Here is a 121896-nt window from a genome sequence, read left to right on the forward strand (position 1 = left end):
CGAAAGTGAAGACATCATGCAAAATAATGAAAAACAATGTGAGGGAACTGTCACAGGCAGGGAGCTTTCTCATACTGGCTGGTATTTATGCCCTAAATAATTAAGTTAAAAAAAATTTTTTTTACATTTATTTATTTTTTGAGAGACAGAGCACAAATGGGGGAAGAGCAGAGAGAGAAGGAGACATAGAATCCAAAGCAGGCTCCAGGCTCCCAGCTGTCAGCACAGAGCCTGAGGTGGGGCTCAAACCCACAAACTGTGAGATCATGACCTGAGCCGAAGTCGGACGCTCAACAGACTGAGCCACCCAGGCACTCCATAAATAATTAAATTTAGAGGCAGCTTGTGTTCAGAACCACTTCGATCATATAAATATATAAGGAAAGCACCTAGATCAATTTTGTCTTACTGGCTGTGAAATTCTACAAAGCTTAGCAGTAATCAGAAGACTCTGCTCACAACGAAAATCCTGGCTAAAGGAGGCCAAGGTGGTTATAACGGATGTGAAACCAATGAATATCGCATATGAAGACATCTTTATAGTACTCATTCGTATTTCAGAATGTGGAATCTTATCATAATTTTTTCAAAAACAGCAAACGAAAGCACCTCAACCATAAGAGAGAAATGTTGAAAGATGATTCATTTTCTAGTTTACACTGATGGGTGACGAGGATTAAGGAAGAGAAACCTTACATAATAGCTGAAAAATTAGAAACTTTGGATATAAAATGGGAAACCATTATTCTCGCTGCTGAAACCATTAGCCAAGTCAAGGTAGTCTGCACAGCATATTGTTATCACTACTTTTTGTTAATATAGCAACATTTGAATAAAAAAATGAAAAATATTACCTGAGAAGCATAAACCTAGAAAGTAAATACTGGAGTGCCTCAATCAGTTTAGCATCCAACTCTTGATTTTTGCTTAAGTCATGATCCTAGGGTTGTGGGATCGAGCCCTGAGTAAGACTCTGTCCTGAGACTGCTTAAGATTCTCTCTCTCTCTCTCTCTCTCTCCCTCTGCTCCCTTCCCCTCCTTGCTCTCTCTCTCTCAATATTAAAAAAAAAAAAGTTAAAAAAAGAAAAAAAAGAAAAGAAAGTAAATATAGAGCTTGCACCTGATAATTTAGTGAAATCAAACACAGAGGAAACAGCTAACTTCCTGGTAAACAAAATTAATTTAGTAAAACAAAACAAAAAGCCTGAAGCCGTGATTTGCAAATGTGGCCACTGTTAATATCGCCATGGATTGTATCAGACATTACAAAAAAAGCCCCACACGACTATGTCTATGTGCTATTCACATGAAGAGTTAAGACAAATGAGACTTGACACAATAAGCCATTTTAAAGATGTACTGGATGACACAGCTTTGCACCCTGGCATCAGGGACTTTGGTTTCTAACAGTGGTCTGTGGCAGTTGGAATAGGGACAGCCGAATTCCCGGGCTAAGAATGCAAAATGCACACAAGGTAGATAGAGGTGGAACCGTCTAAAAAAGGAAGATTTGCTTTCTTGGAATTGTTCACCATCTTGTCATTGGTCCCACTTGCTCTAAGTACCCACGTTGTTCTGCATTCCTGGGTTTTCATCAATTTCCAGGGACTGGTCCTTGTTTAGAGCAATGTTCCAATGTTCGTCATGCAAATGTGGTTTTGCTTTGAATAAGATTTCAATGCGTTTTCTGCTTCACAGATGCTTTGAAGCATCTGTGCATCATGCAAACCCAGTTTGGGGAACCTCGTGAATTCTGAAATGGGTCATGCTGTTAAACAAGGGAGCTTGTCAAAACCTCTTTTGTACTCCTACTTCCAACTTTTTTTTTTTTTTTTTTTTTTTTTTTTTTGCCATTTGCCAATATCCAAGTTTTCAGTAATTTTCCAGCTCCTGGAGTTTCTTTTTCATGACCCACAAATATGCAACCTGAAAGGATGCTTGACTTGACCCAAGGGCTTCTCAAGGATAAGATAATAACAGCATCCCCCCACCCCAACCCTACCACATTTTGGTACTAGGTTTTGGACAGCCTTGGCTACCTATCAAAACCAGAGTCACTGCTCTGTGTGTGCCTTTTATTTGGCACGTAGAAAATCATAGGTCCTGCTGGGAGACATATGGAGTCTTTTTGAAGAAGTAAAATATTCCCAAAGTGCTAACCGTCAAAAGCTGACTGAATTCAAACAAAGCCCTGGCATTCCAAATCATTCAGTGGTGTGTGGGCAGCAAATTTAGCCTCGATCACCCGCCTGCATGGCAACAGCTCACCTCTGCTGCACATAGTTCACCAGGACATATAGTTCTCTGGCCTTCGTAACACACCCGTGCTGGTCATGTTGGATTCAAAGATAACTTGCCAACTACAAATACACACAGGCCATCATGCACCACAGGGAGTGCCCCACACTGGTGGAGGCTTGTATCCATTTGTGATTTATACTGTCCCAGCATGATCTGCAGTGTTACATATTTATCTTCTAAAGGAATCTGACAGATCTCATTCCAAAATGAGAATCTCACCACCACTCCCCCCCCCCCCCCCCCAGTTGAGGATCACTGCTTTAGGGAGCAGCAAAGGAAATCTAGGGTATCTGGAGAGGAGAGGATAGGCGAGAGAAGGAGGGGGAGGCCTAGAATATGGATTTCTTATTTTCTCAAGTGAGTCAAATCCTAAAGGACATGGTCTTCCAAAGGAACGCTGGTATCAGATACAAACCCAGTGTTTTAAAATAAGCATTACTAATTGTTTTTTTTTTTTTTTTTTCATATGAATGCCTGTAAACATTGTAAATATCTGCCCCATCAGAATCCTGATCACCTTAGTCGGATTGGACTATTGTAACAAAATACCACAGACTTGGCTTAAACAGCAAGCATTCATTTCTCACAGTTTTGAAGGCTGGAAGTTGAACACCAAGGTGCTGGAAGATTCCCTGCATGGGGAGGGCCCTCTTCCTGGCTTGCAGATAGCCACCTTCCCGCTGTGTCATCACCTGGCAGAGGGATGGGTGGGGTGGCCCTCTGGTCCCTTCCACTTCTTATGAGGACAATAATCCCATCATGGGAGCTCTACTCTCACTACGTCATCTAAATCTGATCCCTTCCCAAAGCCCCATCTCCTAATACCATCCCTTTGGCAGTTAGAGTTTAAACAAATGAAATCTGGGGGACACTAACATTCAATCCATAACACTGCTGAACTTTTCTTCCAGGGAAACAATCGAGTATTTAGCAGGTGGGCAACTTATGCCCTAGATTCCTATTCATTTCCCCTTGAGAGTATCTGCCTTTCGGAGATCCCACCAGAGAGGTCTGTGGGTGGGGCACGGATGTGCCAGCCCAGATAGCAAATGGAAGCAACTCCCTCAGCAAAGGAGACACTTCAGGAAGTCAGATCTGGCTGCTCTTTCCCACCCAGTTTTAGCCACTCTGCCCTGTGAGCTGGGTTCTCTGGAGCAAACACTCAGCAAACTGCCAGGAGTCAGGGGAGCTGTGTCCCAGCCCTTGCTCTGTCCCCATGTGCTTTTAAAAACTTGTTAGCTCGGGGAACCTGGGTGGCTCAGTTAAGCATCATGATCTCATGGTTCGTGAGTTTGAGCCCCACGTCGGGCTCTGTGTTGATCAGAGCCTGGAGCCTACTTCAGATGCTGTGTCTCCCTCTCTCTCCACCCCTCCCCTGCTCACACTCTGTCTTTCTGTCAAAAATAAATAAATATTAGGGGCATCTGGGTGGCTCAGTTGGTTAAGCGACCGACTTTGGGTCAGGTCATGATCTCGTGGTTTGTGGGTTTGAGCCCTGAATTGGGCTCTGTGCTGACAGCTCAGAGCCTGGAGCCTGCTTTGGATTCTGTATCTCCTTTTCCCTCTGCCTGTCCCCCACTTGTGCTCTGTCTCTGTCTCTCAAGAATAAATGTTAAAAAAAAAATTAAAAAAAAAAGTTACCTTTTGGACCTGTGCTTCCTCATATGTAGAAGAGTTGGATCCAGCAGTGTCTCCAATGGTAGAGGAGAGTCAACCAACCTAAGGGGCTTTGGGATGAAACCCAAAGAACCATGCTGCTAGCAGGTACATTTCTTTTTGAAGACTTGCATTTTTATTTTTATTTTTATTTGTTTAAATGTTTATTTATTTTTGAGAGAGAACGTGAAACAGAACATGAGCAGGGGAGGGGCAGAGAGAGAGGGAAACACAGTATCTGAAGCAGGGTCCAGGCTCTGAGCTGTCAGCACAGAGCCTGATGCGGAGCTTGAACTCACTAGCTGTGAGATCATGACCTGAGCCAAAGTCAGCCGCCTAACCAACTGAGCCACCCAGGCATCTCTACATTTTTATCTTTAAAACACGTGAGAGGGGCGCCTGGGTGGCTCAGTTGGTTAAGCGTCCAACTTCAGCTTAGGTCATGATCTTGCAGTCTGTAAGTTCGAGCCCCGCGTTGGGCTCTGGGCTGATGGCTCAGAGCCTGGAGCCTGCTTCAGATTCTGTGTCTCCCTCTCTCTGCCCCTCCCCTGTTCATGCTCTGTCTCTCTCTGTCTCAAAAATAAACAAACATTAAAAAAAAATTTTTTTTTTAAAAGTGAGAATTTTGCATTCTACTCTATAACATATCTATGTTTATTTAAATATTAATGTCTTAAATCACTTCTCATGAAATAAAGTTAATGTTCCACGTTCTTCCTATGGCTTTGAAGACAAAAGAGAGGCTGAAGCCAAGGAATTGGGGCAGCCACTGGAAAGTGAAAAAGGCAAGGAAAGGGGTTCTCCCCTGATAAATGAAAGCTCCCCAGAGCCTCCAGAAGGAACCTGCCCTGTTGATACTTTGATCTTGGCCCAATAAAATTAATTTTGAATTTCTGACCTCCAGGACTCTAGGAACGAATCAATGTTGTTTTAAGCCACTGATTCCATGGTGGTAATTTAAGAACAGCAGTAGAAGACTATTACCGTTGATATCAAAGCCCATGTTTATTTTGGCAGTTTTCCCCAATGGCAGAAATTCTTGTTTATACATTCATTCCTGTATGCATTGCTAAGTCAGTGAGAAAAACAACAGCAGCTTTCCTTGGGGGTGCACTTATAAAAGCCCATTTTCCTGATTCACAAAGGAGAAGGCACTGCATGGGTACTCATCTGATTCCATTTTACTGGCCCTGTCTGGTTAATGGCCTGGCCTCTTCCATTTTTTCCCTAAAGGAGAATTAACGAGAAAAGTGTCTGCAGAAGATGCATGTCTAGTCAGTAGCCCCAGGTGGCCCCGGCATGTCCGAGGACATGCTTGTCAATTGGCATGAGGGTCTCTGTTGATACACTTTGCAAAGAGGAGCAACAGATCATGACTGTCTTAGCTGGCTTTGCCACTCAGCAGGAGTTAAGGGGGCCACCTCAGTCATTCTCACTGCTGTAATTGTACCGCAGACTGGGCGGCTCGTAGATAACCGACATTTATTCTCACGGTTCTGGAGACTAGAAGTTCAAGAGCAGAGCACCAGTGTGGTCGGGTTTTGGTGATGACCCTCTTCTGGGTTGCAGATGCTAACTTCTCCCTGTGGCAGAAAAAGAGTTCTAACATCTCTTCTATAAGGGCTGTAATCCCATATTGATGAAGGCTCCATCATCATACCTAATCACCTCCCAAAGGTCCCATCTCCTAACATCAGCACATTGGGGGGGCGGGATCTCAACGTATAAATTTGGTGGGGGGACACAGACATTCCCGGGGGGGGCAACCTCTGACTCCAGTGTCGTTCCTAGTTTCTCATTCTAATTCCTCCTGGAATAATTTAACTGATTCATCATATGGAACTTTCATTTTGTTTTCATTTATAGTAACAACAATTTCAAGGAAAAGGTGAAATAGAGCAAAATTTTGTAGTGTCTGACTAATTTTAAGTGTACTTTCCAACAAATTGAAATGTTTATTATTTAAAATTTTTCATAATGGGACATATTAAACATATCTAAAAGTAGAAAGAACAGTATAAGGAACCCCCAGGTGCCCATCACCCAGCTCTAATAATGACCAATACATGGCTGGACTTATTCATTCCCCCTGGCCACCAGTGGAGTATTTGAAAGCAAGTTCCAGACACCATATCATCAGTAAATACTTAAGTGATTATTTTAGAGTTTAGTTGGTATAAACAGCACAAAATTCAAAAGATAGAAAGCAAAATTGAGAAGAAGTTAAGTCATGATGCTCCCCTGTCCTCCTCCTCCCGTTAAGCCCTGCTTCCAGACGCTGTGACTATAACTAGTTTTGAACCACAGCTGATGCTTGAATGCAGGGGTTGGGGGCTCTGGCCCCCCATGTAGTCAAAGATCTGCATATAACTTTAGACTCCCCCAAACTTAACTACTAATAGCTTACTGTTGACTGGAAGCCTTACTGAGAACATACAATTAATTCATATTATGTATATGTATTATACACTATATTCTTATGATAATGTAAGCTAGAGAAGAAAAATGTTATTAAGAAAATCATAAGGAAAATACACTTACAGTCCTATAGGGTATTTATTGAAAAAATCTGGATATTTAAGTGGATCTGTGTACTTCAAATCCATGTTGTTCAAGGGTCAACTGTAGCTCTTTTATTTATGTATTTATTTACTTAAGATTTTACTTGTAAGTAATCTCTACACCCAACGTGGTGCTCAAACTTACAACCCCAAGGTCAAGAGTCACATGCTCCCCAACTAAGCCAGCCAGCCAGGTGCCCCAGTAGCTCTTTTAAATGGAGGCACCACGGGGTGCCTGGGTGGCTCAGTAGGTTGAGCGTCTGACTTTGGCTCAGGTCATGATCTCACGGCCCGTGAGTTCAAGCCCCACATCGGGCTCTGTGCTGACAGCTCAGAGCCTGGAGCCTGCTTTGGATTCTGTGTCTCCCTCACACTCTGCACCCCCCCCCTGCCCCCCTCCCCCGGCTGCTCATGCTCTGCCTCTATCTCAAAAATAAATAAACATTAAAAAAATAATAATAAATGGAGGCACCACTTAGTCCCACAAAAAGGAGATTTCTCTTAGGAAATTGGCATCTGAATAGACAGACTGAGCTATCATTTAGTATATTTCATTGATGGCACTTCTGTTAAGAACAGTTACATTGGACTATGTACTGGACACATTACAGATCAATTAATATCTGTGGCTTGATGAATCCTGGAGCTAAAGATGGATGTTATTCAAAACCCAATTTTTCCAGCACCCATTTTGCACCACTCTGTCTTGGCCATACACAGAACGTGAGAACCAGCAGGGCGCCTAGCAGTTTAATCGAGCCCTGGGAGATGGGAGAATGAAGCCCAGGGAAGTCAAGCTGGTGGCAGAGAAGTAGAACCTCATTCTCCTGCATCCAGTGCTCTGTCCACTGTGCCCTGAATTCCTCCCCAGCCTGTCCATGTTGGAGTATATTAGATGTGTTCCCGTTACCATCATCCATAATTAAGAGCAGATGCTGCATTCTTTTAAATTTGCCCTTGGAGAAGGAATCCTTATGGTGTTTGATGGAGCAGCCAGTAGTGGGTTTTACATGCCCAGAGCTGGCCACAGAAAATTCTTCCCAGGATTCAAGACACTCTCAAACAGAACCCATCCAGCAAAACATTGCTAAGGGCCCACAATGGGCTGCTTTCTGCTTACTGCACGCAGGTCGCCTGGAGCTCACAACGCATCTGTGCAACGCTGAAGAGTTTCTAAATTTCCCTGACATCCAGCAGTTCACGTGTTTCTCCTCCTTTAAGGTGAATATTTATAACCCTGGTTTTACATAATAGAAAGTTAAGATTCAGCCATTCTAAGTGACCAGCCCAAGGACAGGTAGTCAGAAAGGGGCAAAGCTAGCACTTAAATGATGGCCTGTGGCCCCCAGCCTGGTTCTCCACCCTCACGCCTGCCTCAGATACAAAATGGAGTAAATGTCTATTTAACGAGAATATATGAAACTTGACCACTGTTTTGGAAGCCCAGAGGCACAGTATGTGTTTGTCCTGGCACCAATTCTAATTTAGTAGTTTTGGAAAGGGCGAGTCCGGCAGGGGGCAAACTGGGAGTGTGGGGAATTATAAGCAGTTTATATTTCTGGAGCATGAAATGGGAGTCGGGCAGCAGTGAGCACGGGAGCCGGGGAGGTGGGCAGGAACCAGCTCACGGAGGAGGGCTTTGTATGTCATGAGGACCTTGGATTTTATCCTCTCGTTAGCAGATGAGAAGTCACTGAGGACTTTAAAGCAAGGAATAACATGGAAATATTTGCATTTTAAAAGTCATTTGGTGGCCCTGAGGAGGACAAACTGAGGACACCAGGACCAGGGGCAGAAGGATCAGCCGGCAGGCTACACACTGGCTAAATGCGACAGGGCGAGGGGCTGGGAGGGGCAGGAACACAAGGCCCCAAGGTCCGAGCCACAGAGCCCATGGGAAAAGCGAATTTATTCATATCCTCCCATTACAGTGCAGGATGTGACGCTGTTCTGGGGTTGAACTTTCATTGAAGAAAAGCTGAAGACGTAATGAACATACAACAAAATGCACAGGTGTGGAGTGTTCAGCCCGATGAGTTTTGACAGCTGTATAAGCCATGTGACCACAAGGATGTTGGCTGACAGGTAATTGCGGGTGCAGACACTGTGAGAAGCGAGCAACGTTTTTCTTTCTTTTCCTGTCGTACAACTAAGACACACTGTCATGGAATAATACCAGCATTACAGCCTTCCGATTCCTTTCTTTTCCCCAATCTTCTGTCTGAGCTAGGGAAAACAAAGGGAGAAGGGACAGGAACAAACACTGGTTGAGTACACTGCATGCCTGGTGGTGACAGGTATCATGGCATTAACCCTCTCAATGGCAGCCTGACAACCAAACCATGAAACAAGAAGGAGGGTGCCTGGGAAGCCGAGTTGTCTGTTGTTAGACAAAGCAAACAGCTAGAGGTCAAATATAATGGACATTTCTTTTTTTTTTTTAGAGAGAGAGAGAGCGAGAGAGAGAGCATAAGTGATAGAGGGAGAGAGAATTTCAAGGCAGGCTCCATGCTCGGTGTGGAGACCAATGTAGGGCTCGATCCCATGACCCTGAGATGAAATCAGGAGTCTGCCACTCAACCAACTAAGCCACCCAGGCACCACAACAATGGGCATTCCTTAGAAACTCCCCACTCACAGTGTTGACCCATGAGTGCTCCTGGAAAGGACCTCTGAAATAGTGACAGAGCAATGCTCATCGCATCCCATAAGCACAAGATCGGGGTGGAGGTTGGCCCGGGTCAACAATGGCCAGAGAGAGATGCAACCTCCATGTAGCTCAAGTGAGGAATGCCGCTGGGTCACAGAGGCCTCAAGAGACTGCTAGGGCCTCCACACAGAACCTGAAATGCCAGGGCTCCCCGTGGTAAGGTCCTTAGGTCCAAGGCCACAGTGTGGCTAATGTATATCCTGGCTGCAGCTGACATGGAAAAATGCTTCAGGAGCTGAAGTTTAAAGCCATGGGAGCACGATAGATCTAGGCATAAGGTGGCTAAATGTTGTTTAAATGGCCCATATTTCCTACTGGACAGCGACATGCAGAAAAATGAACCAGGACCACTTTCTTACACCATACACAAAAATAAACTCAAAATGGATGAAAGACCTAAACGTAAGACAGGAAGCCATCAAAATCCTAGAGGAGAAAGCAGGCAAAAACCTCTTTGATCTTGGCCACAGCAACTTCTTACTCACCAGGGGCCTGCTGGGAAGGCACTAACTACCCAAGCGCTGGGGCCGGAGGGGTTCCAAGGAAAGCAGACCTGGAAAGAGTTTCACTCGACTCCTCAGTGGGTTTCTGTGCAGATACTTTTTTCCAGCAGGATGGCAGCAAGTTGGACTTTGCTTTGTGATGACAGCTATTCAGGGGTTTGGGTACCTTGCAAGGAAATTCTATAAAGTTTCAGTGACATTTAGAAGAATTCTCACAACATATTGTCAAGTTAAAAATATCATTTCATTCTGATCCAGTTTTGTAAGAAAAAAGTATATAGGTACTTTTGTGTCGAGAGAAAAAAACCGAGAGAGCATTGTGTTAGGATTTGGGGCTGTGGAGAACAGAAGCTCACCAAGATTTCTCAAAAAAAAAAAAAAAAAAAAAAAAAAAAAAGACAGGTTCATTGCAAGGGAACACCTGCACAGAGATACAGAAAAAGCTGGGAACCATTAGGAATAAGGCTTACTCTGGAATCAAGGCAGGTCCAGAGGCCTCAGCAGCAGGAGCAGGAGGTGCTGAGGCTTTGCTGTTGTGACAGGCCAGGTTCCTCATACCCCCTTCTGGAACTTCTCTCTCCTTCTCACACCTCCTTCCATTTTCTATTCCTTCACAATCTCCGCGTGCACAGGACCCATCAGGGCTGTGTAGGTCCTCCTATGTTATTCTATCAGACAGCTCCCCATCCCCCCCCCCCCCACACACACACACACCCCTCATCCCTGGAGTCACCATTCTCTCAGCAGCTCCTGGTTCTAATACCCAGGAGAGAATAGCTATGGCCCACCATGTTTGTGCCCAACCAACGGAAATTAATCTGCCTTGGGATACCTGTGTTCCCTGGTCTGGTCCACTTACAAGGACCAAGGTCACATGGGTTACTTTGATTTAGCCCCTCAGTGCTGTGGCCAGTGGGGTAACTTAGGGTGCAATCAGATCACACACACATGAGCCCAACTAAAATGTGAATGATAGGAAAAGATGCAGTTCCGCGCTGGTAACGCGACACCCTTTGGTGCGCAGTCACCACTCACGGGCTCTGGACCCAGTGGATGCGCCTTCACGCGTCTGGCAGAAGGTTCCGGTGACCACATGCTGCTTGCCGCTGTCATGCTCCACGTCCAGTCCGGGCTTAAAGTCCCCAGATGAGAACCCCAAGCCTCGATGGCCAGGCCTGTCTGCTTAGTTTTCTCTCTTTTCCAGCAGAAAGATCTGAATTTGAGGCTGGTTGAATTATGAGTTGTTTTATTTTTAATCTGTTTTATGAGCCCCTTATTAGCAGGAAAAGCAAGCATTAAACAGAAAAGTGGATGTTTGTTTTTCTTTTTACCTAGGCATGGAAAACGGCAAAGGAACGAGAGAAATGACAAAAAGCCACAGATGTTAGGTGATCCACGGGTGGGAGAGGAAGTGGGCACCCCCATTCCACCCATACAGACTTCCCTGCAGCCACAGGGGACGGCAGAGGCCCTGCTGCTCGAATTTCATCTCCAGAACTGCTGAACACCTGCACCTCTTGAATTTCATTCAAGATTCCTCCTCAGTAAGAGAATGTGTTCTTTCGAGAGGTCACATCCATTTCTGGAGCCTGGAGCATGAGCATGGCTGGCACTCTGCCACTGGCCCCAGGAATCACTTGAGAGACTGTGCTCTGGGCCCTTCTGGAAGGAGCTCTTTGTTCTGAGTTCTGTGCTTGTGTAAAAAGGTCCCTTGGAGGAAATCTGGTATGTCTATTCAGAACAGCTCACAAAAGGGAGAGTTGTAAACACTTGGATAGACAAGGTTTGCTTTAATAAATTAACAATTACCTTAAAATGATTACACTCTCGTGCTTCCTCCTCCCCACCCTGGGGGTTCTGGGTCCTGCCAAATGCACTGAGCTCTTTATAAAACTGGCAACAGCGAGGAAATTCCAAGTCAAGAATGTAATGGAGGCCCCATTATCGGGGCAGGAGGAACAGGGGACATAGAAAAGCCGCGAAAAGGCAGTGGTCCGACAGATTATAAATGAAGCAACAGATGTGAACTACTGGTTAGTATGTTTTATGTAATCACAAATATAGTCTTCCTAAAGATCCTTCTCATGGAATTTTAAAATTAAGGTTTGGAGTTTCTTGCTGGTATTTTTATTGGTTCCGATTAGTTTAAGGGAGTGGAATGCAGCTGTTTAAATGAATGTGATGGGGGCACCTGGGTGGCTCAGTGGGTGGAGCATCCAACTTGGGCTCAGGCCATGATCTCATGGTTCGTGAGTTTGAGCCCCACATAGGGCTCTGTGCTGACAGCTCAGAGCCTGGAGCCTGCCTCGAATTCTGTCTCCTTCTCTCTTGGTCCCTCCCCTGCTTGTGCTGTTTCTCTGTCTCAAAAATAAATAAACACTTAAAAAACTTAATAAATGAATGCGATGGACTGAATTCCTCTATAAGGACAAAGAAGTAAATCCCATGATAGTAAAAGGCACAAGCCATATGACTACCTGTCCTACAATCTTCCTGCTCAAATCTTAGATCCTATTTGGAAACTATTAATTAGAATTTGAGAACAAAAATATGTCATTATCCATAGACTAGATCAACAGGTGGAGGTTATCAGTTATAATCAAGACTCCCAGTGAGCATTTTGTCATGTTAACATTCTTATTAGAGACTGTGCGTATCTAGTTACTCATAGAGACACATTTTTTTTTTTTTTTTTTTGCTACAAAACAGGATTTTTTTTGAAAAAATATGTTTGTGTCTTTTTAAAATTTAAACTGTGTTTAAGGTAATGTATTCTCTTGGCTCACTATTCAAAGGGTATAAAATGAAAGTCTCCTTCCTACCCTGTCCCTCAGCCTCTCATTTCCTTTCCCCGGAGGCAGCCAATGTTTTCATTTTTCTTGTGAATCCTTCCAGATACTTCATTGTTTTTTGTTTTTCTTTTTGTTTTTAATTGTTTAAGTAGGCTCCATGCCCAACATGGATCTTGAACTCATGAGCCTGAGATCAAGAGTCTCATGCTCTACTGGCCTGAGCCAGCCAGGCATCCCCAGACACTTATTTGCATACAAGTAAATATGCACATAAAATTTTCTGTTTTACACAAACTGTAGAATATTACATATAGTTCTACAACTTGCGTTTTTCTGTTAACAATGTATCTTAGAGAGAATCCACTATTCTTCACGGTTATTCCATTATATGAATGTATCATCACTTCCTCAATTACCACTGTTGGACATGTAGGTCCAATATTTTGCATCGTAAACAATGTTTAGTGGATGCCCTTGTGAGCAATGTCTATAGGATATCAATGCCTATCTGCCAAATGTACCCCTCCCCCCAGAGAGGTTGTGGAAAACGGCATTCCCGCCAATGACACATGACTGGTTTCCCACAGCCTCCTCAATGTTAGGTGCTATCCGACTCTTTGAACGTTGCAAATTTCATAGCTGAAAAATGTGGATCATTGTCAATTTTGCTATGAAAATGGTATTTCTATGCTATCATTTTATGTGTGCATATTCTAATTTGCGTTCCTCAAATTTTGCGGGAGGTTAGGAATCTTTAATACTCATTGGCATTTCCTCTTTTTTCAATAGTCCATTTATATATTTCAACTATTTTATTATCAGGTTGTTATTCTTTTTCTTCCTGACATCAAAAATTTTTTTTCCAATTTATCATGTCTTTTTCATTGTTTATGAATTTTTATTTTATTTCCCAAATTCAAGTTTTGGCTTTGTAGTAAATGTATCAATTTCTGTTTACTGGCTGTAAAACTTTTAAATTATAATTAAAATGGCCTTTCCTACCCTAAGATTAAAAAAGAATTCCCTTTTTAGGGGTAATTTTGTGGTTTAATTTTTTGTATTTATTGTAATTTTTTACTGTTTATTTATTTAGAGAGAGAGAGAGAGTGCGAGCATGGGAGGGGCAGAAGGAGGGGGACAGAGGATCTGAAGCAGGCTCTGCCCTGAGAGCAGAGAGCCTGATGTGGGGCTAGAACTCACAGACTGTGAGATCATGGCCTGAGCTGAAGTTGGACATTCAACCTACTGAGCCACCCAGATGCCCCACTAAATATATGTTTTTATATTGAAAAGTAAATGTTCAGACTTCTATCTCAAGTAATTTAACATCCTGGAAAAAAGTTCTAGATAGAAAATAACAAGAAATGCTGATCCAACATAACCACTTTAAAAAAAAAATGTATAGCTTCACTTGTGAAAAATTAAGGAAAGTCCCTAGATTAGAAAAGAAAAACTTGATGTTAGAGCTAAAAGCCACGCTGGCATTGATGTTACCTCTCCCCTGAGAGTATTAGCTGATCTCAAGTAAACAAGAAACTCAAGTTTTAATGAGGCCAGAAGACAAGACAAGGCATAGGGTTGCACAAAGTAGGGATTATAGGTTGGAGGCCCTTTCCACCTCCCAAGATGCTGGGACTAGTCCAAAAAAGTGAGGACTGGAAAAAATTCTCTCTCTGACAATAAGAGAACAAAGGACAAAAGAAAAACTGTCTATATTGGTCTGGGATCAAGATGGGGCAAATGTCTCCTTGAGAGTTCATGACCATGAGCATGCTTGTTGCTGCTCCGGAGTTCAAATTCTACTCCCAATTTATGTTTACTCCTATAAATCTAAATTCATCTCAAGGATTTCTGGGCTGGTAACACCCTGGAGCAGCTGCAGAAGTGAAAAAAAAATCTTCCCAGAAAGTATATATCCACAACCCAGCTCTCCTAGGAATGGCACAAAGCCTTTTTGAACACAAATTTACCCCCCAAAAGTACAAAATGCACGCAGAAAGAGGCCACCATGAGTGAAATAGACATGAAAAGTTTAACCACTGGAATCAAAAACATCAGAATACTACTCTGGCAAAATCTCTACCTGCAACAACTATCTACGGGTACCATTACTGTCTGATTAATTGTCTACTTCCTTTGACCGCCCAACCCATAAACAAACACTCTACAGGCTGAGAGACCCTCCAAATAAAATTGCCCCACCACTAAAAACACTCAGAAACTCCCACAGCTTCCTGTCAATAACTGTCTGTACTCTATAGCCAGTCTAGACATTGATTCTACCAATAGGTGCTTTATTTCCCAATACCAACAAGTATGCATTTTAAAAGCTTGATAATGAATACCTCAATTTATTCTCTTAAGAAAATAAAAAATTCCTCAACAAAGTAGGTTTAGAGGGAACATATCTCAACATAATTAAGGCCTTAAGTGAAAAGCCCATAGCCAACAACATAGTCAATGGGGAAAAACAGAACTTTTCTCCTAAGGCAGAAACAAAAGAGGAATGTCCACTCTCACCACTTATTTAACATAGTACTGGACATCCTATCCACACTAATCAGACAAGAAAAAGGAATAAAAGGTATCCAAATTGGTAAGGAAGAAGCAAAACTCTCACTATTTGCAGATGACATGATATTATATATAGAAAACCCAAAAGATTCCACCAAAAAAAATCGCTAAAACTGATAAATGAATTCAGTAAGAGTGCAGAATACAAAATCAATATAGAGAAATCTGTTGCAGAAAGAGAAACTAAGACAATAATTCCATTTACAATTGCACCAAAAAGAATAAAACACCTAGAAATAAACTTAACCAGGTTTAGTTAACCAAGAGGTGGAAGACCTATACTCTGAAAATTATAAAACACTGATGAAAGAAATTGAAGACAATAAAAACAAATAGAAAGACATTCCATGTTCATGAATTGGAAGAACAAATATTGTTAAAATATCTATACTGCTCAGTGGGGAAGATAGCAGCAGAGTAGGAGGACCCTAGGCTCACCTCATTACACAAATACAACTAGAGAACTATCAAATAATCCTAAGTGCCCCAGAAACTGACCTGAAGATGGCAGAACAAATTCCACAACTAAAGGTAAAGAAGAGGCCACATGGAAGAAGGTAGGAAGTGCAGAGATGCAGTTTGGGAGAGAAACAGATCATGGTTGCCATGGTGGAGAGGAAGCCATGGTCACAGAGGAGGGTAAGAGACAGACTAACACACAGGGGAGCACATAGAGAAAATGAATTCCCAATAGCATTTGGCTTGGAAAGTGAGTGGGGCTTAAAGCCTGGAGTTTTAAAGGTCAGCAAAAGCATGACTATGATAGAAGCTGGAGGCAGGCAAACACCTGCAGACATACAGCATGGAAACAGCATTCTGAAGAGCACCTGGGGCACACAGTGAGGAGGTTATTTGCTCATCTCAGAGCATATCCCAGAGAGGCAATGCTCCCAGAGAGATACCTCTGGGGACAAAGGAACTGGCAGGTACCATGTGCCTCCCCCACCCATCAACAAAAGCATAAGGCCACCTGCAGGAACCAGCACCAAGCCCTGCTTCCATGCTCCAGTGGGAACCACCTCTCCCAGTCAGGTTTGCCTTGGTCCCAGTGCAGTCAACCCCAAAAGATGAGCCCAAACCCTCTTAACACCACATCTACTGATGTGAGCATTTTGCAGAGCCTCAGTTCTGGTGGCAGTGGGCACAGGTCTCATTTCACAAACAGACCAGAGCACACCTGGTTAAAACACCCCACATTCAGACCAGGGACAAAATACTGTTCACAACAGGCAAAAGAGAGCCTCTGCAGACGACTGGCCTAAAGGATAAAGTGGCCAGGACAAAACAGCCAAGCATACACAGCACACCTTGGGTACCAGGCCCTGGGGAACAGGGGACATGACATGGCAGGACACTACAGGACCTCCTCTTCATAATGCCATTACCCTCAACAACTGGAGATGTAGCTGACTTTGCTAACACACAGAAACGGGCACAGAGACTTAGACAAAATGACAAGACGAAAAATTTATCCCAAATGAAAGAACAGGACAAGACCATAGCCAGAGATCTAAGTGAAACAGATATAAGTAACATGCCTGATAGAGAAGTTAAAGGAATGATCATAATGATACTCACTGGACTGGAGAAAAGAGGGAAGACGAGTGAGACCCTTGACACAGAGATAAGGAATAACATAGCAGAGATAAAAGGCTCAATAAATGAAATGAGAAACATGCCTGATACTTGCAAATGAAATATCCAACAAAGATTTAGTATCCAAAATATACGAAAACTTATACAATATCAAAAAACAAATAATGCAATTAAAAAATAAAGAAACAAACAGACGTTTCTCTAAAGGCAACCAGGTGGCCAACAAACACATGGGAAAGATGCTCAACATCACTTATCATCAGTGAAATGCAAATCAAAAGCTACAGTGAGATATCACCTCATACCTGTCAAAATGGCCAAAATAAAAAACTCAAGAAACAACAGGTGCTGGCAAAGATGTGGAGAAAAAGGAATGCTCATGCACTGTTTGTAGAAATGCAAACTGGTGCAGCCACTGTGGAAGACAGTATAGAGGTTCCTCAAAAACTGGATCCTATGATCTACTAATTCATACTACAGGGTATTTACCCTAAGGATACAAAAACACTAATTGAACAGGATACATGCACCTGATGTTTATTGCAGCATTATTTACAATAGTCAAATTATGGAAGCAGCCCACATGTCCATTGATAGATGAATGGATACAGATGTGGTACACACACACACACACACACACACACACACACAGAAATATTATTTGGCCATTAAAAAAAATGAAATCTTGGCATTTGCAACAACATGGATGGATCTAGAGGGTATAATGCTGAGCAAAATAAGGCAATCAGAGAAAAGCAAATACCATATGAGTTCATCATGTGGAATTTAAGAAACAAAACAAATGAACAAAGGGAAAAAATAAGGAGGCACACCAAAAAACAGACTCTTAACTATAGAAAGCAAACTGATAGTTACCAGAGGGTGAGGTGGGTGAAGTAGGTAAAGGGGATTAAAAGTACACTTATCATGATGAGCACTGAGTAATGTATAAAATTGTTGAATTACTATACTATACACCTGAAACATAGAACACTATGTTAAATACACTGGAATTAAAATAAAAACTAAAATAAATTCCACTAGCAGTATTTGGAAGAAAATCTCAGCAATAATTCAGGGGGAAAGGCTACTTAAACAGGATGCAAATCCAAAATAGTTAAGAAAATACAGAGCCTGGGGCACCTGGGTGGCTCAGTCGGTTGAACGACCAACTTTGGCTCAGGTCATCATCTCGTTGTTTGTGAGTTCAAGCCCCACATTGGGTTTACTGCTGTCAGCCTGTCAGTTCAGAGCCTACTTCAGATCCTCTGTCCCCTCTCCTTCTGCTCCTCCTCCACTTGCACTTGCCCCAAAATAAATAAATATTAAAAAAGAAAGAAAATACAGAGCATGATCTTGGACTTTTGTCCCAAGGCAATGAGTACATGATTAGACCCATGTCAAATGGAAGCAATATTCAATACAGTTGCTTGTATGCTATCCTGAGGACCTAAAAATAAGTAACCTGTTTTTCTGTGTTCCTTGTTTTAGATCTGATAACGTTCTTAAACCTTTTGACTGTCCAGTTTTAATGCCTACTATATATCTGGATAAAGGAAATAAAAATTATAACAAATAATTACTGCATTATCTCTTTATATATTATGGGTAAGCTTAAAATAATAGTACAACATGTAGCAACTGAAGAAAAGGTCATTGTTTATGGGTGCTTAAAATGTCCTTTATTGGAACTCAAAATATATGTTTTTATCCTCAGAAAATATATCACATACTTGAGATTCAAATTAGCCTTCACAGAAGTTCTTTTCATACTTTAGCTAAAGGAGTACTTCTTGATTGATTTGCTGGATTACATTAGTAAGAATTTCTAACATGTCAGGCAAGGGAAAAAACCTGCCAAGCCTTAAATTTTAAAAATTGCAGGTTGCTTGCTTTTTGTTTTTTGTTTTCTTGTTCAGTCATGACTTTATTTATTCAATAACCATACACTGATAACCCAGTATCAGAGAGACTATACTGCTTACTGGGTATATTATGGTGAACAAGGTACATGTGTAACTTCAAGGAGCCAGCAATTACAACAGAGTATAAAGGCTATGAAGGAATGAAGAGAGAATTTTGAAGGAGTTGCAGTGAGGAAGCCTAAGCCAGCTTCAGAGACGATGAAGGCTTCCCAGAGGAGTTGAGGCAAATAGGGACAATTGTGACAAAGGACAATTCAGAATGCACCAGTTGTGCTGAGGGAGGAGAGTTAGGGAGTAAATTCCTGAAAGGATCAGCAGAAGGCACCAAAATATGGAGTTGAGAAAGAGCTTGGAGAACTCTGGAAACCTCATGTCTGTCTGTCTGTCTGTCTTCCTTCCTTCCTTCTTTCCTCCTTTCCTCCCTTTTTCTATTTTCTTTTCTTTCTTTTTCTCTTTTTCTCTTTCCTTCCTTCCATCCTTTATTTTTAATTATTTTTTAATGCTTATTTATTTTTGAGAGACAAAGAGAGACAGAGCATGAGAAGGAGAGAGGTAGAGAGAGAGAAGGAGACACAGAATCCAAAGCAGGCTCCAGGGTCTGAGCTGTCAGCACAGAGCCCGACATGGGACTCGAACCCATGAGCTGAGATCACAACCTGAGCCCAAGTCGGATGCTCAGCTGACTGAGCGACCCAGGTGCCTCACATCCTTTATTTTTTAAATACAGTTATTTAAAATGGGATTTCTAAGTCTAAAGTCTGCCTTGTATAAAAGTGGTTTTTCTCAAGAGAACAACTTAATAAAGCTGACACATTTCCTAAAGTTAACTTGATGGAGATCTTTAGTTTTCTTTTAGTGGTTTTATTTATTCTTGAGAGAGAGAGAGACAGAGCATGAGCATGAGCAGGGAGGGGCAGAGCAAGAGAGGGACACAGAATCCGAAGCAGGCTCCAGGCTTTGAGCTGTCAGCACAGAGCCTGACATGGGGCTCGAAATCATGAATCGTGAGATCATGACCTGAGCCGAAGTTGGACACTCAACCAAATGAGTCACCCAGGTGCCCTGAGACCTTTAGCTCTTATGTATACTTTACCCAAAGCCCCTTTCCTGGGTAATCTCTGTATTTCTTTGGAGACCCACTACTCCCCCACTCTGTCCATGTGATCTGGGAGGGCTCCCTTGGACCTGGGAGTGCTACCTGGGACCTCTTCTGGAGCTATCTACACAGTGAGGAGCAATTTCTGCTGACACTGCTAGCTGGTACTCAGCCAGCTCCTGGGGCGGCTCCCTTGGGGTGTGCCAGCCCAGCACAGAGCAGCAGACAAGACAGACCATTTCCTGTATTCAGCCACTCCTGAAGCCATGGTGTGCCTGAGCTTTTGGGGTATGTGAATCTCCCAACATCCCCCCATCTTGGGCTGATTTGAATTGTCTTTTTGCTACTTGCAACCTAATCTGCCCCTATAGAAACACTAAAAGGAGTCCTTTAGGCTGAAATGAAAGGACACTAGACAGTAACTTGAATCCACATGAAGAAATAAAGAACACTGGTAAAGGTAACTAAAAAGGTAAATATGTATTTTAAAAAGCACAAATATATTTTTTGTTTATAAGTCTTTCCCCCCAATCTGATATAAAGACACCTGCATAAAGGAATAATTATAAATCTGTATTGATGGACATACAAAATATAAAGATATAATTTGTACGATAATAATATCAAAAAAGAGGGATGTGATATTGTGATTTTTTGGTCTTAAAAACCTTGGAATTTCCTAAGTGATAAGAGCCATAAAGGTGGCTTTTCTAATTCATAACCAGCTCCTTTCAACCACAGGTGAGTTTATGTTAATTCCATGACATTACTTGCCCACCCTCCCACCCCTCCAGCCCTATCAGCTGAATTGACTGAACTCAGTGGTCACCAGTGGTCAGTGATCCACTCAATCTTGCTTATATAATAAAGGCTCCATAAAGTCTCCAAAGGACTTGATTCAGAGAGTTTCTGGGCTGGTGAATAAGAATGGATCCACGTGTGGCCAGAGGTGGTAGGAGGGGGTTGCTTTCCAGACTCCACGGGGATAGAAGCTCTTGTGCTTGGGATCCTTTTGGACTTCACCTGATGTATAGCTTCATCTAGCTGTTCACTGCTAACCTTTAACCTTTGTAATAAACCAGGAATTTAGTAAGTAACTGTTTTTTTTTCTCCTGAGTTCTGTGAGCTGCTCTCGATAATTAGTCAAATCCGAGGAGAGTGTAGTAGAAATCCCTGATTTATAGCCAGTCAGAGGCACGAGTGACAGCCTGAACTTGAAGTGGGAGGCAGTCCTGCATGACTGAGCCCTCAACCTGTGTGGGATCTAACGCTATCTCTGTAGAGAGTGTCAGAATTGAGTTGAGTTGTACAATACGTAGTTGGGGTCCACCACAGAGTAGGAAAATTGCTTGATGTGTGGGAAAACCCTCCTACATCTGAAGTCAGAAATGAAGCACTGAGAGTAGAATTCAGTAATGAGTAAAGGAATCAAGCGTTTTCTTTACAAGGGCAAGAAAAGCAGGGGAAGATATGGAGCTACACAGAAACAAAGTTCTTGTACACTATTGAAATTAAATTGACACTAATCTGAAGTAGATAAAGTACAAATATTTTAATTGTAATTCCCAGTGCAACCATTAAGAAAATAATTCAGAAGAATATATAGTGAAAGAAATTACAAAAGAATTAAAATACAGACTAGAAAATACATAGTTAATGCCAAAAAGTTTTAAAGGGCAGTAATGAAGGAAACATAGGAAGAAAAAAAGACATAAGACATATAGAAAAGAAATAGTAAAATGGCAGACATACATCTTTCCTTATCAGTAATTACATTAAACATAAATAGATTAAAAATTCTGGTTAAAAGGTAGAGTTTTGTAGTACGGATTTAACAAAAAAAATGCTCCAACCATATGGTGTCTACAAGAGACAGACTTTATTTAAGTTTATTTATTTATTTTGTGAGATAGAGAGAAAAACATAATCCCAAGAAGGCTCTGTGCTGTCAGTGCAGTGCCCAGCACAGGACTTGATCCCACAGACTGAGAGATCATGACCTGAGCAGAAACCAAGAGTTGGACACTCAACCAACTGAGCCACCGAGGCACCCCAAGAGACACACTTTAGATTCCAAGATGCAAATAGGTTGAAAGTAAAATGATGGAAAAAGATATCATGCAAACAGCAACCAAAACAAATCTAAAGTGGCCATACTAAATTCAGATCAAATAATCCTTCAAAAAATTGCTACTAGATGCTTTCAACAATAGCCAAATCACAGAAAGAGCCCAAATGTCCATCAAATGATGAATGGAGAAGATGTGGTTTATATGTACAATGGAATACTACTTGGCAATGAGAAAGATTGAAATCCTTCCATTTGCAACAACGTGGATGGAACTGGAGGGTATTATGCTAAGTGAAATAAGTCAGTCACAGAAAGACAGATATCATGTTTTCACTCATATGTGGAACTTGAGAAACTTAACAGAAGACCATGAAGGAAGGGAAGGGGAAAAAATAGTTTCAGAGAGGGAGGCAAATCCATAAGAGACTCTTAAATACAGAGAACAAACTGAGGGTTGATGTGGCAGGCAGGGGAGAGGGGAAAATGGGTGATGGGCATTGAGGAGGGCACTTGTCGGGATGAGCACTGGGTGTTGTATGTAAGCGATGAATCATGGGAATCTACCCCTGAAACCATAGAGCACACTGTATATACTGTATGTTAGCCAACTTGACAATAAATTATATTTAGAAAAAAGAAAAGAAAAAAATAGTAAAGTGGTTGTTCCATTTTCATATGACCTACATAGTTTCTAATAAAAAGTCAGGAACTTTTCAAGCCAAAAAAAAAAAAAAAAATTGCTACTAGAGACAAAGAAGGACATTTTATAATGATAAAGGAGTCAATCTATCAAGAAGATATAACAATTATATACATATATGCATCTGAAACTATAGCCCCAAAATACATTAAGCCAAAACTGACAGAATTGAAAGGAGAGATAGACAATACAACAATAGTTGGAGACTTCAGTACCTAATTTTCAGTAAGTCTAGAACAATTAGAAAGAAGATCAATAAGATAATAAATGAGAGAATTAAAATGGTACAATGTTTGATTTATTTTTGAGAGAGAGACAGAGAGACAGAGCGCAAGCAGGGTAGAGGCAGAGAGGGAGACACAGAATATGAAGCAGGCTCCAGGCTCTGAGCTGTCAGCACAAAGCCCAATGTGGGGCTTGAACTCATGGACCTTGAGATCATGACCTGAGCCAAAGTCAGATGCTTAACTGACTAAGCCACCCAGACACCCCTAAATGTTTATTTATTTTTAAAATAGAGTGAGTGTGCATAAGCAAGGGAGTGTCAGAGATAGAGGGAGGAGAGAGAGAATCCCAAGCAGGCTCCAAGCTGTCAGCACAGAGCCCAACACAGGGTTCGAACCCACAAACTGTGACATCATGACCTGAGCTGAAGTTGGAAGCTTAACCAACTAAGCTACCCAGGTGCCCCGAAGACATGGTTTTTAAGGGCACCTTTGGCTAAATCTTGGTTCAAGTCTTGTCCTCTAATCTGGCCTCTGTCAGCTATCAGGTTCTCTGGCATCCATTTTTACTGAGGTCATAGGAAACCTCAGTTAGCTGTCTTGTTTAATGGGGAACCCGTTTTTTAACTTTGGAATGCTTTAGTGGACCTAGGATACAAGAATCAAAACCATATTATCAGTGTTTTTGTGTTAAGAATTGGCATATTTAATTGCATGTTGAAGAGGATTTCACTTATTAGAGCACAGTCTCATAAATCCAATCTAAAGTGTGTAATTGAGAAATTGAAGTAGGCTTAATTTTAAGTTGAAAATTAAGTTAATTAAATTTAAGTTGAAATCCTAAATTTGTGTGTAGAATTGATACTTTCAACAGGTTCCACTTATTATAAATTTAAGTACTCAGCAAACACTGAAGGACAACCTTGAAAACCAGATTGTTAAATATATACCTACATGTTAAACTGTTAGAAATAATATTTGCTGTGTTTTTAAACTTTTGGAAGAACCAGGTTTTTTTTATGTTTATTATTATTATCATTATTATTATTATTATTATTATTATTATTATTATTATTAGTTTTTTGAGAGAGGGAGAGAGACAGCATGAGCAGGGGAGAGGCAGAGAGACAGGGGGACAGAGGATTCCATGCTGGCTCTGTGCTGACAGCAGAGAGCCTGATACAGGGCTTGAGCCCACAAATCACGAGATCATGACCTGAGCTGAAGTCAGACGCTTAACCAACTGAGCCACCCAGGCACCCCAGAGGTAGTTTTTTTAATTTTGTAAATCAAATAAATTAACCATTAATTTTTAAAATGCATATTGATTTCTGATTAGGCCTTTCTGCAGCAAAAGTTGCCCTCAAGGATACTAAAAACTTTGCATCAACAACATGCATGATCTTCTTGCTAGGTTGCTAGAGAAGTCCCCTAGTCTCCAAGTCTCCTAGACTACCAGCAGTCCAGAAAGACCCTAAGCCACCCAACAAAGATGCATTTGCAACACCTACACATGACCCAATGAAAACCTGGACACTGGCTGGCAGAGTGGCAATTCACAGTACCTGGTTACTTCCTGACTAGGGTTGGGGTGCTGCTGAAGAATTCCTGAGGTTCAAGGCTAAGCTGAGCCCTTCTTTGGTTGGCCAGTGAAAGGGGTGAGGGGTAGGCACAAAGGGAAAAAGTGTCCAGCCTGATAAAACATCCTTTACAAGGGGCCTGAAAGCAGTTCAGTAGGATCATGAAATTGATAAGGGACAGAAGCAGGACAATGTTTACCCTTAGCCAAGAAGGCTGGCCTAAAGCCTGCATAGTTTCAATAAACATCGAATATGTGCTGCTTGCTACATTCTTTAAGGGTCTCACAACTGCCCGCATATGTAACCTATAGTTAATATTGAATTGAATGACAAGCACCAGAGGAATCTTGCAGAAGTAGTTTTACAAGTAGAAATTCAAAGAAATGTAAAGAGGCTTCTGTAATCTGACACTTCCTGCCTGCCCCCTTCCCTTTGATCACTAAGTATGAAACCACCCACCAGCCTCACACAGAAAAACGTGCAATTCTTTCTGCCCACGAGTTCTGACCTTGTGCTACTTAAAATAAACTTACTCAGATGCATCTTACCATCTCAAGAATTCTTTCTTGATGGTTGTGTTCAATGACTTCACATCGTTTTTGGTGGCCTGTACCGGGATAGCGACAAAATGAATCCAAGAGCTTCAGTGCAGCTTGGGAGTCTCCTTTACTACACCCCCTCTGCCACTCCCCCCCCCCCAACCCCCTTTTTTGTTTCTTACCTGTTCTTTTTCAGAGAGGTCCTGAATAGTACAACCCTTCAGAATGTGCCATGTCTGAGTGCTCAGGAGAGAAGCTCTTGCCTGCGGCTACACTAGAGAAAGGGACAAACTCCTGCCACCTGGCTGGACACTAGTACCTTGGCCATAATGGCATTGGGCTCAGAAATCAAGCTTTCCCTCTTTTATCTGTTCTTTGAATCCTTATATTCCTATCACTGGACAGCCATACAGGTCATTAGGATGGCTGTGAATTTTAAGAGTTCTGTGTAAGATTCCCTCCTAAATAATCTGGTGTCATCCCTCGATGAGTATAAAATTCAAGATACATCTGACCGCATGCTTGTGGGAAGGGAATGGTCGGAGCTATTACCTAGTTGGGGCATTCACCCAATGGGAGACTACTCTCTTGGGATTGGATCATGGATAAAGCTCATGAAAAAGTCACCTGGATTAAATAGGAGTTCTATACTTTCATTTTTTCATGTCTCTCATTTGTTCCTACCTGTGGGCTGTTTGGCATTCTCAGTCCTGCTCTCAGATTCGAGGTACTTCTAGCTTAGTCATAGGATGTTTAATACAGTATAAAATAGCTGCCCCTTCTCAACGAAGGCCAGGATCCCATCCATTAATACTACATCTACAGGCTAGGCTTACAACAGCTATTGTTATTGGTCATCAAATATATCAACTCCCTCAAAATTGAAAGAGGCAGCCTCAATCTTTGCAGCATTTCAGTCCATCTACCGGCACCTACTGTAGCCTAGGATGGAGTGGGGGAAGTAAAGGGAGGTCAACATCCCTTCTCAAGTAGTACAAGGGTGTCAGAACAATCAGGAAGAAGGTCGACTCCTGCCACTCAGCACCCCAGGAACCTACGGCAAAATTCCTGATGGGATGCCACTTGGAAGCCAAGGGGAATTTTGGTAATGGACTCATAGTTAGTTAATACACTGTCCTCATTTTGTAGGATTTACCTATGGGATCGACTTCCTCAATCCCAAAGGATTTCCTCTTGGGCTGTCTCCTAACATATTAGAATCAATTTGGATTTAAAGAAAAAGTGCAAATGGGGCACCTAGGTGGCTCAGTCAGTTGAGCACCCGACTCTTGGTTTCGGCTCAGGTCACAATTTCAGAGTTTTGTGGGTTCGGGCCCCACATTGGGCTCTGCGCTGGCAGTGAGGAGTCTGCTTGGGACTCTTTCTCTTTGCCCCTCCTCAACTTGCACTGTGTCTCTCTCAAAATAAATAAACTTAGAAAAGAAAAGAAAAAAGAAAAGAAAAGAAAAGACAAGAAAAGAAAAGGAAGGGAGGGAGTGCTAAACCATACTTCCCACTCCAAATAATAAACATTACGCCCCCTAGTTAACAACTGTCAATTAAAGATAGACATCCAACCCCCAGGGTGTGCAGCTCTTGAGCTTGTCCACTCTCAGATCTTGAGAGTGTACTTTTCACTTTAATAAATTGTCCCACTTCTGTTACTCATCTGCTATGCTGTTTATCTACCCTTGAATTCCTTCTTATGACAAGATCAAGAACCTTTGGCAACTCCTTTGGGTCAAGCTGGGTCAAGGTTCCAGTGCCCAGGGTGTCTCCAGTTCACCTGGCAACATCTTTTTGGTGACCATGAAGGGACAAGGTAACAGGCTGAACAACCCTTTGGTTGAGTCTCCAACTCTCACCTTCCTTGTGCTGGAGAGTTGCTTAATCACTGTTCTCCTCTGTTTTCTCCCTCTTTCTGATCTACTCGAGAAAAGACCTAAAAAGGAAACAAAAACCACTGGTTTGCCAGATTAAATGCAATCTCAGTGCAGGGGAGACCTCCTGTCTCCCAAGAAAACTTATGTTGATTGAAAGGAAAGATGGGCAGGGGCTCCCACTCCAGGAGGCGCACTAGGCTGAAGAGGTAGGCAGGTTGGGGATGCCCCTCTGCACCAGGGATGATAGTTTGGTGGTTTCTGAGAGATGTCCTTGAGGCCAAGACTATCCAAGGCAATGCTCTTGAGGTTCAGCAGGGACGCCTCTAGTCCAGGTGACTGTCACTGTCTTTCCTCTAAATTCTCAATTCCATCCAACACTCCCTTGAGATATATCTTGAGAAACTGGAACCAGTTTAACCCTGATCCCTCGTATGCTTTCTTCCTAAGTCTGTTCCTTTTGTAGCACTATTGGCCTCAATATAAACTAGAGGATGTAGAAGTCTGACCAGAAAAGTGGACCGAGATCCGATGTGGTCAGGCTTTTATGACCCTGTACCAAAGCACTTATCTGTCCATTCTCCTTTAGGTGACCTGAGAACACCCATCTCCTCCCTGTCTACTCCTCAATCACCATCAGCTCAGCTATCTCAGGCCCATCTACTTCTGTTAATCCATCACATCACCTATGTTCTGTCATGTTCTCTGGTGGCCCCCACCCCACCTCTCTTGTAAACAGGTTGCTGCCAAGATCTTGCACACACCTCTCTTTTCCCTGACTCACTCTTCTCCTCTTTGCTTCCTCTTTTCTGTGTCAGGTCTGAAATATATCTTGAGGGGACCAGATGAATGCTGCCTGACTCTTCTTGTATGTGGGGGCTTCTCCCTCATTCATTTCCGGGTTAATGGCCACGATGTTGGAAGTCGGTGGCTAGTCTACTTTGGGATGCCCAAACTCCTTTTGTTTCGGAGAGGTTCCCTATCTTCCCCAGCCCGACACGGGCTGCCTATTTTCACTTTTTGTTGGTGGCAAGAAAATGTGCATCTGTTCATCTGCCCAGGGCTGATGAGCTTTAGGATGAAAAGTCCTCTTTATTCTGTCCCCTCCAGCCTTGCTGGTGGCACCTTACATCTTCTGCCTCTACCTCCCCCTCCTCCTGTTTCTTGGTATGGCTTACATAACCAGGTCCTGTACCATCCTCAGTGCCTCTGGAGCCATTGGCTCCTGACCCTCTTATCCTCACTGTCAAGGAGTGAAGAGCCCCAAGCTGTGGGGCCACCTCCTTTGGAGGTTCAAACTGAAGCACCTCCCAAATCAGCACGAAGGAGCCCAAGGGTTCCCTTGGACTGAAACCACCCCCTCAGATTTCCCCTCAGTTGCCTCAAGTAAAATTGACAGTGGGGGACAAATGGATGGACTTTTAGTGGGTACAAATGCAACATATTCTGTATTAAAGCTAATTTAAGTTTGTTAGTTTAAGATAGACATGTCTTTAGAGTTACTTTTTTTTTTTTTTTAACATTTATTTATTTTTGAGACAGAGAGAGATAGAGCATGAACAGGGGAGGGGCAGAGAGAGAGGGAGACACAGAATCGGAAGCAGGCTCCAGGCTCTGAGCCATCAGCCCAGAGCCCGACGCGGGGCTCGAACTCACGGACTCACAGACCGTGAGATCGTGACCTGAGCTGAAGTCAGACACTTAACCGACTGAGCCACCCAGGCACTCCTAGAGTTACTTTTTACCAAGGTTTACTAAGGGCTAAATAAGCTTATGTTATCTTTGTTGCCATTTGTCAGAAGATGGCTTCAAATGATGTTTAATTTTGTCTGTCTCGTGAGTTTTCTCGGGTAATTGTTAGGAATGAGTAGGTTGAATAAAAAGGTTTATAAGTAGAACTTTTAAATAGCCTCCAGAAGTTTTGGTAACCTGAAACTTAGAAGTTTTGTGAAGTCAAATGATAAACTGGATTGAATTCATTGGATATCTAAGTATTCCAAACAAGATAAAGATTACTGACATAGGTTTTTGCCTTTGGCTTCTTATTGCAGAAAAACTGAGGGTAGTTGAGTCTGTTGGTAAACATGATTTTATGCTTTATTGAATGGTTGTACTATGGGAAAGCATGTTTTTAGAAATTTATGAAATGTATTCATAAATTTGCCAATCTAAAGAATTCTGGTATAGGGGCGCCTGGGTGGCTCGGTCGGTTAAGCGTCCAGCTTCAGCTCAGGTCATGATCTCACGGTCCGTGAGTTCGAGCCCCACGTCGGGCTCTGTGCTGACCCCTCACACCCTGGAGCTTGTTTCAGATTCTGTTTCTCCCTCTCTGTCTGCCCCTCCCCTGTTCATGCTCTGTCTCTCTCTGTCTCAAAAATAAATAAACGTTAAAAAAAATTTAAAAAAAATACTTTAAAAAAAAAAAAGAATTCTGGTATAACAGACAGTTCACAATTAATTTTCAGTGGCAACTAGTTTCCTTAAGTTAAAATTCTCCTAAATGTAATTAAGACTGATGAAATGCTAAGGAACTCAACCCTGTATGGAGGAAAACAGGAAATGTACAAGGAAGGTATAAGAAATGAGAATACACTTTGTTGAGGGAAACGTGTTTGATTTGTGTCCTAAAATCAGATGGGTTATTTAGAGAGAAAAGGCTTAGGACAAAATCTGAATGAAAAAGAAAGTTATAGAAGATTTGTGAAGGGAAATCGTTGGAAAATAATTTTATATGTGGTCAGGACTAAAACTGAGATAAACGGATTTTAAAGGTACACTGGTATAAGATGGAAATTTTGATTTTATCTCTGTTAAAAAGACAAAGTTTTCTTGGATTATTGGTCTGCTCTCAATAAAAAATTGTAAACAAAGGTTTTTTTTTTTTTCTTTATCTGCCCAGAAAGCCAAAGCTTCTGTGTTTTGTCTTTATCAGGCCTTTGATTACTTCAGAAAGTTAAAACTTCTCAATAAAAAAGGTAAGTTTTGTGAACAACTGTATAACCTTCTGTAGAATCTCTTATTGCCAGCTTGGTTAATGAAATATTGAGTTTTATACTGATCTACGATTCTATTTAGCCATGTGCTTTGAAACTTCCCAAGATTCAAATTCTAAATGAAATATTTTTTTTTAAAGTTCATTTTTGAGAGAGATGGGGCAGGGGATTGGGGCAGAGAGAGAGGAAGAGAGAGTATCAAACAGGCTCCTCATGGTGAGCACAGAGCCTGACGTGGAGCTCAACTCATGAACCCGTGAGATCATGACCTGAGCTGAAATGCAGAGTCAGATGCCACCCAGGCACTCCCTAAATGAAGTCCCTAAACCAAGTCTTTTCAACTAAATAGGCTTGTTTATTTGGTATGTTAAGTTACCTGGGAAAGTTGTCAAAGAAATGATGATAAACCTTAGGTTACATTCTTTGGGTAAATGCTGTAACTCTTCTAGAAAATATATGAAATTCTGAACGTTTTAATATGTCCTGGCATAAGGTCATCACTTGACATTCTAATTATTAAAATACTATATGTCACAGAAATAACCAGATTTCCTTGCCAACTGCATTGTTACAAACTCTCTTCAGATCTTTAACCATGTCCATTTTTGAGTCTTTTGTCTTGTACAGTTATCGTTCTGATGCTCTTGCAGAATGAGTTTTGTCTTCAAGATTGATGAAAAGGATTTTCTAACAAACAGGTTTCTGGTATCTTTAAGATCATAAAACTAAACTGGATAAGAATTTCCAGAACGAATGGGAGAGCTGCATCAAAACAGAAGAAGAATTAGCAACATGGGACTGAATGAATTGAGGAAGATGATTATAGTGTTTTTATGACTCCTGTTTGAAACATTGCTGGTTCTCCAATGTTCGCTCTTCTAGAGTTAATAGTTTTCTCTTAGGATATCTGTGACTTACAGAATTATGATAAAATATTCCTTTGTGAACAAGTTGCAACACTGGACCCTCTGAAATTCAGAAACTCTCAATGAGTATTCTTTCATGGGAATATAATTATTTGCATAAGTTCAATGAAACTCTGTTCTCCTTATAACAGGACACCATTGGAAACACTGGTTATATTACCAAGGCTTTTGACTAGAATGTCACGAGGGCCATGCATAGACTCAGATATGCCCAGGCAGCTTAAAGGAACTAAGGTTGACTTAATGGAGCCAAAAAAGCCCCTTGGAAATATCAGCCTGATATCTTGCTTACAGAGTTCCCAGCAGCCTTACCTGATGAGTAAAAGAAGGTCACTTCCTGGCAGGTGCAGGAACTTGAGGATATGTTGATGACCTTGAGAAGAGAGAAATTCACCCAAATCTATAGCTATTGCAGGCAACTCTGATGGCAAGTATTTGGCTTGGCTTTGGCCTCAAGAGGCTATTGGAAGTTCAATCTGGAGATTCATTGTAAAAAGTTCTAGCAAAGCAGATTTTTTAAAAGATCTGTACGATTAATCACTATTCTTACTGAGTTTATGTAAATAATTAGGCCACATTTGTCAAAACTGGACTTGTTTTACAAAGAAATTCGGCTTGATGTGGCTATCTCTGATAAAAACAAGGGTATTATAGAAAGAAAATACGTTTCAGTAATACATCTTTGTTGATATTTGATTTTAATACTATTTATTATAAGCTAGACTAGATCCTCAGTTCTTTTGGTTTCCTCAAGAATTTGGCTATGGCTCTCCAAACTAAGGTTTCCAAACTTCTTCCATTCTCTTGACTTAAAGTCATTAAAAACAAAAACTGCCCTTTTTTCCAAAAGCCCTGAAAACAAGTTGCTGGACAACTTGAGGTCAACTTCAGAGAAAATGCCCAAAACTCATGTACAGTCTTTGTGCCTGTCGAACTACAGGTCATTCAAAAGGATCACCAGAGACATCTGAATTACAAACCAGGAAAACCCATCTGATTCCCACTGCCTGTTCCCACTCCGCCTGAAGACATCTAAACATCTTTCTCACTGACAGCATGTGAGACTCTGACACTGGGTTTGTAATTTGTTCTAACCATTAACCTATATTTTTCTTTTGTTTCCCTAAAAGTGCCTCTTATAAATTACCTGATTGCTTGCTAAACAAAACAATCTATATGATGGGTAACACCACCTGCTACACAAGTAAGGCCTTAAATGACTCTCAAGATAACATTACGTTATTTATTAAGCACTATAGTAACTCATGAGTAAAGCAGTTCTAAAAAATAGAATGGCATTAGATGCCTTCACAGTAGCACAAGGAAGGACATGTGCCGTTATTAAAATGGAATGTTGTGTCTCCAATACAGATGGTGACAATAGTGTAACAGGATTACTTACAGATATGAATAACCAGATTGGTGGTCTTAAAGACTCTCCATTGCTACTTGATGATTGGTTAAATTCTTGATCTAGAGGTGGACTATGGTCTACCCTAAAGGGTCTTATTACACTTCTTATTTTTATTATATTAATCCTAATGTGGTGTCTGTTTCCCTTTGTTCTTTCCTATTGTCGAGGTACACGTAAACAGTTCCTGATTCCTTTGCCCTGCTGACAGATGATCCCTACTACACGAAACAATCCTTCCTTGACATCCACTCTGGACTCTCAAGCAGTGGCCTTCTGTGATTATTATTCATAGGAACAGACAGTGACCAATTTTGGATCATAGGTAGGAATATCTCTACAACTCCCTGTCAGCTTGAAGAAGTTACAGACGATGAGCCCTTTGCCCTTCAACAACCTTAAAGATTTAAGGACCAAAAATTGGTTAGGGGGGAATATGATGAGGGACAGAAGCAGGAAAATGTTTACCCTTAGCCAAGAAGGCTGGCCTCAAGCCTGCATAGTTTCAATAAACATCAAGTATGTGCTGCTTGCTACATTCTTTAAGGGTCTCAAGACTGCCTGCAAATCTCACCCATAGTTAATATCGAACTGAATGACAAGCACCACAGGAATCTTGCAAAAGTAGTTTTACAAGCAGAAATTCAAAGAAATGTAAAGTAGCTTCTGTAATCTGACACTTCCTGCCTGCCCCCTTCCCTTTGATCACTAAGTATGAAACCACCAGCCTCACACAGCAAAATGTGCAGATCTTTCTGCCCACGAGTCCTGACCTCATGCTACTTAAATAAACTTACTAAGTTGCACCTTACCGTCTCAAGAATCTTTCCTGACCGTTGAGTTCAGTGACCACACATCAAAATGGAAGAGGTCTGAGGTGGGCCTGGTTGGATGAGAGGGACCAGAATGGGGCCCTTAGGGACCCGCTGAGGAGTTGGGCCTTTATCTGAGGAGCCAGCATTTTAAGCAGAAGTATGAGAGGACCTGCTATCATTCATTCATCCCTAAAGCATCTGTGTCTGCCATGTGTCCCACACTTAAGGGTGCTGGACAACTGTGTTCAAGGCAGTGATAAAGAATCAAGTTCCCTACCCTCATGGGCCTCACATGCTAGTTAGAGGAGAATAGAAAAGTCACCGATAAGTACTTTCGGGGAGTTACCCGATATTAAAAAAATAAAATGGTAATAGGAGGGGTGACTGGGGAGAGGCCATTCCTTGAGAGATGGTAGTAGAGATATTTGAGCTCAGACAGGAATAAGAACAAGCAAACAAAATCTGCATAAAAAGCAGAGGGCAGCAGAGGAAACAACTCATGCAAACCCCAAGGGTGGCATAAATGTGGTGTGCTGAGGGAGGGCAAGGTCAGCAGCAGAGAGAACAGGAGGATGAGGGAAGGGGGTGTGAGGCGGGAGGAGAGGACAGTGAGGCCGCCGGTGGATAAGGCTGAGAGAAGAAAATGCCATTCCACAAACCCAGGACTCCAACAAGTCTTCTCTCATCATTTTCTTCAAATCAAGTAAAATCTGACCCAGAGCCCTATTGCAGCCAACATCTGCCAAGAGCAAGGCTCTGTTACCTACCCTGCATCTCACAGGATCCTAGAGGCAAGTCTGGGGGCCCTAGACACGGAAGGTGGGGCTGGGCTCCTAATAGCCGTAAGTTGAAACCTCTAGAAGGAGGCAACTGCTGACTTTGGAACCAGGACACTTCAGGGCACATTGAGGCCTGGAGCACAGTCCCCATGGTCTGGGAGACCCAGGCCTCTTCCCAATTTCTGGCAAATGCGATTGATGGCTTACCCCCACCTCCCCCCCCCCCCCCCCCCCCCAAGAAGCAAAATCCACTGAAGCAGAGGAGACTGCTGGAAAACAAAAAGTAGTTGTCTGCTTTGCTCCTACTAGGTAACTTGAGCCCCTGTGGCAAAGGGGCACAAAGGCCTTGCAGTTCGCTGGGATTTGGAACTGAGGTTGGGGAGCTATTACCTGCACATCTGTGTTAGAAGGATCACTCTGGCTGTGGCATCGGGTACATCAGGAGGGCTCACAATGCAATCATTGTTGCCACAGAAGTATTTCGGTGGTGTCTGTGTCTAAATTCAGTGGCTAACTTCAATCAAATCAGGACATTTCGGTCCCCGTGATGGATGAGGGCTCTGTACTTGTCCAGGTTTCTTTCTGAGTCACAGCACCATGCTGGGAGGGCAGAAGTTTTTCTCTCTGCTTTTGTACTGAGAATTCTCATCTCAAAAGCTGGGCCCTGGAGTTGCTGCTGACTCCATCCTTCAAGCACAGACTTCAAAATAAAAAGATGTAAAATGAATTTTTTTTCAAATGGTTAGGAAAAATCTAAGAGGCATAAGAGTCGTAACTCTTAACACCTATAAGCCAATGGAGCATCCGCCAGCTTAAGGAACTCAGAACATGCCTGGCGTGGGCCGCTGGGTGGGCCTGCCATACTGCAGCCTGCCGGCCTGCTGGCTTCCCCGGCTGAGAGGATCTCGCTCCACTGGGCATCTTCAGATCAAGACCCTCTGCCTCTCAGGGTCACATGACTCACCGCCACTGGACAGCTTCAGCAAAAGAACAACTTTCCTCATCGAATGTATGGTCCTACTTGAAATGAATTCTACCCCCAAACTCCTTAGATTTCTCATTCCGTTAAATCACTTGGCTGGCAACCTGTCCTCTAGAATGTTCCCCTCTCTAGAAGCCCTGTCCACCAAGCTATCAGAACGTAGATTCTGGGAAACAATGCTGAATCTATCATAAAGGTACCATTTATGGCTCTCAATTCTAATAACGTCACCCCATGAGGGTCACTGTGGGAGAGCGGGGAGTGATTTTCCTACCTTGACCTTCCTGTGACTCCTTCCAACCATCAGATAGATCTCCTGAGCCTTGTAGAACAAGGAGAATGTTAAGTATTTCATTTCAAAGTTTCCCCCGTATTGGAACAAAGCGCATGAAAAAGCAGAGAGCAAACTATTAAAGAGCCTTTGTTTCAACACAATGTGTAGGGACATCCAGAGTGAAGGGTACACGCTTCCCTCAAACTAGAACTTCACTAGACAGAAATGTCACATTTATTCTAGTGTTTGTTCTACACTGAAGTTAGCAAAAAGCAGGACACAGTCATTTCAATTTTTTATTAAAATACTCTTTTGCTTATAGGGACAACCAAAGAAAAAAATGCGTAATTCTACATGTTGCAGATCATGTGAAATACAATTAACATAGACTCTGGGGAATGTAGGATAGATTTTAAAAATCTTCAAGGAAGCTTTCACAAAAACGAACTTTAAATATGTGGCTTATTCATATCTACCTCATTTTTCAGAAGTTTTAGTTTCTTTTCTCTATGTTGATGCTACTCTGCTTTATAAATAATTGTTCAAATATTCTAAAAGCTTACCAAAGCTTTAGAAATATTATTTCTAAATGAAAGCCTCTCTTTTATAGCATTCTATGTAAACAAAGACTTACTTTATTTGAATTATCATTTGATTTGGTGCCACTATTTTGAGTACAATTTCTGCAATAATTAGATGTTATGGGGACAAAGAGAGACAGGAAAACTAACTAGCAGGGGCATGTCTTACCCTAGGAAAGAAACTTTTATATATGGCTTTTCTAATACCTACTGATTTAGGGGTTTTTTGATCTAGTTATAAAATAGTTAACCTAATTTTTGATTAAAAAAAAAAGAATTTTTACCAGAGCTTCAAGTTAGAAGTAAATCACATCTAGAATAGTAATAAAGGGTCTAAATTTTAGTGGGGTTACTGGCTTCTGAAATGTTATACTTTTAATTTGGAAAACATTATTATTAAAAACTTGAAATACATTATAAACTGGTAATGGAATCTTTTAGGTAAACTCTGTCTTTCAATCCCTTCATAAACCACAAAAACAAAGCAAAATTTAATATGAAATTAACCATTGCATTTAGGGATAATTTCTACTGGGAGAAATAGATGTAAGGAAAATCAGTTCAAATACAATAATGGTTCAAGAAATTACCTTCCCAGTATAAGGGCAGAAGAGATATTACAGTTAAAAATTTAATAATGAAGTCCTAATAAAGATAATAAATGCAGTTAAAAAGTGTCATAGTTAAGGCAACATTAAGCACTGTCAATAAACACAGAAGGATTTCTATATTCATAGATATGAAATTACTTTGAAGAATACCAAAGTGGAAATGAAGCACCTGGATGTAGATTCCTTTAAAACTTTCTCTTTTTTAGTTTAAAAGGTTTTAAGAAAACCATTACCTTTGTAGGCATTAATGAAGAAGGAAAGCCAAAATGTTTTCAAGGCACTTTTAAACAGAGGCATTTTAGGTGGAAGTAAGAAAAGGATATCCCAATGTTTTCCTATTAAAAAAAATACACGCAAGAGCTAAATTTTAACTCTTTTTTTAAAGGCCAAACGTTTTTGAAAAGGCTAAAGTACCTTTAGTATTCATTAGAGTAGCCTGAAAGAACAGAAAGGTATTAAGGCTTTAGATTTTATGATAGTTAATTATGATATTACATATGATTTTGTAACTATTGTTCATATAATGAATACAAATACAAAATGTCTAAGAGCATTATCTATTTTTATGTACTAAAATATTTAGGCATACAAAAAAGATATTCCTGCAAGTTACTTGTAACTCATAATGTACTGAAAAATTAATAATTTTGTATAGTCAAGAGTCTCTGTAATATAAATATTTATGTTTTAGATTCATGCTTGAAGACTGGGATTTTATTACGATGAAGGACACATAGTATTTAAGCTTATCATTATCGAAATATATAAAACAAAATAGTCTGTAGTGTATTTGGAGTTAACATCATCTTAAACAGAGATTTCTTTTTCATTGCATACCCTTCACCTCCCACTGCCTGATTATACTTTGTAGTGAGAACATTCTATCCAGATGGAAACCTAAAGCAAAGATTACACTATAACAAAATAGTTTAAGTTTGCTTCCCATAAGAATTGCCCGCTTTTTCAACCTTCCCTGTTCACGCCGGTGAGTTTCCTCTTTATCTCCTCCTGTCACTCAGCTTAGGAACAAGGCTCTGCCCACGCTGTCTGTACAACAGGACGAAGTGTTTCCCTCGTGCTCTAAGTGGAGTCTGATTTGGCAGGCACTTCCCATCCTGAGTGTTCCGTAAGGTGGTACCTTAAGTCTGAGAAATGCTTTAACTTCCTAATTCTTTATACCCTAGCAGAATATTTAATGCAATGTCATAGGTGTGCCTTGCAATTCTTGGTCAGAATTCACCTACATCAGCACTTTGGGCAGGGGCATGTAAGAGAAGGAGAAATTTTCCTCAAAGCTCTGTCAGCATGTGTATTACAGGATGGATTCTGCTACGTAAGAGTTTTAAACTGTAAAATGTAGTAAGCATTTACTTTCTAAAACCAACATTACAAGGTTTGAAATTAAGCCTTTAATGGTGAAATTTATGTGAGTTCTCATCGGACTATCTACCCTATTTATAGAAGAGATAAATGAGACAAGGTACAGTGAGTGAAGACTGGTGTACGACTGGAAAAACTCAGTGTCCCAGGAGTAGTATATGAAGAAATCATAACTTATGTTAATGTGCTCCAACACTTTCAAAACCAAAGGCTTTTGGAATGCTAGAAAAAAAAATGACATCGGGCTTTGTCAAAAAACCTCAGATCTTTCAAGAAATTCTCTGTGTACTTGCTTCTCATACGATCAAAGTTGTAAATGTATTTAAGAGGAAAGGGCTTATTGCCAGTGGGCTATAAAATCAACCAGAGCAGTTATAATTATAATTTAACACATTACTGGATTTGTCATACTTTAACTCCATCCAAATTCTTTCTATCTTCTTAACCAGCTAGCATGCTGGTGCAACCAGTAGAGCTCAATGAATAGTTTTTCATATCTTTCTTGTTGTCTAGATTGCTTTGGTTTGCATTCTTCTCCTTCTTTAGAACATGCAGTTCATACATTTGACAGTTTTACTACCATAGTCGATGCATTCTGGACCAATGCACTCGCAGCAGGCGTTATGGAACCAGCGATATTTGGACGCTCCCATGGATTCACAGGATATTTTACACTGATGTATGGACATGCAGTCATCAAAATAAACCACAGTACACATGTGTTCTGAAAAAGAAAAAATTAAGAGCTCAGAGCAAGAAAGAGGAAAATCAGGAAATGCTTTAATACCTGTCTGATATTAATAGTTATTCTTGGTTCTCTTACTGCTAGTCTACACAGGACAATGGATGAGGTGTAGGAAAAAAGATCACATTTGTTAATTATATTGAGAAAGAAGCCAGAGTCCCCCACTCCAGTTGAAGAAGGTAAAGGACTTCCTTAGTCACTTTATCAGATTCTGGACTTTGATCTCAAAGTTAAGGTTACTAGGCTTAACATTTGCTATGCTTCAGAGCTGTGCCTTTTAAATTGGGCCTTCCTTCCTTCCTTCCTTCCTTCCTTCCTTCCTTCCTCCCTCCCTCCCTCCCTCCCTCCCTCCCTTCCTTCTGTTTATTTATATTTGAGAGAGAGGTGGGGGGAGCACGAGCAGGAAGGGCAGAGAGGGAGGAAGACAGAGGATCTGAAATGGGCTCTGCACTGACAGCAGAGAGCCTGATGAGGGGTTTGAACTCAAGAACCATGAGATCGTGACTTGAGCCAAAGTTGGACACTTAACTGACTGAGCCACCCAGGCACCTCAAATTGGGCATTTCTGATAAGATTTCCTTAGAGGAGAGAATTCTCTGGTTAAAAGAAGTTTGAAAAATACTGTTCTAAACCTATACTGAGAATTTACAAAAAAACAAAACAAACTTAATTCAAATGATGCAAAATGGTTAGCAATACTTGGCACAATTCCGCATTAGCTATTTAAAAACGCTCATGTTATCAGTAGCAATTTCTAGTCTTGCTTTCCAACACAACTATTTTTGATTGTTTCAATTTTTAGTTCTCCTGGTGCTTAATATAATGACCTAGCTAGGAGGATAGGGTACATGAAATAAATAAAGACAATAAAAAATATTAATAGAGAGTGTGTGATTAGAGTCTGTTATTTTACAGAGCCATTTATAGAACTGATAAATTACCAGGCGTTTGAATAGCAAGGAAAGGTTTAATGGAAAAAAGCGGGCTTGTATTAGGAAGAAGAATGAAATGCAAAGTTACCAGGTAACAAAATAAGGAAAGTCACAAGGAGACCAGTGCAGTGTGCATGGGGAACGGAGTGGAGGCCAGTCCCGCTGCAGTGAAAGGTTGGCAGCAGGAGACAGCAGAACCATCACTGGCTATAGAAGATGAGATCAGGTCAAGACAGAAAACACGAAGGCCAGTATAGCATGAGACCAGGCAGACTAGGGACTGAGCAGGACAGGGGAGCTTTGAATCTCCAGGTGATTAGTAACTTTTTTTCATTTATTAATTGAACAAGTATTTATGGATCACCTACTATGGAATGGTCATTATGGACTCAAAGAGTAATGAGAGAATCCAAGGAACTAAGTACAAAATGGTAGACCTATAAGTTAAAAACAGACAACAAGTCAAAACACAAATATGGGGAGAAGGAATAGAGCTAATTTGCTCTAGAGGGAAGAGCAGGGGCACCTAGAGAAGGTGTCAAAGAGGAGAAACTTTGTCTCGAAAGATAGTTGGTGTTTCCAGGAAACTTGGCTTCCTGCCAATTATTTTATTAAATTAAATGATATTTGAACAAAATTTATGAATTATCATTGAATGCCTATTATACTGATTACATTTTAGTGGAGAAAATGGTAGCAAAATACCTTAATAAGGCATATTCCATATATTTCTGATGTTTTCCAAAATCTGCAATTTGTCTCTTAAGGTAGTATAACCAAAAAGCAACAAGAATGCTTACTCTGAGTATCATTAACAAATGCTGTTTTGCTTTTACTACTGATATCCAAAGGTCATACTATTTCAGATAGGCAGGGTTATAAGGGAGGGCACAACAAAAAGCCAAATAAGAAATAACACAAATTATACTATTTATGCATAATTCATTTCATATTTTAAGAAATAAAAACTTCATCATTGCCATATTCTTCCACAGTAAAATGGTGCAGAGCCTTTTACTTGAAAATATCAAAGATTTCATAAAAGTTACATGCCCTTTACATTAAGGAATGACCTATCCTCACTAATAAGCGTTCTTTAATGTGGTTCTCAAAGTTATACAAGTCATTCTTTCATTTAGTTCCCCTTCTGACCAACAGCACTGGGGACAGTTTATACCTGGAGATTAGACGTCTGTAATACCAACTTGCTCATAAAGAAATTTAGCAGATGACCTCAGTAGCATTTTTGGTACCAATGCTATTACAAAAACGTGACTTCCTAGGACACTCTGAATATTACCTGACAGTGTGCAATGCTATATGAAGTAAGCAGCACTGTTGCTATCCTATGGAAAGAACAATTTAAACCTAACACAAATAAACATCAAAATTAGAACCAGATTATCTATCTTCCAACACAACCTCTATCACTGTGACCATGAAGGAGTGGTGACTATATGCCTGACATGCCTCCTTATCTACTTAGGGATTAGGGTCATTAAAGTCCAGAATTTACTTAAGATTAGACAAACTCAAAGATACTGTAGGTTTCACAGACCACCCAGAAAGTGAGGGGGCAAGATAGAAAGTCAGCTGTGGGCAGTTACCTTTGTCACTGGAGTAAGGTGCGTGAACATTATTGCTAGGGACAGATACATTTTGATGGTGTGGCTGGTTCACAGTTTCTAAAAAGGAAACCAGATTCTCATGATGCGAGAGTTCTTCTGCAACAGGGAAGGAAACAATGTTCCAGTTCAACTGAGTGTCTCCTTCTGTGAGCGCCCGGAAGAGAGAAGGGATTGGCTCGTGAAGCTCCTCCACCGTGCTCTTTGAGGTTGGAGGTGTGTCACTATAGTTTCTAGGATTGCACATACCTGGAGGAGAAGGGACGAAGAAAATAAAAGTTATTTTTTCTCCCTGACTGGAATATCATGCAATACTGTCTTGCAATCAAAGCTCCAACATATTAAAATTAGGCTGCTTCTACATATATGTAGATATCTTCCTAGCTTTTTTGGCTGAGAGGGCCTAGAAGTGATGACACCCCTGTAGCATCGAGCACATCGAGTGCCCAGATGTTGTTTTCTAAATACCTAACCTCCACTAAGAGGGACCAGAGCTATTTTGAGAAAAGACTGATTCCAGAACTAGGTCAGGGAAAGTACAAAATGACCCTGGGATACTTTCTATCCCAAAAAGTAAGGAAATGCTCAGTGAATAATGGGACATATCAAAACACAGGATGTAACTTGAATGGGCTCCTACTGGCCAAGTAGACAATTTTAATGTCAAAATAAATGATGATAGTAATGGATTACCACCTGACAAATAAAATAGGAATTAATGAGTCCTTATATTATCAATAAATGAATGAAGGAAAAGCTCTTCCTTTTAGTAGTGTGCCCAGCTGATAAATGTAGAAGGAATGAAGGAAATAGAAAATCACCACTTGGCAATTATCATAGAGGTGTTTGATTCAGATGGGAGTCATCAATGGATGCTAAAGCTTGTGGGTGGAGGTCAAATGAGGAACATATTAAAGTACTCCAGGATCATCCTACATAACATAAAGTCTCTACTCAATAAAACTCTCAAGGGAAAGACCGCAGTACTGTTTCAGACTGAATGAGTCTGAACAGACATGACAACTAAATGCATCACATATTCTGGATAGCAGCCTGGATCAGAAGAGGTATCACAAGGGATACTGCTGAGACATTTGGCAAAATATGAATGAAGTTTGTGGACTGGATGGCAATGTTGTAACAATGTTATATACGAGAATGTTCTAGTTAGAAAACACAGACTAGAATATTTAGTAGTGATGGGATATCATGTATAAAGCTTGTTTTCTAAAGGTTCAAAAAAGGATGAATGATCATGCGCGCTGGGTATGCGTATATGGAGAGGGAGTAGTACTGAACAATGGAGCAAATTCGATAAAATGTTAGTAACTGGGGAATCTAGGTGAGGGATACAGGAATCTTCACCCTTCTGGCAGATTTTCTCTATATTTGAAATTATTTTAAAATGAATTATTTTGGGGGCACCTGGGTGGCTCAGGTCATGATCTCCCAGTTCATGAGTTTGAGCCCCACGTCAGGCTCTGTGCTGATGGCGTGGAGCCTTCTTGGGATTCTGGCTCCCTTTCTCTCTGCCCCTCCCCTGCTGGTTTTCTCTCTCTCTCTCTCAAAAATAATAAACATTTTAACAAAAAAAAAAAAAAGAATTATTTTTTTAAAAAATCTTAAAAAGGAAAACCGGTAGAGGAGAATTAGCGATAGTGACTATAGAAAATGTTTCCAAGGTGTTTTGTTACAAAGGGAAGAGCTGAGAAAATGCTTAATCAGCCCCAGTCTTTGGGCAATAGTAGCCCAACATCCAGCTGATATTGTGGAGCAGAAGGGAGCTACCCAGAATGCGAGTTCTGAGCTAATTAAATGATTATTATTGTCTTAAGCCACTACATTTGGGGGTAGGTTGTTTAGCAGTACTAATGACTGGAACACAGCCCTCCGGATTTTCTTTCTTGAATACTGTACTTTAAGAACTAAATTATATTTCACTTTGGTTTAGTATCTATTAGGTCTAATATGGAGTTTTTCTTTTTCCTCAAACTAAAATTTTGAACTGTTAAACCAAATTTATAAATTCCTAGATTTTATAAATTTAGGTGGAAGGGAAAATCATCTCGTGTTTTCTACATGTTACTTGTTTAAGGGACATGGCAAGAACTGAGGATAACGAGGTTGTTTATACTCTTCATAAAATCTTTTAATACACAGGAACCTTAATGATTTAGATGATGACACAGAATGATGGATTAAAGGGTCAATCTGACTCCTTTATTCATAAAAGAGGAAATGGGCCCAGATACATTAAATCATTCGTCCACTGTTATATAATCTAGGATTAACGCCAACATTATGATTCAGTCTGATTTCACATCCATTGCTGATTTCAATAACCACATTCTATAAATAACCGTTAAGTGGCACTGAAAAGCAAATAATACTTAGAATACGTGAATTATAAAATATACATAATTCATTCTTCTGCCAGATTTTATAATGAATGAAAATTAGTAATCTGAGATGAAAAGGTAAACAACAGAGCTCAATGGTTGGAAGAGCTAAACTCAATATCTACTGGGACTTTAAACAAACTTCAGGGCTCATTTCCAGAGATTTCATTACATTCAAAAAAGTTTTGAGGGGAGAGATTTTTGCATTTAACAAACTTAGGCCAAAAACATCTGTAATTTAAATCTGAATACATTGTGTTAAAACCAGTATGCATGAAGTAAATGCTTGCTATCTAGATAATATTTTTCCATGGCATGATTTTAAAGCTTTCACATATCTTTCTCTTTACAGCCAGGATTACATTCAGAGAGATCATCACTAGAAACTCTTCTTAGGCAATGCAGATTTTGACCCTCCATTTCTTGTCTGAAGCACTCTTCAAATTCTGAATTCTTTCAAGCATGGGGAGTTATGAAATCTGATCTTCCAATGACATGTGCGATTTATCCTGCTCAGGAAAAGCAACCTTTTAAAATTTCTGGAAGTTCTTTTTTTTTTTTTTTTTTTTTAATATTTTACAAATTTATTTTAGAGAGAGAGGGGGTGTGAGAGGACCAGGGGCAGAGAGAGAGGGACACAGAGAATCCAAGGCAGGCTCTGCACTGACAGCACAGAACCCGACACGGGGCTCGAACCCACGAACTGTGAGATCACAGTCTGAGCCTAAATCAAAAGTCAGACACTCAAGTGACTGAGCCACCCAGGCACCCCTGGAAATTCTTTAGTTGTCTTTATTCATTATGTACAATGGATTAATTTCTGGGGAGAAAGTTACTAACCACTCACAGCTTAAAACAATTAGGGAAACTTCTCTGGAAAGCATCTATCATCCTCCTGAAGTTTATCATTGTTAGCTTTTCTTTAGTTGGCTACAGAGGTTATTTTCACTATCATTGTGTTGAGGCAGTTTGTTACTTTGTGCCATTCTATCACTACAGTGAAGTTTTTAAATTTTAAAGAAACCGGCTCTGCACAAGGCAGTCAGGAGAGGCTTCAAATCAGGAAACAAATGGCAGCCATTGAAAAGGCAAGCATTTCAAATCCTTTAGGTGCATAGAACTTTGATACAATTTGTTTCAGGCAAGGCAGAATTCACTACTATTGTGCTCTAGATCTACAACTACTAAGTACAAAGATTTTTTCTGATGTGTGCTTAATTCTTTTATATATCTGACCTGTGTCTTCATACATTTGAAAACTAAGGTTATATTAAAGTAGAGCTTACTTGATGAAACCACGTTTTAGGGTAGTTATTAAGACTAAGGGGAAAGTTATTACTTTCCTTAATGTGCATGGTTAAAAGCAACCACGGAGTCCAGAAAAATGTACAATAAAGAAGCAACATTGCTTTCCACTCCTCCCACCCCCAATTCCACTCCCCAGACACACCCACTTTAAAAGTGTTCTTGGGACACCTGGGTGGCTCAGTTGGTTGAGCATCTGATTTCAGGTCATGATCCCACAGGTGGTTCCTGAGTTCAAGCCCCACATGTCAGGCTTTCTGCTGTCAGTGCAGAACCTGCTTTGGATCCTCTGTCTCCCTGTCTCTCTCTCTCTCTCTCTCTCTCTCTCTCTCTCTCTCTCTCTCTCCTCTCTCTCTGTCTCTCAAAAAGAAAAAAGAAAAAGAAAAAAGTCTGTTCTTAAGTTTCTCTGGTAGTTACCTCTACGAGAATTTAAATAAAAATGGTTAATTTACCAGAAGCAGTAAAAACATCTTAGACCTTATCTATTAATCCTCTTATATGAGAGATGAAAATTAAGTTCATTTACACTAGCCTCTTTCTTGTGTTTCTAATAATTATATTATTCTAATAATATAGAATACTCCTTTGCAGTCTTAAATACACTTAAACTTCTGATTCTTATTTCACATCTCTTAATTCCCTCATTTGCAAATAAGGATGCCAGTGTCTTCCCACTTTCCCCACTCAACTTCTCCTAACTTATGTTGACAAACTTAATAAAAACCTTCTGTTGCCTAAATACAATGAAATCTTCTTGTCTTAGTATACTTGATTTTGAAAGTTGAAAACCAGCAAACAGCAGTTTACCTTAACATGACCCCATGAACATTGTTCACTGAAAAGCAGACAGTATGATAGGATTTCCTTGTCCAATGCTGTATTATCAGAAGAAAATATTTCTAATTTTAAGATAAGATGAATTTTTTTTCCATGAACTCCATACAATACTGAAAAACAGCTACATTTCACACAGCATTGCCTATCAGGTCTTCTTGCCAAACATTGTAACCTGAATCCAACCAAACTTTTAACAACTAGCTTCAAATTACTGGAAATACAGAGGGATAGAGGAACAAGCTAAATGACAACCTCAAGGAAATAAAGTTAGACCCTGAATGTGGGATATTCTACAGGCAAACTGATACTGTTTCTTCAATATATCAAGTGGCATGAGAAAAAAAACAACACACAACCAGATACCATATAAGCATCTTGTTTGGATCAATTTGAACATATCAACTATACAAACATGCTTTTGAGACAAATGGAGAAACTTGATTATGAACTGGAATGTTAGGTTATACCAACAACTTATTGTTAATTTTGTAGGTTTCATAATGGCATTATGATTTAAAAAGTAAATGTATTTTCTTTTAGGGATTGAAACTGAAGAATGTAGGGGTAAAAATTATTTACTGTCTGTAGTTTGCTTTTAAATATTCTGTGCCAAGTAAAAAGAAAGGGAGGAAAGGATAGATGAAACGAATGTAGCTTATTTTTGATAATTGTTGAATCCAGTGATGGGTATATAGGAATTCATCATGCTACTCTCTCTACTTCTCTGGATGTGAAAATTTTCACAATGGCAAATCAACTGCCATATTTAATTCCTAGGACTAATATTTTCTTATTGAAGTTTTGCATTTTCTTGTACTTTCTATGCTAGGAATTTTCTTGGAGTGTGTGTGTGTGTGTGTGTGTGTGTGTGTGTGTGTTTGTACCACAGATAACAAGCTTATAACAAATCTTGAAGAATTATTCTGCTTCTCAAGTGTATGCTAGATATCCTATGGAACACATTTTCTTCTCAGAGATAGGCTTCTCAGGGCCCTCACTTATTGCTTCGGGCAGACTAGTTGTCTCTTAAGCTTCTGTATTATTTATGCTTTTAATTTTCTGTATATTATGATGTTTCGACATCTTTCTGGCTGGGGAGAGACTGCTCCTTCCTGGGCTAGTCAATTCTTAAAGCCAGCGGTGGGCTCAGCCAGAAGGACACTTTTGATATGCAAATTGACCAAACCCTGAGCCACACCTCCTCTATCACCCAAGCACCCCAGGAGGCACTCGCTTAATGAAGCCAGACCTGGTGCTAAGCAACTAGCGAGTGTCTCTAGGGCCTAGAGCCCACGGGAATTATTCAAACTGGCCAGTTCTAAACTGTTTGCCCCGCCCCGCCTTTACTTTCCAGTGGAAACCCCACTGAAGATTCTGGCCCAGATTTTCCTCCTGTTCCTGGCTTTTGCCACTTGATAAAAAGCTGGTGCTTCCCCTATGACCCTGGATGGCATGCAGTGACCCCCTCTCTGAGACCTGTGATTTATAATGAACTTTGTTCCTCACTGAGCCTTTCCTGACTGACCACAGAACAGCCTCCTGTGTAGTTTTCATCTTATAACTGTCCTTAAATCACCTCCTGGTTAAAGCCAGTATTTCCTTCAACCCATGTTTTTCTCTTTCTTGGTCTTTTGCCTTATTTTCTCTGATACCACACCAAATGTGGTGTGTGCAAAGTACACTTAAGAGTTCTTGCTGTCCAAAAATGTTTTTAATTTTACATTCACATTCTTGATCAATAATTTGTCAGTTCAAAATAATTTTCCTACTGTGTACTTAAGACATTGGTCTGGTGACAGTAATGAGAAGTCTGATGGCAGTGTGATTCTTCTTTTCTTGACTCTGGTTTTCTACTCACATGATTTATTTTATTTTAAGTAGGCTCCATGCCCAAAGTGGGGCTTGAACTCACAACCTTGAGATCAAGAGTCGCATGCTTTGCCAACTGAGCCAGCCAGGTACCCTTGCAGTGTAATTCTTATTCCTTGTACATACACTCTATTGTTATTTCTGAGATCTTTCAGAATATTATTTAACTTGGCAATTGGAAGACATAGGAGGCTGTGTTTAGATGTAGGTGTTTTCTCATTCATCTTGTTCTGCATTCTGTAGATTCTTCCAGTCTAACGATGCATGTTTTTTTCTCAGCCTTGGGAAGTTTTCTTCTATTATTTCTTTGACAGCTTCTTTCCTCCTATTTTTGATTCTTTTCTGGAGTATCTATTTTTCCCTGTCATATTTCCCATCTGTCTGTTTGCTCTATATTTCTATGACATTCCAATGTTATTTCCAACCCCTCTTAATTTACAATTTTTCTAATCAAATTTTAAATTTGCAAATGCTTTCTTGTTCTGTTTTTTATAATATAATAATACAATATAATATGTTTTCTCAAATTCCTCCAAAATATAGCCATCAGTTTTCTTAAAGATTTATTTCCTAAAGATTTCCTCCATGGTCAGCTGGTCTGCTGCTGTACCGTGTTCTTTCCTTCAAGGTACTTGCTGTACTTTGTTCACAGATCTGGTTTTTAGGCTGGAGACATTTCCTCTCCTGCAATACCTGAATGAGGGGCTCTTGACTCTGGGGTGCCAACCACACACCAGTGATTGTAGTCCTTTCAACTTAATTCCTTCAATTTCTCTAGAGAGAATCTCTCCATTTTTTTTTTAACCTGGGTTATTCTGAATGTTGTATATGAAGAATGAGAGAGGGGGTAGGGTATCAAATCATACAGCTGTTCTTTAGACACATCTTTAAATAACCTTTCTATTTTCACATCTATTTCTCATTCTTACATGCCACAAAAGTCAAAGCTGAGCCTGAAGATTCACTGGGGGGTTTAGTTAGGAAAGTCACTCCTCACCCTGCCATAACCCCTTTTTCTGCAAATTGTTTTGGTGTTGCTTCCAATCTGTTTACTAAACAGCAAGATTCTCCATCTTCCTTTTAGGTATTTCTCCAATTTCTCTTTCTCTTTGTTGTTAAAGTTCATTTCCAGTTGTATTCTTTTATTTCATTTTACTGGAGTTTAAAAAGTACAAGGGAGAGCACGTGTGAAAATAGACCGCTGTGTTTGAACCAGAAGTCACATTTGCTTTAAGGGTATGAAAATGTGATGAATCATATTTTCTTTTGCTTTTTCTTGCACTCTGGCTCTTGACCTCTCCCCCATTCCCTCTTCCATCTCGTTTTCCCCAGAATCTCTTGTATCCAACTTCCTATAAGGCATCTCCACTTGAAAACCTTATATGCTCCTCAAACTCAACTGTCCCAGTCATCTTCCCCAACATACCTGGGCATTATTATAGGCATTCTCTATCTTGGTCTCTGTCACAATTTATCCAGTCACACAAGCCAGAAACCCAGAGGCTACTTTGGCTCTCATTTCTCAATTCCCACTCCCAAGGTGTCACCAAGTATGGTCAAGTTAATCCAATTGTTTTTCCAGTTAGGCCACATTTGTTCATCTCCTCTGCTATCACTCTAGACCAAGTCCCCATCAAATTTTGACTAGACCTAGAAGCACTGTATTTTGATGGATTTTAAACTCTATCTTCCATTCTCCCTCAGAAACTCTAGACCTTTAAAATGCATGTTACTGAATTTTGCTATCTGTTATCCCTCCTTTTGGCTATTAGCTTCTGAACACTCAGGCATACTTCTTCCTCAGTAACCAATAACTTCAATACCTGGATCACCACTTCATTTCCACCCCTAGACCCACTGTCATTGTTGACAATTTCAATATTCACACTGAAGATCCCCCTAATACCCTGGTCTTTTGTTGCTAGACCCCCTTAGTGATAGGGTTTGTAAATCCACCCCACCTCAGTCATACAACTCATAGGTCTAGCATTAATTCCCTTCTTTCCTTATATCTTACATCCAGTTCAAACCACACTCTGACAACTTACATGCAAAATATTTTCTGAATCTGAGCCTCACCATCTCCACTAATGTCAATAATCCTAGTCTACTCTACTATCATCTGTTACTTCAACTACCACAACCACCTTCTAACTGATCCCCTGTCTCCTCTCTTCACACCCTAAAGTCTGTCTTTTGTGCAGAGGTATCCAGAATGGTCATTTAAAAAATGTAATTTGGATATCACCAATGCATCCTCTCCAGTTGGTTTCCATTATACTTAGGGTACAATCCAAATTCCCTTCCTGGCCTCCAAGACCTAGTCCTTACCCACCTCTCCCACTCATCTCCCTCCACCCTTCCTCTTCATCACTAACATTGGGCCATACTGATCTGTTTTCAAACTTGGATCTTTAGCCACTGCACTTAAAACATATTTTGATATATTAAGTGGTACACATCAATCTTTTGTTAATGATGGTTAACTAAAGTTACTGATTTCTAAAGCTTGTTGGAGACAGACTCTTTTTAACTCTAAAAAATTAGAACTTTCCAGTACTGACAAAAGGAGGAAAAAAAGCTCTTTGAGACTTATCATTCACCTGTTTTCCCTAAATGAAAAAAAAATTATTAAAAGATGCCTTCTACTCTAAGTAAAAGTAAAATTATTCTAAAGGTATCTTGGATTCAGGAGTACTTGGGTGGCACAGTTAGTTGGTTAAGTGTCTGACCTTGGCTCAGGTCATGATTTCACAGTTTGTGGGTTTGAGCCCCACATTGGGCTCTGTGCTGACAGCTCAGAGCCTGGAGCTTGCTTCGGATTCTCTCTCTCTCTCTCTCTCTCTCTTTCTCTGCCTCTCCCCTGCTTGTGCTCTCTCTCTCTCTCTCTCTCAAAAGTAAACAAATAAACATTAAAAAAATTAAAGGTATCTTGGATTCTGTTTATTATACTTTTATAAAATAAAATGTCTTTATTGGAAGTATGTATGAGGAATATTCAACTTTAGAGAGAGGTATGGGTGGTATAAAGAAGGGAGACATTTCATATATATACTTTCTTATGTTGTTTGAATTTACTGTATGTAAATAGTAATTTTAGTTTTTAAATTATATTTTAGAGGAAAATACATATGTGTTAATAGTAGTTGATATCAAAGGTCCTTCTTTTCTATATTTTCCTAAAATTCAACACAGTACTTTCACCTTAAATGACGTACTTAGACGTGCAAAATTGTTGCTTCCTTAGGAGTTTTCTTTAAAAAACTGAATATATTTCAGATTTTAAAAAAAGGATAGATTTGAATAGCAGTTCCCAAAGAACAGTCTAAGAACTTTGTGGAGTCTCCAGGATCCTTTCAGAGGAATCATACAGTCAAAGTAATTTTCATAAGACTTCGTTCGTTTGTTTCACAGGTCTGACGTCGGCACTGATGACACAAAAGTAATGATGAGCAGAACATTTGGCAACTTAGCTTGAATCAAGGCAGTGGTACCAAACTGTTATCAGTAGTCATTGTGTTCTTCACCACCAAATACAGTTTTAGTTTGTTTTTAAAGGCTCATTTCACTTAAGACAATGTTTAATGGAGCAAATAAAAATTATTAGTTTCATTAAGTAGAGATCCTTGAATACATGACTTTTTAATATTCTGTGTGATGAACTGGGAAACATGCAAAAAATACTTGCTGCATACTTAAGTGCAATGCCCGTCTTGAGGAAATAGCTTATTTTTTAAATTTTTAAAAAATTTTTAAAAAATGTTTATTTATTTTTGACAGAGAGAGACAGAGCATGAGCAGGGAAGGGGCAGAGAGAGAGAGGGAGACACAGAATCCGAAGCAGGCTCTAGGCTCTGAGCCGTCAGCACAGAGCCTGACGCGGGGCTCTAACTCACGAGCTGTGAGATCATGACCTGAGCCGAAGTCGGACGCTCAACCGATCGAGCCACCCAGGCACCCCGATTTTTTTAACTTTTATTTATTTTTGAGAGACAGAGAGCGCGAGTGGGGAAGGGGCAGAGAGAGAGGGGGAGACACAGAATCCAAAACAGGCTCCAGGCTCTCAGCTGTCAGCATAGAGGCCAAAAAGGCCACAAATAGTGACTGAAACTGAGAAACAGGGACATGCGTTGTCTAGAGCAGCTTTCCTTAATCTTTTAGAACTCATGCCCTGTTTTCATAAACATAAAAATCCCACCACCATTTGTCCTCTCACGAGTTGTCATAGCGATATGATGCCTTTCAGTGCAGACTCAACACATATTGCCTAGTAGGGCAGAGACAACATTAGGAAGGGCCATAACAATGTAGTCTAAGTATGCAGTTCTCAGATGGTCTGGCTAAATCCAAGAGAAAATTTGGAGTTCACAGAATACAGCTTTATGCCCAAGCCCAATTATCTACAGAGATCATGAAAAATTAATAGTTGTAAATAACTATTAAGTCCAACATCATATACTAGCTTAAAAGTGACAGTTATAATGGCTACAAATGAAAGCTACTGTGTTATACGATTTTAGAAGGACACCAGCTTTGCCTTCGTCTTCACAAGAAGCCGAGTAACATATAATGCATAACATACAAGAAGTAGTACAGCAGAACAGGTCACAGAGCATGGACTTGAAAACCAGACTACCAGGCTTGAGTCCCAGCTTTCTTTCAGACTAGTTGTCTAACCTTAGGGAGGTCATTTAAACTCTCAGATGTTTCCTCAAGGAAACATCTGTCAAACAGATGAAGGATAATAACATTCTCATACTCCTTAGGTTTGTTGTAAGGACCAAATTAATATATGGAAAGTACTCGACATATACAGATGTTATATAAGCATTAGCTATTAGTTTTTTAGAAAGTATTCCTTGGCTGACTAGTAATCCAATTTGGACACTGCTACACTGACTTTTTAAAAAAGAATTAAGAAGTGTTCCACTAGACAAAACTCTTTAGGGAGTCATATAGTATATATGGAATGCATGGTCTAAGAATCAAGACATCTTGAACTAAAGATGCACTAATTAACTATAATTAATTCATTCAACAGCAGAATCTCATCTGATCTCTCCAAATTTTACAATATCAACAAAACTACTGTCATTTGTTTAATTCACTGATAAACATTTTAAACTTAATTTTTTTTTTTTTCTTTTTGGTCTAGTGAGCAGGGGATGGGGAGAAAAGGAAGGACACCTCTTTCTGTAATTACATGCTCGAAAGTGTCACCTTCTCATTAAGGTTAAAGGAATACATTGCGCGACTGTAAAACCACGCTGGAGAAAGTGTGAATGCATGACCTTGAGACGATAGGGAAGGTGGTCAAAGGTGACGCCACTTTAACATGCAACTTCCTCAACAACCAGGAATGCTGCCGGGGTCCCAGCCCACCAGGCTAGGTAGCCCTTGGTGCTAGCACCCAGCCGTGTCTCCGACTTGCTGGCACACCAGAGGGCCTGAGACATCTTTGTGGAAGGACTTTGAGAAGGAGAGGCATAAGGCTACAGAGAGAAGTCAGTCCCTCTCCCCGCCACTGGTACTTTGCCTTAGGAATACAGTAGGCTGTCACTTGGGTCAAAAGCATAACCGTGGCTAGGAGCAGGGAGAGAAGGAGGATGGTTACGAAGAGGAGGAAGAGGAGGAGGGGAAGCGGGAAACAGGAGGGGGAGCGGAGGAGGTGGGGTGGGAGGGATAATTTTTTTTTGTTTTAACAATAAATCTTTATTGAAAGACATTAAAGACAGAAAGATATTAAGTAGAAAGCAATACCATTCTTATGGGTAGGAAGATTCAACATTAAAACTATATTAACACTCTGGGGCATCTGGGTGGCTCGGTCGATTAAGCATCCAACTCTTGATTTTGACTCAGGTCATGATCTCATGGTTCATGGGATTGAGCCCCGCATTGGGCTCTGCACTGACAGTGTGGAGCCTACTTGGAATTCTCTCTCTCCCTCTCTCTCTGCCCCTCTCCTGCATGCATTCTTTCTCTCTCTCTCAAAACAAATAAATAAACTTAAAAAAAAAAGCTATATCAACACTCCAAAAATGTATCTGTAAATTTAGTGTATGTCCAACAAAAATCCTAAGGTTTCTTTATGTTGACATGAATAAAGTCTCTTTATTTTGAGAATTAGATGCATGAATAAAATTTACATAAGATCATATTGTCCATGCTATTTTCCTCTGTAACCTATTTTTTAACAGACTTTTTTTTTTAATCTATGTTGATGCTTTATTTGAAATAGTTCTGAGTTTCAGGGTTCTTTCCTGCATCAAATGAATTAAAGTCAAAGCAGGGAGGAAAACAGAAAAAGGTACTTGTCAGTTTGAAAGTCACAATTTACCTTTCTATAATTAGATTAGGAGGGAAAAAAATGAAGAACCCATTGGTAGCAGGGAGAAGCAAGAGTATTCTAGGGTCTGGCATTTGATGAAATAGATATTTAGTTACTGTTCATTTCCATTGTTTTTCCATGGCAGAACATACAGCAGAGACTTGGGAATACACATGCCTGAAGCCAGGTTACTCTTATATTCCATAACTATGTTGCTTGCAGGGCTGTTGCTGCCACAGTAGTTGGCTGTGCCCCAGACAAATGGGGTGCTGGTCTGTTCCCACAGATCTTTATCCCAGTCTTCATCACAAGGAGGGGCACTGCCAGGTGCTCTCGGCCAGAGTCTCTTGTCCAAGGTTCCTGGTTTGGTTGACAACATCCTGCTCAATATGACTTTTATCGTCACAGCTTGATATATAGTGGCTGATTTCGGCCCGAGGAACCAGTGGCGAGCATTGAAGGGACAAGTAGCCAATTTGTTTGCGACATCAGGATGATTATTTCTGCACTTGGTAAGATGATTATTTCTGAAGGGACAAGTAGCCAATTTGTTTGCGACATCAAGATGATTATTTCTGCACAGGAAGATTATTTCTGCACTGCAGGCCCTGATCTGGTGGTTTTTATCATAGGGGAATTATAATAGCTTCTCAGGGTCCAGGGAATTGATGTAAGTTTCTTCCATGTTGGAAATGAAGCAGCTGAATCCAAGTGCTGGTTGAGACACACTCTTCCCAGAGTCGCTTTCTCTTAACAGACTTTTTCAGAACAGTTTTATGGAAAAATTGAAAAGACAGTACAGAGTATAATACCCCTACACTTAGTGTCCCCTATTATTAGCATCGTATATAGTATGGTACTTTTGTTAAAATTAATGAACCAATATTGATACATTATTATTAAATAAAGTCCATACTTTTTTCAGATTTCTATAGTATTTACCTAATATCCTTTTCCTGTTCCAAGATCCCTTTTAGGATGTCACACTGTGTTTAGCCATTATGTCTCTTTAGGCTCCTCCTGGCTGTGGTAGTTTCTCAATTTTACTAGTTTTTAATGACTTTGACAGTTTTGAGTAGTACTAGGCAGGTATTTTGTAGAACACCCCACTTTTAGAATTTGTCTAATGTTCTTCTCACAATAAGAGTCAGGTTATGGGCTATTGGGAGGAAGGCTACAGAGGTAAAGTGCTATTTTCGTCAAATTAAATCAAAGCTACACACGACCAACAAGATTTATGGCTTCTGATGCTGACCTTGACCACCTGGCTGAAATAGTGTAAGATTTCTCCACTGCAAAGTTACTCTCCCCCACCTGCCACCACACCATTTAGAGGGAAGTGACCATGAGCAGCCCAAACCTACACAGGGTGCAGTTCTGCTCCGGCTTCTCGAGGGCAGACCATTTACATAGTTATTTTGAATTCTGCCTTGGAGATCTGTCTCTTCTCTTCCACTAATTAACTTATTTAATCAAATATTTATATCAGTGTAGACTCATGAATACTTATTTTATACTGTTAGTTATGATCCAGTATTACTTTATTTTGTTGCTTATTTTTAGCCACCAGGACACTCACACATCAATCAATATGGGTATCTTTTTTTTTTTTTTTTAGCACTTCCTTATCTTTTGGCACTATAGTATGTTCCAGGCTTATCTTCTTTATTTCCTGCCTCAGTGTTAGAACCAGCTGTTTGTTTCTCCAAGGAGTCTGGCTCCCTATTCTCTTATTGGAGAATGATAATTAGAAACCAAAATCTGAGTGCAAAGTGTGCTCATTGTACTGGAGCAGGATACCCTTTTAAGACGTCTTTTTAGGGGCGCTTGGGGGGCTCAGTTGGTTAAGCGTCTGACTATTGATTTGGACTCAGATCACAATCTCATTGTTGGTGAGATCGAACCACATGCTGGGCTCTGTGCTGACAGTGTGGAGCCTGCTTGGGATTCTCTCTCTCTGCCCCTCCCCTGCTCATGTTCTCTCTCTTTCTCAGTGATGAGGGAACAAAAGGCAAGCTGACATTCCCACCCCACCCCCCCACCCCCCACCTAGATGAGATATGTGTGATATTCCTTGGGGACTCCTGGCTGCCCAAGAACACAGGAAAGGGAAAAAACAAATGGTTAACTGATAGAGATCATAGACCTGCAGGACGTAAGTCTCCATCACTCCTCCATAGTGATGTGGGAATCAAAGGCAGAAGGAAATGGCAGATAGAATTAAATTTCCTTGTAACCTGTAGCCCACTGACAAATACTTGAGGCTGGCAGAGTAAAACTTTTCTCCAGGAACTCCCTACTGTCTTAATGCTAATGCTTTGCTAGAGGGAAAACAACTATCACTTGACAATAGCTAGAGCTCCACTATCCTGTGCGTCTTCTTTAGCATATGAAAATCTCACTGGAAACTTCCCCTGGACTTGACCTCCCACCAACTCCATAGTATATAAGCAGTCTCTCCTCAAGGTCTGGGGCAGCTCTTCCTGCCCATGGATCCTGTTCCCATGCTTCAATAAAATCACCTTTTTGCATCAAAGATGTCTTCAAGAATTCTATCTTGGTCATCAGCTCTGGACCCCATGAACCCCACTAAACCTCATCATCAAAATAAATACACTTAAAAAATTTTTGTAAAAGATATTTTTAAAAGGCAGAAGATATATAGGACATATACTACAAACAAACTCAAAAGTTCTTTCTTGGATAAGGAAGGTGAACTATGCCCATGAGTGACTTTAAAAATCGTTTAAATGAAAGCAGGCCCCTTGCTTTGTCTGGGGCTCATATACAAATACAAAAGCAAAATAACTTCATAATGCAATTCCCAAACCTGCTTTTATGACAACTGAAGGGAATTTTAAATAATAAGCAATTTGGTCTAGCAATGTGAGACCAATTATCATTTCTAAAAATAATAGTCCAATGGGTATCACAAAAGAGAATCCTTTTCTTTTAAAGGTTAATTTAGAAAAAAAGGTATAGCTATGAAAAAAAAAACTTAAATAAAAAACAATTACCTAACATAGCTTTATTTTGGAAAAAAAGGTAATTGAACTTGTTCCTGAATGTTATTATTCCATGACTCATATTTGATATATGTAACAGATTACAGTGCGTTGAAAGGAAAGACAAGGATATTTAATGACCATCTTTGAAGAAAATTCACTCTAAGTAAGCAGCTACTAATTACTAACAGAAAATTGTGACTGGAATCATTTTGGAATTAGCCCCTGGGCTATTTGTCACATGGATAAATTAAACTCAGTTTTGTTACTTATTACTTTCTAAATCAATAAATCAGCTTTAAAAGTGAACTCTGAATAGGCACATATGACTTTAGTCTTCAGTGTCCTTAAGTACTTGTTGGGTAACAATTATAAACATCAGAGCCAATCAAACATCATTAAGCAAAATAAAACCAAGTAAAAAAAAGCCTATGTTCCTTGACATATCAATTCTGGCATATGTATTAAATCAAATGCAACACTTAAAATGGTTGGATTTGATGGAAACCATGATGTATCTAAGTAATATGCATTGTTTTCTTAAATACTCTGAATATTTTAAAAGGAAATGGAAAATGGAAATTTTCCATAAAATGGAAAATCATATTTGTCAGTAAGGATTTGAAAATAAGTGTTTACTGTAGGATACAAAATTAACACATAGAAATCTGTTGCATTTCTATACACTAATAATGATAAAGCAGAAAGAGAAATTAAGAAAACAATTCCCTTTACAGTTGCATCAAAAAGAATAAAATACCAAGGAATTAACTTAACCAGGAAGATTAAAGACCCGCACTCTGCAAACTGTAAAACAGTGATGAAAGACATTGAAGAAAACACAAATAAATGGAAAAATAAACCATGGTTGGAAGAATTAATATTGTTAAAATGTCCATACTACCCAAAGCAATATACAGATTCAATGCAATCCCTAACAAAATACCAATAGTATTTTTCACAAAACTAGAACAGACAATCTTAAAATTTGTATGGAACCACAAAAGACTTCAAAGAGCCAAAACAATCTTGAGAAAGAAGAACAAAGCTGGAAGTATCACAATCCCAGATTTCAAAACATACTACAAAGCTGTAGTAATCAGAACAGTATGAAACTGACACAAAAATAGATGCATAGCTCAATGAAACAGAATAGAGAGCCCACATCTATATGTCAATTGATCTATAAGCAAAGGAGGCAAGAATATAAATGGAGAAAAGAAAAGTTTCTTCAATAAACAGTGCTGGGAAAACTGGAGAGCTACACGCAAAAGAATGAAACTGGTTAGCTTCCTCACAAAATATACAAAAATAAACTCAAAATGGGCGAAAGATCTATGTGTGAGACCTGAAACCAGAAAGCTCCTAGAAGAAAACACAGACAATAATCTCCTGGACATGTTTCCCTTAGCAACATTTTTCTAGATACGTCTCCTGAGGCAAGGGAGACGAAAGCAAAAACAAACTAGTGGGACTACACCAAAATAAAAAGATCTTACCCAGCAAAGGAAGCCATCAACAAAAAGGCAACCTAGTGAATGGGAGAAGATATATAAATAATATAACTGATAAGGGGTTAATATTCAAAATATATAAAGAACTTATACAACTCAACACCTAAAAAACAAATAATCCAGTTTAAAAATGGGCAGAGGACTTGAAGAGACATTTTTCCAAAGAAGACATACAAATGGCCAAGACACAAGAAAAGATGCTGAACATCACTAATCATGAGGGAAATGGAAATGAAAACCACAATGAGATATCACTTCCCACTAGTCAGAATGGCTACTATCAAAAAGACAAGGGGCACCTGAGTAGTTCAGTTGGTTAAGTGTTCGACTTCAGCTGAGGTCATGATCTCATAGTTCGTGAGTTCGAGCCCCACGTCGGGCTGTGTGCTGACAGCTCAGAGCCTGGAGCCTGCTTCAGCTTCTGTGTCTCCCTCTCTCTCTGCCCCTCCCTTCCTCATGCTCTGTGTCTGTCTCTCAAAAATAAATAATAAACATTCAAAAAAAATTAAAAAAAAAAAAAAGAGCAAGGTGTTTAAAAAAAAAAAAGACAAAAGGGGCACCTGTGTGGCTCAGTCAGTTAAGCATTTGACTCTTGATTTCGGCTCAGGTTATGATCTCATGGTTCATGAGATCAAGCCCCACGTCACATTATGTCTCTCTCTCCCTCTCTCTCTGCCCCTCTCCTGCTTGCACGTGCATCTCTCTCTCTCTCTCTCTCTCTCAAAATAAATAAATAAAGACAATAAGTAAATTAAAAAAAAAAAGACAAGAAATAACAAATATTGGCAAGGACGTGGAGAAAAGGGAACCTTCATGCACTGTTGCTGGGAATGTAAATTGATGCAGCCACTGTTGGAAACAGTATGGAGGTTACTAAAAAAATTAAAATTAGAAATACTATATGATCCAGTAATCCCACTTACCGGATCAAAGAAAATGAAAACACTAATTCAAAAAGACACGTGCACCCCTATGTTTATTGCAGCATTATTTACAATAGGCACAATATAGAAGCAACCCAAGTGTTTACTGGTAGGTGAATGGATGAAGAAGAGTACTACATATACACAACGGAATATTAGCCATAAAAATGAATTGCAACATGGTTGGACCTAGATGTTATTATGCTAAGTAAAATAAGTCAGAGAAAGACAAATACCATATGATTTCACTTATATGTGGAATCTAAAAATCAAACAAACAGACAAAAAAAATCAACAACAGACTCATAAACACATAGAACAAACTGATGGTTACCAGAAGGGAGGAGGACGGAGGGACGGGCAAAAATGGGGGAAGGGGAGTGGTAGGTACAGGCTTCCAGTTATCGAATGAACATGTTACAAAAGGACGAATGATACAGCATAGGAAATATAGTCAATGGTATTTTAATAGCACTGTATGGTGACAGATGGTAGCTACACTTGTGGGGAGCAGAGCTTAATGTACAAAGTTGTCAAATCACTATTTGTACACTTGAAACTAATGTAACACTGTGCACCAACTACGCCTCAATAAAAAGTAAGTAAATAAAAATTAAAACAAAAACACGATAACATAGGGTAGGGACCTAAAGTCATTTATTTTCACCCAAGGCACTTTGTGCTGTACTCTAACTTTATTCATGTCTTCCTGAACTAGGAATATAATTTGACCATACCTAAAAATAACTAAAAATGGGGTACCTAGGTAGCTCAGTAGGTTAAGCATCTGACTCTTGGTTTCAACTTAGGTCATGATCTCATGGTTTGTGAAATTGAGCATCAGACTCCATGCTAACGGCATGGAGCCTGCTTGGGATTCTCTCTCTCCCTCTCTTTCTCAGCCGCTCCTACACTCTGTCTCTCAAAACAAATGAACAAAAATAACTAAAAAACCCCAATTTCCTATACTAGTATTTTGGTTGAACTCTTAGCACATATATGTTCTTTAATATTAGAAAGTAACATGCTGGTATGAAGCAAAAGAGAAATCTGTGTGGTAGCCAATGAGTACACCTAGATCTGATCTGAGCTACAAAAGTCACAGCTATGGGTGCTGGGCTGGCTCACTTGGTTAAGTCTCCGACTTTGGCTCAGATCATGATCTTGCAGTCTGGGGTTCAAGCCCCATGTTAAGCCCTGCACTGACAGCCCAGAGCCTGGAGCCTGCTTTGGTTTCTAGATCTTCTCTCTCTCTCTGCCCTCCCCCCACCTGCACTCTGTTTCTCTCTCCTTCCCTCTCTCAAAAATAAACATTAAAAAAATTTTTTAAATAAAAAAAGGCACAGTCATAACAAAAAGCGTGGATGCCCCAAAAGGGAGAGGCCAAGACCCAGTGAAGTTAGTACTAGAACTGTGGCCGTGAATTCAAAGTCAGAGTTCAAGGAATTCATAAGGCAAATAAAGGAGAATTACAGAAGAAACATGTGATCTACAGGGTGGCAGAGCCTATCTTAAGGCTCAAGGTTGTGTTCCAAGTATCAAGTGCATAGCTGTCTAATCTTGTTTTCCTGGGTTTTGCAGGTGCTGCCTCTTACCTAACAGGTCCCACCTTCTTTTGCAGTTCTCTTAGGCTTTTCTCTCACCTGGGTGAGATGTGGTATCTCTGAAATAGTGTGGCATTTATCTTTCAACAAGTTTTTGTTGGTAAGCAGTTTTTCAGCAGGCTTCCCAGCCTCGTCTTGGAACATATAATTTTGTTTTTGTTTTTGTTTTTTTTGAGAGAGAGAGAAAGATTGTGAGGAGAGGGGCAGAAGGAGAGAGAGAGAGAGGAGAGAGAGAATCCCAAGCAGGCTCTTTGTCCAGCATGGAGCCGTATCTCAAGACTTTGAGATCATGACCTGAGGTGAAATCAAGAGTTGGACGCTTAACTGACTGAGCCACGCAGGCATCCTGTGTTTTTTTGTTTGTTTGTTTGTTTTGTTTTGCATATAATACTTTCATTAAGTACCGAAAGTGGCCTCAGTAACAGAAAGAATCTAGTGTTTCCAAATCAACATTATCAAAACAGTGCATCACTGAATTCCAGTGTTCCATGAGACATATTGAGTATCTCACTTGTTTAAAGTGTTCAAAGAGGGGCACCACGGTGGCTCGGTCAGTGAAGCATCCAACTTTTTTTTTTCTTTTTAATGTTTATTTTTGAGAGAGAGACACACAGAGTGTGAACTGGGGAGGGATGGAGAGAGGAAGACGCAGAATCCAAAGCAGGCTCCAGGCTCTGAGCTGTCAGCATAGAGCCAACTCGGGGCTCGAGCCCATGAACCATGACCTGAGACAAAGTCTGACACTTAACCAACTGAGCTACCCAGGTGCCCCTGTGTCCAACTTGATTTTGGCTGAGGTCATGATCTCACAATTTATGGGATTGGGCCCGTGTGGGAGGCTTTGATAGCATGGAGCCTAATGGGGATTCTCTCTCTCTCCCTCTCTCTCTGCCCCTCCCCTACTTATGTGCTTTGTCTTTCTCTCTCAAAATAAATAAATAAATAAACTTAAAAAAAAGTGTTCAAAAATGAAAAAGGTGATGGTTGCTATGTTTTTTCTTCATTGGTGAAAGTTACTCATTTTTTCTTATAATTTAACATTGGCCATGAATTCAATTTTTAAATGCACATCAAACACGGCTCAAAGTTAAAATTTCTTAAAGGAGTGTGAAAATTAATAAAAGAAAACTTCACATTTTAGTCAGGAGGCCAGAAAGGAGAGCTCTCACACCAAACCACTCCTTACAGCCCATGGCAATCCCCATAAGAAGAAGCCTATACTTTGCTACCCCAGAAGGAGGAAGGTTTTCTTCTCCCCCAGCAATGGCCCAGATAATGAGAGACTGTCTCAACTCAGCCAGTGAGAAGCCACTGCATTTTCAACTCTTAGTTTACTCCAGCAGACTTTTTGTTTACAAGAGTACCCCCAACACCTCCCTGTCCTCCAGACAAGAGTGTTCCTCTCCTTTGTTCTCCACACTTGCCTATGGTTTTGCTGTAGCTTGCATGTCCCAAATTGCAATTCTCTGCTATTCCCAAATAAACCTCTTTTTGCTTGCAAAAAAAAAAAAAAAAAAAAGGATAATTTTACTTTTAAGGTTTAAGAGTCTATTATATTACACATCATTTAATAATTTTCTAAAATGCATTTTAAACCACTATGTGATACTGTATGATTCCATTTATGTGAAATTATAGAACAATAGTTAGGCCCGCTTGTTTTTGCTGCGCATTATTCTAAAAGTACAGGCTAATGCCAAATCCAGAATATAAAATAGAGCATTTCATTTACACAAAAACTTAATATTGTCAATGGTCTGTTTCTGTACTTTAGGGCAAAAAACCACAAAAAACGAAAAACAAAAAAACTCACGGAAAACAAAAAGTAGCCTAATTAATGAAGTCAGCATTCTTTGTGTTTAATATATAAATAACTTTCGAGAGAATCAGTTTTCTTTTTTTTTTTTTTTAACGTTTATTTTTGAGACAGAGAGAGACAGAGCATGAACAGGGGAGGGTTAGAGAGAGGGAGACACAGAATCGGAAGCAGGCTCCAGGCTCTGAGCTGTCAGCACAGAGCTCGACGTGGGGCTCGAACTCACGGACTGCGAGATCGTGATCTGAGCCGAAGTCGGCCGCTCAACAGACTGAGCCACCCAGGCACCCCAAGAATCAGTTTTCAAGAGCTAAGCCTGTGTGGGAAGTCTCTTGCACGTCGAAAGGGAAGAAAAGAATCCTTTTATCAACTGTAATGTGTACACGTGTACACTTGAAATTAATATACTCTGGGTAGAAGAACGACAGATGGATGCCGAGCCTTAATAGATATTAAGATATGTACAAGGCCTCTATAAATACAACAATGTGGTTTTCTCCAATTTTTTTAAAGATTTTATTTTTAAGTAATCTTTCCACCCAACATGAGGCTCAAACTCACAACACCAAGAGTCATATGCGCTACTGACTGGGCCAGCCAGGTGCCCCAAAACAGTGTGGTTTTGATGCACGAACAGACACAGAGATGGATGGCATAGCAGAGAAAACCCAGAAATAAAGCAAAGTGCATATGATAAAGGTGGCATCTTAAATCAGTGGGAGAGAGCCTTTTAAATAGCTTTATGCCTTTATAAATAATATTTAAATAAATAGTGGTAGTTATTTGAAAAAGAAAAAACTGGATCCATAGTTCATACATAAGCCAGGGTGAATTCCAAATGTATTAGACAGCTAGATGTAGATAAACAAATAAAACCATACAAGTATTATCTGGGAGTACAGGGAAATCCTGATTATGACTCAAAATCTAGAAACAAACACTGATAGAGTTGACAACATAAAATAAAAAACTTTTCAGGGTAAAAAATAACAAAGAAAGTTAAAATACAAATGATCAGCTGTGAAACAAAATTAAAATTTATAACACAGATGTTGGGGTTATATACCTAATATATTTTTAAGCTTCTAAATAATGAACAAAAATACCAATAATCTAGTAGCAAAATGGGCAAAAGATATGAACAAACAATGCACACAAAAATAAATATAAATCATCCTTAAGCATATGAATAGATGCTCAATCTCACTGGTAATAAGAGATAGTGAAATTTTAAAAATATACCATTTCTTACCTATCAAATTAACAAAAATCCAAAACTTTGGTAACAATAGCAGCAAAAGTTTGACAACATAAGCCTTTGGTAATGTTGTAAGGGAACAGGTGTTCTGTTATATTGCCTTCATGAGAAACCAAATGCTACAGCTCTTTTGGAGGAGAATTTGACAATATCTAGCAATATTACATTGACTTGACTAGACAAGATTATTCATTATAGTGTTGTTTGTAATGGTAAAAGATTAGAAATAACCCAATGTCCATCTATCAACAAATGAGTACATAAAATGTTGGGGTTCTATGTAGGTAGCCAAAACAATATTAATATGAAAGAAGTTCCAGGATATTCAATTAAATGAAAAAACAGGGGTGCCTAGATGGCTATTTGGCTAAGTGTCTGACTCTTGATTTTGGCTCAGGGCTTGATCTGTTGGTTCCTGAGTTCGAGCTCCACATAGGGCTCTGCCCTGACAGCAGGGATGCCCTCTCTAACCCCCTCTCTGCTCTTCCCACATGCTCTCTCATTCTCACTCTCTTTTTCAAAACAAACAAACAAACTTTTAAAAAATGAAAAAACAAGAGGGGCGCCAGGGTGGCTCAGTCGGTTAAGCATCCGACTTCAGCTCAGGTCATGATCTCACAGTTTGTGAGTTCGAGCCCCGCATCAGGCTCTGTGTTGACAGCTCGGAGCCTGGAGCCTGCTTTGGATTCTGTGTCTCCTTCTCTCTCTGCCCCTCCCCAACTTGTGCTCTGTCTCTCAAAAAATAAATGTAAAAAAAATAATAATAAAATAAATAAATAAATAGAAAGAAAAAAGCATGAAGCATAATGTTTTATGTAACAAATGAATATTTTGCTTAACAAAATATGAATGCCTATGAAGGTTTTAAAAAATGGTTATAGATAGGATGAAACCATCCATCCCAATTTCCTTGTGCCAATTCAAGTCAATTCAAGTTCAGGTTTATCCTATTGCCCTAGTTTAATTCTCAAAAATGTCCCAGTTTCTAGGTTTTGATTGAAGGGTGCCTGGGTGGCTCAGTTGGTTAAGTGTCTGACTCTTGATTTCAGCTCAGGTCATGATCTTGGGATTGGTGAAATTGAGCCCTGCACAGGGTTGTGCACTGACAGGACCCTGCTTGGGATTCTTTCTTTCCTTCCTTCTCTCTCTCTCTCTCTCTCTCTCTCTCTCTCTCAAAATAAACTTTAAAAAATATTGTCCTAATTTGGATAAAAAATTATGTGGTCACCTTGTCTATAGTTGAGGGAAGGAATAGAGTGGAGGTGACAGAGATGGAAATGAGCCGTTTTGCCACTGTTATATATATTTGTCTTTCTAATTGTGTAAATATTTTACATAATCAAAGCACAAAAAAATTCAAAAAAGGAAATAAACAGAGGCACCTGGGTGGCTCAATCAGTTAAACCCCTGACTCAGGTCATGATCTCACAGTTCATGAGTTCGAGTCCCACATCAAGGTCTGTGCTGACAGTGTGGAGCCTGCTCAGGATTCTCTCTCTCTCCCTCTCTCTGCTCTCTCTGTCTAAAATAAATAAATAAACCTTAAAAAAAGAAAATAAACAATCTCTAAAAACTGAAAACAAATTAACGCAAATGAACCTAACTTTATATCAAATTGGTCACATAACCACTCACAGAAAATTACTCTGACTTTGGAAGGCAGTATTTGGGCTTACATCCTCAGTGTATATGCAAGGACAAAGCAATCTTAACTGCCACTTAATAGTCTTGTTGATGTATTATAAGTCATTCTATTAATGTTGTCAGAAACCAAAAATCTCAGCGTGGAAGAGTTACAGATGTAAAATCAAAAGAAGATCCTGTCACCTTAAATTTGAATTGGCAATATTACTACAAACTCAAAAAGGTTTTCCCTTGTAGCTATTTATTAGCTCTGCCCATGAAAAAGGACTAGTAAAAAGCTAGTAATAGCAACATGTACTCCTATTGCCAAGACTGTGGTCTCTACCTACCATTTTCTTCTATTGGAAACCAAAGACCTCCAGGGAAATGGCTAATTCCATAAGTGAGGCAGAGAATGTATAACATGAGCCTGGGACAGCCTGTCTGAAGCTAACAAAAAGGACAGAAACCATATCAGAAGGACTCAAGAACCAAGTTGAAGAGGTTCCTACTAATCAAAGATGAGACAATTTGAGCAAAAACAATAATGACAGCAACTGATTAAAACACTAAACATATTAGAAAAGTCATGAGTTTACAATGATACTTAAAACATCCCCATCCCTACAAAACCTACCAAAAAGCAAAGCCAAAATGTATTAAATGCTATTGGAATTTGCTAGCGCATGAAGTCAATACTCTAAAAATGAACAAAGATGGAGAATCACATATTTATTTCACATTTCACTTATATATCTTTTATTTCAGGGTAACCAAAGGACTGTAGTAGATGTAAGAAAGTTCTATACAGAATAATTCCAGCTAATAAATGCAGAAGGAAAGATAATAATAGAAGGTCATTATTTAATGAAACTGATAATGGCAAAGGTTGTATCAGTTTGAAGGGTGAAACTACAAAGTGAAAGCCTGATGGAAAACTTCCCACAAAAGGATCAGATTTTCACCATCTGAACCCACCAATTGTTTTGAACATCACTAAAAGCAGGACAACCAGATATTATGGAGTATAATTTACCACTGTATTCCACCCTCCTTAACTGAGCCTGAATCTAATCAGTCTTTAGATCTAATCTTCAATCTATAGGAAATAGGACAAAAAAAACAAGTCAAATAAATATGAGAGGCAATCAGTCAAATCCAAAATGTGATATATTTTCCATCATAACTCACTAGTTTCTTCAACAAGTCAATGGAATTTTAAAAAATTTTGTTGTTCTTGTTGTTTTAGTTTATTTTTTGAGAGAGAGACAGAGTGAGTGAGTAGGGGAGGAGCAGAGAGAGGGGGAGAGAGAGAATCCCAAGCAGCCTTCACACTGTCAGTTCAGAGCCCAGTGTGGGGCTCGAATTCATGAACCATGAGATCACAACCTGAGCTGAAATCAGGAGTTGGAGGTTTAACTGACTGAGCCACCTAGGCACTCCAGTCAATAGAATTTTAAAAGGTGATGATAAGGGAAGGAAGAATTATTTTACAATACATAACAAACCTGTTTAGAAACATAAGAAACTCGACAGCTTACTACAGTAAGAGGACTATGGACCTTGAGTCGACTAAAACAACTATAAACAACATTTAGTCAATTAGGGCAATCTGAATATGGACTGGGTATTAGGTGTTAAGGAAGTATTTGCTGGTTATTGTAGATGTGGTAATGACGCTGTATTGTGTAAGAAAAAAATTTGTTTTTACGATGAATAGCTAAGGTACTTTGGAGATGTAGTGAAATCACTTCATAATAGTCCAACAAAAAAAAGGTGAGGGGTGAGAGATACAGACAGATGAAGGAATGGATGAAACCAGTATGGCTGCCAAAGCTGGGGAGCAGGTACACAGAAGTTCATTGCACTCTCTATTTTTGTGTGTATTTGGAAAAGTAAAAACAAAACAAACACTAAAACAAAACAAAACAAAAGCTGTAGGTAGGGATCTATGATACTCAAACCACAGGATTTGAGGAATGTGTTGAACAGCAAGGATGAAAATGAGTTGTGGTGGTTACCCTTAAGGCAACTTAATAGAAAATCCAGAAAGAGAAACGAATTCTCTTATACAAGCTTGCTGGAGAGAGCCTGCTAGACAAAGTATGTGCTAAAGGTCCACAGAATGAGACTCTAAGGGAAGGCTGCACTCTAATTTGGGTCCTCTCAGAGGCCTGTGCCCCACCCATGAAAAGTATGGGGAGTGTTTCAGTTAAGAAGAGAGAAGCGGCCACAGGTTTACAGAGGACATCACAAGAGCCTAGTGTGGAAGAGAACTGCCTGTAAGGAAGAGAATACTGCTGTACAAAAAGAACTAGAATATGGAAATGTTCTCCTAGAGAGCAGAAAGATTAACTGATTTTTATTTTAAATTTTTTAAGTTTATTTATTTATTTGGGGGAGAGGGGCAGAGAGAGAGGGAGAAAGAATCTCAAGCAGGCTCTGCACCATCCTGTTGCGGGACTTGAACCCACGATCATGAGAACATGACCTGAGCTGAAATCAAGAGTCAGACACCCACATGACTGAGCCACCTAGGCACCCCAAGATTAACTGAATTTTAAAGGAAAGGTTAAATTAGGTTATGAACTCAAGGTTCAAAACTAGTTATTAAATCCTTAGGGGTAAATATTACATGTTTTTAAGTGGGAACTAGCCCAGAAGCATACCAGTTGCTTCTAGAATTGTAGAGATATGACTGTGTATAAGTACTCTTTCTCAGTAGAAGAATTACAGAACTCTTTTCCTAGAAAAGAGGCTCTTCATATTAGTGTCTAAATGAATGGAGGTGCCTGGCTGGGTCAGTTGGTGGAGCATGAGACTTTTTTTTTTTTTAAGTGTCTATTTATTTATTTTTGAGAAAGAGAGAGAGAACAAGCAGGGAGGGGCAGAGAGAGGGAGCCACAGAATCTGAAGCAGGCTTCAGGCCCTGAACTGTCAAGCACTGAGCCTGATTTGGGATTCGAACTCACAAATTGTGAGATTATGACCTGAGCCGAAGCTGGACCCTTTACTGACTGAGCCACCCAGGTGCCCCAAAGCATGAGACTCTTGATCTCCAGGTTGGGTGTGAAAAAAATCTTTTAAAAAGATTAATGGCACTGTTACCATTGTGTGATGTGTAAAACACACACAACACACATATACACACACACATTATTTTAGGCAATGCTAAAAGTGTACTTGTGTATTTAGTATCCATGTTAAATTAAATGCTTATATATGTATTTAGGGGTTAAAGGACTTGTTTTCTCTTTTCTACTTTCATTGTACATTAAATAAACTTACATTTAACGTCCTAAAATAATTCAAAGCTTCTTTTTTCCCCTAACAAAGTTTAAAAAATTATGACCATCAAGGACATAAACTGTCCATCTTGGGAGAATAATGCAGTAAGAACTCGTTTACCTGATAATCGTAAAACACTGGAGTACCTTCTATGTACCAGACACTATACTAGCTGTTAGAGATACCAAGATGAATCTAAGATGACAGAAGAAAAGACACCTCTGCCCCAGTTCTCTCAGAACTCACTACAAAACAATAAGGAAAAACAAGAAAGTGAAACACTAACTCCATCTTGGAGGAACCTACGAGTTCAATGTAGGTTCAATGTAGGTTCCTTGGAGGAACCTATGAGTTCAACATACAAGTTCAATGTGGCGGAGTAAGCAGTCTCCCTCACAGGCAGATATGTGGACACCACAAAATTCTAGGAAGACTCAGGAGTTGCAGGCAAACAAGTAAGGCAGCAGCAAGCTTATTCTGAGAATAGTTATGCCTCCAAATTGGTCCCTGCCTCTCTTCTCCCACAACTGTAGAAGATGAGACAGTTTATTCCCTAGAGAAATTAAAGCAACAAGGCCTTGGACTGGGAATACCAAAAATTGTAGAGGGTGGAGATGAGGGTGGAAAGAAAGAAAGAAAAAGAAAGAAAAAGAAAGAAAAAGAAAGAAAGAAAGAAAGAGAGAGAGAGAGAAAGAGAAAGAGAAAGAGAAAGAAAGAAAGAAAGAAAGAAAGAAAGAAAGAAAGAAAGAAAGAAAGAAAGAAAGAAAATTATAGCATGCTTTCTGAATACTGACATCACCCCTCAGGACCCCAGAACATTCGAAGCCATATCACCCACTCCTACCCCAGACCAGACACTCAAAGATTCTTCCCTGAAAAGCTGTATGATCCCAAAGAGAAAAATCTATAGATCCTCAGGCAGAGGGTTCCTCAGTGAAAAAGACTGCAACCATCTGAGAGGGAGGCAAACTAGATTCCACGCCCTGTCTATGAGCACAAGGCTCCTGATTAGCATTATTAGAGTACCTAACTTATATGTAACAATAGATGGCCAAGGATCAGCAGGCATTTGAGGAAATGGAAACCATGCAAAGAGCAGAAGGGAAAACTTCAACAGCAACTGACTTCCATAATTAACAGTCCCAGAAAGATAAAAAAATATCTTATCTATAGAACAAGAAAAATATGCTCCCCAAAAAGGACAAGCAGAGAAGGGCTCTTGGAAATCAAAAATGAAAGCCAAAATTTCAAACACTAATATGAAGTTTAGAAGATTAAGAAATCATTTAGGAAGTATACTTCAATACAAAAAGACAGATAATAGGATTGCCCATTTAATAAATGAGTTTTCATACTATCATGCATCAAACTAGTATGTAACACTAATTTATTCAATGAATTGCTAAAGTAATTACTGATTTAACTAGAAGTAGTGATAAAACTATCCTGGGAAGAAGATAAGAGATACGAGAGCTAAATTATCATCTACCATAATAAGAAGTCAACTAGTAGTTTCTAAATTCAAAGAATCAAGAGAACAGCATAAGGACATTATTTAAAATTATGGAAATAACATAATACCGAAGAGCCAGAAGTTGTTGTCTCTGATGCAGGAGATCAAAGGATTGGGAAGAAGACGCCAGGGGGTTGTTTAAGTACAATGTGCATGTACCTTAGGTATGTGCATACATCCCACTTTGATAAAAATAGAACTTAATTTTAAAAGATCAGCATGACACCATCCTTGATCTGAAGGAGTTTATACTGTTGGAAGAGACATGCAAAACAATCATAGTAGCACGCAATACACAACTCAACAGAAGCAGACAATCTGAACAACATAGTGGATCTTATCTCAGTCAAAAAAAGGGTGCTTGTGAGACAAGGGGACACCTGAACTGTGGTTTCAGAGGATGGAAAAGGGGTCACTGGTTGGAGAATGATGAATGTTTCCCCTGTCAACAGTCTACACATGTAAGTTTTCTTTCTAAAACCGCAAGTGATAACATTCCATAAACACACTTTCATACACCTTGCTTTTTTTTTTCCCCCACTTAATACCTCTTGGAGACCATTCCTCAGAAAGCCCTTAAAAAAAGCTTTCAGTTTCTCAAGGATCTTTTACTGAAGTCTTACATAAAAGGAAGATAACCTATTTTTAATATACTAACTCCTAATTTCAATTGCAACTACAACACATGCTTCTTATTAAAAATTCAACACTATGAAAAATTAAAAATAAAAAGTAAAAACTTTTCCATTGTTCTTCCATTCCCACTTCCCCAAAATAAGCACTTTGAATTTCCTTCCAGACCTTTTTCTATAAAAATAAAAATGCACATACATGTAAATACTATTCAACTAACGTTCCATGCATCTACTACAGCTTATACTCACACTAGTCTATACACATAAAATACACTTATGTTATTTAAAGTCTCTTAAAGTCAAGGATTCTGTGATGAGAAACTTTAAACTTTACTGCATGTCAACTTACCAACACAATCACAACACTCATCCCAAAGGGTCCCAAGACATAACATACACTCCTTACAGCAGGAACAATTCCCTTCTCCAGGTCGGCACTGGCAGAGCTCCTGGAAATAAGATAGATGTTCAAACTTAAAATTTCAAACAACCATATTTAAAACTGTTAGTTTTTTGCAACAACCCCCCCATATATGCATGTATAGTCATTTACTCTTCACACAATTTTTTATTCAAGATCATTAACTGTTTGTAAGAACATAAATATCTACAATGTCAAGTAGATTTATATTTTCTTTTGGATGCATTCAGTGATCTATTTTGGATGCTTTTATCTTATTGTGAAACCAAAGAAAACCTTTTACTTTATAACCCATTACTTTACCCCCTACACTACCTTGAAAAATAGTTCAGTACAAGCACAAAACCTGCTTTTCAGCTATTAGACTCATTGTATAAATTAAATGAATAGCCAGCTTGTAGCAGGAGCTGTGCTTTCTCAATACGTGGAGTCTTTCAAAAACTGCTATTTTTATTGACCTACAACATATTAAAAGAGTGTGCTTGGTGCAGCAGACTATTTAAAAGAAGGCAGCGATTATTTCCTCCCTATGTCCACCCACCCTCTTTGCAATGTAACTTTGCAGCTCTTCCTATCAAAGGACAGTGTCTATTTCCAGACTAGCTTTAATCAGCAGAATTTGGTGGAAATGACATCGTGTGAGTTCTGAGTCTGGGTCTCCATGGCACTGAGTGCTTATACTCCTCCTCTTAGAACTTCTCCCAGCTGCCATGTGTAGCCTGGAAGAAGGCCACATGGGCAAGTTGGTCCATTGGACGCCTTCCTCTCTCATCCAGCCTCCAACCAACCAGCAGCTGACAATGGACATAAGAATGAGACCAGAAAAACCATACAGTTGATATGGGCCCAAATGGCCAACCCACAGAAATAGGAGCTAAACAAATGGTTACTGTTTTAAGCCACTAAACTTTGGAGACATTTGTCACTCCACAAAAGCTAATTAATACAGCTTGTTTCTCAAATGAAGCTCCCAGGTAATTCCTCTAGCCCCCTTGCCACCAGACAAGCACTCCTAAACAAACCCAACGTAAAGAGAATTCTGTAGCCACCATTGCCTACTTAGCTTTCCCTGACTTATGAGATACCATATACATTTTTATTTTTATTTATTTACTTATTTTTGAGAGAGAGACAGAAGGTGAGCAGGGGAGGGGCAGAGAGAGAGGGAGACCCAGAATCCAAAGCAGGCTCCAGGCTCTGAGCTGTCAGCACAGAGCCCAACGTGGGGCTCAAACTCACAAACCATGAGATCATGACCTGAGCCAAAGTTGGAAGCTTAACTCACTGAGCTACCCAGGTGCCCAAAGATACCGTATACATTTTGAAAAAAATTGAACATAGCACATAATATTCATTCTTATTAAATTCATCTTATTACATTTCTAGACTACTGGAGTCACTCCAATGTTCTAGTATGACATGATTTTTTGCACCCTTGATATTTAATTCCTTTTTTCTTCTTCTCTAAAAGTTCCCTAGCTATTTCACAGCATTTTCGGCAGTCGACACTTGTACTATTTTCTAACTAATTAGAAAATTAGATTAGTTTGATCCCGATGTATACCTGTGACCTGATGATACATGCAAGTGGTAGTATTTTAGTTCTTCAAAACTCTGTACAATCAAGCTGAATTCATTTACTGCAGACCTTCGGTAACTTTGCTAAGTCTATTAGAAAGAGAAGGACTAAAAGGGAAGGGACTTCCTGAAAAGTACAGATGCTTCATCATAAAACTGGGATGCTTGATCCAGAAAAGCTCAAACATACTTGGAAATTTAGAAAACCAGAGTTGCCAAAGATCTATTTTGTGACTGGTTTCTCCATAAAAACCTGTCTGTCCTGTCTTCGGAACAAGAGAACATTTTCTGAGTACACATGGTGCTTTTAGGATACTTTTTGTTTTTCAGTTTTAGAAAGCTTGCCACTTAGTCACAAGAAATAAAGCTTCTTTCAAATATTAATTTACATTATACATAGTGTCCCTTTATTCTCTAGTTGCTTGTATTTACATTATCTATTTAACTCAGGAGAAGCAAACTAGAAAGTAACAAATTTATTCACAGAATACGTCTCTCCTTTTTCCATCTATCGAAGCTTCCAAATAGCTTATTAAATGAGTTACTGTATATCATGCTAAATAATGCGGAAATGAATGTCAATGCAATGGCATCCAGGCTGAGTCATTCGAGCGTTCATTATGCCTTTTTACCATCAGGTATCTGCAAGGTGTTTTCAATTGGAATGAAAGGGTGGTGATACTTTAAGATTACTGGGAACTAATGGAAGGTTAAAACTAAGGCCATTTAAAAGTCGCTTCAACTTGCCTGGATTATGTAGCCCTCAAGATTAAATCTATTTCATGCCCTCTTAATAGATGCTTGTACTTTTACATGTCAGTGTAATGGAATAATGTACTCTAGCAATATGCTTAATAATTTATAATTTACTGATAGAATATAAAGGGAGAGGCTATAGGAAGCTAAGACATGAGGGAAATAACTTGAAGATAAGCTTTATTTCTGCACTATTAAAATAACAAAAGTGCAGGCTAAGACTTTCTTGGTAAAAATTACTGCTAAAACTGGTTGAATGCCAGGTAACAGTTGCCAGCTGATATTTTCCTTTCTTTCCATTTTACTACAGAAACGACTGAAAATTCCTTGCCTTAATAAAACAAACTTACCCACATAAATTAAGACATTTTACAGAGCAAATAGGCCTCAAAATATATCAAAACATCTCTATTCTTCATAGCTCATGTCAGCATTCTTTTCAGGAGACTGAAAACTAAGGAAAATGAGATCACATCCTCAAACCAACCTTTTAGTCAGCATTTGCACCTTTTCAATTTTCAAACAGACCATTTCTTATTTTCCAGGAGAAAATTCTAGGCAAATTTAATATATGGCATTTAGGATCTCAAAAACCTCACTGTAGGTCAAGAGAGCAAACATATATGGAAACCGTTTGCTTTATGACTATTGCTAAGTCAAGAAAAAAAATAGCAATGAATTTCCATGTGTAAATCATGATGAATAACAACCATGTGTGGCTCACCAAGCAATTTATTCCTTCTTAGTCACTTTACATGTCTTCCAAAATCACATTATTGAATGTTTGGTCATAAACATCTTTGGAAATATACACTGTAATTTTCTTTACAGCACAAGAAAACTATGGTTAGGATGAATGTTTCTAAAAAAAAAAAAAATGCTTCTAACGTGCTTTGAACGCGATTGTTGGAAATACAAAAGAAAAAAAATCAACTCAGTATGTAACTCTGTGATGAATCAAGGATCACAGAAAACCATTAAAAATTCCTTTTAAATTAAGCAGTCTCACTCATTTAAAAAGAAACGTTTAGCTTTAACAGTTTTAGTTATGAAGACATAAATGAATCTTCAGTAACCAGAAAAGCTTTCCCAAAGAGGCTACAGTAAAGATAACAAAGATGCTTTAAGAAAATTTAAGTATTTTGGGGTCACCTGTGTGGCTCAGTTGGTTAAGCATCTGACTTCAGATCAGGGCATGATCTCACTGTTTGTGAGTTCGAGGCCAAGAGGCACATATCCTGCTTGGGATTCTCTGTCTCCTTCTCTTCCTGCCCCCCACCCCCTCAAAACAAATAAATAAACATTTGAAAAAAAGAATTTTTTTAAGTTTATTTACTTGTTTAGAGAGACAGAGTGTGAATGGGGGAGGGGCAGAGAGAAAGGGAGACACAGAATCCGAAGCAGGTTCCAGGCTCTGAGCTGTCAGCACAGAGACTGACATGGGGCTCAAACTCATGAACCATGAGATCATGACCTGAGCCTGAGCCAAAGTCTGACGCTTAACTGAGCCACCCAGGCGCCCCAAAAAATTCTTTAAAAAATTTTAAGTATTTTTTTAAACTATAAAACACTGAAAAATATATACTAGAGAAGGAAAAACACCCAAGCTTCACCCACTTTGGCAAATTCCTACACATTTCTAGCAAAATAATGACTGTATGCTCTGCTGATCTAAAAAAATAAGCATTTCCCTCTCATAAAAATCTGTCAACATAATTTAATAACTGCATAACAGTATATTCAAAATTCAGAAATAGACCTTAAATCCCGATCCCTTCCACATCTGTTCACTTTTTTTTTTAATTTAAAATGTGTTGTTTTTAATTGCCTGCCAGGGGGTGCACTGGGGCTGCTCTGCCGCCTGTAGCACCTCCAGAGCCACGCGGCAGCTTGGCCTGGGCCTGGCTCGTCAGACCCAGACACCTTGAATGACCCCACGTGTGGGTCGAGGAGGTTGAGAAGGTCCAGGTCTCGCTGTAAACAATGCTCCTAGGAGCCAGTGCACAGGCAGGTGCAGACGCAGATGTATGTGGTTGGGTACCGCCTCTCCGGGGGTCCCAGTTTCTTATTCTTTATCAAAAGCTTAATCACTATCTTCTATTTTTCTATTATTTTAAAGTCTCTGGTACTTAAGTAGAAAATATGGTTGACTTTTGAGATGTGGAATTTTTCTGTTTGGACTGGGTGTTTATATATTTTACTGACCTTACTTGACCAAACTTGAGTACCACTCAGTTGAATGGAACATGTGATCACAGCCTAACACAAAGTTCACAGAAGTTCAAAATAAAGACTGATTCAGTGCTTCCACTTGTTTACTGCTACTACCTACCCTAAAGTTCCTAAGCAGGTTTTATGTAACACTAACAGGCACTGTGCTAATAATCATTTTATATGCATTATCTCAACTCTCGTAAAGCCCCTTTCAAGGCAGTTATTATCCTCATTTTTTAAATAAGAGTATAAAATTTGTGTATCATTTCCTTAGTAAGAAGCTGAGATTTGACCCCAGTTTTGGTTATTGCTTTTTAAACATTGCAATGAGAAATACAAAGCTTATTTCTTATTAATTTAGCATTTCAATAATTATAGTTATTACTTTCTTAGAGAGAATGAACCCATAATTAAACTTAGATAATCCTTTAGGTTGTTTAATCAAAGGCATTATTATATCTTTCACTCTCTACCCGAATACAATTAGAAGTGCTATTGCCCAAGTTTAATCATTGTTTGTAAAGGTAAAGTAAGTATCACTGGCTAAGAGTTGCAAAACCAGTGAGTTGGAATTTAATACTTAATTCTTTTGTTGCTTCAGCTCGTTAATGACCATATCATCTGCTTGCCTACTCTGCAAGTCTTGGAGAAAGTGTGGATGTTGCTCATGGCACAGATGAGAAGGCTGAGAAGGGATAGGTTAGCAATTCGTCTGAGTTCCCACCACGGGGAGGGACACTGACATCAGGTCTTCTGACCAGGCTGTTCTACCGGCACTGCTCTTCCATGCTAGAGTGAGAGTGACATGGGATAAGACATCGTTTCTCTGCGTGAAGTACTGTGCTAGATGCTAAGTATAGTAATCACATTGTTCAGTAAATTTATGATAGAAAAAAATCAAAACTTTATACTAAAGGGGAAACAGAGATGTATACATTTGGGCTATCCTATATTGACCAGCATGAGTGTTCAGCCAGAATTTGGTAAGCTGCTTGAAAACTTTATATGAAATGAAAATCTGGCAGGATGAAAAGTTTTGGGAAAGAGTCTAATAATTTAGAATGTATTTTATTACCTTTGTGTTAGAAAAATCTTGGATATCTCAGAGAATTTCAAATCTTTGAATGCCAGAATTCAGAGATTTTTACACAATTATTCAAGCAAGAGTCAATCAAGTCTACTGTCTATACCATAAAGGTTTTGGTGAGATCTTAAACTCTGTGCAAAATAAACAGGGAGAGAGGGTAGTATTCATCTAAGACTAGACTTGAAGAGATAAGTTCATAATTTTATGAACTTCCAAATTTCCAGGCCAGCAGTGAAAGCTAATAACTCAAGGAAGAATCTTGTTTATATTCTGGTGTTGTTACTGATAAATATTTCCATTCTCTAACTGTTGCCAAGATCTAGAAATCTATTAGCACTGTTCTTAAAACAGGGAAATAGGGGCGCCTGGGTGGCTTGGTTGGTTGAGCGTCCGACTTCAGCTCAGGTCATGATCTCACAGTCCGTGGGTTCGAGCCCCGCATCGGGCTCTGTGCTGACAACTCAGAGCCTGGAGCCTGTTTCAGATTCTGTGTCTCCCTCTCTCTCTGCCCCTCCCCTGTTCATGCTCTGTTTCTCTCTGTCTCAAAAATAAATAAACGTTAAAAAAAAATTAAAAACAAAACAAAACAAAACAGGGAAACATCATCACTGAAAAGAACATGACAGGCATAGACAGGAAATGACCTGGATTTACAGGATCTAGATTTAAGTCCTAACCCACAAACTGTAGCGTGTAATAGTGAGTCTTAGTTTTTCAGTCATAAAAAGGGGACGAGATGGTGGATTTTCCCTTACAGGCTTTGGCATCCAAGTGAGATCTGAGGGCTTTGGTGACCCAGCAGTCCTGCTCCTAGGTTTTTGCTCAAGAGAAATTAAAACATACGACCACACAAAGGCCTATAAGCGAAAGTAAGTATCTTAGGAAGTTCTAGCCACAGCAATCAGAGAAGAAGAAAAAGAAATAGAAGGCATTCAAATTGGTAAGGAAGAAGTAAAATTTTCACTCTTTATAGATGGCATGCTACTATACATAGAAAACCCTAAAGACTCCACCAAAAACCTGCTACAACCGATAAATTAATTCAGAAGATGGAAGGATACAAAATCAATATACAGAAATCTGTTACATTTTGATACACTAATAATGAAGTATAAGAAAGAGAAATTAAGAAAATCATTCCATTAACAAATGCACCAAAAAGAATAAAATACCTAGGAATAAACTTAACCAAGGAGGTGAAAGACCTATACTCTGAAAACTATAAAACAATGATGAAAGAAATTGAAGATGAGACAAACAAATGGAAAAATATCCCATGCTTATGGATTGGGAGAAGAAATATCGTTAAAGTATCCATATTACCCAAAGCAATCTACAAATTTCATGCAATCCCTATCAAAATATCAACAGTATTTTTCACAGAACCAGAACAAATAATCTTAAAATTTGTATGGAACCACAAAAGACCCCATATAGCCAAAGCAATCTTGAAAAAGAACAAAACTGGAGGTATCACAATCCCAGATTTCACGATACACTACAAAGCTGTAGTAATCAAAACAGTATGTTACTGGCACAAAAACAGACACATAGATCAATAGAACAGAACAGAGAGCCCAGAAATAAGCCCATAATTATTTAGTCAATTAATTTTTGACAAAGAAAGCAAGAATATACAGTGGGAAGAAAACAATTCCTTCAATAAATGGTGCTGGGAAAACTGGACAGCTACATGCAAAAGAATGAAAGTAGACCACTTTCTTACACCATATACAAAAATAAACTCAAAATGGATGAAAGACTTGAATGCAAAATCTAAAACTGTAAAACTCTTAGAAAAGAACATAGATAGTAATTTCTCTGATATTGGCCAAAGCAACATTTTTCTAGATATGCCTCCTGAAGCAAGGGAAACAAAAGTAAAAACAAACTACCAAGAGTATATCAAAACAAAAAGCTTCTGCACAGCAAAGGAAATCATCAACAAAACAAAAAGGCAACATAGTGAATGGGAGAAGTTTTTTACAGATGACATATGTGATAAAGGGTTAATATCCAAAATATATAAAGAACTTACACAACTCAACACCAACAGAGAAATGCAAATCAAAGCCACAATGAGATATCACCTCATATTTGTCAGAATGGCTAAAATAAAAAACACAAGAAACAACACGTGTTGGCAAAGATGTGGAGAAAAAGGAACCCTTTTGCCTGTTTGGTGGAAATGCAAACTGGTACAGCCACTGTGGAAAACATTATGGAGATTACCAAAAAAAAACCCTACAAGTAGAATTACTGGATGATTCAATAATTTCACTACTGGTTATTTACCCAAAGATTGCAAAAACACTAATTTGAAAAGATATATGTACCCACTATGTTTACTGCAGCATTTAAAAAAATTTTTTTGTAACATTTACTTATTTTTTTTTATTATTATTATTTTTTAATGTTTTATTTATTTTTGAGACAGAGGGAGACAGAGCATGAACGGGGGAGGGTTAGAGAGAGAGGGAGACACAGAATCTGAAACAGGCTCCAGGCTCCGAGCTGTCAGCATAGAGCCCGACGCAGGGCTCGAACTCACAAACCGCGAGATCATGACCTGAGCCGAAGTTGGTCGCTCAACCGACTGAGCCACCCAGACGCCCCTAACATTTACTTATTTTTAAGAGACAGAGTGTGAGTAGGGGAAGGGCAGAGAGACAGGGAGACACAGAATCTGAAGCAGGCTCCAGGCTCCAAGCTTTCAGCACAGAACCTGATGCAGGGCTTGAACCCATGAACAGTAAGATGAACCCATGAGCCAAAGTCATACACTTAACTGAGCCACCCAGGCACCCCAATGCAGCATTATTTACAATAGCCAAGATATGGAAGCAACCCAGGTGTTCACTGATACATGAATTAATAAAGAAGATGCAGTACACACACACACACACACACACACACACACACACGCAGTGGAATATTACTCAGGAATAAAAATGAATGAAATCTTGCCATTTGCAACAACATGGATGGTTCTAGAGGATATAATGCTAAGTGAAATACGTTAGTCAGAGAAAGACAAATACCATATGATTTCACTCCTACGTAGAATTTAAGAAACAAAACAAATGAACAAAGAAAGAGACAAATCAAAAAACAGACTCAACTATAGAGAACAAACTGATGGTTACCAGAGGGGAGGCAGGTGGGAGGGAATGTATGATTTAGGTGAAGGGAATTAAGAGTACACTTACCATGATGAGCACTGAGTAATGTGTAGAATTGTTGAATTACTATATTGTACACCTGAAACTAACACTGTATGTTAACTCTACTGGAATTAAAATTAAAAAATAAAAATAAAAAAATACCCCCAGCAACATACAAACAAAGCTAATTAAGTAAATGCATAACACTTAAGCATCAGTAATCAACAAAGCTTTTTATAAAATGTTTTAATGTTTATTTATTTTTGAGAGAAAGAGAGAGAGCATGAGTGAGAGAGGGGCAGAGAGAGAGGGACACACAGAAACCGAAGCAGGCTCCAGGCTCTAGCTGTCAGCACAAAGCCGATGCAGGGCTCTAACTCATGAATCACAAGATCATTACCTGAGCCAAAGTAGGATGCTTAACTGACTTAGCCACCCAAGCGCCCCAGTAATAACAAAACATTGAATGGTACCTATGCTGATAGTACTTTTACAGACTTTACTTAGAACAAATGGATATTTAAACACAAACACATAAAATAAAACATCCTCAAAAATTAATCTTTATGCAAAAGCATAATTATTATTAGGTTACAATAAATCTGTTTTGATATATTAGCACTATTTAAGGAGGACATCAGACAAACTTTCAAACTTGGCACAGCAGCATGTAATCTGAGTCTTATTATCATGGTGCTCTTTATAATTTTGATTGGTACACCTTTCCCTGAAAATAATATAAACTTAAGTGAAACACTACTGAAAACAGAATTCATTCTTTTAGAGGCTAAATAAATCAGCAAACAAGTTCATGTATATACCTAAATATATCTAACGGTACCCATTTCTTATATAAGTAAACATAGTCACAAAATTTTAATCCTACTTACTTTAAAAGTGCCCCAATGAACATCTTTAAAATAATCCAGATGGGGTGAAATGAGACTGGACTGGCTACATGTGGATCACTGTTGAAGCTGATTGATAAGCAAGCTGGGTACGGGGGTATTTTACTATACTCCCTGTTTTGTGCATATTTGAAAATTTCCAAGGGTCTCAATGAAATCCTCATCTTTGTTTTAATATAATAATTCAACAGGTGAAAAAGCCAATGAAAATAAATTTTAGTTTACTTTTGCAGCTACTCTAACTGCATTAAACATTTGAAGGGAGAGAATGACTTATTCTTCACTTAAATTACATCAGGCCTAAGTCATTACTTTTGGACATTAACTTCAAAGGTTTCCATAAAGTGTTAACTGAAGCAAAACAGTACAACCCAGCAATAGCACTACTAGGAATTTATCCAAAGGATACAGGAGTGCTGATTCATAGGGGCACATGTACCCAATGTTTATAGCAGCACTCTCAACAATAGGCAAATTATGGAAAGAGCCCAAATGTCCATCAACTGATGAATGGATAAAGAAGATGTGGTTTATATACACAATGGACTACTACTTGGCAAAGAGAAAGAATGAAATCTTGCCATTTGCCACAATGTGGATGGAACTGGAGAGTATTATGCTAAGTGAAATAAGTCCAAGAAAGACAAACATCGGATGTTTTCGCTCAAATGTGGAATTTGAGAAACTTAACAGAAGTCAATGGGGGAAGGGAAGGGAAAAAATAGTTTCGAACAGAGAGGGAGGCAAACCATAAGAGGCTCTTAAATACAGAGAACAAACTGAGGATTGAAGAGGGGGTGGGGGGACGGGAAAATGGGTGATGGGCATTGAGGAGGGCACTTGTTGGGATGAGCACTGGCTGTTGTATGTAAGCAATGAATCATGGGAATCTACTCCTGACGCCAAGAGCACGCTGTATACACTGCACGTAAGCTAACTTGACAATAACAGTACAAAATGATTTGCAACCATAACTTTTAAGAGCAGTGAAGCAGAATGAAGAGGAAAAAACACTGTAGTAAAATAAGGTAATGTCTTTTTGAGGAAAGAAGAAACAGTGTATATTGTAAACTAAAATATTACTAGTATAGTAACAAATCAAGATAAGTATAGCAAGAGACTAATGTGGAATTTAGCACTGAATAAAAAAACAAGGACGAGAAAGAGAATTTTCTACTTTACTGTGATTAAGAAGAACTGAAGTTACCTGAAGTACTTATACATATGTGTGTGTGTATACATACATATGCATATGTACATGTAAATTTATATATTTTTAAAAATAGGCTTCACACCCAGCACAGAGCTTGAATTCATGACCCTGAGATCAAGACCTGACCTGAGATCAAGAGTCAGACACTTAACTGACTGAGCCAGCCAGGTGCCTCTGAACTACTTATATTTTTAACTTAAGACAAAATACACTTGTAGAAACTAGATTAATAAAAAGTTATTTAGGGGCACCTGGGTGGCTTAGTAGGTTAAAAGTCTGACTTCGGCTCAAGTCATGATCTCACAGTTTGTGGGTTCCAGCCCCGCGTCAGGCTCTGTGCTGACAGCTCAGAGCCTGGAGCCTTCTGTGGATTCTGTGTCTTCCTCTCTCTCTGCCCCTCCCCAACTCGTACTCTGTCTCTCTCTGTCTTTCAAAAATAAATTAAAAACGCTAAAAAATTTTTTAAAAAATAAAAAGTTATTTAGAAATTATAACTTAGTTCAGAAAATCTAAGATTTGACAGTTAATTTTTAGAATAAAAAGCTGATTGTTGACTTAATAGAAGAAAGTGTAAAATATTCAGATAACCAATAAAGTGCTAAAGTAATGGATAAATAATCTCTGAACATAAGTTTTAATATTTTTATGAAATATAATGTTTATATCATCCCCAATATGACCATAAATATTAGCCAAAGAAGCACTCACATGTCAAAAGGCGTTTTTCTGTTCATAATACAAAATAGGTCTTGAGATTTCTGGGGTAGAAGCATACTATGAATACAAATTTTAAATCTTCTTTTCACAGAAGAAGAAAAACTAGTAGAGATCTTGTTAAAAACAAAATCTTATATGACCACTTTTCCCCCTGAAATAGTACAGCTAAACCACTCATTATATGAGCAAGGAAATACACCACGACGACAATTTTACTTTCTTGACGTTTAAAGTTAGATTTCTTTCCTGCCAGAAGCAAAAAATAAATATTTATATAGGGACCACCCTTCTGCATAGCAACTTGTAGGAGTGGCAGAAATGACCACGCTGCCTTGCAACCATGCTGGTAAAAAATATTTACATGACCATGAACTTCCAGGGAAAGTGTTTTATACTTGGTCATTTCATGAGTTGCAGAAGGCTCAAACATAAACAAATGTTGTGACTTATCCTGATAGCACATCATTTCAACACTACAGATGACGTTCAAACCAAACCAAAATAACAAAAAGAGAATCTAAATTCCCTCGACAAGGGAAATAATATCTTTCTTTGAACTTCTATAGCATTGCCTTTCTCAGAGTACTTATTTCCCACCTTCATTTCTGTACCTGTTGTTCTTCCATAGTTTAAGGAGAAAAGTTATCTAACGTTGTCATCTAAAATGTCAACATGCAGACTTTCAATGATAACTTAGCATGTGCAATGGAAAGCAAAATCCTAGTAATTTTTAACCTTTCTAGGACCATCAACCACTTTGAGAACCTCCTGACAGTTATGGACATTTTTTCCAAGAAACTGTACACATACAATTTTGAATATAATTTTGGGTATCCCCTGAAGCCTTTAAGGGATCCAATGACCCCAGTTAGCAATTCTTGGTACATGAAACACCAGTAGCAAATCTGTTCTTCAACTTAAGACAACAGAAATAAAAGAGGACATTAAAATTAAAGTTCATGTTTCTATCAGACGAGTGGTTACCACCGCCCCCCCCCCACACACACATAAAAGAGCAAAAGGAAATGAAAACCCACCCATCACAACCACAGCAAGAAAACTGGCCAATCAAAACTAACTAACTAACTAACTAACTAACTAACTAACTAACTAACTAAAAACATCTCTCCAGGAAAATGAACAGCCTTAGAGCAGAGAACACATTCCAGCACCAAGGGCTTCCCTGCCCCTGAAGTGACACCTTCCAGTCTGTGTATGTCAGCCCTGCCTATGCTATCTCCCAACCAGGCTTTTTTTTTTGCCTCATTCTTAACTATAATAGAAAGCTAAGGAACACCATACATTTGAGGAAAGCCTGCCACATGAAAGAGATATAAACTAAAAGAAAAAACAGTCTTAGAGGGAAAAAGAAATCCAGGTAACAAAATGGGGAGGGAGGTGAGAAACATACACGCTTCCACCTCTGCCAACAAAACTTGTAATAAGTATCCTCAGAGATATCTGAGAAAATACTGCATTCAAAAGCAAGTAAAAGTGTTAATATAAAAAACTGACAAGTCGAAAATAGGACATTCTTGGAATTTAAGAGTTATTACTAAAATTAAAAAATTCAATTAAAAGAGTTCAAAGGTAAAGTCAAGGAAATCTCACAGAATGCAGAATAGGAAGGTGAGAACAGATTTAAGATCTACAACAGTATATATATATATATATATATATATATATATATATATATATACACACATATATATATATAAAATAATGTAATTCTTATTACATATATATTTTTACCCCCCTTTTTCTCTTTCTTTCTTTCTTTCTTTCTTTCTTTCTTTCTCTGTTATGTTTGTTTAATCAGGCATTTTTACTCTATTCTTTTTATACCTTTTCTAAATCTCCTTCTTTTTATTTTCCTTTCTCTTCCTCTGGATTAAGCCTTATAGTTTCTTTGATTCTCTGCTTGGTTTTTTTTTCCAGTGTTACTTCAATGAACAAATCAAAGCACACCTCGTGGAAGGTCCAAACAATCCACCACTACCAGCAAGTAGAAGCTTTACAGAGGACCGAGCAGTGGGATTGAGCAGTCAAATACACAACAGCAGATTGCACGCAACACACTCCAAAAACATTTCCTGAAGTGGCAGGCCCTGGACAGTGTATGATCCCTTTTTAATATAGTAGTTTTTGCAGGTACAGGACACATAACAAGCTATTAAACCACGTAAAAGACAGAAACCTACCCAAACTGACAAAACTGAAGAATTCTCCTCAAAAGAAATTCCAGGAAGAAACGACAGCCAGAGAATTGCTCAAAATAAACAACATATCTGAACAAGAATTTAGAGTAACAGTCATAAGACTAATAGCTGGGCTTGAAGAAAGCATAGGTGACAGCAGAGAATCTATTGCTGCAGGGATTAAAGACCTAAGAAATAGTCACAATGAATTAAGAAGTACTATAAATGAGATGCAAAATACACTAGATACAGTGACAGCAAGGATGGAAGAAGCAGAGGAGCAAATAGGTGAAATAGAAAATAAAATTCTGGAAAATGATGAAGCTGTAAAAAAGAGGGAAAGGAAATTACTAGAACATGAGGGGAGAATTCGAGAGCTAAGTGATTCAATGTAATGAAATAATATCTGTATCATAGGAGTTCCAGAAGAAGAAGAAAGAGAGAAAGGGGCAGGAGGTTTATTTGAACAAATTATAGCTGAGAACTTCTCTAATCTGGGGAAGGAAACAGGCATCCGAGTCCAAGTGGCACAGAGAACTCCCTTCAAAATCAACAAAAACAGGTCAACATCACGACATATCATAGTGAACCTGGCATAATACAAAGATAAAGAGAGAATTCTGAAAGCATCTAGGGACAAATGGGCCTTAACCTAAAAAGAGTAAACACATAAGGGTTGTAGCAGACTTGTCCACTGAAACTTGGCAGGCCAGAAGGGAGGGGCAGGAAATATTCAATGTGCTGAATAGGAAAAATATGCAGCCAAGAATCCTTTATCCAGCAAGGCCGTCATCCAGAACAGAAGAGATAAAGGCTTTCCCAGGCAAATAAAAACTAAAGGAGTTCATGACCACTAAACCAGCCCTGTAAGAAAACCTACAGGGGACTCTGTGAGTAGAAAACAACAAAGGACCAGAGACAACACTACAAGCACAAAACTTACAGATAACACAATGACATTAAATCCGTATCTTTCAAAAATCACTCTGAATGTAAATGGACTATATGCCTCAATCAAAAGACATAGGGTATCAGAATGGATGAAAAAACAAGATCCATCTATTCGCTGCCTACAAGAGGCTCATTTTAGACCTGAGGACACCTGCAGATTGAAAGTGAGGATGTGGAGAAGCTTCTATCATGCTACAGGATGTCAAAAGAAAGCCAGAGTAGCCATACTTTATCAGACAAACAAGATTTTAAAACACAGACTATAACAAGAGATGAAGAAGGGCATCATATCATAATTAAGGAGTCTATCCATCAAGCAGAGCTAACAATTGTAAATGTTTATGTCCCTAACAAGAAAGCACCCAAATATATAAGTCAATTAATCACAAACATAAATAAATGTATAGATAATAATACCATGATTATAGGGGACTTGAATACTCCACTTACAACAATGTACAGATCATCTAGGCAGGAAATCAATAAGGAAATAACAGCTCTGCATGACACATTGGACCAGATGGATTTAACAGATATATTCAGAATTTTTCATCCAAAAGCAGCAGAATATACATTCTTCTTTTTTTTAATTTTTAAAAAATTGTTTTCAATGTTTATTTATTTTTGAGAGTCAGAGAGAGACAGAGTATGAGTAGGGAAGGGGCAGAGAGAGAGGGAGACACAGAATTCAAAGCAGACTCCAGGCTCTGAGCTGTCAGCACAGAGCCCGACATGGGGCTCAAACCCACGAACCATGAGATCATGACCTGGGCCGAAGTCAGACACCCAACCGACTGAGCCACCCAGGCGCTCCAGAATACACATTCTTCTTGAATACACACAGAACATTCTCCAAAATAGATCACATACTGGGTCACAAGACAGCCCTCAAAAAGGGTTGAGATCACACCATGCATATTTTCAGATCACAGCACTGTGAAACTTGAAATCAACCACAAGAAAAAATTTGGAAAGCCCCCAAATACATGGAGGTTAAAGAACATCCTACTAAAGAATGAATGGGTCAACCAGGAAATTAAAGAAGAAATTAAAAAACATATGGAAGCAAATGAAAATAAAAACATGACTGTCTAAACCCTTTGGGATGCAGCAAAGACAGTCCTAGGAGGAAAATACTTTGTAGTCCAGGCCTATCTCAAGAAGCAAAAGAGGTCCCAAATATACAACCTAACCTCACACCTAAAGGAACTAGAAACAGAGCAGCAAACAAACCCCAAAGCCAGCAGAAGAAGAGAAATAATAAAGATTAGAACAGAAATAAACAATATAGAATCAAAAAACAAAAACAAAAAACAAAAAAAAATAATAGAACAGATCAATGAATCTAAGAACTGGGTTTTTGAAACAATGAACAAAATTGATAAACCCCTAGTCAGACTTCTCAAAAAGAGAGGACCCAAATAGATAAAATAGAAATACAAACAATTATTAGAGAATACCATGAAAAATTACATACCATCTGGACAATCTGGAAGAAATGGACAAATTTCTAGACACTTACACACTACCAAAACTCAAACAGAAGAAATAGAAAATCTGAACAGACCCATAACCAATGAAAAAATTGAATCAGTTATCAACAATCTCCCAAGAAATAAGAATCCTGAGCCAGATGGCTTCCCAGGGGGATTCTACCAGACATTTAGAGCAGAGTTAATATCTATTCTTCTCAAGCTGTTCCAAAAAAATAGAAATGGAGGGAAAGCTTCCAGATTCATTCTATGAATCCAGCATTATCTTGATTACCAAACCAGATGAAGACCCCACTAAAAAAGGAGAATTACAGGCCAATATGTCTGATGAACATGGATATGAAAATTCTCAACAAGATACTAGCAAATAGAATTCAACAGTATATTAAAAGAATCATTTGCCATGATCAAGTGGGATTAATTCCTGGGCTGTAAGGCTGGTTCAATATTTGCAAATAAATCAACGTGATACATCACATTAATAGAAAAGAGGATAAGAACCATATGATCCTGTCAATAGATGCAGCAAAAGCATTTGACAAAATACAGCATCCTTTCTTAATAAAAACCCTCAAGAAAGTTGGGCTAGAAGGTACATACCTTAACATCATAAAAGCCATATATGAAAGGTCCACAGCTAATATCCTCAATGGGGAAAAACTGAGAGCTTTCCCCTTGAGATCAGGAACATGACAGGGATGTCCACTCTCACCACTGTTGTTTAACATAGTGTTGGAAGTCCTAGCTCCAGCAATCAGACAATAAAACAAAATAAAAGGTATCCAAATTGGCAAAGAAGAAGTCGAACTTTCATTCTTCTCAGATGACATAATACTCTACATGGAAAACCTGAAAGACTCCACCAAAGTGCTGCTCGAGCAGACACATGAATTCAGCAAAGTTGCAGGATATAAAATCAATATACAGAGATCAGTTGAATTTCTATACACCAATAATGAAGCAACAAAAAGAGATCAAGGAATCAATCCCATTTACAATTGCACCAAGAACCATAAAATACCTAAGAATAAAACTAACCAAAGAGGTAAAATATTTGTATGCTGAACACTATAGAAAGCTTATGAAAGAAACTGAAGAAGACACAAAGAAATGGAAAAACATTCTATGCTCATGGATTGGAAGAACAAATATTGTTAAAATGTCAATACTACCCAAAGCAATTTACACATTCAATGCAATCCCAATCAAAACAGCACCACCTTTCTTCACAGAGCTATAACAATCCTAAAATTTGTATAGAACCACAAAAGACTCCAAATAGCCAAAGCAATGTTGAAAAGAAAACCAAAGCTTGAGGCATCACAATCCTGGACTTTAGCCTGTATTACAAAGCTGTAATCATCAAGACAGTATGGTATTGGCACAAAGACAGACACATAGACTATTGGAACAGAATAGAGAACTCAGAAATGGGCCCACAAATATATGGCCAACTAATCTTCGACAAAGCAGGAAAGAGTATCCAGTGGGAAAAAGTCTCTTTAGCAAATGTTTCTGGGAGAACTGGACAGCAACATGCAGAAGAATGAACCTGGACCATTTTCTTCCACCGTGCTCAAAAATAAACCCCAAATGGATGAAAGATCTAAATGTGAGACAGGAAACAATCAAAATCCTAGAGGAGAAAACAGGCAGCAACCTCTTTGACCTCAGCCACAGCAAATTCTTACTTGACATGTCTACAAAGGCAGGGGAAATAAAAGCAAAAATGACCTCATCATGATAAAAAGTCTGCACAGCAAAGGAAACAATCAACAAAACTAAAAGGCAACTGACAGAATGGGAGAAGATATTTGCAAATGACATATCCGATAAAGGGTTAATGTCCAAAATCTATAAAGAACGTAACAACTCTTGAAAAACAAATAACGCAGTGAAGAAATGGGCAGAAGACATGAATAGACGCTTTTCCAAAGAAGACATTCAGACGACTACCAGACACATGAAAAAATGCTCAACATCACCCATCATCAAGGAAATACAAATCAAAACTACAATGAGATAGCACCTCACACCGATCAGAGTGGCTAAAATTAACAATTCAGGAAACAACAGATGTTGGTGAGAATGTGGAGAAAGGAGAACCCTCTTGCACTGTTTTTGGGAATGCAAACTTGTACAGCCACTCTGGAAAAGTGTAGAGGTTCCTCAAAATATTAAAAATAGAATTACTCTATGACCCAGCAATACTAGGAATTTATCCAAAGGATACAGGAGTGCTTTTTGAAGGGGCACATGTATCCCAATATTTATAGCAGTGCTATCAATAATAGCCAAATATGGAAATAGCCCAAATGTCCATCAACTGATGAATGGATAAAGAAGCTGTTGTATACATACGCAATGGAATACTACTCAGCAATGAAAAAGAATGAAATCTTGCCATTTGCAACAATGTGGATGGAACTGGAGGGTATTCTTCTAAGCAAAATATGTCAGTCAGAGAAAGACAGATATCATATGATTTCATTCATATGTGGAATTTGAGAAACTTAACCGAAGATGATAGGGGAAGGGAAGGAAAAAATAAGAAACAGAGAGGGAGGCAAACCATAAGAGACTCTTAAAACAGAGAACTGAGGTTTAATGGGGTCAGGGGTTGGGGGGTGGGGAAAATGTGTAATAAGCACTGAGGAGGGCATTTGTTGTGATGAGCAATGGGTGTCATATGTAAGTGATGAATCACGGGAATCTACTCCTAAAACAAGACTACAATGTATGTTAGCTAACTTGACAATAAAAAAAAAAAGAAAGAAAGAAAGAAAGAAAGAAAGAAAGAAAGAAAGAAAGAAAGAAAGAAAGAAAGAAAAGCAAATGAGACACCAATATACTCCTTTCAGAATGGCTAAAATTTAAAACATTGACAATGTCAAATGTTGACAAGGATATAGAACCACTTTGGAAGATAGTTTGGCAGTCCCCCCCCCCTTTTTTTTAACGTTTAATTATTTTGAGAGAGAAAGAGTGAAAGAGAGAGAGAGAGAGAGAGAGAGAGAGCAGGAGAGGTGCAAAGAGAGAGAGGGAAAGAGAGAATCCCAAGCAGGCTCCACACTGTCAGCACAGAGCCCAACCCAGGGCTTGATCTCAGGAACCATGAGATCGTGACCTGAGACAAAATCAAGAGTCAGATGCTTAACCAACTGAGCCAGTCAGGTGCTCCATTGGCAGTTTCTTAGAAAAGTAAACATACTCTTAGAATATGATGTAACAATTGTGTTTCTTGGTATTTACCATGAGTTGAGAATTTATGGCCACACAAAAATCTGCACATGGATATTTGCAGCAGCTTTCTTCTTAATTGACAAAACTTGGAAGCAGTGGACAAACTATGATATATCTATAAAATGCAATCTAAATCAGCAATAAAATGAAATTAGCTATCAAGCCACAAAAAGACATGGAAAAGCCCCAAATGTACATTGCTAAGTGAAAGAAAGCTGTCTGGAATGGCTATATACTGTATAATTCCAACCATATGACAAATTGGAAAGAGCAAACTATAGAGACAGTAAAAGAGATTACTGGTTGCCAAACTCTAGGAAGGGGTCTCGGAGAGAGGTAGGAAGGATCAGGTGGGAAGCACAGGAGCTTTTCAGGACAATGAAACTATTCTGGGCCATACTGTAATCTCAGATATATGACATTATTCATTTGTCAAAACTCATAGAACTATACAACACAGAGAGTGAACCCTAATGGACTTCAGTTAATAATAGCGTGTCGCTACTGGTTCATCACTTATAACAGATGTACCAACTAATGCAAGATGTTAATAATTGGGGGAAGAGTGGGTGTGTCTATGGGAAAGGAGTATGCTGGATCTTTCTGCACTTTCTGCTCAATTTTTTTGTAAATCTAAAACTACTCTAAAAAGTAAAGGCTATTATTAAAAAAAAAAAAAATCCAAGGCTGGCTTTATTGCAGAAATTGACAAACTGATTTTAAAATTCATATGGTAGGTGTGCCTGGGTGGCTCAGTTGGTTAAGCATCTGACTTTGGCTCGGGTCATGATCTGCGGTTTGGGGGTTCGGGTCCAGAGTTGGGCTCTGTGCTGAAAGCTCAGAGCCTGGAGCCTGCTCCAGATTCTGTGTTCCCTCTCTCTCCGCCTCTCCCCCACTCGTGCTCTGTCTCTCTCAAAAATAAACATTAAAAATTTTATTTTATTTTATTTTATTTTATTTTATTTTATTTTATTTTATGTTCATTTAATTTTTTTTCAATATATGAAGTTTATTGTCAAATTGGTTTCCATACAACACCCAGTGCTCATCCCAAAAGGTGCCCTCCTCAATACCCATAAAAATTTTTTTTTTAATTCATAGGGTAATACCAGGGACCAAAAATAGTCAAAACAATCTTTGAATAGAACAAAATTGGGGGAGGGGGGCACCTGGTTGGCTCATTCAGTTAAGCATTGGACTCTTAGTTTTGGCTCAGGTCATGATCTCATGGTACATGAGATGGAGCCCCAATTTGGGCTCTGTGCTAAAAGCTTCCTGATTTCAAAATATACCACAATGCTACAGTAATCAAGAGAACATAAAGATAAACATATAAATAAATGGGATAGAAGTGAAATTTCAGAAATAAACTCTTATCCTTTTGGTCAATTACTTTCAACAAACGTGCCAAGAAAATTCCACACGGAAGAAACAGTATTCTCAACAAATGGTGCTGGAACAGAATAAAGTTGAATGCACAAAAATCAACTCAAAATAAATCACAGACCTAAATATAAGAGCTAAAACTATAAAATTGTCAGAGGAAAATATACAAGTAGATCATTGTGACTATTAGATCATTGGGACAAGTAGATCATTAGACTGTATCAAAACTTAAAGTTTCTGTATTGCAAATGATATCATCGGGAAGGTAAAAAGACAACCCACAGAATGAGAGAGATTACTTGCAACTCAGTTTTCTGATAAGTGATTTGTAGTCATAATATATAAAGAACTCTCATAACTCCACAATGAAAAAACAAATAAGCCAATTTAAAAAATGGGCATAGGTTGACTGGAATCCTCATACACTGGTGGTGGAAATGTATGCAGTCACTTTGGAAAATACTTCGGCAGTTCCTCAAAATGTTAAACACAGAAAATATGACCCAGAAATTCCACTCCTAGCTATATACCCAAAAGAAATGAAAATATATAGCCACATTAAAAACTTGTACATGAATACTCACGGCAGCATTATTCACCATAGCCAAAAAGTGAAAACAATTCAAATATTCATCAACTGATGAATGGATTAATTAAATACGGTATATCTATCTATACAGTAGAATACTATTTGACCATAAAATAATGAAGTACTGATAGTCATCATAACATGTGTGAGTCATGAGAGAATTACGCTCAATAAAAGAAGCTAGACATAAAGATAACATATTATATAATTCCATTCATATTAAATGTCCTGAACAGGCATACAGAAAGATGGAAAGTAGAACAGTGGTTGCCTAGGGGTAGGGAGGAAGGAATGGGGAGTGATTGCTAATGAGTATGAGGTTTCTTTTTAGGGTGATCAAAATGTTCTAAAGGTAGACTGTGGTGATGAGTGCATAACTCAATGAATGCACTAAAAACCAGTGAATCACACATTTAAATTGGTGAAATCTATAATATTAGAATTATATCTCAATAAAGCTGTTTTTAAAAACTAGGACTTAGAGCATCTATCTTAAATTTACAGTATCCAGAGTTGTAGAAAAAAAGGGAGAATATTGTTTAAAAATAATAATAAATGGGAATCTCCCAGTCTCAAGCTCAAAACAAAACCCCTGTTCCCTAAAAAAAATTCATAAGGTGTCCGTCACTACAACCACACAAAAAGACCCACACCAAGGATAAGGAGATGAAAGCAAACATTTCCAGAGAGAAGAAACAAACAGACTAACAAAGTCACCTACAGAGAATAAAAACCAGACTGGTAACAGACTTCTTACTACCATTATAGAATGCCAGTAGCATAAAGACAGTTAGGAAATGTCTTCGAAGTTACTAGGGAAAATAAAGTAACACAGAATTCTATATTCAGACAAATCATCAATCAGGTATAAATAAGGTGAGAGAATAAATGCATTTTTAAAAAAATTTATTTATTTATTTTGAGAAAGCATGGGTGGGGAGAGAGAGGAGGGAGAGGAGAGAATCCAAATCAGGCTCCATGATGCCAGAGCAGAGCCTGATACAGGGCTCGAACCCACAAAGCTGTGAGATCATGACCTGAGCTGAAACCGAGTCAGATGTTTAACCAACTGAGCCACCAGACACCCGGAGAACAAATGCATTTTTTTTTTTGAGAGAGAGAGTATGAGTGGGGGAGGGACAGAGAGAGAGAGGGAGACACAGAATCCAAAGCAGGCTTCAGGCTGTCAGCGCAGAGCCCGATGTGGGGTTCAAACTCATGAGACATGAGATCATGACCTGAGCTGAAGTGGGATGTGCAACTGACTGAGCCACCCAGGCGCCCTGAGAACAAACGCATTTTTAAGAGATGTAACACCCAGAACATTACCTCCCAATATTGCCTTTGTTAGAAGACACTCTAAGGCATGTTACAACAAAATGAGAGTAAATTAAGAAAGAACAAGACACGAAATCAAAGAAATAGTGGAACCAGCTTAGGAAAGCAACAATGGGGATGCACTATAGGACAGCTTGAATCAGACCTAGAGAGCCATCAGTTAAGTCTGGAAACAATAACACTGAAGGCTCCCTTGGGAGGAGAACAGACTAAGAATTTAAAACAACATAAGGTATTAACGACTAATGATGCAAATCAAGAAAGACAATTAGAAATTCAAGAACAATAAAGTCATTCAAGAAAAGAAATGTAGGGGCACCTGGGTGGTTAAGCATCTAACTCTTGATTTTGGCTGAGGTCATGATCTCATGGTTCATGAGTTCAAGCCCCTTGTAGGGCTCTACACCGACAATGTGGAGCCTACTTGGGATTCTCTCTTTCTGTCCTTCCTCTGCTCATGCACACACACTCTTTTTCTCTCTAAATAAATAAATAGATAGATAGATAGATAGATAGATAGATAAACTTAATGTTTTATTTATTTTTGAGAGAGAGACAGAGTGCAAGCAGAGAAGGGGCAGAGAGAAGGAGACAGAATCTGAAGCAGGCTTCAGAGAACAGAGGCTCAAACCCACAAACCATGAGATCATGACCTGAGCAGAAGACAGATACTTAACTGACTGAGCCAGTCGGTTAAGTTCCAACTTCGGCTCAGTCTGTTAACTGTCCAACTCAGGTCATGATCTCAAGGTTGGTAGAATCAAGCCCCATGTGGGGATCTGAGCTGACAGCACAGAGTGTGCTTGGGATTCTCTCTCTCTCCATCTTCCTCTGCCCCTCCCCCCACTCAGGCACACACATGCACGTGGTCTCTGTCTCTAAATAAATAAATAAATAAATAAGCATTAAAAAAAAAAAAAAGAAGTGAAAATGGAAACTACCACTTGGAAGATTAAAAGTGGTTCAACCTGAATAACAAAATGGAGAGTAAAAAGGATTACTCGAGGGATTGTTTTTCATCATGTATCCTTCTAACCATTTGACTTTTTAAAAAGGGACCTTTAGGAACTACACAAACAGTCAGAAAGCAATGAACAAAATGGCAATAAGTACATATTTATCGATAATTACTTTAATTTTTTTTTTTAACGTTTATTTATTTTTGAGACAGAGAGACAGAGCATGAACGGGGGAGGGTCAGAGAGAGGGAGACACAGAATCTGAAACAGGCTCCAGGCTCTGAGCTGTCAGCACAGAGCCTGATGCGGGGCTCGAACTCACGGACGGCGAGATCATGACCTGAGCCGAAGTCGGACGCTTAACCGACCGAGCCACCCAGGCGCCCCTATCGATAATTACTTTAAAAGCTCCAATCGAGGGGTGCCTGGGTGGCTTAGTTAGTTAAGCATCAAACTGTTGATTTCGGCTCAGGGCATGATCTCATGGTTCGTGAGTTTGAGCCCAGCATGGGGCTCTCTGCTGTCAGTGCAGAGCCTGCTTCAGATCCTCTGTCCCCCTCCTCTCTGCCCCTCCCCTGCTCACATGTGTGCTCTCTCTCCTTCTTTCAAAAATAAAAAATAAAAACATTTTTTAAAAAGCTTCAATCAAAAGACAAAGGGTGACTGAATGGACAAAAAAACAAGACCCATCTACATGCTGTTCATAAGAGACTCACATCAGACCTAAACATACATAAAGACTGAAAGGGAAGGGGTGGAAACATCCACCATGCACATGAAAATGAAAAAAAAGCTGGAGCAGCAATACATGTATCAGACAAAACAGACTTTAAAACAAAGACTGTAGCAAGAGACAAAGAAAGCACTACACAGTGACAATGGGATCAATCGAACAAGAAGATGTAACAATTATAAATATTTATGCATGCCACATAGGAGCATTTAAATGCACAAGGCAAATATTAACAAACATAAAGGGAGAAACTGAGAGCAATACAACAACCACAGGGGACTTTAACACCCCACTTACATCAGTGGGTAGATCATTCAGACAGAAAACCAACAAGGAAGCAGCAACTGTGAACAACACATTAGACTAGAAGGACCTAACAGACACACACAGGATATTCTATCCAAAAACAGCAAAATACACATTCTTTCCATGTACACATGGAACATTCTCCAGGACAGATCACATGTTAGACCACAAAACAAGTATCAGTAAATTTAAGAAGACTGAAATCATAGTAAACATCTTTTCCAACCACAATGAAAACTGGAAATCAATTACAAGAAATAATACTGGAAAAACTGCAAACACACAGAAGCTAAACAAAATGCTACTAAACAACAGATGGGTCAACCATGAAATCAAAGAGGAAATCAAAAAATACATGAAGACAAATGGAAATGAAGACACAACAGTCCAAAACCTTTGGGATGCAGCAAAAGCAGTTCATAAAGGGAAGTTTATAGCAATATAGGTTTATCATAAGAATGAAAAAAATCCCAAATAAACAACCTAACCTTACAACTAAAGGAGCTAAAACAAACAAACAAACAAACAAACAACAACAAACAAAGCCCAAAGCTAGTAGAAGGAAGGAAATACTAAAGATTAGACCAGAAATAAATGAAATAGACACAAAAACACAATAGAAAACACCGATGAAACCAAGAAGTGATTCTTTGAAAAAAATAAACAGAATAAATCAATATTTATCCAGACTCATCAAGGAAAAAAAGAGGGTGGGCTCAAATAAATAAAATCAGAAATGAAGGAGGATAAATCACCACACAGAAATACAAAGGATAACAGTATGAAAAGTCATATGCCAACAAATTGGACAACCTAAAAAGAAACAGATTAATTCCTAGAAACATACAATCCTCCAAAACTGAATCAGAAATAAATAGAAAATTTGAAGAGACTAATTACTAGTAAGGAAATTGAATTAGTAGTCAAAGAACTCCCAACAAACAAAAGTCCAGGACTGGAGAGCTTCACAGGTGAATTTTAACAAACATTTAAAGAAGAGTAATACCTATTCTTCTCAAACTATTCCAAAAAATAAAAGGGGAAGCCAGCATTACCCTGATACCAAAACCAGACAAAGATACCCCCCAAAAAGAAAACTAAAGGCCAATATCTGTGGTGAACATAGATGTAAAATCCTGAACAAAATATTAGCAAACCGAATTCAACAATACATTAAAAAAATAGTTTACCACAATTAAGTGGGATTTATTCCAAGGATGCAAGGGTGGTTCACTATTTGCAAATCAATCAACAAGATATATCATATCAACAAGAGGAAGCATAAAAACAATATGACTACCTCAGAAGATGCAGAAAAAACATTTGACAAAGTACATCCATGATGAAACTGTACAGAGTGGGTTTAGAGAGAAAATGTTTCAACACAAAAAGAGCCACATATCAAAATCCCGCAGCTAAAATCACATTCAATGGTGACAAACTGAAAGCTTTTCCTCTAAGATCAGGAACAAGACAAGGATGTCCACTCTCACTACTTTTACTCAACATAGTACTGGAAGTCCTACCTGTGGCAATCAGACAAGAAAAATAAATAATTGGCATCCAAATTGGTAAGGAAGAAGTAAAACTCAGTCTTTGCAGATGGCATGACACTATATACAGAAAACCCTAAAGATTACACCAAAAAACTACTAGAACTGATAAATAAATTCTGTAAAGTCGAAGAATACAAAATTAACATACAGAAATCTATTGCATTTCTGTACAGTAATAATGAAGTAGAAGAAAAATAAGAAAACAATCCCATTTACAATTGCATTAAAAGAATAAAATAATTAGGAATAGATTTAACCAAGGAGGTGAGAAACCTATACTCTGAAAATTATCAGAAACTGATGAAAGAAACTGAAGATGACACAAAGAAATGGAAAGACATTCCATGCTCCTGGATAGGAAGAACAAATATTGTTTAAATGTCTATACTACCCAAAGCAATCTACACATTTAAAGCAATCCCTACCAAAATACCAACAGCATTTTTCATTTTCTAGCTTTCAGAACTAGAACAAATAATACTAAAATTTGTATTGAATCACAAAAGACCCCCAAAAGCCAAAGCGATCTTGAAAAAGAGAAGCAAAGGGTGAGGCATCACAATTCTGGACTTCAAGTAATATCACAAAGCTGTAGTGACCCAAACAATATGGTACGGGCACAAAAACAGACACATAGATCAGTGAAACAGGGTAGAGAGCCCAGAAAAAAAACCCACATCTATATGGTCAATTAATCTACAGCAAAGGAAGCAAGAATATACAATGGGGAAAAGGCAGTCTCTTCAATAAATGGCGCTGAGGAAACTCAACAGCTACATGTGAATGAAACTGGACCACTTTCTTACACCACACATAAAAGTAAACTCAAAATGGATGAAAGACCTAAATGTGAGACCTGAAACCATAAAACCCCTTAAAGAAAACATAGGCAATAATGTCTTGGACATCAGTCTTAGCAACATTTTTCTAGATACGTCTCCTGAGGCAGGGGAAACAAAAGCAAAAGCAAACTAGTGGGACTACACCAAAATAAAAAGCTTTTGCACAGCAAAAAAAACACCAACAACAAAAAAAGGCAACCTAGTGAATGGGAGAAGATATTTGCAAATAATATATCTGATAAGGGGTTAATACCCAAAATATATAAAGAACTCATACAGCTCAACACCCAAAAAACCACAAATAATCCAATTAAAAATGGGAAGAGGACCTGAAGAGACATTTTTCCAAAGACATACAGATGGCCAACAGACACATGAAAAGATGTTTAAGGTCACTAATCATCAGGGAAATGCAAATCAAAACCACAATGAGATATCACTTCACACCAGTCAGAAAGGCTATCATCAAAAAGACGGTGAATAACAAGTGTTGGCACAGATGTGGAGTAAAAGGAACCTTCATGTACCATTGGTGGGAATGTAAGTTGGTGCAACCACTGTAGGAAACAGTAAGGACGTTACTCAAAAAGTTAAAAATAGAAATACAGAGAACAAACTAACGGCTGTGGCGGGAGGTGTGGGGTGGGGGGTAGCTGTGGGTAGGCAAAATAGATAAAGGGGATTAAGAGGTACAAACTTCCAGGTATAAAATAAATAAATCACAGAGATGAAAAGTACTGCATAGGGAATACAGTCAATAATACTGTAATAACATTGTATGGTGACAGATGGTAACGACACTCATCATAGTGAGCACTGAGTAACATAAAGAATTGTCAAATCAATACGTTGTACACTTGAAACTAATGCTACATTGTATGTCAATTAAACTTCCATTAAAGAAAGAGGGGAAAAGGCCTTCTTACTCTGATTTAAAAAAAAAAAAAGCAGGGGGGTGCTTAGGTGGCTCAGTCTGACTTCAGCTCAGGTCATGATCTCCCAGTTCAAGAGTTAAGCCCCTTGTCGGACTCTTTGCTGACAGCTCAGAGCCTGGAGCCTGCTTCACCTTCTGTGTCTCCCTTTCTCTCTGCCCCTCCCCCACTCACGCTCTGTTTCTGTCTCTCTCAAAAATAAATAAAATAAAATAAAATAAAATAAAATAAAAATAAAAAACACTGGGACACCTGGTTGCATCCGACTCTTGATCTTGGCTCAGGTCATGATCCCATAGTTCAAGAGTTAAGAGTCCTGTGTTGGGTTCTGTGTTGATGGCATGGAGCCTGCTTGGGATTCTGTCTCTCCTTCTCTCTACCCTCCCCCTGCTTGTTCGTTCTCTTTCAAAACAAAAATAAGTAAATAAACTTAAAAAAAAAAAAAAAGAACTAGAAGGAAACTTTGAGATCTCCCAGCCAGCGAATTTATTTTACACTTAATACGTAGCATATTGTATTTCCCAAAGATGTCCATGCACTTTATGCCATCCACATGCTCTTCTTATGCTCCTCTATCAGAGGCAGGGCCTATGTTCCCTCCACTTAAACCTAGGTGGACTTATGACCATTGTGGGAGTAGTAGGTAACCTCTCGGGTGAGGCCATGAAAGGCAAGAAGATTCCTCCGGCTCTCTTTCACGGCACACATATCTTGGGAGCCCAGAGCCAACATGGAGGTGACTGGCTAGTCTTAAACCAGCACACTAGAGAGGTCATATAAAGACAGAACTGAGAAAGTGAGTGAGAGTGAGGAAGAGAGAAAGAGAGAGAGAGGGACAGAGGGAGAATGAGCATGCTGAAGAATCTTTCTAGCCCCAGTGTTAGACTTATCAGTGAGCCTTCAGATTTGTGGGATGCAGCACAGCGACCGCCAGTCACATATAGCTACTTAAATATAAATTACTTAAAATTAAACAAAATTTCAAAATCTATTCTTCAATCACACGAGTTATATTTCAAGTGCTCAATAGCCACACATAGCTGCTAGCTTCTACTTCACTGGACAGGGCAGGTGTAGACTGTTTCTATCACTGGAGAAAGGTCTAGGGAATAATGCTGCTTCCAATAACTCCAGCCCCCAGTCCTTCAAGCTGCCCTAGTGCTGTGTGGTGCAGACATGAGCTATCCCACCAAGCCCTGCAAATTGCAAATTCGTGGCCAAAATCAATGTTGTTTTCAGGCACTGATTTTTGGGGTGGTTTGTTACGTACCCAGATAGTAAGTGGAACACAAGGAAAATAAAGCTGAAGATGTGAAATAATCTGCCGGAGTTTTGGAGTCCCGAAAATCAGTCAAATATTGGGACTAATCACATTTTACTTCAATGTCCAATAAGTGCTGATGAATAAATGAACAAGAAAATCCCCGAGTCTTGAGCCTGCAATAGTTTTGTTTTTATTTATTTAAAAAAATGTGTATTTATTTCTGAGAGAGAGAGAAAGAGCGCATGCACATAAGGGGCAGTGGGAGGGGGAGACAGAGAATCCCAACCAGGCACGTGGAGCCGGATGCGGTGTTCGAAGTCTCGAACGATGAGATCACGACCTAAGCTGAAATCAAGAGTTGGACACTTAACCGACTGAGCCACCCTGGTGCCCCAAGCCCACAATATCTTTAATTTCAAATACTTTGCCACTATGCACCAGAAGCATTGTCTCTACTACTCCAGAGAAAGATTTGACGATTCCTGGCTCTGAAGGAACAAGATCCTGAGAAACGTTAGCATCACGGAATCCATGGTAAAGAAAACAAGTCCTAGTTTCTTTCCAGTGAATTTACCAGTGAACTCACCATTTAACAGGTGAAGCTCACTCAATTTTCCAGTTTTTACACTCACATAGTACTCTTTACTTTTTTAAGTTTTTTAATTACATATTTTTAAATTTTTTTAAATGTTTATTTATTTTTGAGAGAGACAGAGAGGGCATGAGCGGCGGAGGGGCAGAAAGAGGGAGACACAGAATCCGAAGCAGGCTCCAGGCTCTGAGCCGTCAGCACAGAGCCCGACGCAGGGTTCGGACCCACAAACCGAGATCATGACCCGAGCTGAAGTCAGACGCTCAACCGACTGAGCCACCCAGGTGCCCCTATAGTACATATTTTTAATCTTAAAAGCAAAAGAAACAAACCAAAAACCTTTGATGGTGTTTATCAATATCAACCAAAAACTATTTTTTTTATTGACTGATTGATTGAGACAGAGGGTACAAGCGAGTGAGAGACAAAGAGAGAGAGAGAAAGAGAGAGAGAGAGAGAGAGAGAGAGAGAGAGAGAGAACCACAAGGGGCAAAGAGAAAGAATCTCATAAGGGGCAAAGAGAAAGAGAGAGAAAAAGAGAGAGAGAGAGAGAGAGAGAGAGAACCAGAGAACCATAAGGGGCAAAGAGAGAAAAAGAGAGAGAGAGAGAGAGACGTGGGGCTCATCCAGGGCTTGTGTTTCACCTGAAGTGGGGCTCGTGTTCACCGGAAGCAGGGCTCGAGCTCACCCAGTGTGGGAGTCAAGCTCATGAACTGTGAGATCATGACCTGAGCCAAAGGCAAATGCTTAACACCTGAGCCACCCGGGCACCCAAAAGCTATCTTTTAAAAATATTCCTTTACCAAGCAATTCATTTTAATAAAATCCAATTTTAAATTATTTGAACTAGGGGCATCTGGGTGGCTCAGTCGGTTAAGCGTCTGCCTTCGGCTCAGGTCACGAGCTCACGGTTCGTGTGTTCGAGCCCCGTGTCAGGCTCTGTACTGAAAGCTCGGAGCCTGGAGTCTGCTTCAGATTCTGTGTCTCCCTCTCTCTCTCTGCCCCTTCCCCACTCACATTCTGTCTCTCTCTGTCTCTCAAAAATAAATAAATGTTTTTTTAAAGTTTTTTAGAAGTAAATTATTTGAACTAATGGAAATTACAGATTTGGAGAGTCAAAAATAACTAGGGATGTAAGTGAATTTCCACCTAAACATGAATATAAAAATCACTGTGAGAGACTTCCTTCCTTCCTTCCTTCCTTCCTTCCTTCCTTCCTTCCTTCCTTCCTTCCTTCCTTTCCTTCCTTCCTCTCTCTCTCTCTTTCTTTCTTTCCTTACTTATTTTGAGAGAGAGAGAGAGACAGAGGGGCATAGATAGAGTGAGAGAGAGATTCCTAAGCAGTCTCCACACTGTCAGCACAAAGCCCAAATGGGGCTCGATTCCATGAACTGTGAGATCATGACCTGAGCCGAAACAAAGGGCTGGATGCTTAACCGACTGAGCCACCCAGACACCCCATGAGACTCTATTTCTAATAATGAATTATGAAGCTACATTGAAACAACCTGGGAAGTATCACAGCTTCCCCATCAGACCAGAGCAAAAGCTAGACTTCACGTACAGACTACAAAATTTTCTGCTAGCATGAGCCTAAGCAGACATACCATAACAAAACTTCCATGTATGAAATTAGACGATACTCAAAATAACTGTTAATCTTTAACTTTATTTATTTTTTTTCAAAGTAATCTCTACACCCAACGTGGGCCTTGAATCACAACCCTGAGATCAAGAGTCACATGCTCTTGCAGGGCACCCGAGTGGCTCAGTTGGTTGAGTGTCTGACTCTTGATTTTGGCTCAGATCATGATCCCAGAATCATGGGATCGAGCCCTGCATTGGACTCCATGCTGAGTATGGAGTCTGCTTAAGGTCCTCTATCTCTCTCAAAAAGAAAAAGAAAAAAAAGTTACATGCTCTTGCAACTCAGCCAGCCAGGCACCCCCTAAATTTGTTAATATGTTTTAAAGAGTTCTTATCTCTAAAATGTAGAGATTAGAATCATGATAAAATGATATCAGGAATTTGCCTGAAGTTAAGATGTAGCTGGGGTGGGCAGTATAGAGGAGCACAGATGAAACAAAGTAGCCCTGAGTTAATGACTGCTGTCACTGCTGGGCTTTATACTCCTCTCTTCTACTTATGCTTGAAAAAGTCCACAGCCAAAGAATTAAAAACCAACCAACAAATATTTACATGTTTTGGTTTGAAATGCAAAGCAAGGGTGAAGAGAGTATGAGACGGTGGCAAACCACACTCAGATAAAGGCCAGGCTTCCTAGAAGTTCAACTATTAAAGAAAAGGACCAAAATGTCCAAAATAAATACAAAATGCCTCAAATCTATAAAAACCCTTATCACTTCTATTTTTTTAACATTTATTTATTTTTGAGAGACAGAGCGAGACAGAGTATGAGCGGGGGAGGAGCAGAGAGAAGGGGCTACACAGAATCCAAAGCAGGCTCCAGGCTCTGAGCTGTCAGCACAGAGCCTGATGCGGGGCTCGAAATCACGGACCGCGAGATCGTGACCTGAGCTGAAGTCAGACACTCAACCGACTGAGCCACCCAGGCGCCCCAAAACCCCTACCACTTCTAGAACACACACCCAAGCGCTCCATGTTGGGATCACAGCCAGGACGTAGCTGACTCATACATTACACAGAATTCTAACATGTGTGGTTACTGGATTTCTTAGCCAACAGCCAATAACTAAAAGGGAGGCTCATAAATACAGACACACAAAAGGCACAAGACTGCTGATGGCCTAATGGGATGGGGAAAAAAAGAGAACAGCTATATAAGACGTGAAGTTCACCGCTAATTAACATAACTTTATGGGGTAGTAACTAGTATGTTTAGTTGGAAGGCCACAGGATTTGGAGTCAGACTGTTCCATAGCCACTTACTTGCTAGACGAACCTAACCAAATTATTTAACCTCATTTTTTTCTTTAGAAAAATGAAAGTGGTAGCTATACCACTAGGCTTATCCTGAGGACTGAAAGAGAGGTAACTGTCGAGTACTTTAGAAGCAGATTCTCCAATCTCAGCTGACCATTTGCCTACAACCTTAGGAGAGTCGCTGAGCCAGAACCAGCCAGCTAAGCGCTCCTAGACTCTGAAGCCTCGGACGCCGCATGAAATAATAAATGTTTGCTGCATTAAGTTGCTACATTTGGAATAACTTGTTGCACAGAATAGACAACTATTATATGAAGGAACAAGGTATCTATTATTTGACTAGCTAAATTTTTTTTCTAAATATAGTCATTGAACTTCTACAAACTAGGTAACACAAGGGAACCCTTTTCTTTATCTGAATGGCATACTCATCACTTTGTAATGGCATATTTATGAAGCCGGGTATTATTTTCAAAACGAAACTCCTTGAATCTGACATGGCTCATATGCAAGAAAACTATGGGGGGTAAAAACCTAGACTCTGTGTCACGGTTCAGTACCTCAGGCCTTGACCTCATACTCAGGCCTTACTCTGTAATATATATATACTCTATATCTATATCTATGCACTGTGTATCTACACTACATTTTGTTTTTTTAATGTTTATTTATTTAGTTTGAGAGAGAAAGCACAAGCAGGGGAGGGGCAGAGAGAGAGGGAGAAAGAGAATCCCAAGTAGGTTCAACACTCAGCACTGAGCCGGACACAGGGCTAAATCCCACAACTGTGAGATCTTGACCTGAGCCCAAATCAAGACTCGGATACTCAACCCCACTGAGCCACCCAGGTGCCCCCACGTTTTAATATTAATAAAAAGTATGCTTAGTCCTACCTGAATGAGGCATTTGCTCACATCGCTAGCACAGAGTGCTTTGTTACAACTCAGTGACTCAGGGACCCAAGTCAGGAACACCAGAATGGCCAGAGTAAGCATAACAACAGAATGTGACTTCATGGTTCTTCAAAGACAATCGACTCCCAGGAAGCTAAACCAACAAACAAAAAGAAACAAAACAAAACAAAACTTTAATTCAAAGGCAAGGACTAGGTTAAGAACAAATACAGAAATGGAAAGCAAAACAAATAAAGCAAGACTCATTATTTGTATTAAACAACTTTTGAGTGATCATTTAAAGGACATTTTCAATGAGTGATTAAACAGTCAAAACCAACTACTTTATATAGTAATGTCTTGTCAGCAAACTGCAAATACATGTGTGTGTGTGTGTGTGTGTGTGTGTGTGTATGTGTGTGTGTGTGTATACACACACATATATACCACCGGATTACTGAGGCAAATAACTACTTTTAATACTGCACCACTTTAGCTTTAGGCCCATTATTCAACTTTAAACCTATATAAAAACTATTAATATAGTACCATAATATAAAACGTTTAACAAATTTTAAAACTGCAAATTATTCTAATGATTATTTATGACTATCTCATTTTATGTCTTCACATTATTAGCCAGAAGCTATGAGCTTGAAGCAGCTCAGAGAAAGAAGTTGAGGTGACAGTCATTTCTTAAACAACTTAGCAAATAACCAAGGGGGTAGTAAATTATCGACTGCATTAAGAACTCCGAGTAATTTCTTAAAATGTGAAGATGTTCTTTTAAGCCTATACCATAGGTACCATAGATTCTGCAACGTTATTAAGAAGACAGTACATTTTAAAAAGGAAAAGGAAAACAAGACCAGCACAAATCCTGATAGTGGCTAAACAGTGGTTAGGCTAACATGGTTAGTAAGCTTTTTAAAAAGATAGAACTTCTTCGAGTTCAAACACCACCCCCCCCAATCAATTAAAGTAAATGATTATTGATGTCAGATAGATAAAAGGTGAGTTTATGGAGCCTTTATGATTATTGTAAACTTTTACTCCAAGCATTACAAAATACAGTAAAACAAAAGCTCTAAGAAGGTGAAAAGAATAAAGGGCTTTGCACCAGGTATGACTCAATTTTGAAAGAGAAAGCCCTGGCGAGGCCCACAAAGTATTCCGAAAGACCGTTAGTAACCCAACTTTCTAATATATTTAACAGCACATACCAAGTCGGATGATTTCTGGTGCCACCAGTACATATTCGTGGAGGCCAAAGAAGGTATTTTGAAAAGTGATTTTTTTTTCCCAGAACTAGTTTTCACCCTACACTCACTAAAACTGGGACTTTCCCCCCCATCTCTTATGGTTGTCTCCATCCTACTCCCCAAAGCTTACTGGAAAAAGTATTCAAGTAAACAAGGGCAAGTACAAAGCAGGTAACAATTGTTTAAAGGGCCTCTCCTTTTTTCCTGAGGAGTCAGGAACGGTGCCGCATCGAAACTGTTTTCGTACGTGGGGACCAGTTTCTCAGGCTCTGGCGACCTGTGCGTGGTCCCCAAGGGGGATGGCACTGACAGCAGCCTTTGTGCCTCCGGACGGAGCCCCAGCTGCCGGTTGGCGAGGCAGAGGCCACGGCGGCTCTTCACCCCGGCTCACCGACGCCGCTGAAAGCGAGGCAGGGGAGGGGGCCGCAGGGGTGCCGCCGGCCTGCGCGCCCGCGCCCAGCACCCACCGGGCGGCGCCCCCACTTCGTCCAGCGCGTAGGCGGGGCCCAGGCCGCGCGGGAGCTGCTCCGCTCCTCCCGGCCGCGAGAGCCCGCCGCGGCCTCGGCCTCCAGAGGCCGGAGCTCGGGGCCCGGACCCTCCCCGGCCGCAGACGCTGCCCCGCCTGCTCCCGCTCACCGTGCGCCGTGGCGCCGCCAGGCCGCCTGGCCCTCGTTTCCCCGCAAGTCACCCGAGCCCTGGGCGCGCCGCCGGGCTGTGCGAGGGAGGCAGGCCGCGCCTCCGCGCCGTCCCTCAGCGCTGCGCCCGCGAGCCTCGGGCACCTTAAAGAGACAGGCCCGCCACCGCCCTCCCCCCAGCTCCCCCGGTCCCTCCGCCCGCCCTCGGCTCCCCGCCGCCGCCAGCTCCCGACAGGAGGCGTCTCTCACTCCCGGGGCGCTGCTGTCAGCGCACGCCCCGGCCCCGCCCCCGCCAGGCCCGGCGCCCAGTCTCCAGTCCGGCCCCGACCCGGCCCGCGCGAAGGCCCCGCCCCCCGGCCCCGCCCCCGCCGGGCCCACGGCCGCGGTCCCGCCCCCAGCCGCGGCCCCGCCCCGCTCACGCACGAAGGCCCCGTCCCGCCCTCGGGTCACGCCCAACAGCGGCCACACTCCGGCCCCCAGGGACACCCACCCGGGCGCCCACGCGCGCTTTCCCTCCGCCCTCTTCCCCGCCCCATCTCAGGCTTCTTTGTCCGCCTACCTGGGGCAGACCCTCTGTGAGGCCCAGTCCCTGGACTTAGCAAGTGCATGTCGCGCAGCCGCCCATTTGACGTACCCGAGCTCGGTGACTCTCTACGGCAACCACTTGAGGCAGCGGTGATGGTCCCGTTATGGGGATGCAAGACAGAGGCACCTAGTGGTGGAGTAGCCCAGCCCGCTACCTTGCAGAGCTGACACTTGAACTCTTGTTATCTCGTGTTGGAGGCCGGATTTATTAAAAAGGCAGGTTTCTGGGCTCTGACTCAGAGCTACTGAATAAGGATCTGCTAGGGCAGAGCCTTCGTTCAGCAGTTCACTAAAATTTGCTGCGTCCTTAGCCAGTGCCTGGCACTGTGCTTAGCAGTGTGCTAAGCACTGGAACTAGAAAAGAGGAGGCGATGTGGGTGCTGGCCGAGAAGGAGGCCACTGGCCTTGAGAGAGGATGGACAGACAGCTAGACAAATGGCTGCAGCGAACCACCCCAAGTAGGAGAAGGCTCCCGGAGCATGGATGACGCAGCACTCACTTCAGGCTGTATTTTAGAAAAAAAGAATTCCTTCCATCAACAGTTGGCATGTACATAAAGGCATTTGAGAATTGCGCTCAGATCTTTACAACAACCCTGGGAATTTGCTTTTTAAAAAGATTCCAGAGTGATTAAGTTGGAGCCCATTGGGCTAGAAGATCCACAAGGTACTTTCCCTTTGCAAATGGTGACATAATAGTGATAGAGTTTTAAGCTAGTAGGAGTCTTAAATGCCTTACATTCCCCTTTGTTGCTTGGAAGAAAACAGAAAGAATGGATGGAAAGAGTTGATTGGCCAAGGGGGTGGATTACCTTAATGATGTTAGTCCATTTTTGTACAGTAAGTAAATAAACGTGAATTTTAAAAATCATCCCTGAAAGTTATATTTTTAAAATTTGTAAATGTTTTTATTCATTTTTGAAAGAGAGGGCATGAGTGGGAAAGGGGCAGAGAGAGGGGGACAGATGATTTGAAGCAGACTCTGTGCTGACAAAGGCAAGCCTGATGGGGGCGCTCAAACTTACAAGCCGGGAGATCATGACCTGAGCCCAAGTCGGATGCTCAACTGACTGAGCCACCCAGGTGCCCCATCCCTGAAAATTATCTTAAAGAAATAATTGAGAGTATACAACTTTAAAGTCCTATCCTTTGGCATTACTTATTGGTTAAATGAATTATGGCACTCCAGTGCAATGGACTAAATCACCTATTAAAACGTAATATTGTAGGTCAGAAGTTCTCACAATTCCGGGTCTCAGGACCCCTTTACACTCTTGAAAGGTACTGAGGGCTCTGAAGAGGTTTTATATGTGCTACATCTATCAAAACTTTTGAAATTAAAACTGAGAAATTTAAGAACTATTCATTTATTTCACTTAAAAATAATAGACTCTAAGGTAACACGAAAGACATATTTTATGAAAAATAAGCATATATTCCAAAACAAAAAAATAGAAAAGTGACATTATTTTACATGTCAAAGTTAATAGAAGGCAGCTGGATTTTCATATTTGCTTCTGCATTCAAACTGCTGCAATATCATGTATTATGTAGCCTCTAGGAGACTACTCTAAGCTTGTGAGAGGAGAATGAAAAAAGGCAAATAATATATTAGAATTAAAATAAAAATTCTGAGCTCATGAACCCCATGAAACGGTCTTGGGACTCCTAGGGTCCCCAGATTACACGTTGAGTACTAGTATTGCAGATAAATATTGTTGGCATGGAAAGATATTCATTGTATATCAACATTTTAAAGTGGTGTACATACTTTTAGAATGATTAACATCAAAAATTGTGTATACAGGGGTGCCTGGGTAGCTCAGTCAGTTAAACGACCGACTCTTGGTTTCTGCTCAGATCATGATCTCATGGTTCGTGAGTTCAAGCCCTGAGTAGGGCTCAGAGCAGACAATGCGGAGCCTGCTTGGGATTCTTTCTCCCTCTCTCTCTGCCCCTCCCCTGCTCGCTCTCTCTCTCTGTCTCTCAAAATAAATAAACTTAAAAAAATTGTTATATAGGTATTTAAGAAGGGCTGGAAAAAGGACCATGGTGTTAACAGTGGTTATTTCTTGGTGAAAATATGAGTGATTTTTGTTGATGTATATTTTTTGTTGTTTTTTATCTGCATTTTCTGATGTCTTTGTTTCTGTTACTTTGGTAATAATGTTTAAAAATACAGCTTTTTAAACGTTTTTGATTTATTTTTGAGAAAGAGAGTGTGTGAGCGGGGAGAGTGCAGAAATAGAGAGTGATAGAGGATCCAAATGGGGCTCCACACTGACAGCAGAGACCTGGAACCATGAGCCACGAACCCTGAGATCGTGACCTGAGCCAAAGTCAGAAGCTCAAACAATTGAGCCACCCAGGCGCCCCCAAAATACAATTATTTCTAATTTAACTTAAAGATCCTCCTTGTTACACCCTAGAAGGTCAAATTGTAGTTGAGCCCCCAGGTGAACATCGAGTGGTTCTAGATCTGTGGTTGGCAGTTTGAGAATCTGAGAGCCATACTGCAGTGGCTATTTTATTTTACCAGAAGCCTTTATAATCAATGCAATAAAAAACTCTTAGTTGGGTTATGGGGTGCTTGGGTGGCTCAGTTGGTTAAGCGTCCAACTTCTTTGGCTCAGATCATGATCGCACCACAGCTCATGAGTTTGAGCCTGGCGTCGGGCTCTGTGCTGACAAGTTCGGAGCCTGGAGCCTGCTTCAGATTCTGTCTCCATCGCTCTCTGCCATTCCCCCACTCGCGCTCTGTCTCTCTCTGTCTCTCGAATGTAAATAAACATTAAACAACAACAACAACTCTTAGTTGGGTTTGATGAAAGGGTCAAATGTCACGGAATCACCTAACTTTCAATCAGACGTGGACCTGTCAGTGGTTGACTCTCAGCCGACTGTAGTAAGGGGATGTATTAGTTTCCTATTGCTGCCTTAACAAATTACTGCAAATTTACTGCTGTAGAACAATACAAATTTGTTATCTTACAGTTCTGGAAGACAGAAGTCCTAAAATCAAGGAATCAGAAGAGCTGTGTTTCTTCTGGAGGCTCTAGGAGACAATCCATTCCTTGCCTTTCTAGCTTCCAGAAGCCACTGGATTCCTTATTTTGTGGCCAGTAGTGTGGCATCTTCAAGTCAATATCCCTCCCTCCTCTCTCTCTCTTTTCCTCTCTCTGTGTCTCTCTCATCTCTTCTACCATATTCTCATCTCCCTCTCTAGCTCTGACCCCCCTGAATCCCTCATGTAAAGCCCCCTGTGGTTTGGTTACATTGGGCCCACCCGGATAACCCAGGGTAATTTCCAGTCTCAAGATCCTTAATTTAATCACATCTGCAAAAACTCCCTTTGTCCATGAAAGGTAATTAACATCCATAGATTTTAGGGAATGGGTTGTGGACATCTTTGTGGTCTAGGGTGGGGAGGTGTAGTACACAAGGGTGGGTTTGGGGGGATTGGGTGGGGGCATTATTCTGCCCAACACAGAGGTATAACAAGGAAAATTGTTAATTTGTAAACTTCTGGTCTAGAACTCATCCTTGTAGGTAGTGGGTTATATACCCTCATCTCTGGTCATCGCCTCACCCTGCCCATCCACCCTAGAAGAAAGGAGCAAAGTGAGAGCCTGATGCACAGGTTTTTGGTGCCCTTGCCAATTTGATTTGGCTTCTCCACTTCTGAGTTTCACGTTGCTGATTCTCTAAAGGAGAGAGTGGGTGGGGCCCCCTGTCTTCATGGGCGGGAGGCAGGGCAAGGGCCCAGGAAGGGAAGCTCAGGCCTGGCTGAAGGAGGCTCCCATCATGAGCACCTTCCAGCCCAGTGGGCACAGGAAAATTACTCTGTCTGCCAAAAGGCCAGCACTTCAGGGGCTGAGAATCCTGATTTGGAACCCACTGTCCCATTCTTAATGTCTCTCGACTTGGGTAACTCAACTCAATTAGCTGATCTGGTTTTACATATTTGAATTAAAGTGAGCCACAGTTTATCCACCTCCCAGCTTGATCTTGGGAGGGAAGATCTACCAGGGATGGGAGGCCCATTTGAGGAGAAACCTCCTTTGCCCATCACTCTCTCTCCCCCTTCCATCCTTCCTCCCTGGTCTGTTATGGGTCTACTGCAAAGCTATCTAAAGAATGAAGAAAGGAAGTGGATTTCTTCTAAAGGCCTCTCAGTTCTTCCTGTTGTAAAACAAGAGGGGCGCCTCGATAGTTCAGTCGGTTGAGCATGGAGCCTGCTTGGAATTCTCTCCCTCTCTCCCTCTGCCCCTGTCCCCACCATGTCCCCCCCGCCCCACTCCACACTTGAACACACACACTCTCTATTGAAAAGAGCAGAAAAAAGAAGAGAAAAGAAAAGAAGAAAAGAAAAAAGAAAAGAAAAAGAAAGAAACATAGGAAATCTTGAGGATATATATATATATATATATATATACATATATATATATATATATACATACATATATATATATTGAGGATATATATATATGTATATATACATATATATATATGTATATATATATATATACATATATATATATAGTTCTAAAGTTTCTTGTCATTCCCTCGCTATGAATGGTTGTTGATCCACCATGTAAAAGCAACATTCAGTCAGGTTATTCCCCACATGGGGATAGGGGGTGAAGGGTAAGGTAGGGGTGGAGGGGTGCCCAGGGACTGCAGGAGGCCCAGTAGACCACTGGGGGAAGCATGCAGACCCCACCTGCTGGAAGAGGGTGCTATTTCAGCAGAGGAGATTTGCAAAGGACTATCAAGGGCTATTGAGATACTTACAAAACGTAAGCCCTAAGGCTTCCCAAAATTCAATTTTTAGAAGTGTAAATAGTAGGCTCACTCTTGCCTAACAAATTAGGTCCAAACTCTGTAGCTTATTTATTTAAAATATTTATTAATTTATTTCCATTTACTTTCCCTGCCCCCATCACAGAAATAATACATACTTGGATGGGGAAAATTTTTAAATTATGGGGCCTCGTAAAGCCATTTTAGCCCCTAGCAATTGCTCTTAGTTTTGTGTGTACTTCTTCTTTTTCTTAAAGTTTATTTACTTTGAGAGAGAGAGAGAGAGAAGCAGGGGAAGAACAGAGAGAGAGGAAGAGAGCGAGGATCCCAAGCAAACTCCCAACTTCAGCACAGAGCCCCATGCAGGGCTCGAACTCACAAACCATGAGATCATGACCTGAGCTGAAATCGAGAGTTGGACGCTTAACCGACTGAGCCACCCAGACAGGTGCCCCTTCTGTCTTTTTTAAGTCACATACATTAGTGTATGTTTGTGAAAAATGAAATTATGCTAAGAATACTTCACTACAACTTGCTTTTTTCCACTTAGCATATCTAGACCATCTTTTCATGCCAGTATATGCGTATCCTTTTTGATGTTCCACAAATCCTCTCCATAAGTCAAGCTGGTCTATTTTCACACTTCATACTTTTCCAATCTTGTATTTCTGCACATTCTTCTTTTTGCTAAGAACAGGATTCTTATTTTTTTCTAGCTACATAAATCTTACCCACACTTTAAAACCTGTTCAAATATCACTCTATCAGATATCAAAAATCATCTTCCATGTTTCAACCCAATGCCTGGCACATAGTAAGTCCTCAGTGAATGAATCGATTCAGTGAATGGGTTCCCTGGCTAACGTCCCCAGTAGCTCTGAGCCCCTAAAGCATTTATTTGCACTGATATTTCACAATTAGTGCATATATGTTTTGTTTCCCCAACTAATGTTAGAAGCTTCTTTAGGGCAGGAATTATGTCATTAACGTATCATTTCACTGTGCGCAGGCGTTCTGAGGCCCTCGGAAGGACCATGAAAACTAGGACCCGTGGTCTCACCTGTATTAGCCAAAAATGACAGTAGTAACCAAGAGGTGAAAAACATTTAGTGAAGAAGATAAGGCTGCATAGAGTCAAGAGCTTGATGGTCACTTTAAGAAACAAGGGAAAGCAGAAATCAGTGGGGCTAGAATAATCAGAAAGACTTCCCGGAGGCTTATGCTTGGTCAGAAGGGGAGGTCAGACCTGCAAGGGCAGAGAGGAAGACTTTGGGAGGTTAGTGACTGGAGGATGACGGGCTGGGAGGAGGAGTGTCCTAGCAGCAAACCAGCCAAGACGACCTCAGAGCCGCACCACCTTACAAGAGAGGAGCTCCGAGGACCCAGGAAATCAATGCTCTGTGTGTGTGTTAAATTCATGTGACGTAAAATTTACCATCCTAATCACTTGAAAGTATACAGTTTGGTGGCATTTAGTATAGCCACAATTTTAAGCAACCAGATAGTGGTGACACCATCAAATTCCAGAACGTTTCTCTCACCCCCAAAAGGAAACCCAGTACACATTAAGCAATCACACCCCACCCCCCCACCCCTACCTTGGTGATCACTAGTCTAGTTTTTGTTTCTACGGGTTTGTCTATTCTGGACATTTCATTTAAATGGAGTCAGACAGAGGTGCCTGGGTGGCTCAGTCAGTTAAGTGTCTGACTTCGGTTCAGGACACGATCTCGCTCACGGTTTGTGGGTTTGAGCCCCACGTCAGGCTCTGTGCTGACAGCTCAGAGCCTGGAGCCTGCTTCGGGTTCTGTGTCTCCCCCTTCCTCCGCCCCTCCCCCACTTGTGCTCCCTGCTCTCAAAAATAAATGAATAAACATTTAAAAAAATAAATAAATGGAGTCAGACAATATGTGGCCTTTTGTATCTGGCTTCCTCACTTAGCATAATGTTCTCAAGGTTTATATGTTATAGCACCTATCAAAACTTCATTCCTTTTTGTGGCTTTCATTTCATCACTGTATGATATGCCAGATTTTTTTTTTGAGTGTTTTTAACGTTTATTTATTTTTGAGACAGAGAGAGCATGAATGGGGGAGGGTCAGAGAGAGAGGGAGACACAGAATCTGAAACAGGCTCCAGGCTCTGAGCTGTCCGCACAGAGCCGGACGTGGGGCTGGAACTCATGGACCGCGAGATAATAACCTGAGCTGAAGTCGGACGCTTAACCGACTGAGCCACCCAGGCGCCCCTTTTTTTGAGTGTTTTTATTTTTATTTTTGAGACAGAGCCAGCACGAGATAGGGAGTGGCAGAGAGAGAGAGGGAGACAGAGAATCTGAAGCAGGCTCTGTGCTGACAGCAGAGAGCCTGACGCAGGGCTCAAATTCGCAAACTGTGAAATCATGACCTGAGCTGAAGTCGAATGCTTCCCTGACTGAGCCACCCTGGTGCCCCGATACACTACATTTTGTTTAGTCATCAGCTGATGGACATTCGGGTTGTTTTTACTTCTGGCTCTTGTAAATAGTATTGCTAGGAGCATTCATGTACACATTTTTGTTTGAACACTTATTTTTGATTCCTTTGTGTATTTAAGTAGGGGTGGAATGGGTCATATGGTAACTCTGTCTTTAACTTGTTGAAAAACTACCAAACTGCTTTCCACTGTGCCATTTTACATTCTCACCAGCAATGTATGAGAGCCCCAGTTTCCCCACATCCTTGCCAGCATTTGTATTTTCCATTTTTTTTTTTTTTATTATAGGCATCCCGGTGGGCGCCAAGTGGTATCTCATCGTAGTGCCTATTTCTTTTTATTCATATATTTATGTCTTGCTTATGTCTTGCTAGGAAGGATTGGAAGAAGCTTACAAAAATGCAAATGATACGGCAAGGGTCAAATACACAGGGACTTGGAAAGGGAGGAAAATAAGGTCAAGAGAGAAACACTGGGCACAGAGTGCCACAAAAATGACTCGCTGAGATGAAGGTAACAAATTGATTCTAAGCATTCTCTCAGCAAAGACAAAGGAAGACCACCCACGGTACTAGTAGGATAAAAATGAACTAGAGGTACTGCTTTTTCTAATATCCATGCTTGAGAGAAATTTCTCCCGTGGGTTCCCATGGGAAACTGCACTGAATGACTCAACAGAAATATATATCGGGCGAATAGGTTGAGGATCTATTACGTGCAGAGCGCTGGGTTAGGCACTGGCTATTGCTAGACACGTGATTCTGGATAAGTGTAACTAACATCGCCATGCTTCAGTGTCCTCCTCTGTAAAATGGAGGTTAAGATTAGTGCGCAGTTTATCAACAATACCAAACTATGGAAAGAGCCCACGTGTCCATCGACTGATAAATGCATAAAGAAGTGGTATATATGTGTGTGTATATATATATATATATATACATATATATATATGTGTATATATATATATACACACATATATGTATATATATATATATGTATACACACACACACACGTGTATATACACACCATGGAATGTTACTCAGCCATCAAAGGGAATGAAATCTTGCCATTTGCAATGATGTGGATGAGGCTAGAGGGTATTATGCTAAGCGAAATAAGTCAGGCAGAGAAAGGCAAATACCCTATGATTTCGCTCATATGTGGAACTTAAGAAACAAAACGGATTATATGGGAAGGGGAGAAAAAAGAGAGAGAGGGAAGCTAACCATATGAGACTCTTTATGATAGAGAACAAACTGAGGGCTGCTGGAGGACAGTTGGGTGGGGAGATGGACTAAATGGGTGACGGGCATTAAGGAGGGCACTTGTTATGTTGAGCACTGGGTGTTATATGTAAGTGATGAACCACTAAATTCTACTCCTGAAAACAGTATTACACTATAGGTTAACTATCTAGACTTTAAATAAAAATTTGGAAAAAAAAAAAAAAAGAAAATAAATTGTTCCTGCTTTCTAACTAAAAAAACCCCATAGTATGTAGTTGATCTGATTGTTCTGAGGGTGGAATAAGGAAATAAGATAATATCAAGTGCCTGGAACAAAGTAGGCTTCAAGAAACGTCATCACGATGGTGATGAAGAAGATGCTACCTGCCCTTTGGGGCTTACAGTTTAGTGTGTGCGTCAGGGGAGGAAGGAGACAGACAATAAACAAATAGACAACTAAAGCTATAATTACAAAACATGATGAGCTCTTTGGAGGAACTTAAAAGCGTGCTGGGAGAGAGAATAACAGGGAGACTGCCACTCAGACCAGGTGGTCTGGAGGGTTTCTCTGCGAAGACACATCTAAGCCAGAGTCAACCACTTGCAGCATAAGGGGCAGAATTCTAGACAGAGGGAACAGCACGTGTTCAGTCTCTAAGATGAGAAAGAGGACGTGTGATTAGCAAGTCATGCGGGAGGCGTCAGATCGTGCAGGCTTTGGGAACCCTGGCAAGGATTCTAAGTGTAGCGGGAAGCTACCGAAGATTTTAAAGCAGAGAGGGGCAGGTATACATTGATGGGAACTGGGTTTGGAGTGGCCGAGGATGGAGCAGGGAAACCAGTCACGCTGTTGAGCTGAGGCTGAAGCGTTGGACTAAAGTGGTGGCAACGCAGATGGATGGACATAAGGTGTATGTTGGAGCAGAAATAACGAGACTCGGTGACAAACTGGACATGGAAGAAGGTAGGGCGGAGGGAGAAGAAGATGAAGGCTGACTGCCGGGTTTCTGGCTCTACCTGTGGGTGGTGCCATTTGGTGAATGGGGGGGGGGGGGAAAGAGCGAGTTTGGGAGAGGAGGTCAAGGGTATGGGTCATGGCAAGTTTGAGGTGCCCATTCAGGATCCTTATATGAATTGCAGACTCTGTCCTTGGCACCGTGCCTAAAATGTGAAAGCATTTCTAACTAGAGGGGTACATTAGTCAGGCTTCTCCAGAGAAATAGAACCAATAGGAGACATAGAGGGCATATGGCTGACCCTTGAACAACGTGGGGGTTAGAGGTGCTGACTCCAGCACAAACACTGTTGATTCTCTGTGAGAAGTAAGTGAAACGATTCATTTTCAGAAATACCAAATAAAAGCTGTGCTGTCTAGTTAGCAATAGGTTTACAACCTATTGGAAATACACACAAACCGCCCCCCACCCTCCGCCCACAATGGAGGATGAAACCCTTTCACACTTCACTTCCTGCTTCTTCTTCCCCTCTCCATCTTGCGGGCTTATTTTCTGTGGGCTTTGCAGTGAGCATGCACCCAAAGAACTGAAGTCTCTGTGGCACCTCAGGGGATATATAGTTGTTCCAATTAGACTACTTTTTGGCCTTACATGGGCATAGGCGACTTCCGGGTAAGGCTGTACCGTCTGTAGCACTCAGCCAATGAGGAATCAGGGGACGGACTTGCCCGGTAGGAGGTAAATTGCCTGCTGTAACTGCCCGAGTGTGCCTGTCCATCAGACTCTCGCTCTTCCCAGAATGTTGATTAAAGCCTTGCTTCACTGTGCTCAGAGTCTCTTCGTCCCTCCTTTGAGTGGGGCAGTGGGCTTATTTCTCACACTTCCCAAAAACTTTACTAATGGCCTACTGGTGACTAGAAGCCGTACTGATAACATAAACTGTCGATGAACGCATATTTTGTATGCTGTGCGTATTATCTACTGTATTCTTACAATAAAGTAAGTTGGAGAAAAGAAAAAGATTTTTTTAATGTTTTATTTATTTTTGAGAGAGAGCAAGCTGGGAAGGAGCAGAGAGAGGGGGATAGAGGATCTGCATTGACAGTGCTGAGCCTGATGTGGGGCTCAGGAACTGTGAGATTATGACTTGAGCTGAAGTTGGACAACCTAAGGAAAAGAAAACACATTTCCAGAACTTTACTATATTTACTGAAAAAAATTCCCACATAAGTGGGCCCACGCAACTCAAACCTGTGTTGTTCAAGTTTCAATAAGAAAAGAATTTATTGGGGCGCCTGGGTGGCTCAGTTGGTTAAGCATCCAACTTTGGCGGAGGTCATGATCTTGCAGCTCATGAGTTCGAGCCCCGCATTGGGCTCTCTGCTGTCAGCACAGAGCCTGCTTCAGATCTTCTGTTTCCCCCTCTCTCTGCCCCTACCTTCTCTTCTCAAAAAATAAACATGAAAAAAAGGAAGGAAGGAAGGAAGGAAGGAAGAAAATAATGTATTGCAGGAACTGGCTCCCATGGTTAGGGACACTTGGAGTCCCACAGTCTGTTGTCTGCAGTCTGAAGAGCCAGGAAAGCTGGTGGAATAATTCAAGTCTGAAGACCAGACATCCAGGAAGAGGAAGTGGCTATTGGCTTCAGTCCCTAAATCTGAAGGCCCGAGAAGCAGTAGCCCCAGTGTCTGAGGCAGGACTAGATGGAGTTCCCAGCTCAAGAAGAGAGAGAATTTGCACTTCCTTTACCTGTTTGATCTCTCTGGACCCCCAGGGGTGAGGAGTCTGCCCACATGGATAAGATTAGGTCAACGCCAGCAGCTCAATCAAATGCTAATCTCATTCAGAAACCTGACACACACCCAGAAATGAAGTTTTACCAGCTCTCTGAGCATTCCTTACAACAGTGATCAAAAATCTCCCAAACAACAAGAGTCCAGGACTGGATGGCTTTCCGGGCGAATTCTACCAGACATTTAAAGAAGAGTTAACACCTATTCTTTTGAAGCCGTTCCCAAAAATAGATATGAAAGGAAAACTTCCAAACTCATTCTATGAGGCCAGCATTACAGGGATTCCAAAACCAGACAGAGACGCCACTGCAAAGGAGAATTACAGACCAATTTCCGTGATGAACGTGGACGCAAAAATTCTCAACAAGATACTAGCCCGCTGGATCTTTATCAGAATTATTCACATGATCAAGTGGGATTTATTCCTCGGATGCAGGGCTGGTTCAATATCCACAAATCAATCAATGTGATACATCACATTAATAAAAGAAATGATAAGAACCAATGATCCTCTCAATAGATGTTGAAAAAGCATTTGACAAAATATGGCATCGTTTCTTGATAAAAACCTTCAAGAAAGTAGGCATAGAAGGATCATACCTCAAGAGCATAAAGGCCATGTATGAAAGACCCACCACTAATATCATCCTTAATGGGGAAAAACTGAGAGCTTTCCCCCTAAGGTCAGGAACATGACAAGGATGTCCTCTGTCACCATTATTATTCAGCATAGTGTTGGAGGTCCTAGCCTCACCTATCAGACATATAAAAGGCATCCAAGTTGGCAAGGAGGAAGTCAAACTTTCACTCTTTGCAGACGACATGATACTCTATGTGGAAAACCCAAAGGACTCCCCCACCCAAACTGTTCGAACCGATAACATGAATTCAGCAATGTCACAGGACATAAAAATCAATGTACAGAAATTGGTTGCATTTCTATACACCAATAATGAAACAGCAGAAAGAGAAATCAAGGAATTGATCCCATTTACAGTTGCACCAAAAACCAAAAACACCTAGGACTAAACCTAACCACAAAGGTGAAAAATCCATACACTGAAAACTATAGAAAGTTTATGAAAGAAATGGAAGAAGTCGCAAAAAAAAGGAAAAATATTCCATGCTCATGGATTGGAAGAACAAATATTGTGAAAATGTCGATACTACCCAATCTACATATTCAATACAATTCCTATCAAAGCCACACAGGCATTCTTCATAGAGCTAGAACAAACAATGCTAAAATTTGTATGGAACAAGAAAAGACCCCGAATAGCCAAAGCAATCCTGAAAAAGAAAACCAAAGCTGGATGCATCACATTTCTGGACTCCAAGCTGTATTACAAAGCTATAATCATCAAGACAGTATGGTACTGGCACAAAAACAGACACATAGACCAATGGAACAGAATAGAGAACCCCGAGATGGACGCACAAACATATAGCAAACTGATCTTTGACAAAGCAGGAAAGAATATCCAGTGGAAAAAAGACAGTCTCTTCAGCAAATGGTGTTGGGAAAACTGGACAGCGATATGCAGAAGAATGAACCTGGACCACTTTCTTCCACCATACCCAAAAATAAGCTCAAAATGGATGAAAGACCTAAATGTAAGACAGGAAGCCATCAAAATCCTGGAGGAGAAAACAGGTAACAACCTCTTTGACCTCGGCCACAGCAACTTCTTATGAGACGTAGAGGCAAGGGAAACAAAAGCAAAAATGAACTATTGGGATCTCATCAAGATCAAAAGCTTCAGCACAGGCGAAGGAAACAATCAGCAAAACTAAAAGGCAACCGACAGAATAGGAGGTATTTGCAAATGACATATCAGATAAAGGGTTAGTATCCAAAATCTATAAAGAACTTATCAAACTCAACACCCAAAAAACAAATAATCCAGTGAAGAAATGGGCAAAAGACACGAATAGGCACTTCTGCAAAGAAGACATCCAGATGGCCAACCGACACATGAAAAAATGCTCCACTTCACTCATCATCAGGGAAATACAAACAAAAACCACAATGAGATACCACCTCACACCTGTCAGAATGGCTCACATTAACAACTCAGGCAAAAGAGATGTTGGCGAGGATGCGGCGAAAGAGGATCTCTTTTGCATTGCTGGTGGGAATGCAAGCTGGTGCAGCCACTCTGGAAAACAGTATGGAGGTTCCTCAATGAGTTAAAAATAGAAGTACCCTATGACTCAGCAATTGCACTACTAGGCATTTATCCAAGGGATACAGGTGTGCTGTTTCAAAGGGACACATGCACCGCCATGTTTATAGCAGCACTATCAACAATAGCCAAAGTATGGAAAGAGCCAAGGGTACATCGGAACAAATTGAGGGTTGCTGGAGAGGTGTCGGGTGGGGGGATGGGCTAAATAGGCAAGGGGCATTAAGGAGGACACTTGTTGGGATGAACACTGGGTGTTATATGAAAACGATGAATCACTAAATTCTATTCCTGAAATCATTGTTACACTATATGTTAACTAACTCGGATTTAAATTAGAAAACAAAACAAAACAAAAGGAGAGAATGTGACCAAGGTCTGGACAAAAGTGTGAATGCTATGCTGTGGGAACCAAGAGGTTTCAGGCTCCAATTTCATTTCAAAGTCTCAGAATATACTCTGGTTTCTCTTCAAATCGTATGAATCTTTCACCTCTTACTAAAGATTTCCGTGGAGAGGAACAACTCTGAGTCTTAAGCCAACTTTTCGAGGCCTTCTTTTAACAGGGCCACATATATCATTTCAAGATAAGGCTTCTGAGGTGTCCCTGGCTGGCTAAGTCAGTGGAGCATGCAACTCTCGATCATGGGGTTGTGGGTTTGAGCCCCACATTGGGTGTACAGATTGCTTAAAAATAAAATCTTTAAAACAAATCTCAGAGCCATATTGGTACTTGGACTTTTTGACTTCAAACGAAAATATCACATTACAATCATTCCCCTGGGCCGAGCCTCATGGTCGTTCCTGTCCTTCAAACTACATTGACTACCTTTTTGGTTTCTTTACATCTTTAAGCTGAATAAACCAGAATATAGGTACAAAAATGTGGAAATGTTACATCCTATACTGAGGACATTACTATTCAGCGATAACATAGCACAGAGCCTAATACAAGATGGTTACTCAAGTAACGATTTTAATGAACTAATATCTCTACAAATACACACAGGAACACTGCCCAAATCTGGAAAATAATTTAAGCCTGTGAACAAAGTC

The 121896-nt window shown here is 39.9% G+C and overlaps 1 protein-coding gene, 1 non-coding gene and 1 pseudogene across 5 annotated transcripts; 1 reads left to right on the top strand and 2 right to left on the bottom strand.

Annotated features, from left to right (window-relative positions):
* Positions 1 to 35170: 35170 nt before the first annotated feature.
* On the bottom strand, positions 35171 to 107679 carry TWSG1 (twisted gastrulation BMP signaling modulator 1). 4 transcript variants are annotated; one of them, XM_042910513.1, is made up of 5 exons: positions 107451 to 107679; positions 104920 to 105073; positions 71032 to 71131; positions 40745 to 41011; positions 35171 to 38184 (listed from the first exon to the last, which is right to left on the bottom strand). In XM_042910513.1, exons 2-5 carry the CDS (start codon positions 105040 to 105042, stop codon positions 38003 to 38005), a joined length of 672 nt encoding a protein of 223 aa, XP_042766447.1. In that variant the 5' UTR covers positions 105043 to 105073; positions 107451 to 107679; the 3' UTR covers positions 35171 to 38002. The 4 variants fall into 4 exon arrangements, with proteins under 4 accessions (XP_042766447.1, XP_042766448.1, XP_042766445.1 ...); XM_042910514.1 differs by having other exon boundaries at positions 107376 to 107455; XM_042910511.1 differs by lacking the exon at positions 107451 to 107679 and adding an exon at positions 106818 to 106982.
* LOC122203568 lies at positions 53432 to 54284 on the bottom strand (annotated as a pseudogene).
* Positions 107680 to 121294: 13615 nt separating the features above from the next.
* LOC122204335 lies at positions 121295 to 121410 on the top strand. Its single transcript, XR_006195620.1, has one exon. It is a non-coding gene; the product is annotated as a U5 spliceosomal RNA (small nuclear RNA).
* Positions 121411 to 121896: the final 486 nt, after the last annotated feature.

The sequence above is a fragment of the Panthera leo genome, chromosome D3 (genome assembly GCF_018350215.1).
Source record: "Panthera leo isolate Ple1 chromosome D3, P.leo_Ple1_pat1.1, whole genome shotgun sequence".
Taxonomy (NCBI): domain Eukaryota; kingdom Metazoa; phylum Chordata; class Mammalia; order Carnivora; family Felidae; genus Panthera; species Panthera leo.

Bases quoted from the DNA above. Each gene is read 5' to 3' on its own strand.
- TWSG1 (XM_042910513.1), bottom strand. From the start codon at position 105,042: ATGAAGTCACATTCTGTTGTTATGCTTACTCTGGCCATTCTGGTGTTC. The intron at 71,132-104,919 runs GTAGGACTAAGC...TCTTATTTCCAG, and splicing joins TGAGCAAATGCCTCATTCAG to GAGCTCTGCCAGTGCCGACC. The intron at 38,185-40,744 runs GTAACTGCCCAC...TTTCTTTTTCAG, and splicing joins ACCTTACTCCAGTGACAAAG to AACACATGTGTACTGTGGTT.